The sequence below is a fragment of the Ambystoma mexicanum genome, chromosome 4p (assembly GCF_040938575.1).
Source record: "Ambystoma mexicanum isolate Mex_15411 chromosome 4p, UKY_AmexF1_1, whole genome shotgun sequence".
Lineage (NCBI taxonomy): Eukaryota > Metazoa > Chordata > Amphibia > Caudata > Ambystomatidae > Ambystoma > Ambystoma mexicanum.
In genome coordinates, this window is record NC_090927.1 from 622,066,440 (window position 1) to 622,210,618 (window position 144,179).

Sequence of the window (144,179 nt, forward strand, 5' to 3'; positions counted from 1 at the left end):
AAAGCATGATTTTGCTAACCTGTCCTGTGTTTTGTTTTTTTGAAACGTGTCAAAATGTATGTACAAAAATAGTGATATAACTTTGGTGCTTGGGAAGTGGGCCTGGTCCTCGGCAAGAACAAATGTATACTCTGATTTGTTTATTGGGGCATTTATATTGCCAAATCCCATGGCCCGTGGATTGTGGAGAATGGCCATGGCTGCAACCCATGAGACTGGTCATTGGTCACTTTATGGGGGTATAGTGGCTACTGGACCAGGAGGCAGGCTAAGTGCAATGGATAACACAGGTGGTTTGATGGGGCTGCAGTCACGGTCGAGACTCATGCACTAGGAAATTCAACCATGCCTTGCATGCCCAGCATGCACTGCTCAAAATGACATCACACATTTTGGGATGGATCAATTGACGAAATAAAAAGATTATTAAGGTGTGGACTGAATTTCTTGACTGGCCAGTAGTTTTTGAAATATTCAACAGGGAAGGGAGGGGCTGTTCCTTAAAATCTTTATATCAGTCATTAGGCACTTTGCAGGAGCTGAGTGAGGCTAAAAACGTTTGACCTGCTGGATGGGTTTGGAGGCAATGTTATAAACCAATCATTTGTCAAGCCCCCCCCGTCCCCCCAAACTGGAAATTGTGGGAAAAATTTGTCAAAAAATGAAAAGGTTATTAAGAAGATATAATAATACACTTTCCAGCCTACTCTCATTTGTTTTCCCGTAGAGATAAAGTGCAGTTTTTGAACAGCCATAGCGTGAAAACCTATTGGAAGATTTGGACCAAATAACAAACAAGTTGGGCACAAAGCATTGACTTAATTTCCTTGACTAGTTTGGGGTAGATCCATATAGTGATTTTTAAAATATTCAACCGAGAACAGGGTGCCCCTGCTCCGTATCGGTCTTGGTGCTTTGCATCAAAGAAGCTGAGAGACGCTAATAGCATTTCCGGGAGGGCTCTGGGGTTATTCCATTCAGTTGTTAAAATATTTGATGGAGAAGGGGGTGCCCCCTTATCCCAAAAATATAGCTATATATGTGTCCCAGAAATAAAAAGCTGCAATTTATTTTTGCGTGATGCGAGAGATAACCAGTTATAACGGGTAAAACCTGGGTTAGCCAAAAGCAAAAAGTGGAAAAATGGCATTTGGAGGAGGGAAAGGATAAAATGGCTTCAGGCTACAGGTGGGGAGGGGAAAAGAGGACACCATGTGAAAATGGGGAGTTGGGGTGGGGGGTGTGGGGCCCAGGGTCAGAGCTCAAACGTTTTTGCATGACTTGGGTTATCCAGTGGGATAACCATGGTTATGATTGAAAACTAGATCAGCAATGAAAGTGCATCAGATGAAAGGATGAGTGTTGGGGCCATGGGAGAGGGCTAGGGAGGGAAAATAACTTAGGGGGAGTAGTGGGATCATTTCTCAATGAGGGGGGCACTTGGGGAGATCCTGGGAGGGCAGGGACGTGTTTGGATTTTGCACACAGTTTGACGGATAATCGTGGTTATTTGTGTGCGTTTACAGATAACTTTGGTTATCTGTAGTACATTGATAATCATGCTTATGGGGAACACGTTTTTTTTAAATAGAGCCTTAAAAACAGGTATTTTACATCTACAGTGATGTCAGTGGTAATGGGTGTGGCTGAAGGCTATGGCTACTGGGTTACTTTAAGGAACCGAATGGTGCAATATGGAAAGTGGCCATGGCTAAAGGACATGGCAAGTGGGCCCAAACGAAACCTACTGGATAACATATCAAGGGGCCACAGCAAAATGCCATGGCTAGTGTGCCCAAAGGAAACTTAGTGGTGTGGCCATGGCCGAAGGTCAGGGCCACTAGTCATGGTTGAAGGCCATGGCGAGTGGGCCCATTTAGGAAACATATTGGAGCAATATGTAGAGTGGCCACAGACGAAGACAGTGGACACTGTACATGGTCAAAGGCCATGGCTAGTGGGACCGGAAGAAAGTTATTGGGGTAACATGTAATGGGGCCATGCCCAAAGGTCTGGGCCAATGGTTATGGGCAAAGTCCACAGCTATTGAGCGGGAAAGAAATGTTGTTTTTTAAAAAATACCATGGGCACGGCCGAGCAAGGTTCGGTGGGGAGAGGGCAGGGTGACAATATTTTTTGCAAATTTCAGCCAATTTTTAGTAGTTAATATTAAAGACTACACGTGTATCTTGAAACTCAACTTAATTATAGTGTGTCGACTGCTGCACTATAGTATATATAAATATATATGGAGACTCTCACTCTAGAATGCATTAGGTGTCTTTGCCTTAAATGGTGGCTGAGTATTGCTAGTCCAACTCCATGGAAAATGAGTACACCCCCGTTTTCACATCACTATCCCAACTGCAGCATCACCCATACCTATTGCCCAAATGCTGGACTGTCATAGAGAATATGTGCTACGTGAGCTGGTCATTTTTAGTTAGTCTTGTCTTTGAAAGACGTTCACAGTGTTAGAGAAACCTTACAAAATGCATAGAAGTGTGGCCAACTATGATGTTGACTCACTGCACACATGCCCTGGGAGGGAAGGGCATTAGGCATAGCCCATTTCAGGCTTCTGAAATAGGCATTAAGGGGCGTGTAGTTCCTGTAAGCATTTTGTTTGAATGTTCCTGCTATATGAAGTTCTTGTAAGCAAAGGGAAAATGCTTAGGGTAGATTGTACGTATGCATGCATGACACATGTACTGAACTGTCTTGTAACAAGCCTCCATCTCCAATCTTTCTCCTTAGTTGATATCCAAATGCATTGTGTTGTCAGTTTGCCAATTTACCCTTGTGGGTTTCCTTGTATCCATGGACCTTGGTGTCATGGGTGGAGCATAGAAACATAGATGGGCACTGCAGTGGCTCACCATCACAATGGTGTTGTGCTGCATTACCTGAATGTTCAAAGAATAATGCTGGTTCCTGTTTCTGTAGACCTCCTCCACTGCCTGGACAGGGCACCAATGCCACATAGTACAGTCCAAGGTAGTGATCATATTGGGGGAATGGGATGTCACATAGAAATGTGTCTTTGTGGCATATGGCTGGGTCATTGAGGTGGGCAGGAAAATGTGATTTTGTCCATATCTAGCACATGCAAGCACTTTAGAGAAGGTTGGCTGTGACATGCCATGCAGACTTCCAACAGTGTGCTTTAATGTGCCGATGGCAAAGAAGTGCAGCAGTATCAGCAGCTTCAGCAGGGGTGGGATTGCAGTCAGGATGTTAAATGTGCTCAAGGGGGACAGCTGAATCAGGATCAGCATTCCTGCTATGGCGTCCCCATTCAAGTACTACAGTGTGATTCTTAGGTCATTGGTTAGTGCCAATGTAAATATCTTAAAAGAGGTATGGGCAGCCTCCACACTCATCCCTTCAGCTTTTGGTATGATGATATCCATGCCTTCTGCTGCACAGCATGTCTCTGTAGCTTGATGAACAGTAGCAAATTGTTGATTCCATGCCCGACATCTGTTAGGTGCTGTGTGTTGCTTATTAGTTTTATTGGGGCATTAAATACCCTCCAGGAATCAATTGGATGCTGTTGCATAATTTTCCTCACCTGCATGCATTCACCTCCACCTTAAAGTGGTGGTATTTGCACTGATTTCTTTACTAATTACTACATGTCTTTGGAGATACATCAATATATAGTTGACCTTGTAATACTGTGGATTTAATATTTTCAAATTCCTCCAGATGAATTAGCACTGGAGGAATTACCAACATTTGTTTGGCAGCAAATCTTCTTCAGCAAATTCCTCTGGAGGAGGTAGCACTGGTGGAATAACTACCAGAATTGTCTAGCCTGGAATTGGGAGGAATAGTCATTCTGCTACCGCCACTTCTCTTCATTACTGATTTATTCATAATTACCCGTTACCCGTTAACCTTCCTCCTTGTACCCAATAAAGAAAGAAAAAATAAAATAGGAATCCCTTTGTAAAGCCTTTTTGTGAAAAATGTTTTGTGCCATCCTAAAACTATTTCCATTTAACTTTCCTCATTTAACTGAAAACTGGATCTCTCTAAGAGGATATTGGGGGTCATTATGAGATTGGAGGTAGCTATTAGCACCATGGCTGCCTCCAAAATCGTGTCCGGGTGTCGTGATTTAGTAGAGGAATCACTACTGAGCTACTTCTTTATCCGAAGACAGGAGTATCGACAGTAGACCGTTGACAAAATAAACCTTCCCCCCAAGATCACAGCTTGCAGGCTAGAAACACCTAACAGGCCGAGCTTTTGGGTGAAAAGTCAGGAGCAGCAACAGAGCTAAGGAAAAAACACAAAAGTACAAATACCGTAAATAAAGGTTTCAACCAGTGTCTCCCAGCCGCACCACCCTCAGTAACCCCACTCTTACCTGCAGTGATGGAGAAAAGAACGGGAAACCTACTGAATTCCAGAAGTGAAGGAAGCAGCAAACGGGTGAGTGTTCCACAGTTCCCAGAAAAGCCAAAAGTCTCAAACTAGCCAACCCAGGCAGCACGAGGGTGCGACTAACTAGCCAGTGTTCAAAATCCCAGGTAAACAGGAGAGCATCCCAAAAAGCAATCCCAAAGGCGTGTCCTTATGTGAAGGTCAAGAATCCTCAGCAGAGCGTCCAAAGAGTGTTTCAAAAGCAAGGTAATGTGAAATCCAGGGAGTGACCAAGTAACGAGTCAGCAGAGCGTCCCAATGTCACTTGGAAGAAATGTTGCTTAGTGGGGATGAAGGAATTGAAAGTGGTGTAGCATTTCCCAAAACAGATACCAGCAGTAAAAGGAAAAGAAACCTTAGGACAAAAAGTTTGCAAGTGGTTAGCAAAACCGGAGTCTCCGAACACCGCAGGCTGTACTTCCAGAAAGTGTGGGGCGAGTTGCAACATACAGCAGAGCTCAGCAGTGTTCGGCTGATAACAAGTTTGAGGAAGCAATGACAATCCAATCTAGGAGTAGGCGAAAACACAGTCCGTTTGAAGCCCCGAGTACCGGTAACCTGGTAAGCAGTAGAAGGGGAGGGAACCGAGCGTCAGGAAACAGTGAAGGGTGATCCACAAAAACATAGTCAAAAACGGTAAACAGGATTCGGATAACAGGAAAACAGAGTAACAAGAAAACGACTTCACAACCTGAAAAGCACTTGTTCAGGAGCACTCGAGCAGTGTCCCAGAGCTGCATATAATGATGCAGAGGGACGGAGACGTTGCCGGTGAGTCACGTGACCTCTATTTTTCCCAGAATGCTGGGAGATGTAGTTTATTCTATAATGGCGTTGCACAAGGCGCCAGGGCAACTTCCAAGTCTTCCTATGGATCATAGGCAAGACGGCACAGGGCATGACACCGGGTCTGAGTTCTCTAAATGGGGATTTACCGGGTCATTCCAACCTTGGGCGACCCAGTAAATCCCCATTCAAAATACCCTTCCCGATTCCAATTCGAGCCTGATAGGGCACAATGGGAATGGGGATGGAGCTAATAACGGGCCCACAAATAGCAGGAGCGTTATTATCTCCCTGGTCCCTTAGTGGCACCTGCTAAAGACGGCTGGTTTTACCAGCCGGCCTTGGTGGGACCTGCTAAGGGATCTCAGAATGCGGGGGTAAGGGGTTAACAGCACCAGCATCTTTACCGGCGCCGTTAACCCCTTATCGCTGCACTCGTAATGAGGCCCATTGTCTTCAAATGAGGATTAAAAAGTGGTATGGGATGTTGGGATAGATGTGGTAGGAGATGCACATCCCATTGATAATCAAGCTAACACCTTGTCTGAGGACATATGTGTCAAACTTAGAGGATGGTGAGTGTTGAGAGCTACCAAGTCATAGTGTTACACATATCCAAGATGTCGCCCACAACCTGCCATAAAGAAAAAGTGCTCAAACAGCATAGGTACTGTGTAACAACAATCACCTGACAACTCAAATGCAACTCAAATGCTTTAAACAATCTGTAAATCAAAGCCAGGCGGTTTCTTCAACACTGAAGTGGAGATAAAGCTTCTGGGATGCCTTAGAATATTTTGACCATAATAAGGCTGTGAAATAAACTATAGATAAGTAGTCATGTCACTGTAGAGGGATAGGTATATGGTTACAATTCCATTATTATTATTAAGACACTTTGATCGTATTGGTTAAAATATCTCATCAATGGTCCTCAAATCCATTTAAAATTTACAAGATTCAAGTTCATAGAAGGTTACTTCTAAATTAGTATAAATCAACACACAGTTTAAAGTATATATAACATATGTCTACACAATATCTAAATATATGTTACAGGGAAGCAGAAAGGATTGTACCTTGACAAAAGATTAACAAATCCAAAATGCATTTGGAAATATTCCAACTTCTTAAGCGAAAAATAGATTAATCTGCACAAGAGAAACTTTACTGATTATTGAATACGAATATGATTTGCTTGTATAAATAACGTATTTTGATATTTTTGCTTTAAAACACAATATCGTTTTGAATTGTTTATTTTTTAAAGTAATTTGCTGATGTAATGTGTTATAGTTAAATACATGGTTATAGTGTTCCACACATAAAAAATCCTTTTGTTTGAAATTAATGTATATAATAACAGTGTATTGTCAAAGCAATTGAAGTTTGAAATTACAAAGGTTATAATGGTTCATTTCAATTAAAATATTATTGATTTTGAAAATAATAGAAGAGTCTATTCTCGAATAGAGTGCAGGGGCCTAACAGTGATTTCTATCACTTTTAATTCTTGTTAGACTTGGTTTATATTGTTGGACTGGGCTACAAGACCTGGCATATCCCCTTGCACCAGAAATGTATTGAATACATTGAATGTATTGACAAGTGCACAGGACACTGATTGTACCTCTCCGTTTAAGGATCAAAATGATGGACTACAGTACTCAATTGGTCCCAATTGAGCAGACCAACACTATCTAGGGACTGATATTCCTACAAGGACATTTAGCATAGGTTGGAAGGACAAATATGGCAGTCACAAGCGTCTACAAGATATGAAGAAATATTGGGACCAATAATTTTGTGTGATATAATGCGGGGCCTTTGTATATGGTCCAGTAACCCTTACAGCCAATCAGCTAACACAACGAGTAGAGCCCTCGCTTTCAAATCCATGCAGAAACAGGTTTGAATCCCATCAGGGCTAAACTCACCCTTTCATCCTGCTTACGTTGATAAATGAGCACCACACACCGTGGGTAATAATAAGCAGCAGTCAGATGCCTGAGGGTTCGTATTGGTATATACATGCACATTATTATTATTATTATTATTATTATTATTATTATTATTATTATTATTATTATTATTATTATTATTATTATTATTATAGGTTCCCCTGTGTTTAATATACAGTACTCATATACAACAATTGAATTGACTCCCCTGCCTTCAAATAATGTTATGATGTTCCCGTCTCTACTAATTTAATATTCTCTAGCTTCATCACAAACAATGGCACCCTCAGTTATAGCCACCGATGTCAAGCCCCTGCTTGTACACAATTGTACTACTAGCATTCTATCTGACAATACAAATATTGCACACTACGTTACAGCCATTGGGTGTAGTGCCCTGCTAGCAAACACTTCTATGATTAGCATTGCTTTTTATTCTGTCTCATCATAATGAACTAGTGGGACAACCAGGCATCTACCGAATATAATCTTGCATCTTCAATCGAGTCAATGGTCTTCTACTTGCAACTGGCATTGTGCACAATTATACCCTAATGTCATCACACTCAGTAACATTAACTGATTGCAATTCTTGCTTCCAAACAATGTTTTCTGTATGTACTCTATGCTGGTAGTATTGAATCTTGGCATTGCAATAAGGTACACATTCATTAACAGCCACAGAATGCAATTTTCCTAGCTCAAAACACGTGTTGCCTTTAACCTTAACTGCTAACATTATTTTCATCAGAGAAGGCCCATACTCTAACAACACACTGTAAGTCCATGACCAAAAACCACTGTATGATGTTCCCTCCACTACTAGTATTGTGCCTCATCATCACAAAAGGAGTGCACACTCAGTTGCAGTCACTAAATGTAATCTCTTGACTCCAAAAATGATACGACATGCTCTTCACTGCTGCTGTAGTATTCTGTCCCTTTATTTCCCAAAATGATTCCACACTCAGTTGCAGCAATAGTATATAGTTGCTTCCATGTTCACAATTGTACGATTTTCTCTTCAATACTAGTATTCTGTCTCATCATTACAAACTAGTCGCCAAATCAGTTATACCTGCTGAATGTAGCCTCATACAGCTCTGCAGTTCTGTGAAGTTCTCCTTGATATGGGTATTCTTTCTCATCATGCCCAAAAGATAGCACGCCCTTTTACAGTGAAGGTAATCATTTGCTATCAAACACGCGTATCATGTTCTCTTTTCTATTAGTATTATACACCTTCTTCTCAAAATAAGTGGCACATTTGGTTACATGAACTGAATCCAAGAGGTGTTATATTTGCTCTTAACTACTAGAATTCTTCGTTTCATTAGAACAAGATGGCCTATACTATGTGAAATCTACTGAATGTAATCTCATGCCTTCACACCATTATATAATTGTATCGTTGCTACTATCTTTCTGTTTGGTCATCATAGAATGTTGGCGCTGTCAGTTACAGCTGAGTAATATAATCCCCTGCCGGCCGCCAAACTATTCTGGGATTCCTATTCCCCTTTACTAATCACATGCAAAAAGGTGGTCACTGGGATTCTTCTTTCCCCATTTGTCCAAAAGATTGACTTATTCGATTTCACTTTTCTAACCTCATCTGTGTCTAAATCCAATTTTAGCGTTCTATCTCTCCCTCAACTAAACCCCACTTTAGTTCGTTATATTGCCTTGTTCTGAAATCATATGTTACTATTCTACCTCTACCTCACTTAACTCCTATTTCAATGTTCTGCCTCTCACTTGATCAAATCCTATTTCAGTGGTCTTCCTCTCCTTTGACTGCTCTAGCACTCTCTTGCCCCTTTCTCTGCTTGCAAGATGTATCACAAGTTACAACCGTGCCTGCCTTATTTATAACATTTGAGTCTGAACTCACCCAAATAACTTTGCCCGGACTCCAAAGGAACTTTGGGAACGTTTCGTTCAGCAACGTCGAATGAAATGTTGGTCAATAAATGCAACTAGACTGAAAGAAGAATCAGCCATGACCTGCAGAAGAATAACATGCTCTGAAAGCACATTTATTTATTTATCTGCAAATGTTCTTCTTTTAACTCTCTAGACTGCAACACGAGTCACAGAGGTAATGCACTATCATAACTATTACATTTGATCCAGTAAGGCATATCTAGAAGCACATTTTAAAGTAGGCTTTAAAAGAATGTTCAGGTATCAAGAAGAACAGCATTTCTTGAAGGGTACCTTTTTTCATATGGTATCAATATACTTGCCATTGTCATTGGTAAATGCAGCATAGTGGCTGCAGAGGTTTTTAAACAAAGCTATTTTTGTTTTGTTTATGATACGGGCAGGAACTTCAACTGGACATTTGTGTTCCTGTTGGTTTGTCATAATTGGCCCGAATGCTATGGTGTGACGCATGTGACTATCAAGTCCTCCAAAGCACTGCAAGATTTCTCACACATGGAGACTCATTATGAATTAAGCGTAGTACTAAACCACATCATTAATAGTTGTGTCATCCAAAACCTAAACATCCACCTACTTTGCTGGAGGTTTTACCTCCCAAAAAATGTTTGTAATGCAGCGTGACAATATACTGCATGCAAAGTTATTACTACTCCCAATGAAGTCATATAGGACACAATTGGGAGTACAAATAACTCTACATCAAACATTAATAGACCATTAACTTGATTTTCGCAGTACTACGTGAGGTAATTCTGGCAAACTAGAAATGTGGTCCATTTCGTTGAAGATATATTTTGCAATACCTTGATTTAGGAGTTGACCTTTCTATCATGACTTCATTAAGGAATGTGTTCATGGTTCAGGCCTGGAAGTCCACTTATTTTCTCAGAGCAGTGAACGATTTTATGTTAACAATGTTTTGCTGTATTTTTGTTATAAGGGATTTGTATTTGTGTTTGTATTTATTTATTTGTAAAGTGCAGCCTAGCCCTGAGGCACCTGGGCGCTAATCTTACAAGTTACATAAGTATACGGTGGACATAAGAATTTACAAGTTTCATATGCAAAAATAGACACAGAACATCTTGTGTGGACATGGAATTGCAAATCCCAGGGGTCCTTGAGGGCCATTGAATCAGAGTTTTACAAGGTATACATGGATTAATATACATGAATGGGCAATCCGTAAAGTGTGATAATCATAGCAAGCAATCAGATATATTGACAGTGATCATGAGGTGTAAATCTAAGAAATGGAGTTTTACAAGGTAGGTATACGTGATTAAATGTACATAATATGATTTAATGTTCATTGCAAGAAAACGGGTATACTGACAGTGTTCATGAGTAATAAGTCTAAGAAATTGAGGCAAATATATACAATGCTGGTAGGATGAGAAGAAGGCAAGGTAGGTTAATTTAGCTGATCAGTCTGGTTGTTGTCTTGTACATGGAACTAGTTATTTACTTTTTAACAAAATTGTGCGAATGAGGGTTCTTCTCTAATGTGGATTGGGAGGTTATTGCATTTCTTAGCCACAAGGACAGGGAAGCTGACTCTGCCTGCCCGTTGTTGTTTAAAATGTGGGTTGGTGATAGTATGTGCTTGGGTAGATTTGGTAGGTTGCATGGGGTTGGGGCGCGAGAAAGTGTCCACAAGGTAGGTTGGTGCCCGATTGTGAAGGCACTTATGTGTGAGTGAAAGTAACTTAAGATTTATCCTTTGCTTGATATTAAGCCACTTTATAGCTTGTCTAGTAGATGTGATGTGATGCTTTCTCAGGATGTTACAAGCCATTCTGACGGCATTGTTTTGCATGATTTGCATTTTGTTAATATTCTGCTGAGATGTGCCCAAATATAATGCATTGCAGTAGTCGAGTCTAGATAAGACTAATGCTCTTGCTACTGATGTGCAGTTTGTCAGTGTCAAGTAGGGTCGGCAGGTTGTGATGAGCTTGCAAGTCAGTGCCGTCAAGGAGGCTAGGGCATTCGTTTGTCTGGTGAATGTGAGGGCCGTCAATATACATTCCTAATATTCTTACATCCTTTGCTACTTTTATAAGGTTTCCATCAATATTGAAAGAGAAGAACAAAGGCCCTAGTTTGTTTAGTTTAGTGGGAGAGCCAAGAAGGAGTAGCTCAGTCTTTTCGTCATTTAAACAGAGACCGTGCTTCGCCATCCATATTTGGATGGTACTGTAGATGTCATTAAGTGTCTTACTGTCTGCAATGTGGTCACCAGTGATAGGTATGAGTATCTGGGTATCATCCGCATAATTAGTGTAGATAATACCCAGATGGTCCAGAATATCAAAAAGAGGCTTGGTGAACACATTGTAGAGGGTTGGGGAGACACATGATCCCTGTGGTACCCCACATGTCACAGGGGAGGCTGGGGAAGAAGCAGTGGGGGAGAAGACTCTCATGGACCTGTTACTAAGAAAGGATTCTATCTACCCATTAGCTTGGTCCGAGAAGTGTGCAGCAGATGACAGGTGTTTACATAGGATTTTATGGTTCACCAAATCAAAAGCTGCAGAGAGGTCAAGTAGCAGAAGTAAGGCTGATTTGCCTTTGTCTTTTAAAATCTGGAATTGGGATTTCAGATCAATGAGTGCAGTCTCAGTTCCATGCCTGGGTCTGAAGCCTGACTGTCTTAATCCTAGCAGATTGTTAGATTTTAAGTGCTGTTGTATCTGGAGGTATGCTGCGCGATACAGAATTTTCTGCAGGAAAGGGGCTGTGGTTATGGGTCTGTAATTAGATGGATTATTAGGGTCGATGGAGAGTTTGTTTTAGTAATGGGAGCACCCAGGCATCTTTACGATTATTGGGGACAGTGATTGTGTTAAAGGAGGCGTTGATGAACGAGGTGATAAATGGAGCAAGTTCCATGGCTGACTCTTTGATGAGCGGGACGGGCCATGTGTCACCCTTGCAGTTTGATGGTTTGAGTTTGAGTATAATTGATTCAGCTTCTTTGATCGAGAGAGGTTTGAAAGTATTTTGCGGTATGTTCAATACCGGGTGAGGCGGTGTATCTTGATCGGAAGCAGTGTTTATATGGCTTTTTTTAAAATTTTGTCTAGGAGTAGGCTAATTTTGTCTTGGAGCGCCTTTTGAATATATGTGCACCAAGAGGTATATTTGGTGCAGTTGTCTGGTTCCGGGGCTAGAGTTTCTAGTTCTTTAAATATATAGAATAAATCTTTGGTACTGGATGTGGCTTGAGCTATACGATCATTAAAGTTGACTTTTTTGGCCTGGATGATAGCTGTCGTGTAGGGAATTGCTGCAGCTGTGAAATTGGCCTTGTTAGATAGAGATGGGGAATTCTTCCAAGTGGATTCTGCCACTTTTTTTCGTTCCTTAAAGTCTTAAATTGAGGGGTGTACCATTTATTAATATGCGCTCTGAGTTTGGATTTTCCGAGTTTAAGCGGAGCTAAGGCATTGATGGCATTGAGTATAGTGTCATTATAAATGTTCACAAGACTAGCAGGGTCTGTGTACTGGCTGTCAAGGTGGGTAATAGGTTTAAGTAGAGGCAGTAGGTTCTCAAGTGTGTGGTTCCGTTTGCTTCTTACCAACATGGCCGGCGCTTGTGTTTGTGAGGTAGAAGGTGCTGGTTTATCAATGGTAAAGATGATCAAGTGATGATCGGTCCATGCACAAGGTGTATTAGTGAGTATGCGGATGTTACAGTTATGGTCAGCTACCCAGTCTAATATTCTTCCTTTGTCATACGTGGGGTCATTTATATAGTGTAAAAATCCTAGCTCAGATATAGTGCCCTTAAGGGAGGTAGCTTTGGTATCTTTCAGGTAATGAAGGCATACATTGAAGTCTCTGAGGATGATGATTTGGGAGATGTTTTTGATGTTAATAGATAATAGATGTGATATGTCATTTTCAAATGTAGAGGTGGGTCCTGGGGTCGGTAGAACAGGTGTATGGTGATAGTTGATGATGTAGATGTGGCTAGTTTCACAGATAGTAATTCCGCAGATGGTAGGTGACTTTTATTAATCATTCTTAAATCAAGTGCAGTTTTATAAAGGATAGTAACTCCTCCTCCTTTTGAGGTGGTGCCCTCTCTATCTAAACATAGAATGGAATAATTTTTTGGGATGGCTAGTGATAAAGTAGGGTAAGGTAATACAATGCTTATTGAAGTTCCACTGGCTATGTCATAGCATAAGCTTTACTTCATGGTTAAATCATTAGGACATTGAAAAGCTGACACATACTTCACACTAACACAATTTATCAAGGCTTAAATATGTTCCTTGTATCTTATTACAGAAAACAAGAACACAATATAAGGTAAACAAGAAAAAGAGACGTAAACAACATAAGAAGAGGGAAGGGATACCTTTCATCAAAGTCAAAGTGACTGGCGGCTGCTCCCCATTGTGCCATGAAGTCCTGCCCTAGCTTTTTACCCCTGACCCGTGTAGTCCCACACAGAAACCTTGATCCCCTGACCCAGCAGTTTTGACCTCTAAAGTTACATCATCTGGGGTCTTGTTCTCACATGTTTGAGGGGTGACCACACCCCTCTGATCACTGGGCCCTCAGATGCTCTTCCACACTTTTTGACCTCTTGAAGCCAGAAGACCTTGCCATGTGTAACTATTGCACTCTGACCCCGGAAGCCCCTGCCCGAAGCCCTTTTGACCCTGACTCCAGAAGTACTTGCCCCGAAACCTTGTTATCCCCAGACCCAGAAGTCCTTGCTCTGAACTCTGTTGGCCTCGAACCCAGAAGTCCGTGTCCCAAACCCTTTTCCTCCCAAACCCAGAAGTAATTTTCAGGAGCCCTGATGGAACCAGGAAGTCCTGCCCCACCCTCTTTAAACACTCCCCACACTCTATAATGCCTGACCCTGTAAATCCCCGGCCCTGAGCCCACTGTGACGTTAGAATTTCCACCCAAACCCTCTATGGTCCCTGACCCTGGAAGTCCCACCCCATCCGCTATGATCTCTGGCCACATGGATTATGAAAACAAACCCTATGGAGGGTGGTTTGTGTATATAACGATCCATGGTTATAGTCTTTCCACTGACAATGGCTTAAGCCCAACCTCTTGCCTACTGTAGAAAATCAAGCTTTAGCCATGAAGAGATATAGCTACTATGCTAGTAGGTTATCTTCGGACGATGGCCTGAATATTATTGACAATTATTTGCTAAACTGTCACCACCACCCCAACCCCCATCGATGGAGGATTCGCAGCATCTGATATATAAACATGAAAGCCACATAACTCTGGGGTATGAACAAGAGCTCAGTCAGAGGCTGTCAAAGATAAGTCTTCATGTTTTGCCACTGTTAATATCACCTATCTAGGGTGATGAAGAGATAAAGCTACTTCACTAGTAGGCCATTGTCGGATAACAGCCTGAATATTATTGAACACTATTTTAGTAAGCTGTCACCACCACCCCACCACCATCAATGGAGGATTCACAGCAACTTATATATACTCATGAGAACCACACAACTCTGGGGTATGAACAGGAGCTCAGCAAGAGGCTGTCTTAAATAAGTCTTCACAGTTCACCACTGTTAATATCACCTATCAAGTGTGATGTGAATGGGGACAACATCTTTCAGGATGTGGCTCAAGCATTGTACACTGAAATGGAGGCTGATGTTGGGTCCATAAATGTGTTGAATGAAGATATGGGTTTTCTGGATGACCTAATACCAGATGTTGCAATGATCACGGAACTGGAAATGAACCCTGCCAGGGAAAGCGAAGGGGGGAAATGCAATCAGGGCAGCATTGCTCTGAGCAAGTGCAAACAGTTTGCGTTTCTTTGGGTAAGTGCAAGGAGGCAGGGAACTGTTGGTAACACCCCCTACGTGCATGGTAGGCACGGAGGCAGTGTAGGGGAGATTGATCATGGAGAAGCCTGGTACCCAGTAGACTCTGAGGGTAGCCAAGCAACCATTCGGTGGAGGAGAACAGGTAGGTCAGCAGGGGAGAGAGAGAGAAAGCAGAAGAGAAATGTAAGGTCTTGAGCTGCTTACAGAACATCAGGTGGTCTCGCAGTTTGAGAGGGGCAGGGAGGCCATTCCACAGGAAGGCACCCGCAGTGGAGAGAGATCTAACCCCCAGTCTCTGCCTAGAGAAGCGTCTGACCCTCAGAGAGCTTGAGCTAGCTGATCAAAGGGCTTGAGAAGGAAGGTATTTTGGAAGAGACAGTTGTATGTAGTGCCAGCCTGGCCCCAGAAAGCCTTGTGGGCAATGCAGAGGGTCTTGAACTGATCCGTGCAGCCACCAGGAGCCAGTGGAAAGATTTCAGAGCTGGAGAGATATGGTCCCTGGGCTTGAGGCTAAGGACACGTCTTGCAGTGCTGTTCTGGATGAGTTGCAGAGGGATGAAAGTAGAGGAAGGCAGATTGAGAAAGAGGCTGTTGGAGTCATCCACCCTAGAGAGAAGCAGGGTTCTGGAGACAGTGAGCTTCTGGGGGAAAGTAATAATACCTCTGAGGAGGGGCAGCTCGTAGTTGGCCTTCTTAGCAAGGTCTGTGGTGTGAGGAGAGAAGGAGAGAGTGGAGTCAATGATGGCACCAAGGTTTTTAGCCTCACAGGAAGGCAAACGAAGTGGGCCCAAGGAGGGCAGTCAGAGTGAGAGATGGAAAGTAGGAGCAGGGGTTCCAATGAGAAGGATCTCAGTTTTACTGGCATTAAGGCAGAGATCACTGGAGGCGCAACAATCCTGATGATAGACAGTCAGGAATGAGCGAGAGAGAAGAGGAAGCTGAGGGGAGCCTGAAAGAGAGCTGAGTGTCAGCATAACACTGAAAGTAGATCTCAGGTGGGCCAAAGGGGCCAAGTAGACATTGAAGAGCCAGGGTGAGAGGATAGAGCCCTGGGTCACACCACATGTGGAGAGAGAGGTGGTGGAGATAAAGAGCCCAAGTTGGACCGTGGAGGGTCAGTCTAGGAGGAAGGAGGTCAAACACTCCAGGGCCTAATTGGTAATGCCCAGGTTCTCACAGAGTCATTTGATCAGGATGGCCTGATTGACCGTGTCAAAGGATGAGGGCAGAAGTAAGGCCAGAGTCAATTATTAGTGAGCAGATTTTCACAGATGTTCAGGAGAGCAGTTTCTGTGCCTCTGGCTGCTTTGAAAACAGACTGATAGTCATGGATGTAACCAACAGATTCAGTGTGGAGAGTAAGCTGGGAGATGGTCAGCTTTGCCAAGAGTTTTATCAGGAATGGAGTGATAGAGATCGAGCGATAGTTTGTTGGACAGGTAGGATCTGCAGAAAGCTTTTTAAGGAGGGGGTGCACAAAGGAGTGCTTTAGGAGAGAGGGGAAGGATCCAGTGGTGAAAGAGTGATTGCAGAAATTGGCCAAGGCTGGAGCGAGGGGTTTGGACGACACTTTCATAGATCAGACATATCTAGAAAACCATAAGAGAGAAAGAGGAGTAAGTGGTGTGAGAGAGGTAGAGGGAGAGGCAGAGGAGAGATAGGACAGTATGTCCCGAGTTTTAGTCGGGAAGTGAAATGAGAAGCCTGAGCCATACAGAGGGACTGGGAGGGAACAGGAGAGGTGGAGACTGCAGAAGGATTGGCCAGCTCCTTGCAGATGTTAAAGAGTTTGGCTGCAGAGATTCTGGCTTGGATGTGGACTCTCTTCTTGGACAGGACAGAGAGTCTGTATTTGTCAGTTTGTCAGAGGATGCGCTCAAAACCCTCCACTTCATCTCAGCCGGCCTTCACTTGAGTTTCAGGGAGGCGAGATCAGAGTCATACCAAAGTTGCACTTAGAGGTAGGCTTCAGATGGATTCTCATGACAGGCACAAGGATGTCCAGAGTGTTAGAGATGAAAAGATGAAGTTAGAGAAAGCTGTGTCAGAGTGTGAGTCCGCCGCAGGAATAGGAGGAGCATAGAAAGTAGCGGCAAAGACATCCATTGACACACTCTTCATGGGCCTAATGACCAAGAACGTAGGTGGCAGTTAGGGGGTAGGCTTAGCCTGAGGGACAGAGAATTTCAGGTGAGAGGAAAGCAGAAAGTGGTCAGTCCAAGGGAGAGGAGTGGTGAAAGGGGGACAAGCCCAGGCGAGGGATTAGATGCATACAGGTGGATGTTGAGGTCTCTGAGGAGAAGTTGAGTGGCAGAGGCAAGGAGAGAAGAGGAGAGGTCAGCCTACTCTGAGAGGAAGAGGGCAAACTGGCCAGATGGCCTGTAGGTGTTGTAATAGTCAGAGAGAGGTGAAGGGAGATAAAGAGCCGGCAGACCAGTCATTTAAAGGAGGAATAGACCTGCGTAGGAATGACAGAAGCAGGCACCCACTCCGGAAAGATCAGGGCAACTCCACCTCTGGGTCGGTTGGTTCTGGGTCCAGAGAGGATCTTGTTGCCATCAGGGAGGAGCGTGTCAAAACCCGTGACAGAGCTGGCCATGAACCATGTCTCAGTGAGAGCGAGGACATCCAAGTCGAGTTCTTCAAGGAGGTGGCAGATGTCAGAGGAGTGTTTGACAGAACCGGGAGAGTTAGGAGTTGCGACGTGGAGCAGTTTGCCACATTTGAAAGACTTCTGGGGTGGGGTACAGGCTTGAGGTACACCCAGCGAGGAGGTGGAGTGGCCCAAGAGTGGGCAGAGCTGGTAGCAGGAGGTGGCATCGTAGCCATAGAGGAGGAGGAAGGTGCCAGAGAGTTGGCCGAAATAGGAGGTGGCAGAGGAACCTGAAAGGTACTAGGAGGACTAGCAGGGGAAGGAAGGAAGTTGATAAGACACGGGAGATGCCCATCAAAAAGGAGGACATTGGGCTCAGGGCCCTGGACCAAGACGTTGCCATTCAAACTGACATTAATGATGATCGTGGAGGAGTGGAAGGAGGCAAAAAGGGCCTCCCACCAAGTGCCACCATTAATGGGCGAGGAAGAGATAGGAGAGAGAGCCAAGGGCATACGAGGGATTCATAGTTCTGGTGAGGGTACGACAAAGAGAATGTCGTGAGAGTCTGTCTGGAGGAAGCATTTATGTAGGTATCAGTGATAGAGAGGCCTGGATTGGAGACCAGTGTGTCCCTCTTGAACTTCCAGACTTAGTGAGAGGGATAGGATAGGAGATAGAGTAGCAGTTAGGGAAGATGGGAGAAATGAAGAGCACCATAGGGGGTGAATGGAGGTATGTAGGAGGAGGGAGTGAGAGAGAGAATGGAGAGATGCAGAGGACAGCGCCAAACAGCAAAGGATATTCACACAGAAGGGAGCGAACAGGAGGAGCAGACAGGTGACACTGTAGAGGAGCAGTTGCATGCCTCTACAGGAAATCCTACCCCTTATCTCCTATATGTTGGAAGTCAAAGACTGTGCCATGTTTGACACCAGCAGTTGTGCCAATACCGCAGTGAGTATTTGAGAAAAGGTATTCACTGAGAAAACCCTATCAAATGTATCCCCGAAGAGATGACAATCTGAGGGAGGAACTCCCTGAAGGAATATGAAAAGGAGAAAAAGAGAAGTTAGTGACGTCACAAGAGCCAAGCGCGACGCACTGAGAATACTGGCTGAAGAGAATGCATGGATCTGATGATGAATATAAGAATCGAGTAAACTTTCATATCCAGAAAAGAAGACTGAACGTATGCAAAGTGCTACAGAAATGCAACCATTCAATAATTTTACAGACGCAGAAACGCAAGTAGATTAAGTGATCATAGACGCTGGCTATACGTAGTGAATAGACTGCAGGCAAAGCCACCATTGTATAGGAACTGGATATCGTGTCATGAATTTAGTAAGCCAAGACCCATGGAGAGGAAAGGCAGAGAATTGTGTTGCAGCAAGAATAAGCTGAGATCGTGGAAGAGCTTGGCGACGCTGTCTGGCCTGTCATCAAAACAGAAGTAGCCAAGGTCGGTTATCTATTCTTGAAAGCAGTGAATGTGCAAAGGATGAATCATCCCTTATTAAGGAGCAAAGAAAGAACACCAAAAGTGCCAAGTTGTATTCATTTAAGATATTTAAGTGCTGTAGAATGTACTACAATCATGGGCTGTTTTCACGTGAGCTGAGGATACTAAATAAAGTTGGGATTGGAGTCCTAGAATGATGATCGTGAGAGCCTGTACTCCCATATATTCCCACAGACAAGGATATTTTGCTAGGCCAAGTTCAAAGACAATCTGCATGGCAGAAGGCATGGGAGATGAGAGATGTTGGGCTAATCGGGTGGGGAGGCAAAGTCAAGTCCACCTCCTGGCACCTGGGTATGAGCTTATGTGCTGCTAATTGAACCGAATGTTCCAGACCTTCCACGAGCATGCCAACCAATTGTAGTGGGCTCTATAACGAAGGGCTTTATAGTTTGAGAGCCAATGATAAACCATGTACTTAACAGTGTTGGAGATTACATTTTTTAGAGGTAGGCATAATCACAATCCCAGTCCTTATAGAAAGTATACTTAGATGGTCCCCTTGAACCAATTATAATCGGTTGTAGGTTTTTTCTTATTTTGCCACGTAGTATGACGTCACTTCTGATGTATTTTTAGTATAACGTATATGGTTTATGAGAACTGTGTTGAGAGTTGAGATAACGTCCATTGATGTCCGTTGTAACCTCCCTGTTTTAGATAATTGTTAATAAAACAGCAACCTTTGCCATCTTCCTGAGTTGGTTCGATTATTTGGACTCTGAGTTATTCTGTGAACCCCATCCATTGTATGCACATTGCTAAAGAACCATAAGTTCAACACACAACAGTACAAACAGAACCCCCAGCTAGGTGAGGACCTCTAGAGTGCAAGAGAGCCAAGGGACACAGTTCACTGTACAACAGTAACCATAGTTGAGAGGGGACGTAGAGAGTGGGAGAGAGCCTAATGGGACAGAGTTCACAGCACAGCAGTAACCACAGATCAAGGGGACCTAGAGAGTGGGTGAGAGCCTAAGAGGGCACAGTTCACAGTGCAACAGTAACCACAGAAAACGGGACCTAGAGAGTTGGAGAGAGCCTAATGGGACACAATTCAGAGCCCAACATAACAACAGATGAAGGGGACCTAGAGAGTGGGAGAGAGACTAATGGGACACAGTACACAGACCAATAGTAATCACAATTGAAGTGGACCTAGAGAAAGGACACAAAACACAAGTATGACTTACCGCTAAGGGGAGAGTCTAGGGTTGCGCAGAGACAGAGTACGTTATGTCAGATGGTTTGCTGGAAGTACACGCAAAGGCCAGGAGGTTTAATACATAGCAGTAGTGGGTGCTCCCACTTCCCGCACCTTTATTTCTATTTTTGGTTGCTGCTGGTCGACAGCTGCACTGCATGCTCGCACTCTCAACTGCTACCCCTTCGCCTCCAACCACCTTGAGTGTTTACAAAAAAATGCTTATGTCTAAAACTATCTGCAGGATCGGTTAGATCCTGGAAACTTTTTTTAAATTCTGAGGCGGCTGTATACATTGTTAGGAAACGTGTACATCCATCTCTGGTTAAGGTCTTGCAAAAAACCTTATGAATAATCCGGCATACTTCTAATCCATGCCTAAAACTAAAATTCATTTGGGGTGAATGTGCCACATTTATGAATCGATTGATTGAAAGAACCGTGGAGAAGCCTATTTGACTAAGCAACAGCACTGGGCTTGCTTAACGCCCCGTATTTTATTTTATTGTGAATGATTTTAAATGTATTATAACAATGAGAGTGCTGTAAACCTATAGGTATGTATATTTAATTTTAGGACAATCTTCCTGAACATGCGTACATCCGTGGAAAAAATGCTGTATGGTTTCATTAAAGAAAGAATAGCGGGGATAGTAGGGATACATCCTACATCAATTAAATATCTGAAAGTGCTTACCTTGCCAAATGACCCCCCACCCTGTGCAAATGTTGCATGTGTATTGGATATATATATTTCAACATCTGGCTATCTGTGATGGATGAATACTGGCACACATGTAAATATGAAATTGAGCCCCAGATTCTGAGGTGCATGCAAACATAGGAAAGTGTTCTTCTATGTAGAACACTTTCGTTAAAAGCACCATTTTCTGTCAAAGTAATCATGTGATGGCCTGACATCAAAGTCACAACTTTTCATGTGTCTGATTCACTGCTTGACACCAGCCTGAGCAACAATGAGGAATGCAGGAAGGCACTGCGAGGGGATTCTCCTTTCAAAAGCTTTCATTTGCATGTGAAAAAAATGAGATAAATTACGACATCTCTGAGGTCTCCTTATCATCTACTGCACCTTTTCTGCTTGTCTAATAATAGCATTCCAAGACTGCAGCAACACTTTTCTAAATGGCTGAAGGCTTAAGGACACTTTCACAAATTAGAAAATTGACAGTATTTAAATAAATGCGTGTATTTCCACAAATGCACATGTTTCTCGCAGGAGAGATTTTATCAGCTTTTGCTACAGGAAAGCACAACATCTCCTCTCCAATCCGCCCACCCACCTCAGAATGGTGGTATTGGAAACTGGAGGGAAAAATGTCTGCTTTCCACATGACTTTTATCACGAGCTCCAAAGTAGCCCTTGAATCTTTCAGTTTGTATCCATGTACATGAATGCATGATGCATTGGACCACATACTTAATGGAAATTTTAGTATCAAAGACTTTTTCTTATTTGATAGTTAATTGTAGGAATTGTTAAATGCTTTGAATATACTAATGGCCTCAATACGACTTTGGAGGTAGCCATGCCCTTAATAAGGGCATGGCTGCCTCCAAAACCGTGTCCGGGTCCCCTGAATGGGGAATTACCTGGCCATTCCGAGTTTGGATGGCCCGGTAATTCCTCCTTCAGGGACCTGGGCCCGGACCTTCCCCATTCCCATTTGAGCCCCAATAGGGCTCAATGGGAATGGGTGCAGGGAGCTAACAACGGGCTGATTACGACCGGCCCATTGTTAGCTCCTTGGCCCCCTCACGGGACCCGCTCTGGACGTCTGGTAAAAAACAGACGTCCAGAGCGGGTCCCGCGAGGGAACCTCGTAATATTGCGGAATGCGTTTAACGACGACGGCACCATTACCGGCGCCGTTAAACGCATTCCACAATAGTTGTAATGAGGCCAATGTCTGCAAAGTTATATGTGGGGGGAAGGGATCAACTTTATTACGCTATTAACAAAATAGCCCATAAAACAACACGCTGTGGGACGTTACGACAGCAGATGAAGATAGCCCATGACTTGTAATATTTATTTTTCAAAATAAAATGTTATATGCAAAAATGCTTATCTGTGTCATTTTTATTGCGGTATGCATGATTAACGTGGTGCATTTAATGTTGCAAACATTCTATTTTAATTTAGAAGAGGCTGGGAGCTATGGGGGGGACAGAAGCTCTTTACAGAAGGGCCCAGGTGGAGGAAGAGCCTCCGAAAAGGGGATTTGTGAAAGAGTGGTTAACTGGCCAAGAGACATACTTTCTGCATAGAAGTGCTAGAAAAAGTCAAAAGAAGAGCCACAATAGTAAACAACATTGATCAGCAATTCCAGGCCGACTTTATAGACATGAACATTTTTTCAAAACATAACGGCGCTCAATACCTTCCAACAGTTATCGATGTGTTGTCAAGATAAACTGTACCACGGGTCACTGCAGCTTTTACGGCAATTTTAAGTAAGGGTCCAGTTCCTGTAAAACTGCAAACTGATGGTGGTAAAGAGTTTTTAAACAAAGCATTTCAGGACTTTTTAAAACAGAATCGAGTAGATCACTTTCTAACTCATACTGAGGTAAAAGCGGCTGTTGTTGAACAGTTTAAGGGAACCTTAAAAAGTAAAATATGGAGATATTTCACAGCCCACAATACTGAGGCGATATGCCCCGAGGTGGCGGGCTCTGTGACGATTATAAAGGGCTGACCTGTGAGGAAGCCGGAATGTATGGAAGACAAGTGGAGAGTGGCAGGTCAGAGCCCAGGAAGCATCCTCCGAACCCTGACAGGAAACAGGGCTCAGAAGGCGCTCTGTGGGCCAAGCCTAAGCGAAAATAAAACATTGGCGAAAACCCTTCTGTGTAAATCCGAAGCCCGATAGAGTGAATATCTCTTGACACACAGTTGGGGGTTTGAGTGCGAGGATGAAGAGGAAGAATGTCAGCAAACGGAATCTTCAGCACATTTTCCCAGACAGAAGGCAAGCAGTCCGAACAAGAGAGGCAGGAGGGATTGACAAGGCAAGCAGAGAGAGCCAGCAGAAGGAATAATCAGGAGGCAGAAGCAGGAGCCCGAAAGGTCGAGTGGGAGACAGGAGAGAGGATCGGGTAACAATAGAAGTTAGGTAACAGTTTCAGGAGCTTAGTAGAAAACAAAGCGACACAGAGATCTAACCTTGTAGCTGAGTTATATGCAGCTCTTTGTGATGATGCTGCGTTCTCCGCAACGGAGTGCCCCCGAGCTCCATCTTGTGGGAAAGACTGCAACGGTGCTGTTGTTCCTGATCTGCGCAAACACATCCACCGCCATCTTGAGGAGAAACAAACCCTGTGAGGGTGTCTTCTGCGCCATTGTTGCCAAAGAGACCACAAAGTGGCTGGATTTCTGACAGGTCCACCCTGTAGGTAACGGCCTGTCGAGCAAGTTAAGGGTTTGAGCACAGCGAGTATCCTTTAATGAGGGTGGCAGGCTGTACATGGTAGGCCCGCCACCTCTGGGCCTATAGTCGTTAGCACCCGTGTAGTACACTACACAGGTTCTAATTGTTTTTTTTTCCAATTTAAAGTATTTTCTATTCGTGAATGGGATGCCTCCCGGCTTCCTGTTCACAGAGAGAAAGTACTATACCAACATGGCTGTCATGGAATTGGAAGTATGTTGAGAAGTATGCATTACAAACAGACACACAAACATATCCAAGCGTTGCAGACCGCAAAAATTGAAAACATTTATATTTTATACTTTTTACATTGTCTACACCAAGGAACCTACCCACATACCAAATTTCAGGTTTGTAGCATGCTGGGAAGTATGCTGAGCATTTCAAACAGAAACACACACATATCCAAGTATTGCAGACCGCTTAAAAAAGCTTAAAAAACTAAAAAATAGAAACTTTTATATTTATAATTCTTACATTTATTTTTACACCATGGAACCTACCCACATACCACATTTCAAGTTTGCAGCATGTTAGCAAGTATGCTGAACATTTGCAACAGACACACACACATAGCCACACATTCCCCTTTGATATATAAAGAGAAGAGATAAGGCTGCAGCAAAAATAATGTGTGTAAGCCTCAAGCTTACATTAATCAAACTCTTTGGCCCTCCTCAGTCACACATTGGTAACCTTCTGTGCTGCTTTCAACTCGCTCACCCTAGCCCTCCAATATCCAAGCCTGACCATATAAAAACAAGCAGGCTTCGGGAATCCTGTAAACCAAACAACTAGTAAGAAAGATGAAAATAAAGAAACATATAAAGCTATATAAGGGGGCTCCATTTCTTGATTTTCAAGCACCAAAAGAAATTGAAACAGGAGTTAATAAACAATGGTTTTTATTGACCACAGGTGATGCAACCTTTTACTTTTCTAAGCTTTTTATGGATTTTGCAGATGGTGGCCTGCAGAGAGTGGAATTGTCTGATCATGCTAAAGTGTTATTTTCATTATGTTAAAGGGTTAGCTGCTATGCTTAAGGCATCAGGGTGTGACTACCTGTTACATGTGTGTACACAAGTGTAGGGCACGTTTAATATAGGGTAGCCTCTTGTTGTGCAAGGCAAATTAGACTGGAAACTCTTCTATTATTGTTTTATTTATTTTCCTATGTGGTTACATATCTAGAGAGTCATTACCCAGAGCACACTCCTGCAAGTCCGCCCAGAGCCAAAGACCTTAAAAGAGCAACAGCTGGTGAAAATTCTAAAACCAAACCATGCAAGCTTTTATGCCGACCCCAAGACACCATTGCAGATGTCAGTCTTAACTAAAGACAAGGTATATGTTTTTATTTTTTAACCATTTGAAAGGCACAGATTTCTATTACGTTTTACTTAAAACAAATAAGACACATTTTAGCAGCTAGGGCTGCATATAGTATATTTAGCGGTTTATTCAAATATCTAACACAAGGGTCAGCAACCTGTTTAGGACAACAATTCCCACCAGACTTATGCAGTATAGTGAATGGTGAGGGTTCATGTGAGTTGTAGTCCTAAACATCCGGAGGGCCGAGGGTTGCAGACCCATGATCTAGCAGCTGGTTGTTAAGTATAAAGGTTTATATATTATTTCCATCTTTCACAGTGGTAAATGATGAGCATACCCTGGGCCTACTGAGAAGCCTTATGGGTAAAATAACCAGTGGTGCAGCTGAAGTGCTTAACTACGAATCACGATAGGCTACCCAGCGGCTGATATTTTCTATCCGGGAGAGGAAGGACTTAACAAACACTGTAATGTTCAGTCATACCCACATCTTAAGTTCACCTACACGTGAAGAGGTGGAGTTCTGTACAGAAAACCATAACAACGTTGAGGAAAACACACATACCCCAGGTAGCCATAAGGATTCTTGCATGCTACGGTTCACACTCCTATGTAGTATTGGTTCTTTAGGATTAGAAGCAGTTAAACCCCTGCATGCTTATTCTCCAACATCACAGACAGGTTGTGTCTTGAATTGATCACCAAAGTATAGCCAACTAAGCAATATAGAAATAAAAGAGGGTGCTCAAGTTATACATATCTAGGGCTTGGGTCGGTATTACTACTAATGTTATTGGGCCTCTAATGTGCTGAGGCAAATAGCCAAACATATTAGCGCTACCAGTGCCAGCTCTCAAAAGTCCCCCATTATTATTTCAGACACGCCGGAGAGCCTGGTAGGAAATTCATATGAGGATACTCCGCTGGAACATCCCCATTGCAACCCACAAGCTTCCACCATTACTATTTCAGACATGCCAAAGAGCCCTGTAGAAATTTCACCTGAAAATACTCACCTGCAACATGACGTTTACAGCTCCCAAGATTCCCCCATTGTTATTTCAGACATGTTGGAGAGCTTGGTAGGAAATTTGGGTGAAAATACACTGTTGCACTATGACATTTACAGATCTCAAATTTCCACCCTTGTTATATTAGACACACAGAAGAGCCAGGTAGGAGATTCACCTGAAAATACACACTTGCACCATGACCTTTACAGACCCCAAGCAGGTCAACAATTTGATGAAGGACTCAGCTGTGAGTAAATGCTTCATCGGCTCAATTTAGCAAGGCCTTGTTGGTTTGGATCGATTGGTAGTGTTCTGAGCATAGGTGAGATGGAAGTTATCTTATGTTATGTTATTTGGCATTCGCATAGCACCTTTTACCATTGTTATGATTCCAAAGTGCTGTGAGTTGAATGCCCTCGGGGACCGCAGTCCAGTTCAGTGGAGAGAGTAATGTAGTACAACGTGCATGGGTGCACTCGGTATGTGTGCAGCCAGTTTGCAGTGAGTAATGTGTAACTGCGTACTAGCATTAGCTGTGGTGCGGTGGCTGTGTTAGGGCAGTAGAATGTGTGCAGTAAGACCAGTGGAAATGGTATCTGCATGCTGGCAGCAGCACTGATGCTTGAGGGTGTCGTTATATGTGCATCTAGGTCAAATTCGAGGTTTAAAGCTGTGTTCTAAAGGCTGTTGAGGTGGACGTGGCGGTGTGTATGTGTGCAGCTAGGCCGAATTTTCAAGGGGTGTAGCTGCGTTCTAAATGTTTGTTGGTACAGAGGTAAGAGTTAGCATAGTGGTGTGTTTGAGTGTCTGTGTGTTTTCCAGGGGGACCTTTTTTCTGTTCAGCTTCTAGTCCCTGTCAAGAGCATGGAATCTTCCTGTATCTTGGTGGGTCACATTGTTTGGTGAGGATTGGTGGGTGGAGACAGGGAGGTCAGTCCCAAAACTCATGTTCTTATTGCATATCTGCTAGCGCTATCCTCGGTCGGTAATTTGTTAAATTGGATCCCTAGTAAGTATTTCTACTTGGATATACCAGGATAATTTCAGGAAAAATAGTTCAGTGGGTTGAGCGCTTGTTGCTGCGATCTGCAGGTCGCAGGTTCGAATCCCGGCGAGGCCAACTCAGCCTTTCATCCTTCCGAGGTCGATAAATGAGTACCAATATTGGTTGGGTGATATTGTATGTAAATATGTTCTCTGTAAAGCACTTTGGATTAAGGCGCTATATAAATAACACCTCATTATCATTATTAATTGGGATTAGCTCCAAATACGTGTTAGGGCGTTTCTTGCTATAGTTATTCATAGAGCATTGTTGCAGGTCAGTGATTAAGTCCATAACTGCTGATTAGCTCATGGGTTTCTAGTTGTGGTTGCATGTTTGTTTTGGTGGCAGAGTATGGGTGGTGACGAATGGGATGCGGATGAGAGTCTGTGGGTTGCAGCTGCAAAGGAGCAGGGTGAATGTGTAGGCATGTGTAGTTAATGGGCGAATATGGGAAGGGGTGTGTGGGTGTGATGCACATACTGCGGGCATACCTGGGATGAATGGAGCAGGGCTTTGGCCCTTTCCAGGCTCTATCCCGTTGACTTAGATGCACAGGTGTCATTTTATTTCTCATATGCCGAGTCACCGCCTTCTAAATCCATTTACTATAATGCATGCCGTTTGTACTCAACCTGATATGCACAGGTGCAGCTGTGATATGCCAAGGCACAACTTTATATTCTTCTAATATCTTACAAGTATAAACAGCCAGAAGGGATTTATTATGGAAAGTGCCAGCTATAAACCTGCATTTACCACATACACATGCACGAGATAATGGTTATCATGGCCTCATGTGAACAGAGAATATATGCATTCTTTGGTGTGTGTGTGTAAAATATAGGTTGCTCTGTGTTCAGGCTTGTACAGATATTGGCATAGCAAAGAAACATGCGCATTCCTTTTTTTAATTTTTATGGCAACTCTTTACTTGACATTTTTGCAGCCGTGCCTTAGTGCATCAGAAGCAAGTGTGCAATTACTCACTCACTCAGTCATTCATTTGTATTTGTATTTTATTTTAATTTATAGCAGACTGTATTTTATTATTTGAATTTGGTATATTCAAACCTTTACAAAACAACAAGAGACATATAATAAAATCCAAAACCATTACAGGGGAAAAAAAAAAAAATCCCAATGCATCATCAACATTAATAATAGAATTAATGACAGAAAAAAATATACACAATAATCAGTACAACCACACTTTTCCAATAATCCTCCAAAAGAAAAAAAATAAGTCCTGCTTAAAAAGTAATAGTGTAAAAATCAGGTAAAAACCTATATCAAATTCTTATAACATTAGCCATACACATTAAACAATGAAACTTTAAAAGTAAAATAAAAGAAATTTGGCTCTGTATTTCAAATTTAAACTTTTGATAAATCTTGATAATGCTAAACCCTCATGAATAGTTTGGATATGAAGGCACTGTTTCCATGCCAACTCTTCCCGATACAAAAAAGAATTCACATTGAGAGGCTCCAAAAATGTTGCCCTAAGCGGCTGTAATAACACACACTCCATGACCAGATGTTTTAGAGCCTCCAAGTTGGCCGAACAAAACCTACATCTGGCTTCGCCCAACGGAATGAACTATCTCTTTGCTAAGATGTCCGTAGTAGGTAAAATATTCCATCTGGCCCTAAGAATAGTTCCTCGATAAGATCTATCTGGAAATTGCAAAATAACCTTTGTAGGCAAACCTCGGGTTCTGTGTTCGTGGTTCAAATGAAGTAAGAAAGGGTTGGAGTGAAAGTTGTCGACAGTTTGACACCAATCTAGATCATATAATGGGATTCGAGATCAAGATCTCCATGGACATTCCAATCTCATCGAGGATGGCTTGCCAGCTATCCCTCAAAAAGATCAGGGTCCGAGAGAAATCCAAATTTCTACCCATCAGATGGTACATCGTATTTGGCATTGCAGTTTTGATTTTTGAGTACAGAGATATGCAGGCCCACTGTACCTGTGCCCACATCGAAACTATCCCCAATTCAAACATAATTGCAGAAATAGGAATCACATTTGGCACACCTAAAATACTTTTACAAATGCGGACCTCTATTCGGTTCAATATTCCACTCACTTTCTCCGATAGTAATTCCAGGCCATAGATTAATTTGGGAATGATTTTATTTTCAAAGAAAATCAAAGCGGGTTTAAGGGAAAACTGACCAAACTTTCGATAGATCTTAACTAGCTGAGCCTCCAATAATTTCATCTTATGTATAATGCACTCAGTAATTACCTTTGAACCCTGGTAGACTGAAAAATTAAATCCCAAGTATCGCACTGACCTAGCAAGTTTCCGGGAAGTCTCGCCCAATTTACCAACAAACCCTGAGGTCTTTGCCCTCGCTTTCCTAAAGGATAAGATTTTAGTTTTATTGGGATTAATTATTAGACCATTGGCTTCAGCATATACTTCAAAGTTGGTAAGAGATTGTTGCAACCCCACACTAGTGTTGTCAAAAATGAATAGGTCGTCAGCATATGCAAGCCAAATATTTTTTTTCTCGACAATCTTAGGAGCAAGGATTCCCTCCTGATTAGCAATAGGATGCCATCGCAGAAGTTTTAGTTGAAGAGCCACAGAGCCAATGTACACCCCTGTCTGCCCCCTGATACAATCGAATTCTGCTTGAAAGATCATCCCTTTGATTCAAGCAGACCCGAAGCCCACAATTTTCATAAGCACTGCTGATTAGCCTCAAGAGCCCCAAGGGCAGGCCCCATTTGGCCAACTTTTTCCACAATCTACCTCAATCTACCTGATCAAACGTGGCAGTCAGGTCAATTGAGGCCATGTATGTGCAGCCCCCTGATGTCAACCATGCCGTTTCTTGCACGCACTTGAGGGCAAGCCCATTAATGTTGGTCGAGTGGCCCTTCCCGAAGCCAGTCTGAAATTGGTCCAGTGGATGGTATATGTGTGCCCACTCCTCAAGATGTGATAGCAGGAAAGACAAAAAGATCTTACAATCCGCATCAATTAGTGAAATCGGTTGATAATTCGATGGGTCGGTCCTGCTACCACACTTGCAGAGCGGGACGACATGAGCTGTATTCCAAGACATTGGGGTCACAACTGAGGAAACGATGTCGCTAAACTCCAGGTGGAGGAGATGGGCCCAAATATATTGATTGTCCTTATAGGTATTATTTGGGAGGGTGTTCGGTCCGGGGGCCCTTGATTGCTTGCACCTAGAGATCAGTTTTTTAATGGTTTCAAGGTCAAGAGGGGGATTCCACCTTTCTGCTCTCGTTAGATCTAATACCAATGGGGGGACCATCATAGACATCCCAAATATTTTCCCATAGAACTCAATCCAGTCTAGTTCGGATATTGAGTTCTATTGACAGGTAGCATAATTGGGGTCCTGCCCATTCACCAAGTACCAAAATGCACTCACGTCGGCAGCAATTAGGGTCACAAGCATCTTTTCTGCATCTCTCTTAAGCATTTCAAATTGTATTTCTTTGCAGTAGTTTTAATATGATTGATTGAGCTTCCCAATTAACTCCCTACGGGTGGCCTCATCATGTTCAGCATGCTGGATCTGTTTCACTGATCTCATCAAGTTCTTTTTTGTGAGTGCCAGATTGGCATTATAATAATGGACATGCCTAACCTGACGATGACTTTTGACTGCACACCTCGGGCCCAGCTCATCAATACACTTTCATACAAATGATTGGAGCGCAACTGCATTAAAGTTGGAAAGTTTCCACTCATAGGTTCAACAATTCAGAGCATGCTATATATTGGAATTCAAGCGGTGAATATTGAAATCAGTCCATCTGACAGAACTGCCCGCTACATTAGCGGTCATTTGGAGCTTTCGCTGACATTTCCTAATGTTAGGAACCCAATTAAACTGTGCAGTAAGGATAGAATGATCACTTTAGTCGTTCCTAAAAATATGGAATTCCTGGCAACAATTCATTAAGGAGGTGTCAACAAAAATATAATCATTCAGGAATGAACTGTTCCCTCCATGCCACGCATGCCATTCACTAATATTACGTGAGTCAGTGGTTCCTGCCACCTGAGGGAATAGCCCCCTACGACCCAAACCTACACACCACTTCTGTCCCACAAGTTTCTTCGCTGAGTTACCCATGGGGTTCTCTACCGGTACCCACAATTGATGTGACTAATCACAATCTGCATTCAGATCATCCATGACTGTAGCCTTTCCCTCTGGATGTGTTCCCATCCACTCACCCACCACCGACAGATCTCATCTACAAACGGATCTGCTAGTTCCATTCCCTTATGCCAATAAATATTGAGCAGTAGGGGGTTGATCGATCCATCTACAAACCTACAGTCAACAACCAAGGCACCACAAGGCAGGCCCGCAATTACAACCCAACTAAGGCCCAAAGAAGTATCTACTGCAGTCAAGAGACAGCCTGAGGGTCTCCCCCCCGTACAATCCCTTGCAGGCTGAATGAACACACTATATCCATCTAGACTGGGGGCTGATGTCAACCATGTCTCCTGCAGACAAATACAATTGGTCATTCTCAACACATTCATGCAGGCAATATTAAAGAAAAGATGGGCATTGCCTCGGGTGTTCCAGGATTTTAAAGATAACGATACACTCTTCCAGACATCACTCAATGTGATATCCTTCTCATGGAACCAGTTTTTGCCATAGAGAAGAGATGATTGATGCCCAGTCCATATCCGTCATCACCCCAATCTGGGCTATCTTGTCAGGGTTAGCTGTAGCCTTAGGTTGATTATCAGTAGGGGGAATCTCCCTGTTTAGATTCATCCCTGCACCCTGCTCATTGATTTGAGAGATTTCAAAGGCTAATCCAAATAATGCTTCACTTTGGGTAAGGATAAGTTCTCTTACAAGGGGAGAGGACAGATATATAGTGCTAGTGCTCAAATCGTCTCTCACTGGGAAGGAAACCCTCCCAATATATGCCGATGACACCAGAGCCAAACTTGGAATGGTGGCAAAAATGGCTAGGATATTAGGCCAATTCATACAAATCCGATAGTCGGATCCCAGAGTACATTGGATTTTGATTTGGTGCAATTTGTTACTAGAACCCATCGCAGTTAGCTGTGGATCAGCTGTCCCCTTAAGGGCATCAGAATAGGAGTATCTACTCTGTGGCACACTTACAGATCCTTAGGCTCCAGCATTGTTAGAAACTCAGTCCTTAGTGAGATCTGCTGCAACAGAACTGGTGGGGTAATGAAGACGCTCCAGCAGATCCTTCATCTCAGCTGATAATAGGAATAGGAAAGGATGGACAGTTTACACCTCGTAAACCCTCCATGCTTAGCCTGGCCGGGTTCACAGAAGGTCTTTCCGTAACACCTGTAGACCCAATTTTTCCTGCCATATTATTAGTAGGCAGCGACGTAGAGGTTGACACTCTTTCGGGTGGTCCCCAAATGGACTGGAGTTGATTGGAGAATGGTCCAGATCGATAAATACCCCCTCCCTGCTCACCCCATGACACGGGGGAACAGTGATAGAAAAAAGGATAACAGGAAAACCATTTGCCTCCAACCATAACTCATATCGGGGACATCCCTGCCCCCTGAGTAATCCACACTCTTTACCAATGAATCAATAGTAGGGGTTGGGGGAATATATACACAATCCTGCTTAAAAGAGTCAATTGGTACAGTGTCAATTCGTATCTGAACATTTGGTACAGGTTCAGAATTAAGAATCACATGCTCCGGTACAGGTGACAGTCTAGTGCGAAATAGGGTATGGTGAGCTGTTCTTAAAATTCTATTTTTCCTAGCCCCCATTCTACGCTTCATCAATTTAACTTTCAATACATTGGTGGATTTTTTTAAGAGCGGAGAACTAGCTTGAACTTTAAGTGGACCCCCCTCTCCTCCCATGTCCCCTTTTACAACTTCACCCACAGTAGGTTGTTCATTAGTGAGGTCAATGATAGTGGCAGCAATGCCAGTAAGAACCTGATGAATAATTGGTGGGTTAATCCCACCCAAGTCAATAGCCAATTCCTGGATGGTCGGCTAGTCATTCACACATAGATCATCTGAAATTTCAATAACAAACCCTGGGTCATTATCCAAATTTACCATTAACTGCTGCACTTTATGCACTGCCACCTCCTCCCTCAACCCAAATTGGCCAAAGCAAACCTCAGACTCAATCTTTTCAAGTTTATGGGTAACATCGGCCAAATCAGTGTTGGTGGATTTCAGTTCAGCCCAGATGTTGTCATATAGAGCAACAAAAGAACTTAACACCATATCTAAGGCCGAAACAGTGGGGTGAGACAGGCGAATATGCTTGGCAACCTCCCTCAAAGTAGGGTGTAGCACTGACAAATCATCTTGGCCTCCTGTGCCACCCCCTACTTAGGAAACATTCCAAAGCAAGTTAGTCACAGCCAAACAGCAGAGTTCAGAAAATCGCCCTTCACGCGCTCGGGCCAAAGCGTATAACAATCAGAAAATATAAGGTACAATTTAGATGGTAAAATTACAGAAGAGCCACGATTTACAAAGCAAGCAAATTGACCTTAAGGCTGGAACGAAATAGAGGATAAGAAGAAAGTGAACGGAGAGAGAGAGAGAGAGAGAGAGAGAGAAGAGAGAGAGAGGAAGACCATTCCACTGAAAAGGAGCCAGCTAGAAAAGAAAAAGAACAAAAGTGAGATTGTGCGCAGGGAGAACGAGGAACAGACAGAATAATTTCAGACTGCGAACAAAGAGATTGAGAAGGGGAATAGAATGAAAGCAGAGAGGACAGGCCATGAGGGGCAAGATTATTGAGAGACTTAAATACAAGACGTAGAAAACTGAACATAAGATGGGAGTGATAAGGTAACCATTGAAGTGCAGACAGGGCTTGAGAGATGGAATCCAGTGGGGAATGCGAAAAAAGGAGAATTATAACAGAAGAATAATGAATGAGCTTTAAAAGGCTAAAGTGAGAGATTCTATTCATGCTACTAACCTCACCAAGTTACTTCACACAAAAAAATATGCTTCCTTCTTTATACTCAATCCACTCGGCATATGCTTTTCAGCCTATTCACCCTTTTACCCACTCACCTTGTTCAATCATCTATTCATCGAATTCACTCATCGCTGAGTGGGTGCCTGGGTGGCGACGTGTGAGAGAATGTGCAAGAGAATGTGTTTGTGAGATTGCAGGTATGTGATTGTCTAGGCTTCCAAACATGAGTCTATGTTTTGTTATGTTGATTTATCCTATGCCCCACTGCTGTTTGCATGGTCTCCAGGTGCTCACATGGCTCTGTTACAAAGGGGCTGCAGTAGATTAGTGAGGGAAGAGGGATAGGATAGAGGTGTTGCTCTTCTGATGGTGTTTGCAGAACCAGGAGGAACTGGTTTCTGTGCATGTTGGCTTTCTGAGAGTGCTTTGATTGTGTGCACTAGGGTTATTGTGTCCGGAGGGGCAACAACCAGTGTCTGGGTTGTTTGTTGTTTGTGGCTGTTTGTTCTTGAGGCGGATGTGTGGCTTGTGTGCTTGTGTGTAGTAAGGTGTGTGTGGTATGTGGGAGCTATGCGGGAGCGGAGCAGGGGTGGTTAGTAGCGAACATGTATCTATGTGCGCATACTGGTCTACCCTTGGTGCCTTACTACAGCAGCCAATCGCTAACCATTCACCTACATGGTTAGGACTGTCCCAAGTCCTCGTACAGCATCATACAGCCTTGATGGCCACTAATTATGTATACCATGCTTTGAGACTAGGGGCATGTATGCACCCATTCTGTTTTATGTTTTTCTCTTTCATATAACAAGATCTGTATGTATATGTTCCTAGATGTGTTCTGCTGATTCCCTTTGCCCCTGCCTTCTCCCATGTATATTGTGTAAATACTTGCCACACCCTGAGTGATCTTCCTGGCAGCATGTGACATCCTATGAACACCAAAACTAACTGAACAAATGCACTTCGTTTTAAAGTGTAAACTAACCTGCTGATTTATAGAAAAATATGAAAGCCCGTCTAACGAGGAGGTACACAGCTCAAAAAGCCTGTTCTATAGTAATGTGCCCATTCAGGAGGGTCTGCAATCACTTTTTACCCATCTGTGCCCTACCTCAGTAGAAGTAACCATTTGCATGTCAGTCTGGTTCGCCCACAGGGTGGAGCCAGTGCTTAAATGCAATATTTCGCCTCCAGTAAGGCACAGTGTGCTTAAACGTAATTGAGGACACCTATATGGTAGCTATCTTGTCGTAGACACCTTCTCTATCTTGCTTTAGAGCAGGCCATTTAAAACATTCTCTACCTTGCTGTAGAGCAGGCCATTTAACCCATTCTCTATCTTGTCATAGATCAGGACATCGAACCCATCCTTGTGCTCAGAACAGCGGCGCTCACGTTTGCCTAACCTGCTGAGGTATAATAACATTAACCATACCTCGCGTTTAAAATCTATTTCTTATTCAATATAAGTGCAAACTCACTTAAATGCAAATTGCCTCTCCTATGACAACCATATGGCATTTGTGTGGATTACTAGCTGCATTTGTTTAAGGAAAAGTGTCAGTTTCACAATGTACCAGGATACTTTCATTTGATGCTGATATATGCATTGTAAAAGGGGAACGTTAGGCTATCACTATTAATCTTTTTTTTACAGAAGTTTGTATTTTAAAAGTCTCAGAACGAAGCATGGTGTGCGTTTTTCATTTGATAGAAAGCAAAGGAATATTTGAGTCCTTCTTTAAAGCATCCCGGTTTGTCTTCTGTTTAAGGTCCAAAAAAAGATATTGGCCCTCATTACGACCCTGGCGGAAAGTGACTGACCGGACCGCCACAGCGTAAATAGCGTTTCCGCCATTGCAAGAAGGAGCAAAGTGCGGCCCATTCCGACCCATCGGGCACGAGCACCACGGCATGGCGGAAGTGCAAAGTCCGCGATGGCGGAAATGACCCCAAAACGGCCCACACCGCCGCCGTACGGCGCCCTTGGTGCAATACCGCCACCCATCACAGCGGACACCGCAGTGTGCGCCTACCGTAAAGTACGGTGACCGGAAATATACGGAAACGGAAGTTAAAACACAGGCCCGGAACGGGAAACAACCCGCCGTACACCTATAAAACCACTAAAACCACACAACCACTAAAATCACCACCCTGAGACACAACCCAACCCGTCATCCACCCTAGCGAAACCAAGAAAAATGGGAAAAGTAGCGAAGAAAGCGTGCGACCGCAAGCGGCAGGTCCACTTCTCCCGTGAGGAACTCACCGTGCTAACAGAGACCCTCCAGGAGAATGCTGCCGTCGTCTTCTCCACGCAAATGACCAGGACGGCACTCGCAAACAAGAAGGCCATATGGGCTCTGGTGGCACAGCGGGTAAGTGCGGTGGGGACCGCACCCCGCACCCCACAGCAATGCCGCAAGCGATGGGACGACCTGCGGATACGCGTCCGCAGCATACTCTCTGCCAACCGCAACATTGCCACAGCCACCGGGGGAGGGTCGGAATCACCAATCAAGCTGACCCCCTGGGAAGAAATCTGTGCCTCCACCATCGGAATGGAGAGCATAGAGGGAGTCGGAGGGATGGAGAAAGGAGTGCAGACATCCGAAGATTCAGGTAGGTGGGCCTAATGAAACAATGCTAAATCCACAAAGTCCATCCATTCGAAGCACCATGTGTCCCCATGGTGCAACAGAAACACATGTCCAGGAGAACGTCCACACACATTGGCCTGATAGCGCACGTTAAAACCCACAATAAATACATAAATAATTAAAAACCCCTAAAACACGCACTACACGTGCAGCAGGCACACCCTAACTGCAGGCTGCCAAACAACTGCACCCTCACTCCACACACAAATGGAAGCACCTCCAAGGCCCCGACCCAAATCACCCTCAGGTACCACCCCAATGCATGTGATACAATGCCATTCCAATTCCCACAGACCCACCAATAACCCTCGCCCTCCTTTACTCCACCACAGGGTCCGATCCAAACGACGAGCTGCAGGACAACCCTACCAGCACACCTGCAAAGAGGGCCAAGACCGACGGCCAAAGACCCTCCACCTCAGCTGCACGCATCAAGACACGGCAGCAGCACAAATCAGGTGGTAGCACACAGGAGGGAACATCAACAGGCACCCCAGCAGCCAGCATGGCCACAACACCACCACCACAGGTCCCCTCAACGGATGCCACAGAAGGCACTGCCTCCGGTGGCAGCAGCACCATAGGTGACACCCCATTGATGGCAGCATGCTCCGACACAGAACACGGGGATGTCGAAGTCAGATCCATCCATGACCTGTCCCAATCCCCCTGTCTGTTCCATCCCGTACTACATGAGGATACCACGCAGGGGCACCCACAAGACGACGACTGGCCATCCCCCACAAGCCCTGTGGCAGGGCAACATGAGGACAACAGCCCCTCTGTGACACCCCCGCAATTGGCCATGGCCCAGCAGAGGCAACAGTCCCTCGACCAGTTAATCGTGCAACAGCAGCAACTGGCCACGCTCCTCAAGGACCATGCCGATGAATGTGGGGGCACTAAGGCAGACATAGAAACATCAACTGAGACACTTAGGGCACAAATGGAGAGAGGCACAGAGACACTAAGGGCACAAATGGAGAGTAGCACCGAGAGCCTGAGAGTCCAAATGGAGAGAAGCACCGAGAGCCTGAGGGGGGAACTGCATGCGACGTCCAAAGACGTATGTGGTGAACTTGCCGCAGTGCGCCGTGTGCTCACTGAGCTCTCGCAAACCCTTAGGGACATGCATGGACGTGAGCAGGCAGAGACATCATCGGTTGCAAGTTCCGTCCAGGGCAGCCCCCAACGTAGATCTGGGAGGAACCTGCGCTCCACAGGCAGGGGTGCCCCTGATACCCGCAGAGGGGGCTTGCAATAGGGACTGCCCACGGACGATGAGCATCTTTGGACACTGGTGTTCGGGGGGGAGGTGGGAGGGTGGACGGGGTGTGTTGGGCTCACTTGGGTGGCGGGTCGATAGGGTGTACAACATGATATCACATATGCCATAAAAAGTGCACGATCAACCAATGAGATGTGTGGACATTGATCTTTGTGTACTAGGCCATTATAGGCGTACAGTCCATATTGTGCATGTACCAGACACACACAGTGCCACGCATCCCGTGTCCATGTATCAGCCACCAGGCGTGAGTGCTAGAAGCATGCATCAATGAGATGCTGACGAATGTCACGGGCCTCCGGTGCCTCGCAGACTCCTTGAGGTGCTGCCACATCCCCACCCTCATCATGACCATCATCAGGTGCTTGCAGTTCTGGGCCTCCATGGCATGTGGGACGACCAATTCCACATGGGTGCAGTCGATGGCACCAATGCAACCCGGTATGCCGCCAAGTGCATGGAATCCCACTTTTGTGTTGGTAATTTCCTGCTCCGAGCGTGGTAGAGAGATGTAGTCGTCTGCGTGCTGCAGGAGGGCATCGAGCACTTGCAATAGTGTCCGTGAGAACAGTGGCTGAGAAATGCCATGCAACTGTCCGACTGTGTGCTGGTAGGTGCCTGTGGCCAGGAAGTGGAGTACAGACACCACCTTCAGTAGGGGTGGGATGGCGGTTGGGCTATCCATCATGCTGACAAGGTCAGCCTGTGTCATGTCCACAATGGCGGTTATGGTGTCCCGGTCCAGACGGTAGAGGGTGTGGATCTGCTCATCAGTGAGGTTGAACGGATGTGCTCGGAGGCGTGGGATTGCGGGCTGCCTGCGTGGTGGTAGTGGCTGTGCTGGCGGCCCTTGCTGGCCCTGCCTTGGCCTCCTCCTCCTCCTGCGTCTCCTCCGTGCGGCCGGTTGTAGTTGGTGTTCGTCTTCTTCTTGGAGTTGGAGTACTTGCAGTGCTATCAGGTCCCCCAGGGCCAACATCGCGAGTCCTGCCGGTAGCATTTCGGAGTGGGTGTGGGAGGAGACTGGCTGTGCAATTTATGTGTTTCCAGGCTGAATGGCCTCCACCTGTGGTGATTCATTCCACCTGTGCAAACTGCTCTCCCCTTTGGCCGAGCACGTCCCGCGCACAACGCTGCAATTCGTGGAATGGCATCTTGCTATTGCAATCTTGTATTTGTACCCGATGGCCGTGTAACATTGGTTGATATGTTCATTCTGTTGTGGTCCCATTGTTTCACATACTATCTGTGCAGTCGCGAACAGAGTTGTGAAGGGTCAGTGGAACGTAGTACTCGAGTAACGGTGGGCCCTCATTCATCACTGTACCGAGTTGCAACGACGGGCGGGGCGTCCCATTCGTGGGTGAAGGCAGTTGCCATTTTCACACACAGCCGCACTCGATGGATTAATTAGTGTTTTCAAACGGCCACAGATGCCTCTTCGACGTGATGTTGCAAATGAGGAATTCGAAGGGCGGCGCTTTCGGTTTTCAGCTAGCGGCGAGGAGATGCCCACAGGTCTGACTGCAAATATAACGTTCTATTGTTCAATGTCCTTGGGACAGGGGCCATGGCGAGAATGCTATGATTGATATGAATAGTATGGGATGCGCAATTGCGTAGTGGACGATAAGGCAGGACGTTCCCAAATACATGTTACTTCACTAGACTGGAATTACGTGCTGGGGCACTGTGGATTTCGCAGACTGCATAACGCACAGACTCAATGGATATTTCTAATGTTATGTGAGTAAATATTCAGGCGTTTTCATTACGGGATGAGGGAATGATGAATGGATGCATGGGCAGGTGATTTGATACAGTGTTTGCCATGTACAGGGCTTCTTGGGATCTGTCCGCCCCCCCTGCGCTATGTGATGCAGGGCTGCCATAGTGGGACCATCGTCTATCTGGCCTTGTTGAGCCCTCCCTGTCTCGACGCGCCTTCAGACACTTGTGTCCATGCACGTTACCAATCCCATCTGAAGGATTCTGTTTTCACAGGCGCATGCACAGGTACACTCGTTTGTGATGGTGTTTTCACCTCGATATAGGTAGTTATGATTCGCAAGTGGTTTTGGGGTGGTGATGATCCTTTGGAGTGGGCTTGCATGCATATGGCTGTGGATCTAGTGTGATCATTGAAGTGAGTTGTTCGAATGTAGTTCTGATGGCCATTCTATTCTGTTTCTTTTCTTTTGGTTGACATGTATCTCCTCCCCTTTTGCCACTGCCATCTGTATGCCACTCCTGCAGATGGATTTTACTCCCGACACCTGCTGCTTCGTGTTAATCAGTGGAGCAGCATTACGTTCTTATGGGACGATCGCCAATGGGCCACATGCCCTTACGCAGTACTGGTGGCTCGGAGCAACATTTCGGCCTTTCAGCTGGACTAGTGCCTCCCCATTGGGACGGCCCTGCGGTTCTGTGCGCTTCCATGTTGCCTTTTCGTACGTGTATGTGGCTCTGTGTACCATGAGGGAACAGGGCGTCACACGAGTAGTGGCTGGTCATTTCTTGCGGATGCAGCCCACAATGGTGAAATGTGTTTTGGAGTTCATGGCCTGATGGCTGTATGGGCTTGGTGATATTGATGTGCATTAAAATTCTATTCTGATATGGGCCGTGTAGCGTTCTTCTTTGCAAGTGATGTGGCATATTCCTATTTGGGGAGCGATGTATTGTGAGGGGATCTGCATTGGGTTCCAGCTTCGGAGTTTTGTTGCGTGGTCCAGGTACTGGGCGCGTTTGCCTACGAAGCCCGTGAGGTCAGGGATGGGGGCTGCCAATATGACAGTTTGAATGTTGTCATGCTCAGGGGCGGGGGATTGGGTTTTGTGTGACAGATGCCGGTCAGCCAGGTGGACTGGTGGAATGTTGTGATTTTCTGAATATTGCTGGTCACAGGTGCCTGTGTTTGCGTGCGTTTCTTGGTGGGGGACTGTGGTCATGTCCATTGGGATGGCTTCTGTATTCGTGCCATCTGTGCCCTGCAGCTCCCATTGGCCCCTCTTGAGGTCCATTTGTTCGTTGGCATGCATGGGTGACTTGTGCATTTCACTGGTTGCATTGTGGCTTCGTTGCACCTACGGGGAGTTGTACTTCGTGGGCAGGGAGCGGTGTACGGGCAGTCAGTGGGGCCGTTTACGGTTGATTCGCGATGCCGTACTTCTCACCATGGCGGAATGGTGCATTCCGCCATGCTTGATGGCGTTAGGTACATGTCCGCTGGGGTCGGAATTGGCGTACCGTTGCGCCATGGTGGTGTTTACGGTTTGGCATGGCGCGCGCGCGCGTGCTTGGTGCAGTTAGCGTTGGCGTTCACTACGGTGTCGCTAATGGCATCGTACTTTGCGGTGACGGGTCATAGTCGCACCGAGCGCTATTCGATGGCGGTATTGCATTTCCGCCATCGTTTTCCGAATTCCGCCAGGGTCGTAATGAGGGCCATAGTCAGTGTTTACAAATTGATGTATCATGTCGATGAGTCCTAGTCAAAATAATATACAGGAAAACATTTAGCATTTGACAATTGGAATATATGCCTGAGTTTCGAGAAGCTGGTGTGTTCTGAAAAGGCTCATATTTTGAAACTGACTGCAACAAATAATGTATTCATGCCATCATCCTTCCAAAGAGCAGGGTTTTAGTACAGTTCACATATCAAGCTGTGCACAACTAGTGGGCACCCCAGAAAGATGTTTCATTCGCCATATTTCTACCCATATGTAAATAGCACCTGGAGACAGGTTGTCTAACATTTGCACCGGTGCAAAACCTTTAGTAGATGCTTTGATAATGAGGTATGGGGGTAAGTGGGGTTTGGCTTGGCGTCGAGGAAGATGGACGTCTACACGTGCAGCTCCAGACCATCAACTGTATTTCCTTCCTGTAATGCGCTATTCTTAAAAATATTTCCTGCATTTTTCGCACTCTATTGAGGACTTGTCGAGGCTTGCCTGTTTCTCTGTTCGGAACGATGTTTTAGCCGTTGGTGCTGGAACCCACTGCAGCCGCCCTCTCCGTGGCAATCCGCTTTTCATGTGGAAACCTTCGGCAACGTCTGTGACGCAACCCGCAGGATTGGGCCTGCTCGGGCCTCTTCGCTCACATTCAGCACCACCTCATAGCTATTTAATATAACAGCCGAAAGCAAAGCAAAGAAAAGAATTGCCTATAAAGAAAAAGACGCAAACATTCAGCTAACATTTTATTTCCATTTTTATCCACCAAGTCTAACCTGATGCCTCCTCCTGGTAATTGCTGTAATCCGCTGTCTGGCTTTCATAATAATTCCTAAGCATGGCCTCAGGTAAAAATAGCCAAAAATCTTTAAAAGCTTCTAAAGATTTACAATCTCCTTCGGCCACACTTAAAAGACCTAAAAGCGACTCGCCTCTGCCGCTACCCTCCACGGACCCTGTCATTGAAGCTATTTAACAAGAGATTACGTCACTCAAACCTTTAATTGAAACTACCAACCAAAAATTACAGCAGCTTGATGAAAGATGGAATGTCTTTGAAAATAGAATGAGTGAAATGGACAGTAGAATAAGCTTGGCTGAAGATGTCTCACCAAGTGTTACTCAGTTTGAAAAATCGATGAAATACCTCCAGAAACACAGCGAGGTGTTAGAGAACAGAGGTAGGTGCAATAACCTACGCATCTCTGGCTTACTGTAGGGCTGTGAGGGGAATGATTATATACTGTTCTTGCTAAATATGCTTGCAGCCTTGCTCCATATTCCAATGGAAATCTCTCTGAACATTCAACACGCTCATCCCATCACCCCCACGAGAAGCTCCCAGATGTCACAATCTCCACCGTGCACTTTGATTTTCTACTAATTGGAGTAAACCCAACTGTTGCCCATCATCTCCAAGGCTAAAGAGAAGAATACCCTTGTTTGGCAGGGCTGTAGGATTCATATTTTCCAAAGATGTAGCAAAGAAGACCACCCAATGCATAAAATAATTTCTTTCTTATCATCCTGCCCTGAAACAACTTAATGTCTGATATTGTTTACATCATCCATGTTATTTTAAAGTGACATATGAAGGACGAACATCGATCTTTGATGATCCTGCAGATCTTAAAACTTTCATTTGCTCTCTCAAAACTGAGAATATATGCTCCCCTCTAACTCTGTTGCTTCAGGCTCCTGACTCTTTGCCCTACCAGCACTTTACACCTGGTGTCTGCACTTACCCTTGCACTTGCCACCAGCTAGCTGCACTTTTATTATTGTCTTATTTATTGTCCTTATTTATTTTACTTGTATCTTGTGTACTGCACTTCCCTGTCCCCTTTCCCCCACTCTCCTTCCGTTCTCCCCTCCCCTGCACTTGCGCAATCTCAATTTCACCTGGCCTAGTGGGACCACTGTCTCCGTCTTCCCTCTGTTTCCCCTCCCATGCCTCTTCACGCCTTGAAACACTTGTGTATAGGCGTTATAAATGCCATATCATATCATATATGAGCTTACTTCACTTACTCAGCACGTTACAGTCTTAGTTTTTTTTCTCTCAATAATGGTGGTCTGGGGGCCATTTTGGTACCCCTCTTGATTTAATCTTCCTTTGTTGGCCCAGCTGGTGTCATCTGCTCCTAGTTCTTTCTTACTTTCTTTCCTAGCTTTAGCTTGACAATCTTCGCTTTTCAATTCTTCAATGTTTTCCCATACCTTGTGCTATTAAATTTCATGTCTCTACTTTTTAGTCCATAGAATCGAGTCAAGTTCCCCCTTCCCTCCCTTCTCTCCCACTGTTCCATCCCCTTCGTATTCCCCCGTGGTCTCATGGGTACGTTTTCCACATCAATATGTTATCAAGCATTGTGATCTACTTTCCGAATATGTTTTCAGTATTATATGACATAACCCTTCTCTGGTAATTTTTTTATTGTGACTATTTGCTTTGCCTTACAGGTACAATGGTTTTTAAATGTGTAACCTGGAACATTAAGGGTTGCAGTAGCCTTATCAAAAGGTATAACATTATTTCTCATCTCAAAATGCTTTATCCACCAGTTGCCTGTATTCAAGAACCGATATCACTCGCTCGCAGAAGCCATGAAACTAAAATCCCTCTGGGTCAAGGATGTTATAGCCAGTTCTGCAGCAGGTAAAACAAAAAGTGGTAGCCATATTAATCAGTAAACAAGTTATCATGCAAGATCCTTAGCCAAGATGTGGATACCAATGGGAGATTGGCGTGGGTCAAACTGCTTATGGGTTCTAACACTCTCACTATAATGAACATCTATGGTCCTACATTGCCTGACCCAGAATGATGGAATTTCAATAAACAAATTATTTGTAAATAAAACTTCTCAAATCTAATTATTTGTGGCGATGTTAACCATGTCTTATATCCTTTTCTGGACAGGAAATCCAGGTGTATTTTCAAAAGCTCCAAGTCTGACAAAGTTTTAACCCATTACCCCAGAAGTGGGGCGTCTCAACACGTGGAGACTCACCCATTCGTTGGACTTAGAATCCATGTTCCATTCTCATGCCCATAACACTCTCTCCCGCCTTGATTATATCTTCACAACTAAATCTCTCACTAGCACTATCATCGACTCTACCATTTCAAATATCATCATTTCAGATCACGCCCCCGTCATTACGACCTTTGATCTCTCTGATATTAAGAAGCTGCCTTCAAGATGGAATTTAATAATAGTGTACTTCATAATTAAAAATATATCCAGTCCTTCCACTCCTTCCAACAATGTTTCTTTTCTGAAAATGTAGATGAAGATACCTCAGGGGTCACTAATTGGGACACATTTAAAGCCACCGTAAGAGGAAATATAGTCTCATAGTCGAGTATAAAAAACAAAGCAATACAAAAAAGGCATTGATGCCCTGTACCATCAGCTCTCTTTCCATTAGAAGCAATACTATCAATCGCCTTCAGATCGGAATCTTCATAATACTTTGTCCCTGCATTTCCAAATCAATAAAAAACATACTAAGCAAGCCTCAGCCATTTAAAAATATAAATCCAAGATTTATCAAACTTCTAACAAAGCCGGAAAATCCCTGGCCTCCTATCTTAAAGACAAAAAAGAAAGAACATGTATCTCTCATATTAAAGATTCCTCTGTCTCTGTTATAATGGACCCTTCTGGAATCTTGAATGTCTTCAAGAACTTTCAAAACAATCTATATACCCCAGAGACTACTGTTCTGGAAGCTACTCTTAAATCCTGTTTTGATAACATTAGCAGACGCTCTTACCCTTCTTGAGATATCAGTTGCTTGGAAGGAGACATCACCACCCAGGAAATTAAAGGGCCATACAAGGGCAAGGCAAGGCAAGGCTCTGGGTCCAGATGGATTATCTACTGAGTTTATCAATCAGTTCTCTGGCTCCTTAACTTCAAGACTTAAGACTACTTCATACTCCTTCTTGGCTTCTGGGGATTCCCGATTGCTTCCTTCTCCAAAGGGCTACTCACATTATTCCTTAAAGCTGAAAAAAACCCAGAGTTTACCAAAAATATAGACTAATCCCCCTCTCTTAAATGTTAACAGCAAGATCTTTGCAAAATGACTAGTCAACAGAATTAAATCTTGCCTTCCCAAGTTAATTAAGTCAGACCAAGTTGGTTATGTCAAGGGCAGGAACATCTTGTCTAATGCTAGGCTCCTGTTGGATACTCTCCATGTTATCTCAAAGGACAAAAATGATAAACTTGGGTATGCTGCTATTGCATTGGATGCTGAGAAAGCCTTTCATCGGGTGAACTGGGATTATATGTTTTAAGCCCTGCGCTGGCATGTGTGTGGTGAGGGCTTTATATCCTTGGTCAAACTCCAATGCTCTGATCCTAAATCTTCGATCTGTATTAATGACCTATCTTCATCATTTTTTTGCTTCATATGGGTACTAGAGAGCGATGCCCCTTGTCACCAATCCTGTATGTCTTGTCCCCAGTACTTCCATTGGAATACATAAGATCCGATGTTAACATCCCAGGGATTTCATGTGGCAATTTTGAAACCAAAGTAGCTGCATAAGCCGACGATATCCTCCTTTTGTTAAAAAATCCCAAACAAAAGATTCCATTGGCTAAACTACAAACATTTATGTCCGTATCTGGGTATACACTTAATAAGAATAAATTGGAGCTATTACCACTCAAGTCATTCTGTTTTAAACGTGAATTAGATATTTTTGATTCTAAGTGGTGTGATAAACCATTTAAATATTTGGGCTTACGGTTTGCCTCTACGGTATGCAGCACCATCAAACTTAACATGGACACCTTACTTAACAGACCAGACTAATTACCATGTTGTCTCCTCTCTTTCATTCTTGTTGGTGTCGCCTTGAAAGTGTTAAAATGATGTTATCTCCCATTATCCTCTATTAACTTTAAATTCTCCCTGTTCCTCTCTCTGCCACTTTTTTCAATCCATTCACTCAATCTTACTCAACTTTCTGTTGGGGAATGGTATGTAAGGGATTTCAATCAGGCAGTCACACACCCAAGTCTCGTCCAGCATGTAGTGCACAAAGGAAACCCTTATTTATTTTTGTCTATAAATTCAATATTCTGAATGATATACCACTCATATCACACTCTTCTCAAAATCCCTCCCCCCCCGGTCACACTGAACCAGGAATCAGGCTAGTTTGAAAAGGTAAATATTTATTTATGGATTGCGAATTTAAAACACAATATATTTTTAATAGGTAAAAACAATCACCAAATGGTGACAAGGACAATGAATAATATCTTTAATGCACTGGGAATTAGGTAATGAACACGAAAAGAATGCAGCAAAGGAAAGAATACTTTTGGATTGGTTTGGAACAGATAGCACTGTGGTTAGAGGATCCCCCTGCGACAACCCTCGACCCACCAATAGGCAATTTAAATAGATGTGAGGAGAGAGCAGGTACTCAGGAATAGTACAGACCAAACAGAATATCATCCCTGCCTTCTCCCCTTTAACACAAGAGAAAAACGGAATTGACTTTTCAACTGTCAGGATAGCTTTGAAACTGGCTGAGCAAAAACACTAAGGGCCTGATTCATGGAACATTTTCCTATGGGATTGCACCATTATAAAACACTTCCATGAATCAGGCCCTAAATGTGGTAAAAAATGCTTAAATTATTGTACATTTCTATGGGAGCCACTTTGAACAGATGCAAGCAATCAAAAGCAATGATTTAATCAAAAGAAAACAATTGGAATCTCAAAGGCAAAGTGGGAAATAATTTAAAGACAATTCACACGTGTAAAACATTTGTGAAATGTAAATTTGCGGGACGCTTTTAGTATGCGATTTATGATAAAAACGGGTCAACTACACTGTTTCGCAAATAGACAGAATAAGATAGCACTAAAGATTTGGACACTGTCACTGGTTATGAAAGTAAGGATAGTTCAGATATTAGGGTGAACAAGATAAGGCAAGGGATACAATAGTTCTCTAGCGTCCTGTTAATACTGACAATCCACTGGGATTTAAGATTTTTGGCCCATCAAGATTCTGGTCAATGGATCGGGTCTATCAGGGAAGGACAGCACATCAGCTAGGATCAGCTAGGCCGGTCACTGGAATTGCACGGGATCTGCCCTTCTTGTTTCTGGATATTTCAGATCAGCGGGATGGCAAGTTCATTTCATCAGGCAAGCGTTATGGAAGCAAGCCAGATAGTTTCAGGATGCTTCCCCACACCACAGCGGTTCACTGGATTGTAAGGATTAGTTGAGGATTATTTGAGGATTGAGGCCTAGCTGAAAATGGTTCAGCTACTGCTTGGCCTGGTGATTGGCATCTAGATCTGGAAGGTTTTTGAAGGCTGGATGTTGAATTCTGGATCAGAGTGCTTCTCTGGAATCAGAAGAGAGAGTGTGTATGTGTTGTCAGATGTCTCTATCCTTTCAAATGACATCACAAAAATGGGTGTATGGGCCGGCTTAAGTAAACTCACCCCTATGAACTGGGATTGGATCAGAGCCCCATCTCCTCCTTACATCCGAGTGATTGGATCAAAGACAGATGATTCCAAGTTTATGGTTTAGTTTTTAGAATCCTTCGAAACCTCCTCTAGTCACTAGTATCAAAATCAAATTTTGTCCTAAATACATATTTATACATATGTAACCTCTACGAAAAGCACATACAAGATTACATATTTTATGGAGTATCTGTTCATCAAAATCCCACAGCTGTAAGACCTTGTTTCGCCTTTTTGCAGCATTTTGTCCATTTCGCCATAAACACATTTTCCAAACTTTCTCCAAATTTCCACAGATATGCGTATTTACCATAGGAATGTGTGTGCAAAGTTTAACAATGCTAGCATCTAGCAATTCTAGCATAAATACAGTTCCCATAAAACCACATATATTGCCATTCCTGTTCAGAATATGCTACACAGTTCCGCCACATTTTGAAATATAGGATCAAAAACTAGATTGACAAATTTGCCCTTTTTATATTTTTTACCACTTCTGATAGCGAGTTTATAAGTCTCTAAAAAATGTTCATTACATATTCTTAGCAGCAAATGGTCAGCCTTTTGTCTGTCTCTGGAGGCAGGGAGAACCTGCCACCTTTGGGATTTCCTTCTGCACGCCTAGTTTACGACCTCTTCACACGTCCATTTCCTGGCCTGGAGAATCTGCCATTGTTTAGTCCTTGGTAGCAGATAAAAGTCTGGCCTACCCCACAATTATCATGTGTCAGTGAGCATCTGCTGAGATCAATGCCCTCCCCTTGGGTGGAAACCTGTTTTTCAACCTCTTGCAGGCCCAGCCAGCCTAAGTTAATTTTTAATGTCTTGACTTGAAATCCAGCATGAAACAAACTTGTTGCATCAGATGACATAGATAAATTACAATCTTAGGTTTAAACCTGTGGGATCAAAACAACTGAGATCTGTGTTCCTTTCAGCAACAGTCCTTTTATATTTGCTAATCCGGCAGATCTTTAGTTTTAGACAACTTTAAAGGTTAATCAGGAGAGCCCTTTTGACAGGGTCTGTCACTCACAGGTAGTACAGTGTGGCTGCACACAGATTTTTGACAGGAATTGTCATTCACAGGCAATCCAATTTTGATGAGAAAATGTTTTGCTCTTAACATTTCAGGACTTTTTAAATTCACAGTGCTTCATTAGATTAACTGAATTTTAGCGCCAAGCAAGATTTTGAGTGTTGGAAAGTGTTATGTACAGGCATTTTGAAGTTTCAGCAGCAAAGTAAATGTCATTTACAGGCACATTTTGGAATTTCACTTGCAAAGTGCTGCTTCTCCCTCTGTACTCCATGTTTACTAGTCATGGAGCCCACTGGCACTTTTTCCGCAGCGTGTGCTCTGTTCCACCACACATGCACCATGGGTGGCAGGTTGTGCAGCCATCTTTTTGTGTGTTGAAAAAACGCGGTCTTGGAGGTTTTGGCGCACACAAGGGTTTTTCCGCCATTTTGCAGTTTCTCGCACCATAGATAGTAGAGTAAGGGTGCATAGTATAGCAGAGTGGGTCAATACATCCCACAAATTCCCCCTCCCGACTTCGTTTTGACTTCTAGTCGAGGGGGAGTTGGGCGAGTGGGATGTTCTTTTCTTTCCATGTTGAGAAATTCAGTTGCTTCTCCCATCAGCGATTGAGGCGGCAAGCTCTCCTCGCCGGTTTGGGTAGGGATGGGACGATAATCCGGATTCCTTGGGTTTTTCCTCCCGGTCCCCGAGTGGTCCTCCTTGGTGATTCTTGGGATTTAGTGCCAATTCTTGAAAACAGAACATAACACGGTTATGAAAATGTTCCCACTACTGTGCCCACACATCTACGGGGGATATCAGCAGTGGGAAAGACACTTGCATTCCCTAACAATTGGCAATATTCCCCATCTATTATTCAGTGATAATTTGCCCATTTTCTCAGGTGTAATAAATGAATATTTAATAGTTTTTCTAGCTGTCCGGATTTTCCCCCTCTGGGTTTCCGGTGAGCTCTTCTATCTGCCGCAAAGTATGCCTGGGGTGGAAACTCTTTAGCTGGTTTATGTGGACCCACTTGTCTTCCCCCTCTGTCAAACTGCCCTTGGGGATGCGGATTCTATAGGCGACTGGTGAGATTCTGTCCACAATTTCAAAAGTGCCCCGCCAACTTGGGAGGAATTTGCGCTCTTCGGCTTGGTTCCTTTGGAAATTGTACAAGTAGACCCGGTCTCCTACTTGATATTCCTTTTTGGTTGTCTTAAGATCATAGTGGGTCTTCATACTGTCTGCAGATATTTCTAGATTCCACTGAGCATATGCAAAAGCATGTTGAAGGTGTTTTCTCAGATTCTCAACATACTCATGAGTTGTGGAGGCATTTATCCAGGTCTGCTCTTGGGTTCTGTAGAGCAGATGCTGGGGAGCACTATCCCTCGACCAGTCATGTGCTCAAATGGAGACATTTTTGTTGCAGATGAAGGGGTAGATCTGATGGCCATCAGGACAAGGGGTAATCAAATGTCCCAGCTTGGCCCAGAATCTGCCACAAACTGTTTTAATATGCTCACTTATTGTAACCCTTAACTCCACCACTAGAGGACTTCCGGTAGCCAATGTGTAGTTTCCTTTTTACCCCAAGTATCTCCCACATCTCTGTCATCACTTCGCTAGTGAAGTGGCTACCTCGGTCTGACTCAATCCATTGAGGTAGTCCAAAACACGAGAAGATGTGATTGATCATCAGGGCAGCTGCTGTTTCTGCCTTGCAATTTGGGGCCAGGAAACATTCCACCCATTAAGTAAGCAAGCATGTTACGGTCAACATGTACTTGTTCCCCCTAGAGGAGCGAATCAGGGGCCCGATAAAATTGACTTGCAAATCTGACCAAGGCAGCGTCAACCGCCTCTTTTGTAGAAGAACACAGTGTGTGACTGATGTTGGCTGAAATTGTGCACACACAAGACACCCCTTCAAGTATTGGTCGAGGTCTTGCCCCATGTGTGGCCAGTATGCCACCTCTCACAAGATTTCTAATGTCGTATGAAGCCCCCGATGACCAGCTGTGTCCTTATCATGGGCGTGACTTAGCATCAGGCTTCGGAATGAGGTAGGGACCACCCACTGGTCATGGCCAGATATTGATCTCCTCACCACCAAACCGTCTTGGATACGGACATTTTTGGACATTTCATCAACACTCTGAGGTCCTCTTTCCCAATGCAATCGGTATCCATCAGGGGAAAGTTCTCAGGGTCCCCAATGTGTTGATAAAACTTACCAATTATTGGATTCCCTTTTTGAGCAATAATCAAATCAGTATCTGGGGTCACCTTACTCCATTGGGCAGTTGAGAGTTCATTGTGAGCATTTGTCTAGGACGTAGTGATAGCAGTGACCTGGATTTCTCCCAACAGAGACTCGATCTCAAGTAGATCCCCTTGGATGGCTCTGGTTATGGCCAGCTGATCAGCTAGGTCCTTTCCAGTTTTGTCTGGTCCTCTACTTTAGAATGACCCTTGATCATTTTCCAGTAGATGGTCATCCAATTCGAAGTGACAAAATCATCAATATTCTGTATTAATTTTCCATGTTTTGGTGGTTTATTGTTAGCACATAGCATGCCTCTGGTTTTCCAGTTAACCAGGTGCTCCACGAACCCGTTCCATACATAATCTGAATCATTGATTATGACCAGTTCGTGGAGTTGGTGTTGGACAGCAGTGAGGATGGCTTGATGCGCAGCCATCAGCTCTGCCACTTGACTTCTAGGGGGACCGATTTTGTACCCAGCGGAGTGCTCTGGGGAATCATTCACCCATGCATTCCTCACGCCAGCCACAAGTTCTTTTTCACCGTTGTTGTCAACATGGTAGGAGCACCCATCCACATAGACACTGGCATTCCCTCACACTTGTCTTCTTCATAGGCTTTGTGTGGGGAATTAAGGTATGCCTCCATGTTGTCCTTGATTTTGAGACTTTCGTCATCGAGACAGTTTTCTCTGGCACAATCATGCAAGTCAGCCAGACCTTGCGTGAGGGTATTCTTTTTGTTTTGGCCATATCTGACCTCCACAGGAAAGCCTTGCATTGACAGAATCCTGGAAGTAATTCAGGAATTACTCACGTTTCCGGCCCGGATTCTGTCACTTTGGAGATATTGCAGAGACTGGTGTGGCGTCTCAACTATGATGTGTTCCCCCTGGATAAACAGGCAGTTTCAATGCCCACACCGTTGCCAGGAGTGCCTTCTCACAGTCGTTGAATTTTTCCTCCACAGAGGATAAAGTCTTACTCACATAGGAGATTGCTTTATTGACCTTGTCATGCTTTTGGTATAATACTGCAGTCAAGCAAGTATTTGAGAACCCTGTCTCCAAGAAGAACTCCTTGTTTTTGACAGGGTAAGCTAGGCAAGGCACTGTGAGAGGCTTTTGAGTTGTCTTACTGCCTCGGCTTGTTCTGGACCCCACTCCCACTTGACCCCCCCCTTCAACAGATGTATCAGGGGTCTTGTGATTTCTGCGTAATCCTCAATGAACTTTCTACTGTAATTAGTCAGTCCAAAGAGGCTCTTTAGCTCACGTAGAGTTGTGGGTTCTTTTAGTTTCTGGAGTGCTTCTGCTTTTTTTTCCTGGGGACAGAGACCCTCAGGAGTTATCTCATGCCCCAATAAATTGACACAGGTCCTGCACCACTGTGCCTTTTGGAAAGAGAGTTTTGCTCCGGCAGCCCTCAACGGGGTCAGAACATAACGGATCTCCACTATGTGTTCCTCTACAGTTGAGCTTTTGATTAGAACATTGTCTACATAGGCCAGGTTACCCCTTTCACCCAAGTCGGGCATGGCCTTATGCAGAAAGATATTAAATTCATTGCCGTAGTTGTTGTATCCAAAGGGAGTCCCGGTCCAAATGTACTGCTGTCCCCCGAAGGTAAAGGCCAGCTTGTATTGGTCCTCCCTACTGACAGGTACAGTCCAGTACCCATTGGTCAGATCTCTGGCAGTGTATACCTTTGACCCCTGGATCTGGGACAGCCCTTGGGCAATGTAGGGAAGAGGCCATTGGGAAGTGTGGACCTGTTTGTTGAGCTCCCTTAGTTCAGCACAGAGTCTCCACTGGCCATTTGGTTTCAAAATCCCCAGCACCGGATTATTGAAAGTGCTGTGACTGGACGAATTATCTCACGGGACACAAGGTTGTTAATTGTTTCTGTAGGGGACTCCATTGATGCGAGAGGCAAGCGATATTGCTTCACAAACACTGCAGTCATTCCAGGGTCCGTGGGAATTGTTGTTGTATGGATTTCGGTGCGACCGCAGTCATATGACTCCACCGCAAAGAGATCTTGAAAATCTAAGAAAACTTGTTTCAACGTTTTCTTTTGCTCCAGAGTCTCACAGGCATCAGTTAGGTTGACTCTCTCTTCAGCCATTTGCCTGAAGCCGGAAAGACTTTTGGTTTGGCTATCTCAGTGGCCTCCTCCAGCTGGTCGGAGAAGTCCCTGGTTAAAATACTGATGGCTTCAGATGGGGAAGGCAGTCCTGGTGGACTTGAAAGATCACCTCATCCCTCCTGAAGTCACAGGTCACCTCTTCCTTACCATAATGGCAAGAAGAGTACACCAGGAAATTATTGGAATGGTGTTGTGTTCTGTATAGACTAGTGGTGTTCAGTTTAACCCCAACCCTTGCTGTTGGAATTGGGCATTGAGGTGAACATATGCATCAGGATTTTGCAGTTTCATGTCCTTTTTTAATTTTTACTTTAAGTGTGAATTGTTGGGTCCATTCTGGGATGGTGACTTCCTCTCCAATCTGAATTTCAACTGCATATGGCAGCAATTGAGCTGACTGAAATGCTTTCTCTGGGTCATCAAATTCCATGGGATTACTAACTAATCTGGACCAGGCTTTGAACTTTATTAGGTCCAAACTAATGGCAAAGTGATTGAGAATGTCACTGCATAAATAAAATTCAGCAGGGACATCTTGCACGACCCAACAATTATGAACTATGCTCTTGTTGCCTATGGACATTTTGAGCATACACCTGCTAGGCAGGAGATGTTTGGATTTGGGTGTTTCCAGGTTCATTTCCCATTTGTCTATCAATTTAAATGTGGGAATGGCTGGATCTTTTGGGAGTTTTTGGAACATGGCCTCGCTGACGAAGCTCTTACTGTTGTTCACGCACACTCTGGCGAGAACAGAGCATTTCCGCCATTTAATTGAATGGGGATGAACAACTGTTCTCCAATTTTCTGAAGATCAGCCAAGCTTTAAGCTGATTTCTTATCATTTTGGACTATAGGAGTGGGATTTTCTAATTGTGAATTGGTATAGAATTTCAGAGTATTCCCTTCCAGTTTGGAATGCCACTTGAGATTGGAAGGAAGGTTGATTTTCAGAAATAGAGAAGACTTCCCATCACCAGTTTGTTGTCCTACTGCAATTACTGTCACGTCAGGAGTTTGATGGTTTCGAAAATGGAATTCAATTTGGTTAGTTTTTTGTTCAACCATGTGGCATGTGCCATTTAAACTAACATGGTTGACATTATGTTTTAATTTTATAGGACGGTTAGTCTAGGTCCAGAGGATCTTGTTTACACAATCTATGAGGGGAGATAATCTACGCAGGATGTCATTCCCTAGTAAACATGGTGCGCCCTCTGGAGTCACAACTATGACCGGGTGTTTCACCTTGTGTCACACAATTTTAATTTCTAAATCCACAGTCCCCTCGACAGGAATTTCATCCCCATCGAACTTCTGAAGTTGTCCAGGAAGAGGGGTGAGACGCATCTGGTATGTCTCCCCCTTCCTGAATTCAGCTGATCAAAGGCTCTTTTTGACAGAAGGGTGGCTTGGGATCCAGTGTCCACTAGTGCCAAAAATGTACATTGCCCCTGTATTTGGACCGGGGCATAAAATCTTTCCTCCTTCTCCTCATGAGGCAAAGATAATGCACATTTTGGGCCCCTTGGTGGGTTCATTTCTTCACTCTTGATTCTGACAGAGGGGTAATTTGGGCAGGATTTTGTGTGGGAGCTTAGGGCCCTGTAAGTAAAAGGAGGCAGTTGGATATGGGGGGAGTCTTGGGCTCCCCTGGGTCTGATTCTGGGCTGCCCCCCCTTTTTTGGAGGAAGTCACCAGAATTGGTTTGGACAAGGTGATTTTCTGGTTTGTCATTCTGGGGATCAATATTGGGCGGTTTTAACTCCCTGTTGGAGAAGATCCTTTTCCCAGAATCCTCTGAGGACCCCTCTCCTTCAAATTGGAAGACTCTAACCTCCTCCGCAAAATGGGTCTTTTTAGGCCCTTTATTTCTCCTACCCGTCCTCTGTTCCTTAGGTTGCAGACTTTCGGGGGCAGGAGATTTTTGTTCTAGTTCCTGTGTTTCCAGGGGCTTTTCACAAGTGGGGAAGGAAGCTTCCTCTAAGGTTTTACACCCCTCTTCCCTCTGCCTCCTCCCTGGGAACCAGTGGGTTGTCGGGGTTCTCTCCCAGTCATTGCTCTGGAGTACCAGGCCCTTAATTTGAGGGGTTCTGGGCCGCTGTGTTCATCTGAGGGTTCTGCTTAGCCCTCAACATGCAACCCAGATTCTCGGACATGTTCTGGACCTGGCGCTCCAGTTGGGACACCCGCTCTGGCTGGTACCGGGGTCTCTGGTCCATCCTAGGTTGATCAAGGGAAGGGTAACGGTCCCTTCTCCCATAATATCCTTGGTTGGGATAGTTATGGTACCCCTCCACCCTTGGCCTCCCCTCTCCTGGATTGGGCTGTCTGGGCTCAGGAAAGTGGGGATAGAAAGAAGGGTTGTTTTGGGGGTTGGTGTTAGGCGGGTACTGGGGAAAGAAACTCAACCCGGCATTTGGGGGATTACTGCCCTCCTGGGGAAAGTTAGGAGGGAAGTTTCCTGGGTTGGCAGCTGCCTGGTTGGATCCCCCCTTGGGCTGGGGGAGTCCACACATAGCCCAGGATGGGTCTGCTGCCCTTGTAAAAGGGTCTGATATAGTCAGCGGAGTTAGGGGTCCCATTTGTGGGGTTACCTCCCTGACTACCTGTTTAGGATTGGCCCGAGGGCCTTCTGGATCTTTGGTTAGGAGGATTTTGCACAGGAATATTTTTAGGCCCCCCCATCTCCATATCTAAAATGGGGGTAACCTTCACCTCCGCCACCTTAGCAGCAGCACGTGTGTTGGTTGGTTTGGGGTTTTTAGTTGTACTTTCATTTTTACCGGTTTCTGCACTTCATAAATGCGAGTTGCCTGTTCAATAACGCAGTCCAGTGATCTCTTCTCATGAAAGTCCCCCCCCCCAGCTGGGTCATGATGTATTTAGGGAGTGCATGAAAGAAAGTATTAATGAACTCCCCACTGTCTATGCGCACCCTCCTGGTAGTCTGCGCAAAGCCATGTTTTAACTTTTGTACAAATTCTTGTGGGGCCTGGTCTTCCCCACATTGCAGATTGTAGGCCGCGTTAAGGGCCTCTTGAGGGTTCCTATGTATGGAGAAATGCTTTAAGATGGCTGTCCTATAGGTGGACCATCTCAAGTGGTTCTGATCCTCCAGCCCCGCAACGAAGCTGGAGTATTCAGGGCAAAATATCCACTTGACATATTGAATGCAACTTTGGCTATCCTTCAGGTGGAAAGTATCCATCATTTGCTCATAAAACTCGAGGTGCTCCCAAACTGAATATTTGGCATTTTTATGATAAGGAGTTATGATGCTCCTAATGGCCTTGATTTGTTTCAAGGGATCTTTCAGTAGGGTCCTCTTAATTTTGTTGCCCTTTTTCGTCTTAGTCCACTCATCCTCTGACTCAGAGACACTGCCACTGCCACAGGAGGTGGCTTTCTGATCCTCTAGGCTCTCCCTAATTCTGCTGGCTTAGGAATGGCTTGCAGAATGTGGGGGCCTAGTCTCTTGAGACCTGTGGCGCTCAGAAGAGTCTTCTGACTCACCCTTATTCCCAGGATTGGCTGAGTACCCACCACTTCCCTAGTTGGGACAAGGTTTTTAAGATACTCTTGGTGGGTCTAGTTTCATGGAGTTCACCACCAAATTTTAAAGACTGATCCTTTGGTAGGCGATATTTTTGAGGATCCAATTCTCTGATTCTCCCCTCACTGGAGTCTTCCTGATCAGAGAGGCTAGCCCTCACATTTGGGAATCTGTACAGCGATGCTCGCCTATCCATTTCTGGGAGGTGCTGATCTGTCAGTCACATATTTCCCATTGTGCTGAAGTCTACCATCCCCGTGGCCCTTGGTTCATATGAGCCAGTGGACATGAGGGTAGCAGAGTCCATGGAACTGAAGGGATTAAAGTCCCTGATGACAGGGGTCCAGAGGTTATGCTCAGGGGGTTTCTCTGTCCCTTCTTACCTCACCTCCTTCAGCCCCTATTCCCTGTTGACATGCCAAAATCTGACCCTTTTGTTCCTCTATTAAGGTCTTACTGGTCTCAATGATTTGATCCTTATACGGCTATCTGTTTGTGGAGCCTGTCATTCTTTTCACAGAGAGCCTCATTGTCTATCTGTGCTTCCTGACTGGATTGGAAATATTGGGCCAATTTTTGCTGCAGGAGACTCACCTCCTGAGTTTGGTCCTTATTGGTCTGAGTGTTCTTTGCCAGAGCATCCTCCACCCATTTGGTGTGCTTTTCATGATCAGTTTTAATTTCACTAAACTCCTGAAGGGCCAGCTTTCTTTCCTCTAACTTAGTTTTTAATTGGCTGACTTCCTGGCCTAAGGCGTCCCTCTCCTGAGTTAGAGTGCCCCTCTGTGCAGCCAGGTCATCCCTCTGTTTTTTAATTGCACTAGATTTCTGGTGCTCCTCATCAAATTCCTCTTGAGAGTGGATGTCTTCAATAATTCATTTATTATTTTCCTCTTTCAAGGATTCTAGGCGGTTTTATAAGGTGACTTATCTGTTCTGCACAGACTCTATTATAATTCAATTGATGCTCTAGTTTCTGCTGTCTCTGTTGTAGAGAGCCAACTCTTTCCTGATACTCATCTTGCAGTATCTCTAATTTGAGATCTTGTTCTACATTATTTTGCTGCAAGAGAGCCAGATCTTCTTGGAGTTTGGTAATATACTGCCTAGCCTCTGTTTCAGATTATTGGCTATCCTGGAGCCTTTGCTCTGCAGAGTCCAGATCGGTCTGGATTTTCTGCAGTGTTTCCCCTTGCCTCTTGGCCAAATCTATATTGTCTGCATGCTTTTCCTGTATGAATCCTATGTGGAGGTACAGGTAGGCCACTATTTTGGTAATATTACACTGCTCCTCTTTTATTTTTGGAGCTATGTACAGTTCGCTAAGGTCTCGATGTAATGGACCCTTGTCGTGCCAGGTATCAAGGTCTATTGCAGTGCTTGTACAGTGTAGCACAGTACGCCAACCCAACAAGGTATATGGACCCTGCAGGCTAGTATGCTGTCTTAGACTGTCATGGTTGGTAGGTCAAATACAGGATCCAGACAGGAGCCCCCAAGCTGTAAGGGATTTCAATCAGGCACACACCCAAGTCTCGCCCAGAATGTAGTGTGCAAAGGAAACCCTTTTTTATTTTTGTCTATAATTTCAATATTCTGAATGATATACCACTGATATCACACCCTTCTCAAAATACCCCGACCCCCCGGTCACACTCAACCAGGAATCAGGCTAGTTTGTAACGGTAAATATTTATTTATGGATTGAGAATTTAAAACACAATATATTTTTAATAGGTAATAACAATCACCAAGGGGTGACAAGGACAATGAATAATATCTTTAATGCACAGGGAATTAGGTAATGAACACAAAAAGAATGGAGCAAAGAAAAGAATACTTTTGGATTGGTTTGGAACAGATAGCATTGTGGTTCGAGGTTCACCCTGCGTCACCCCTCGACCCACCAATAGGCAATTTAAATAGATGTGAGGAGAGAGCAGGTACTCAGGAATAATACAGACCAAACAGAATATCACCCCCACCTTCCCTCCTTAAACACAAGAGAAAAACAGATTAGATTTTTCAACTGTCAGCATGGCTTTGAAACTGGCTGAGCAAAAACAGTAAATGTGGTAAAAAATGCTTAAATTATTATACATTTCTACGGGAGGTGCAAGCAATCAAAAGCAATGATTTAATCAAAAGAAAACAATTGGAATCTCAAAGGCAAAGTGGGAAATAATTTAAAGACAATTCACACGTGTAAAACTTTTGCAAAATGTAAATTTGCGGGAAACTTCTACTATGCGATTGTTGAAAAAAACGGGTCAACTACACTGTGCTAGGTATCAGTGGGAGTTGAAATTTTGTTTCTATCTTTAAAACTGAGGGAGTTATGACCCAGATATTATGGATTATGCTTTTACTCAAGACTAGAGCATGCAGGCTAGACAACCAGGTTGGGACGAAGTAAGCTCAGAGACTCATTCATGACTTCAGTAACAGATCCCCAGTGCCTTTCCCGGCGGAACCAGTCCAAACACTCGAAGTGGGATTTTTGGATCAGAGTTACACAAATAAAAATGACTATGAAAATGACGCTTTAGCAAATAGACAGAATAAGATAGCACTAAAGATTTTGACACTGTCACAGGTTATGAAAGTTAGGATAGTTCAGATATTAGGGTGAACAAGATAAGGCAAGGTATACAATAGTTCTCTAGCATCCTGTTCATACTCATAATCCATTGGGATTTAAGATTTTGGCCCATCAAGATTTTGGTCAATGGATATGGTCTATCAGGGAAGAACAGCACATCAGCTAGGATCAGCTAGACCAGTCACCGGAACTGCACGGGATCTGACCTTCTTGTTTATGGATATTTCAATCAGCAGGATGGTGAGTTTATCAGGCAAGCATTATGGTAACAAGCCAGATAGTTTCAGTATGCTTCCCCACACCACAGCGCTTCACTGGGTTGTAAGGATTAGTTGAGGATTAATTGAGGATTGAGGCCTAGCTGAAAATGGTTCAGCTACTGCTTGGCCTGGTGATTGGCATCTGGATCTGGAAGGATGTTAAAGGCTGGATGTTGAATGCTGGATCAGAGTGTTTCGCTGGAATCAGAAGAGAGAGTGAGTATGTGTTGTCAGATGTCTCTATTTATCCTTTCAAATGACATCGTAAAAATGGCTGTTTGGGCCGGTTTAACTAAACTCGCCCCTGTGAACTGGGATTGGATCAGAGCCTCACCTCCACCTTGTATCCGAGAGATTGGATCAAAGACAGATGATGTCAAGTTTATGGTTTAGTTTTTACAATCCTTAGAAACCACCCCTAGACAATAGTATCAAAATTGAATTTTGTCCTAAATACATATTTATACATTTGTAACCTCTACGAACATCACATACAAGGATTACATATTTTATGAAGTATCTGTTCATCAAAATCTCATAGCTGTGAGACCTTGTTTTGCCTTTTTGTAGCATTTTGGCCATTTCACCATGAACACATTTTCCAAACTTTTTCAAAATTTCCACAAATATGCGTGTTTACCATAGTAATGTGTGTGCAAAGTTTAACAATTCTAGCATAAATACAGTTCCCATTAAACCACATATATCGCCATTCCTGTTCAGAATATGCTACAGTTCCACCATGTTTTGAAATATAGGGCCAAAAATTAGATTAACAAATCTGCCCTTTTCATATTTTTCACCACTTCTGATAACGAGTTTATAAGTCTCTAAAAAATGTTCATTACATATTCTTAGCAGAAAATGGTCAGCCTTTTTTTCTGTCTCTGGAGGCAAGGAGCAGCCCCCACCTTTGGGATTTCCTTCTGCAAGACTAGTTTACGACCTCTTCACACGGCCATTTCCTGGCCTGGAGCATCTGCCATAGTTCAGTCCTTGGTAGCAGACAAAAGTCTGGACTACCCCACAATTATCATGTGTCAGTGAAAATCTGCTGAGATCAATGCCCTCCCCTTGGGTGGAAACCTGTTTTTCAACCTCTTGCAGGCCGAGCCAGCCTAAGTTCATTTTTAATTTCTTGACTTGAAATCCAGCATAAAACAAACTTGTTGCATCAGATGGCATAGATAAATTACATTCTTAGGTTTAAACCTGTGGGATCAAAACAACTGAGATCCTTGTTCCTTTCAGTAACAGTCCTTTTATATTTGCTAATCCGGCAGATCTTTAGTTTTAGACAACTTTAAAGTTTAATCAGGAGAGCCCTTTTGACAGGGTCTGTCACTCACAGGTAGCCCAGTGTGGCTGCAAACAGATTTTTGACAGGAATTGTTATTTACAAACCATATCGAAGGCGGCAGAGAGGTACTACAAAATAAGAGCTCCCACACTGCCCTTATTGTGTATTGACATGAGGTTGTCAAGCAAGTAGACTGGCACGCTCTCAGTCCCTCGCCCGGGTTTCAAGCCGGACTGGGAGGGGTCAAAAAGGAGGATTATTCATGAAAAGAGCTAAGTAGAGGACACACCAAGGATTGTAAAAGTGTCATTAAGAAAGGGAAAAGAGAAATAGGCCGAAGAAAAGCCTGGAGAGAGGGAAGACCTTTTCAGGAGTGACACCACCAATGCAGAGAAGATGGAATAAAGCCTGTAGTGAAACAGAGATTACCGGCATCATTGAGCACAGAAATAATAGGAGAGATGTCTTTGATCAAAGCCAGAGGTAATGGATAGGAAGGGGAAGCAGATATAAGTCTAGCAAATGCCATGGCAACTTCAGCCTCCAAGACAAGGGGAAAGGATGACCATAAGTGAGAGGAACAAGGATTGAGAGTTACTTGAGGAGAAGACACTGGCTCCCCTCTAACTGAAGCAATGTGATCATAGATCTTATGGATTTTCTCAATGAAGAAAGTGGAAAAGGAACAATCACACAAAGAATGTGAAGGGATAACATATTTTATGGAGACAGAGGACAGAGAGTCAACCACTTTGAAGAGTTCCCTGGGTTTATTCAGGGATGCTGCCACTAAATTAGAAAAGTAAACATGTTTAGCTTCAGACATCGCTGTGTGATAGATTATGGACTAATGCTGAAAAACGTTTTTGGCCTTGGGGCAGTAGCACAAGGGATTCACTAAACCAGGTTTCTGAAACACGAGCACTGGGTGTTCGGAGCTTAAGAGACACAAGATGATCAGCCAAAACTTGAGAAACAGTCACAAGGTCAGCTAAGGTGGCATTAGCGCAAAGATCAAGGACATGAGCATAGATTTCATTATGAGGGACAAACCACCAGTTCCTGCTGCAGAAAGGGAGAAATGTTACCTTCAAAGGAGAGACTGTACAGTCCCAGCTAAAGGGAACAATGTAATGCTCCGGCCAGGTGATACGCAACAAAAAGTTCAATTAACTAACCCACCCAATTACCTGTGCACTCTTAGTGAGAAAAACTTCACAACAAAATACAAAAATAATACCAGATAGTTTGTAAACATAAATAGTCTCTTTATGATGATTTTGGTTTGATTTAGTCCAGACATATTCATAAAAAATACAAAATAAATCATACAAGACATTTTTGTTAACAAAATTCCAAGGGTGACCCAAGTGAAGGGTTAGATCACAAATATAGTAATTTTGTTGTATTTTTGTATTTTATTTGTAATTTATAAAGCGTTGTAAACCAAAGCACTGTACATAGATTCTTCAAAATGGTACAATAAAATGAGAGTACAAGCAAGAATAGAACAACAATCAGCCTTGTGTAACAGTTTGCAGTAAATAGATCTTCAGTGAGGAACGTAATAAATAGTATGAAGAGAGTGAAAAGAGAGTGAAGAGTGAAGAGAGAACACAGTGAAAAGGAGCTAACAAAGTGAAAGAGCAAAAACGAACACAGCCCAATGACCTGTTCTTGGGTGACTGTGGAACGAGATTGTCGGAAGCGGCCAGAGAGAGAGAGCAGAGAGGCTCACTGGTGCGGCTTGACAGTCCTCTAAGGTCCTTTCCTCTAATCAGGAAGTCAGCATCGCACCGAGCAGCACCGTGCTGAGCGGAGGTGAGGCGGAGGCAGGGCGGCGAGCTGCAGGAGCTAAAGCTGCTGGGCGGCAGGGCGGCTGGGCTTTGTGGCGTGTGCCGGAGTTGTTGCTCCTGTGCCCCCTTACCAGCAGCAGCTCTAAACAACGCCTGCCGGAGCCTGCCGGAGCTGGAGCCTCACACTGCTACGCTACGCCTGTGAGAGGTGAGAGGTGAGAGGTGAGAGGCGAGAGGCAAGGTGTGAGGTGCGGGCGAGGGGTCCCGTGGTAATTCACATATGCAGAGTCAAGCGTAGAGTCAGTGGACTATCCTTTTTTTTTTTTTTTTTTGAGAGGAGCTGCAGCAATATTGTTGGACATTGGGCATTGGACATTGTTGGAGTCCTCCCGCGCTGTGCTTTTAAACCTGCTGGTGCTGGTGCCGGTGGGCCGGTGGGCTTATTCTATTTAAACTTACCCCAAGCGTGGAGTCAGTCTACGGCTGGTCAAGGCTGTGAGGCTCCTAGCGATCGCAATGACGGCGCAATCAGGCCTGGCAGTTCCAGGCACTGGCCCCCTCACCCGACGAAAGACAATCCAACAACGTCGGATGCAAAATCCATGGACCACCCTGAAAGCCGACTCGTCGCTCGAGTCCTCGAAGGTAAGCACAATGCCACGGAAACGAGTGCCTGAGAACTGCTTGGACTTACGTTCAGCACAAACGGTATCCTGTCACCGCGATAGTCCTTCACCTGTATCTAAGAATAAGCTTTTTGAATGCTTATCAACTGACCTATTTCCTGCCAGTACAGACACCTCTATTGTTGAGAACGGGGCAGAAATTGCAGGCCCATTGAGCGTGACCATCTCTCTCGACAACTCCGATAGTACAACTTGCCTACTATCATCTGGACACGTTGACCTAAATGAAACTGTAACTGTTGTCGATGAGTGCCTCACTGAAATGAGACCATCGAGCTCGGTAACAGATTTTGTGGCCACAGGCATGACCGAGCCTGACCAAGTAAACAAGGTCGAAAACCCAATTGCAATCATGGATGTAAACAAAGAAGACGCTTTCCTCCCACAAAGACCTTTACTATCCTTACTTGATCTGCCCTTCCTTCAACGAAATGCTGTGTCACCAGCCGTTGTCACTCAAATTCACTCCGATAAAGGAGATGAGTTTTTTACGGCTTTCGATTTGACTGACGCCGAGCTCATGGAAGCTTCGCAAGACGAGGAGGGCACCTTATCACAAACCGATTTGGACGCACCATCTTCAAAACTTTTGAAAGAACCTGCTACTCGCGTCAACGATCATGACGACACCATTCTGGCCAGCGGCACCACAGCAATCAATTCGAATAATAAGGATCACATTGACCCTAAAAATACAGGACAAAGAGCCTCCCCTTGTCGAGAAACTGAAGTAAAATCTCTCAAAAAAACACTCCCTTGTGCTTCATTCATTCACTCGCGGGCTCAACTTCTTGAGACAGACGATGCCACGTTGCCAACGTGTAGTTTCCCGTCCGCTGGCCAGATCCAACGAGTCCAGGAGACTTTGCACGACCAGGCCCACAAGTTAAGTAACGTGCTGTTAAAACCTTCTTGTGATGCGCAAATTGACTTTTCGTCGGGGTTCGCCCCACACTGTGGAAACTTAGTACACAGCCGCAGTAGCTTTGATGATAGAGAAATCCATGCTCTAAGTCGTCGGTCACACAATTCTTGCATCCAGCAGCACAGGATGTCGCCAGTGCTTTCTTCGAGACACAGGAGAACGCTTTTAAATCCACCACATGACCCAAAGGGTGCCGTTATGAATGTAAATGGAGATTCATCTCTAACATCTGATCCCCAGTCTGATTCAGTAAATAGTTCCCATTCAAATACGGCCGATAAAACTAGTGCTGAGTCTAAGCCTAGCCTCTCGTCGGCAGCTGCCATGCAGATTTACAATAACGTCTTGGCCGCCTCGTCAGCCGCACTTCTGCCCTTCTTGAAGATGTACGAATCACTCCACGAGGCCCATAAAGACCAGTCTTCACTCATCATTTCTCTAAAAGAAAAGATGGATAGCTTCAACTCAGTTACAAACTTTCTACAAAGCCAGCTCACCCAGGAAGCTGAGCGAACCTTGCGTTGGCAAGAGCGCTTAAGCGACCTCGCCGCACGCCATCATTGCCTAAACGACTCTCTTGTAGAAGGTCTACTTGAGGCAGTGAAGTGGATGCGGCACTCTACTGCTGAGTTAATATCCAGAGTGGACATCCAAACAACTGGACTATCATCAGTAAGCACAGCTAATGCAAGTTCAATTTCTTCATCAGAGTCCTCGAGCCAAGGCTCTAACAAATGAAAAGATCGGCCATCTCCCAGCTCTACAGCCAACTTAATACCCAAGGCTATCCCCGCAATAGTGTCTCAAATGAATCAAGAATCAGTTCCAAGCAAGCACAAGTCTGATTTAACTGGCAATGCTGCAGCGACCGTTCAACTTATGTGCCAATCAAAGCTTGATTCACCAGTGATACACATTGACACGATGCCAACAGTGTCATTTGGTATCTTTCAAGGACCGTCAAAACAACAAGAAGCCCAACCAATAACTACTGAAAGCTTTTTAAAGGGGCCATCGATACAAACACGACCAAGAAAATTGAGGCAGGCAATCCGGAAAGGTGTACCGTCTCTAAATACACGAAATCTGATTCGCAATCTACCTATAGATACAAACCCAGGCTTTTTTAAGCGTGCTGATACAACTAAACAGGCTGTGGCTAACACCGCAAAAGATCAAGTTAGATCAACACACGCTGTAGGGCCATCGGAAGTCCACTCCAGTAAACGTCAAAGAATGGACTCCGATCCTGAAAGCTCTGCAGGGAATATCTCTAAATCCATGATCGATATTTGCGATCTATCCACATATTCTGACGACACGTCGGATGTTCAACACACCGCCAATCTTGGCGTGGCTTTGGAAAATCCACAAGTGGTGCGTTACTTGAATAGAGTGTCAGCATCAAGCAGCAACGCGAAATTTGATAACAAGTCAAAGACGTCTGAGCAAAACAAGGTACAAAAGTCATCTCGCCTGAATCCAAAATATACCAGCTCTCAAGGAAATAAGTCTGCGCACTACATCTCAAAGGCTTCCACATCATTGAGTTCTCGAACCAATTTTCCAATTTGCAAATTACGATTGCAATATTTTCATCAAGATGAGGATGACTTGAACTTAAATCGGCGTAATGTGATGAGATTATTCACCTGTATTTCATCACTACGAACAATTACATCTGACGACATAAAAATCGTGGAGTATGCAACTGAACGTAGCTGCGATCAAGTTCTTTTGCATATCTCGTCTGCCTTAATCCGCAACACCATCATGAACACTGCGGACGCCTTACTGAGCTATGGATTCGATATTTCTCTCGAACCAACAAGCACCAGTCATGCCAATCTAAAGTCTAGTCCAGAACAGGCCAATCTCAATCAAAAGGACCAAAGACGATCGGACCCACGGCAGACTGACCACATTACCGACTGCCAAAGATCAAATACTGATCAGACTAGTAAAAGCAATACGAGAAATGGCAAATCAGACAGGTATTAGCCATTAATTCCCGGAAACGAATGTCCGCGTGATTTCATCTCTTGGAACACCAGAGGGTTCTCCCATTTATTTAATCATTTTGATGTGGATGTGGGAAAAGCTTTTGTCATATGTTTGCAAGAGACATGGCTAAGTGTGCCTCCAACCAGAGACGGGTTTATAATCTTATTAAATCCTGCAATCAAAAACAAAACAGGGCGTCCTTCATCTGGCCTTCTAATGATGATTAGGATTAATACATGGTGGCAGCTCAAGGATGTATACATTCCCAATCCGTTTGTACAAAGCGTCTTACTATATTCAAATCATCCAAACATAGGCGCGAGGAAGCATTTGCTCATTTTAAATGGGTACTGGAACCCGGGGAAAATCACTACGAAATCCTTTATTGAGTCTATAATTGACATCCTTGATGACGTTATATTGAAGTATAAGAATCTCTCAATAATTTGTGCAGGAGACTTGAACTACAATTGGTTCAAGTACGACGAAGGAACCCAGAGTTACAAGCCAGCTCCTGCTAAAGAAATAGCGTCTCGGGGTCGTCAATGGAGTCAAGCACTCCACATGAGGAATTGCCAAATGGTCAACGGGCATGTGACAGGCGACCGCCCTCCACAGCAAACGTGGTCAAACAATAAGGCTCATTCAATCATTGATTATTTCTGGGTATCGCAAAACCTGTTTGAAAAAGAACTGTCATTAACAATCATACCCATGACCAATAGTGACCACAATCTTATGCGGCTCACCTGTCCGGTGGAATGGCCAACAAAAAATCGACGCTACGACATTCCTATCTTAGTGAATGCAGGTGGCAACCGTCTAAGGATCGACAAAGCAAAAATTCAAAAGATCAGCCAAAACTTCAGCAATGAAGAAGCAACAGCGGTCGATTATCTCCCCTTGCTCTCCAATTTTGTAACTGTTCGAGTGGCAAATTCTACCATGGGGCATAAACACAAACATATATCATCATCAATTCTGACGCAAGCCAAAAAAACGATGCGACATGACGTGAGGAAGCTGAAGAAGTTGCTCAAGATTACCAACGATACGAGCTCCATTATCTCTGCAATCCATAGACGACGTAAAGTATATCGTAACTGGTTAAAATCTCAGAAAATAATAATAGAGCAGGACAAAGCTGAGTTACTAATGAAACAACTAGTCCAGAAAAACTCACGGGAAATATGGGCAATCCTCAATTCTGGGAATACCAAACATCAGCCCACGGCGTCAAATGAAATTGATTCAGCGCAATGGATGCGTCACTACGCAAACATCTTCAGTAATCCGCAACATGAAGTTGCAAGTAGCTCTAAGCAAAATTCTTCGTCATGGGACTTGCGTATTTCAGCCGAAGACATAAAACTCGCAATTCGTTCTTTGAAGAACTCTAACGCTGCTGGTCCGGACCTCATAACGAATGTAATGTTAAAAAACAATGAGGCGGAATGGGCTATCTTCATAGAATCCCTATTTGCTAGAATATCTTCAACGAAAAAAATACCTGTTTCTTGGTGGGATGTTATAATAGTTCCCATCCATAAGAAGGGCAATCGGGCAGATCCTTCCAACTATCGCCCGATTGCCCTCTCGGACACCATTGGAAAAATGTTTGCCTCTTTTCTACGTCAGCAGCTTTCTCAATGGTCAGTCGTGGAACAAATCCCAGACATGCGACAAACAGGATTCACAAAAGGAGTCGGCGTTGAAGTGAACTTGCTGCTAATGACCATCTTAAAACTTGAAAGTATAAGGGCTAAAACACATCTGTATGTCGCCTTTATCGATCTACGTGGCGCCTTTGATAGTATTAATCGCTCTAAGCTATGGCAAAAATTGGAAAACTGGAACTGTCCAAGTAACTTGATTGAACCAATAAAAGTGCTTCATTCTGACACAGCCATCAGTATACGCTTAAACAATCAAGGCGCCTTATCTGATCAAATACCTACGAACATGGGCGTGAAACAAGGCTGCCCACTACCTTCTGAGCTGTTCAAACTCTTCATTGCCGACATTCCAGCTCATCGTACAAATGTGAGATGTTTTCCACCAATTCTAAATAACACCGAAATTGGATGTCTCATTTACGCGGATGACGTGGTCCTCTTAGACAAGACCCAGATAGGCCTACAACGGCAATTGACAAACTTACACGAATACTTCTTCAAAAACGATCTGGAGATAAACACTGACAAGACCAAGATCGTTGTCATTGGTCGACCAAACCTTAAAAGACAAAAGACCTTCACTTGGTACATTGACAAGAACCCGCTTGATGTAGTGGACTCAATAAGATACCTAGGAATCTCTTTTAATAATTCCCTTTGTGAACATCACTGGAAAACCGACCTAATAGCTCGAATGACTCGATTCAGCACACAAGCACAGCTCTTGAACAAATTATATGGGAAATTCACTCTTACACCCATACTGACATTTTATTCTCAAAAAGTAGTTCCGGCCATTACTTTTGGCTCGGAAGCAGGATGGTGCTTAGACGTAGCTTTTTGGCAGAAACTTGAGGGCACTTTTTGGCGGCGAGTCCTGAGGCTGCCAACATACATTTCAATGACTCAGCTAAGACATGAGCTTTCTTTAAACTCGCTACACACCACGGTCTTGTGGAAATCTTTAATGGCATTCCGGAAAATGATTGCATCGCCCATCTCTCCTGCTTATCAGATTTTTTCCAAGAGTGCTGGACCTGGTCACTCCAACTTACTTGAAGAATGGAAACATCGTTCGACACAGTTATTAACTGGTGCCGATTTAAATATTGACGAACTAATAATGAGACCACAATCTGCGAAAAAAAAGTTTGAGACTGTGAAGTGGATTCAGAATAACGAACAAAGGAGAAAGATGGCCTCAACACTAGATGCTGGAATAGGTGAACTTAAGCATGGAGCTCCATGTAACTATCTGACGAACTGCCCGCCGAGACACCATCGTGAGCAGTTCCTGCGAATACGGTTGAACGCCATTGACACAAGAGCCATGTTGTGGCTCCGGCATTCCAAAGAAGTAACTGATGACACATGCCGATTTTGCTTGAAGGAGCCCGAAACCCTTGAGCACTTAATAACTAAATGCACGTCAATTAAGGCAAAACGTATTCTACATCTTGGGAACTTTTGTCCTGCGAGCCCAGATTCTCGAGATTGGTGGTCTCATGCAATGGCAGGCAACTCGGTGAAACTGTGCTGTGCGATAGTTGATTTCATCGCCTCTCTCAACTTGAAGGCTGTGGGTCAATTAACTCAGTCTGTGCCGCCTTAATCACGAAGCTAGATGGCACTTGCACGGTGGCTTCGGTTGCTCCTGTGTGTTCTTCTTGCACTTATTTTTATTTTTTTTAATGTATTTTCTCCCTCGGTTTGATCTAATGGTAGCGTTTTTGGAGGAACATGCAAAAAAAAACGTTTGTAATAAAAGTCTGATGTCACAGTGTTACGCTGAGACATATTAGACTGATGTTGCAAAAAAAAATAAAAACGAGAATGAGCATAGGGAAGACCGGAGACTGCAAGAAGAAATTGTGACTGAGTGCAGAGAGAATGAGTAGGGATATAAAAAGAAAAAAAGAGAAGAAAGATAAGTAGGAGCAAGAATATAAGAGATTTCAAGACTAGACACAGAAAATTTAATTTAAGACAAGAATGGAACGAGAGCCAACCGAGAGTAGAGAGAGAAGTGACAATTGAATCACAAAGGGAGTGAAGATAAAGAAGACGTGTGGAAGCATTTAAAAGGGATTTCAGTGAAGCAAAACGAACCAAGCGAAGACCAAATAAAGGAACTGAACAACAGAAAAGACGAGAACAAATTAGTGAAGAAATAAGAAGTTTTGTTGCATCAAACGTTAAGAAGGGACGAGCTTTACATGTGTTGTACAAATGATAACGATAGGTCGGAGACGATAAAGAGGTATGTTGAACAAAAGATAGATCAGAACCAAAGTAAAGTCCCAGTTTATGAGCTGTAGAAGAAATAGGAAGGTGAGATGGTGAAAAAGAAATAGAGGAGGGAGGAAGAGGAGATGGAATAGTATTCTCAAACTATTGCTGCTTTGTAGTACTTGTATCCTTACCTGGAACATGTGAAAAAGGTGTCAAGAGCTTGATGCAGGAAGGAAAGCTGTTGCAATAGGGACCTGCAACCACGTTCCCGGCTCAACACTAAATTCAGATGCATGCTGTCACTCGCCGGGCGTCGGAGTGATGATGTGGTGCGCTCTCAATCATGGAAATAAGCACGGGACATCTTTTGTGCCTCGCCTAATTCCCTAATGAGTATACAATGATAAGGGCGCTGGACACATCAGCGTGCATAAAATCTTTTCACATTCATGGTGAATGTCCTGGCATTGAGATAAAAAAAATCCTGAATATTTGGAGTGTTTTGTTGCAAACCCTAACTATTCCAATAATGCAACCAAGTGATCTTATCACAATATTATTGTCAATCTGAGAACTGAGTGTTCATTAATGAATAGACCTAAACTCCATTCCTAATTAAATGGAAAACAACTAAACGGTTGTAAATACTTACGATGCAGTTAATGTCATATGAACACATGCACACTACGGGAAAGAATGATTTGGTTGTAATGAGTCTTAGCTAAAAGCATGCATGTCTTAGTTTCTCACCAGCCATAAGCACATATACCTGTAGAACCAGAAGTATATACAAGGACTTTTGAAATTGTATGTGTTAGAGAGCACTTTAATTAACCTAATTGAAACAGTAGTGTTCCCCCTCTATACAATTTTTGCCGACCAAGTGATAGGCAGACCTGGATAAACCGAGGTACCTGAGATGGGGACAATATAAGATCAAGGATGTGCCAAGACAGTGAGTAGAGCAGGTAACCAACTATGGCAAGGAGAGATCGTCCATGGCAGCAACAAATCTCAGAGCTTCGGGGTCGGCAGGTTTTCAAAACTTAATATTGAAATCACCAACAATATACAAGTTTGGTTGTACTTCGGTTATGAACCTACCCATTACACACCCATAGTAATGCCTATATGAATTTTCACCCATTCCCACCCAAACCATGCGCCCCAGGCGTTCTTTGGCTTCTTTGTCTTCTTTGTATGCATGTTCTGCTCAGACAATGTTTGACTTCTCAAAGCTTTCAAAATGTTGCTGACACTATTGAAGTGGGCGCAGATGTGTATGACTCATGAACATTCTTGGGCGGGTCAATAGATAATGGGCCTCATTCGGACCTTGCGGTTCCCCCATTTCCAGCACCTAGTTTGGCGGCATTGCTGCCGGATTATGGGTGCCGCAGTGACGGTGTAAATCCCCATTCGGGGAGTCCCGTAGAACTCCAATGCCGGTAATGAGGCCTTTTTTTGCCAGTAGGGCGCCTTGCTTACATCCAGCTTTTAGCTGAAGGTAACTTAGGTGCCCCACCGGCAAACCCGTAGTCGGCCGGTCCCGTAAAGTGCCAGAATCCATGAATACCTGCACTTTTTGTGTGTGTGTGTGTGTGTGTGTGTGTGTTGTTCAGTTGTTATCTGGAAAGAGGGTTGTAATTTTCATGTCCAAGGAAAACAAACATAATTAAGTCTGCATTTGTGAGCACAGTCTCAACCTTTGACAAATCCCACTCACGATAGCGCTGGTGGACAAGAGGAGGTGTTGCTCACCCAACACTGGGGTGAACACGGGAGGGTGGAACTCCCCATAGCTCCCCTGAAGTTGTGGCTCTGATTCCCCTCATGAGCTACTGGGCAATAGGTGAACTGCGGATGTCTGTTGCGCATTCAAGAAACAGGCATTCGCCCAGTCTGTGAGGCCTTCTTAATGGACTAGTCTGCAACATGCATGCACTACAGTGTCATTGCCATTCACACCTTTACTTATGGTCTTAGTGGTTAAATATTTACATTTGAGCAATCATCACTGGTCCCCAGAAATGATGCACACGTTCTGTTTTGCAAGAGCTCGCCATGCATATCGTTAACTGATTGCTTTAATTGGTTTACAAGCCCTCTGCGGCACAGCACGCTCAATCAAGCACAAAGTATTGAAGCATTGGTGTTTCGAGCAGTGGGGCACTGGCAGCAGAGAGACCGCGGATTTGTATTGGAAAGTGTGAAACCTTTTGTATTTAATACATATTTAATTTATTTTATGTTCCATTTAAAATATATATTTCAGAACTGAATAATAACTACTCGCAGGGGGATTTCTCTTGCTACTTTACTGTTCAGGCTGCTTCTTAAATAATGTTATGTCACAGCACGTGGCCATCTATTATGCATTCTCGATTCTTGTTTATGAAAATAAAAAAGTCCTGTAGTGCACGTTCTATGCTGTAACAAACAAAGCATTGCCAAACAAAGCATCCCTAAAAAAGCACAACTATATCCCTCTCACAAAATGTCATTTACTTGCTGCTCAAGATGACCCAGATAAGTGTAGTATTCCATTGCTTTCTATCTCTATGGGTAACTAAGATAGTAAGGTTTAATATGTTGGTGAATTCTGCCTGAAGCAATTTCTGTGATTCATGCAGTAAGAACTGTGAAGATTTGGATTCACGCGCGCAGTCAGTAAGCTGCTTACACTTGAGGGGCGTGAAGAGAAAGAGAACACGGGCCTCCTGCACTTAGAGAACAGGGCGGCATGTGCTCGTTTCCCTCTCTTCTCCCCTTTTAATTTAGCACAAGCCACTTATTTACTTACTTGGAAGTTGGCTGAAGGTGATTGGTCTAGTCCGGTAATCTAATTCGGAAGCTCACCCCTGCACTTTGGGGCTCATTCATGGAATTATTTGTGCCGAGAAAACGGGGATTTGTGCACCATTCTGCCCGCAAATTCCTGTTTAACAAATGGGGATTTGCGGGCAGAATGGCGCACAAATCCCCGCTTTTCGGCGCAAAAAATTCCACGAATCAGAAGAGGAAGTACACTCGCGGAACATGCGTGGCAGAATGGTATCCACTAATACATTCAGGTGATTAGCGTCCAGTTAGCCACACACTGGTGTGGACAGTGGTAGTTTCTTCATGAGAAGTATAAACAGAATTTAATCCTTGATTTAAATACCCTATGCAAATACCCTATGTGACCCTAAATCACAATTAGTTGATATTTTACTAGTAGGAGACATTTAGAATACCCCATGAGATTACCGTTACCACAATGCTCCATCTGAGGTCCTAAGACTCTAATGTACTATGCTGACGAAACTAGGCTTATTTAATCAAGTGTTTTTATATTTTCAAAAACACATTGACTGATAGAAGGAGTTAATTGTTCCTGGTTTGATTTTAAATGTCCTGAATATTTTTCCAAGGCTCTTTGAACAAAGCCATACAATATACATGTACAACATAAATGCTTCCGAATCTACCTACAAACACATTCCAAGCACTGTATATGTTCTTATGTCATTATGTACATCCTAGCAACTCATACATATCATGTATTAAAATACTTAAACAATACATTCACATTAAGAAAATATATACTTCTAAATGTAACTACAAAAATATTTACAACAAGCATGATTACATAGTGGAAAACCAGAGAAAACCTGAAAATCGGTTCAAGAAAAATGTGTTTTTTTGTAACTAAATCACAGTAACATTCTGTCATTATGATTACAGTCCTCAAAGCTCAAAAAGGCACAAACATATGATCACATATGCTTAATGTGGGATATGTATTTTCCCAACTCTCAACAATGTGAAGATCTGACAGCTATTCTGGATCCCACGCTTTAACCCTCCTTCTTGTCTGGTAAGATTACTTAAATTAAATAAAATAAGAACAGAACACAGACCATTCTATTTTCATATGCTTAGTCTTCTTTACTCATTATAATTACATTAACACACAGTCCTTTGAGTCCATCATGAAAAGAGACTGTGATAAAGGTGAAAGACTATGATGACAGACTGCAATACAGTAGAAGGACTTTGATGCAGAAAATTACTGTGAAATAGATGGATATTGACAAAGTAGAAGAACTATGGTGAATCAGGACTATGAAAAAGTAGAACATATGTGTCAAATTATGATTGTGAAGACTTACTGTGATGAAGAAGAACTGCCAGAAAGGAGAAGGTCTATGGCAAAGGAGAATTACTTTGATGTTGGAGAAGGAGTGTGTAAATAAAGAAGGAATGCTTAGAAAGGACTGTTATAAAGGAAAATACTTAGATGAAGGAGTGTGGCAAGGCAGAAGGACTGTAATGAAACAGAATGACTAGAACGAAGAAAGACAATGGTGGCAATGGACTTTGACAATGAAGAAGTACTGCATTGAAGGAGATGGACTAATGAAGGACTACAATGAAGGAGAAGGAAAATGGTGCATGATGGTGACGAAGAAGAGCTGTGGCAAAGAAAGACTATGGCAAAGAAGGACTAGGATGAAGACGGACTGTTACAAAGAAGAAGGACTAAGATGAAGAAGGACTCTGTCAAAAGAGAGGGACTATGACACAGAAGGACTATAATGGAGCAGTCATACCAAGACATATTTTGACAAAGAGAAGGACTACAATGACAAAGGAGACTATGAAGGAGGTGAAAGACTGTGATGAAGAACTTTGAAGAAGGAGGACTATGATAAAGAACTATGCCAAAAGAGAAGGAGTAGATCCAAAGACTTTGATAAATGGGGAACACCTACGATAAAGGACTGTACAGAATGAGGACTGTGATAAAGGAGAAGGTAGTGAAAACATAATGAGATGAAATTGAAGGACTGTGATGAAGGAGTTATGAAGGAGAAGGAATTTGACAAAGTATGTGATAAAGGAGAATGTCTGTGATGGAGTACTGTGCAGAAGGAGAATGTGTGAAAGGGGAAGGACTATGCTAAAGGAGAAGGACTGTGATGCAGGACTGTGGTATAGGTGAATTACTGTGATAAACATGAAAGATTATGAGAAGATGGACTGTGATGAAGGAATGAGATGGAGAAGAATGCATGTAACAAAGGAGCAGGACTGGCATGAATGACTATTACTAAAGAGAAGGTCTATGATTGAGGGACGTGACAAATTAAAAGGGGTGTCATGAAGCAGAAGGGTGTGAGAAAGGAGAAGTAATGTGATGAAGGAGAAGTGCTGTGATGAAGGCAACTGGCTTTTCTCAGAAATAAAGGCTCTGAAAATGAAGCCAGGCTGTGATGAATGAATGCAATGAAGACATATTATGATGAAGGATTGTGATACATGACTGTAATGAAGAGGGACTGTGGTGAAGAATGAGAAAGACATTATTGAAGGATGACAGTGACAAAGAAGGACTGTGATGAAGGAAAAGGACTGGCAAAGAATGACTATGACTAAGGAGAAGGACTATGATGAAGAACAGTGATGAAGTAAAAGAACTTTCATGATTCCGAAGGACTAGGATGGAGACAGGTGATGGTGAAGGACAGTGATGAAGGAGAACACCTTTGATGAAGGAGAAGGTCTGCGATGAACTAAAAGGGTTATGTTTAAGGTCTGTGATGAAGAACAAAGACTTGATCAAGAAGAACTGTGACAAAGAATAATACTCTAATGAAGGAACTGTAGCAAAGAAAGGACATTTGTAATGAAGGAGAAACCTGTGATAAAGGAGATCGACTGAAGAAGGAGTGTTATGAAGTAGAAGTACAGTGATAAAGGTGAAATATCGTGTCAAGAATGAAGGACTGTGATGAAAATGTACTGTGGCCAATAATTTATTTTTATTTGGTAGTTTAGTTTATTACAAACTTTTTACACGTAAAATTAAATCATCAAGTCACATTTGGACTTTATTTTTATATTCAATCTTTGTATTTGCATTCAATTACGAATCTACAGAGTACCTAACTACATTTTCCTCAGTGTGTAGTTGTGACCATATATCCATCAGATGTTTAATTGATTCTAGTTTCCAGCTGTTTGCAGAAGCGACATAGGTTATAAGAACAAACACTTTGTTTTTGAGCGTACGTTATCTTTTTTGTTGGATATAGATTGAATCTTAAACGCAAGAATTGATTGCAATGATATCAGATATTTCATTGTGGTATTTAGTGCACGAGTTCAAATGACAAATCTAACAACAATTGGTACTGTGCTCTCTGCTGTTGAGCTTCAATCCAGTCTTGTGTTCTGAGTTTCCATTTTACTGCACATGGGTTTATGGTCAAGGCCTCTAAAGACATGTCCAAGTGTTGGCAGTGAGCCACACATTTGTCGTGGCACTTCTTTAAAAGCCAAGGCTAGATTCCATATTGCACAGGTTTTAATATCATATAAGGGATTGCAGAGCCTGCCATGTTTATTTTCCTTAGGAGAGATATCGCTTTCCATAAGAGGACTGATTGTAATGATTGAAGCTCCAATTCGAATCGAATAGCGACTACTCGTAAACCTCTAGGCAATCATAATGTTGTTTTCCAAAAATTCCCCTCTAATACATTCCAGGGATAATTCATAGAATTCAGCGCGCAAGTGGCGCACGCGGCTGGTGCACAGTGTGCATGTGCGGGAGTCTGCACCAGCCGCCTGCGCCAAAACCCATTTCAGCGCACAGCATATTCATGGATTTTAACATCCATAACCAGCCGTAGCGCAGAGTGGCGCAACGATCCTGCAGCAGTGCCAGTTACGCCCCCAAACCGCCCCGTGCGCACAAATCCAGTACATGGCGCAAAGGCCAGTGGATCAGCATACAGCCCTCAACCACGAAAACGTGTGTTAAAACTCCCTGCATACCCCTCAGAATACATGCATGCAGCCCATCCACCCTCCCCATGCCCCACAGGCAGCCCATCCCCCCAGTGCATGCCCCACAGGCAGCCCATCACCCCAGTTCATGCCCCACAGGCAGCCCACACCACAGGGGGGACAATTCCCACGCGATTTCGGTAGCGCGGGAGGGGTATGTGTATTCTGAGGGGTGCATGGGGAGTTTTACATGTGATAGGCCCTGTGCGAGCGGGATACGTGTATTTGTGGGGTACGTTGGGAGTTTCACACGCTATAGGCCCTGTGCGAGTGGGATACGTGTATTTGTGGGGTACGCTGGGAGTTTCGCACGCTATAGGCCCTGTGCGAGCGGGGTACGTGTATTTGTGAGGTACGCGGGGAGTTTCACACGCGATAGGCCCTGTGCGAGTGGGGTACGTGTATTTGTGGGGTACGTGTGGAGTTTTACACGCGATTTCGCTAGCGCGAGAGGAATACGTGTATTCGGAAGGGTGCGTGTGGAGTTTTACACGCAATAGGCCCTGTTCGAGCGGGATACATGTATTTGTGGGGTACGCGGGGAGTTTCACACGCGATAGGCCCTGTGCGAGAGGGGTACGTGTATTTGTGGGGTACGCGGGGAGTTTCACACGCGATAGGCCCTGTGCGAAAGGGGTACGTGTATTTGTGGGGTACGTGGGGAGTTTTATACGCGATACGCCTTGTGCGAACGGGGTACGTGTATTTGTGGGGTACGCGGGGAGTTTCACATGCGATAGGCCCTGTGAGAGCGGGATACGTGTATTTGTGGGATACGCGGGGAGTTTTACATGCAATTTTGCTAGCATGAGAGGGATACGTGTATTCAGAGGGATGTGCAGGGAGTTTTACACACAATTTGGCATTGTGTGCCCTCCCAGGTGAGTGGTTTACCCCCTCCCCGGGCCCTGCAGGCAGCCCACACCACAGGGGACTACCCTACAACCCTCACCATGCCCTGCAGTCAGCCCACATGGCACCATGCACTTGTGAGCACACTTGTGAGCCTAGACTCATGTCCCCCTGCACCCCCACCCACCCAGCATTGACGGGCACCTGCCAGCAGGCCCCGACTCATGTCCCCCTACTCCCCCGCCCACCCAGCATTGACGGGCACCTGCCAGCAGGCCCCGACTCATGCCCCCCTGCATCCCCACCCCCCCCAGCATTGACGGGCACCTGCCAGCGGGCCCCAACTCATGCCCCCCTGCACCCCTGCCCACCCAGCATTGATGGGCACCTGCCAGTGGGCCCCGACTCATGTGCCCCTGCACCCCTGCCCACCCTGCATTGACGGGCACCTGCCAGCAGGCCCCGACGCATGCCCCCCTGCACCTCCGCCCACCCAGCATTGACGGGCACCTGCCAGCAGGCCCCGACTCATGACCCACCCCAACACGTCATCGCAATCCACACACATTGCCCTCCTGGCCACCCTAGTCCCACCCCACGCCACCCCAGTCCAAACACCCAACCAAGTATACCATCCACCCCACATTGAAATCCACCATTACATGATACATCCCAAACGGCAAGTATGCACATCAATACATGTCCGTCACACACACAATGGGTGCAAGTGAATGAGAAAACCCACACCATGACATGCATGAAACCAATGAGAGAATACCACACAAATGAAGTATTACACCAAAATGTATTAAAAATAAAAGCAAGGAAATGAAAGAAACTCACACAATAATACAAATAATAAACAGAAGGCTGCATGTCCAAAATAAATGAAATAAAATACATGAATGCTGCATCAAAATAAATCCAAATGAAAATGTCTCCAAAGGGTTCGTCCATCAAACAAGATCCAAATGAAAAAATAAATCCATTGCTCCATGGTAAAAAAGGAAAAAAAAGAAGTCCAATCCAGTCTTCAACTATATACAATTTCCAAATCCAGGCTCCATGAGCCCAACAACCCAAATGAAACCTACAAAAAACCCTACCTAATAAACAACTATATCCAAAAATGTGGGGCATAGTCAATGCGCCCCAAATGAAAGGAAAATATAAAGGAAACCTAACACTAATAAACTATATACAATGGTGGCGGGAAAGTCCTACGGCTCACTTGTTGATTTCCCAGGCCATGGCATCATCAAACTCCTGTTCTACGTCCTGGAGTTAGGCCTGTTCCATGGCCCGAGGTTTCGCAGGGATAACGCCATGTCCACCTCCAACTCCCTGCAAATTTCCTCGATGCACTCAGCCTGCCTCAGCGCCCTGCGCATGGAGTTCTCCGCCCTGACCATAGTGAGCCGTGCCTCTTCCGCCCGCCGCTGCTCCGCATCTATTTGCTGGCCCAACCACTGCCACACGGAAGACACTCCCAATCCAGGGTCCTCCTGCCCTCCGGCCGATGCCTGCCCCTCTGATGTTGATGGCCCTGAACCATCATCGCTCCCACCTTGAGCCTGCTGCTGCCGTGCATGTGCCCTGGCTCTTGGTGCCTGCATGTCCTCCTCCTGCTGGGGTCCAGTTGTTGGGGTGGTCACCCCTGCTGGACCTCCGACTACCGACTGTGGCAGGGATGTGTCCTTCACCAGCCTGGCCGCTGGGTCAGAGGCAGCTCCACAGGGTACCAAGGTGATACTTGGGCCGGAAGATGGCACAGAGGATGACTGGCGCATAGGGGGTTCAGTTGAGGAGGGGGTCAGTGCAAGGTCCAGCAGATGGAGGAATCCAGCACTGGTGACCCATCCTAGTAGGTCGACGCGGTCAAAGAGGCATCCCAGATAACGTGCAGAGTCTTCACGAAAACCCTGCAGGTCATCTCGGATGCCCCGTTGAAGCAACGCCATCCCAGCCAGGACAGGCTCTACACGGTCCCGGATTGCCACGTCCGCAGGGAGAGAGAGGCCAGTTGTTGTTTGCGCATCCCCTCCCTGCGAACGGGTCTGGACGAAGGCATCCCTGCTAGTGCGGGATGATGCAGTCACAGGATCAGGGACAGGATTACACACAGGCACCTCTGCGGTGGCCTGTGCTGCCTCCTGTCCCTGCCCCTGGACTGCACCACTAGCACCAGTGGAATCCCCTCTCCAGACCCCGTGTGTGTCCCTTCCACAACCTCCTCCTCAACAAAACCCACCATCAACCTGGATGACTCTGTGCCATCTTCCTCCATCGGACCCTGTGCGGTCTCAGATGCCCCTTCTGCTGCCGAGGAGTCCACCTCTGACCTCCGCCTCTTGGACCTACCCTTGGCAGCTGCGGCCACGGACACGGCACCAGACTCCTCACTCCCCGACGAGATGACAACCTGGGAGGGGAGCCAGGCCTTGCGTCTCCGGCTGGCAGGCGATCCCTGCTTTGCTCCACAGCACCGTCTCTGCCCTCTTCATCAGTTGACGCTGCAGACAGGGAGAGATAGAACACAAGCATCAGGGCACTGTACAATGGTCTGATAAACACATGACAGTTGCACATCAGTGGCAGTGTCAAACTTCACACATGACATCACACTCCCCAACACACATATCATTTCAAATCACACACATGCGCAAATCAACAGGAATGTTGACCTTTGTACGCCTCCATGCATAATATCTGTTACACCTAAATGTCAATGCCAAATGATGTAACCTATGCATAATGTAACTAAGCTTTCTGCAAGTAACAGCGCCAAAATGCCCCTGGGCTGCCTGCACGCTATACAAATGTAAAAATAAAATAAAATAAAATAATGTTGCAGCAGGCAGGACCATCCATACACATACAACAGCATGAGCAGCCGAAGGTTAGCCTGACGTCACATTCAACACGGGGAGTGCAGCACACATGCACGAACGCCACCAGACATACATGCATCTGTACATCTCCACCACCTGTCGCAGTGATATCATCGCCATCCATGTCACATCTGCCAATCAGCGTCCTACATGTCAGTGTCACATGCATCCATGGTGCATCACAGTTGCACACTTGTCAAATACACACACATGAACATAGTGCAGATACATGCAGGTGGTACCAGCATCCATGTGTGACACAGCAACCATGCCACAGTACATACACAGAAATGTAAACATGTGTGCACACACACATGCATTCGGCCAGCATGCATTTGAACACATACACCATTGATGTGTCTCACACATGACAGGACTCAAATGTGGCAGGCTCATGTCCCTGTACATACACATCCATACATGGGCCTATAAAGACATATGTCCAACCTGCACACTCCTGGCACACCTCAACATGCACAGCGTTCAATCAGTATGCATGTACACTTACTGCTCGACTCTGGATGGGTCTGCCTCTCAAGGACCTGGAGGTGGAGCGCTGGGCGTATACATTCCAGGACCCTCATCCGGATGTTGGTAAGGCGGACCCGGCACCCCTCAGCATCCGCTGCCTTCAAGAGGCGCCGGGCCTTGTTGAGGGTCCTGGACCTGAAGTCCTCCCAGCGCTTCCGGACGTGTGGAATGTCGCGGGCTACCACCCCCTCCATGTTGATGGCAGCCACAATGTCCATCCAGATCCTCTTCCGTCCTTCTTTGTTGGCGTGTGAACTTCCAAAGAGGGCATCATACTGCCCCAGGACCTGCTCCACCAGGATACCAACTTCATTGGCACTGGTGCCAGATGGTGTTGTGTCCGACATGGCAACCCCCGAGGCAGGTGTGGGTGGGCAACTGGGTCCTGGGGCTGGGCTGTGGAGCAATGGAATCCCAGTCGGGAGTCTTCTGTTCCAGCACGGGTGGTCACAGCAACTGGACCCCTGTAGATGGCTGATGTGCAGGCACCAAACAGCAGGGCATGTGGCACTGATCAGGGCCACATTTCCCCCTCAGGGTCTCTACCACCATCCAAAAGGAGAAAGCGTGCCCCTGCACAAGAAGCTGGGACCCCAGACACGGCTCCTGCCTTCAGCACATCAAGGAAGAAGCCTTTCTGTAATCAGGAACTGGACTTCCTTGTGGGCTACGTGTAGGAACACCAATGCGATATGCTTGTGGGCCCACAGTGCCATACAACACATCACCAGCGTTGGGTCCACTGGCAGCATGTTGCGGATGGTGTGACATGCATGGGGTTCCAGATGCACACAGCTCAGGACTGCTAAAAGCGCTGGAATGACCTCAAACGCAGTGCTAAGCAAAAGCATGCCTCCAATTACTCAATTTCTCTGGTGACTGGTGGTGGACCACCATCAGAGAAGGATGAACTCACTCAGCATGAGGAGATTGCGTCAGAGTTCATCCCGGGGGAACAAATCCGTGGAGTGGGAGAGAGAATGGACTATGATGCATCATCTGGTGAGTATTGATGCATGCAACTCAATGACATATGTGTTTAGCATGTGTGACCCGCCCAGCTACAAGTTGGCTCTTACCTATCTTCAATCTCCCTCTCCACCTGTGTTGTTCACCAGGGGTCTGAACTTTTGGCCTCAATTCACAAAGAGCACCTGGCAGCTCTTAACTACTGCTTTATCATTTTTTTGTACGAGTTCTGGTGCTATGCTGATGACAACCAACTAATTTCCTGGCTGCCCCTGGCCACCTCTTGTCCCTCCCTTATTTCAGATAGCCTCATTGCCATTTGCTTTTGGTGTACTACCAACGGTCTCTGTCTGAATGCCAGCAAGACTGACATGCTCCTCATTGATGCACCTTTTCCATCCTTTGCAATCAATCTCTGGCCAGCCCCACTTGGCCCTCCTCCTGCCTCCACCTGCAAGGCCATGAACCTCTGGGTCACATTTGACTCAACACATCCCTTTTACACACACATTTGTGATGTACCTTGGAATGGATTAACTTATTGCTCCACCACCTCAAGGGTACTGTGCCCTCCCTAACATTCTCCTACATGCTCACAGTCTGTCAAGCTCTGGTTCATTCAAGGTTGGGGTACTGTGACAGTCTCATTCAATAATCGACCGGCCTCCACCCTCCACCACTAATCCAGTATTGGACTGCAAGACTTGTCCTTGGCCACAAGCCCTGGGATCCCATCATTCCAGCTATGTGACCCCTTCACTGGCTACTAGTGGATGCAAGGATGTTACTTCAGACCCTCTGCATTGTGCACAAGGTTTCTTTGGGACTGGGTAGAAAATACCTTTGACAATCCCTCTACCAATTCCTCCCCCCTTGAGTCCTTTGCTCCTCTACCCCACACTCCCTCAAGCTCAGTCGTTAATTTAATGAATGAGGTAGGAGCAGATCTGCATGTACAGCTGGGAGCTCACTTTTGAACTGCCAACTGGCCACCTTGAATCTTCAGGGGATATATATCTGCTTCTGGTAGCACCTCAACACGTTCCTTCTTGCTGAACAGTTTCCTCTGTTGGCACTGTGCCCCTGCATACACTCTGTCCATCGGATCAGGTTCCTGCTCACCCTGCCTCCCTGCTGCACTGCCTACAGGCCTCCCATATCAATGGGTCCAGTGCTTGTCCCCATACAGTCCAGCACTCTTTGTCTGCACTGATCAGATTTGCCCTATCCAAATCATCTTGCACTTGCCACTTGCTGGCTGCACTACCACTATTTGAATGGACATTCTATCATTGCACTTCATTTTCCTTCTTTGGTCTGTTCTGTTTGGCACGTTCCCCTTCTCCCCCTTCCTGGGTTTTCAACCCTTTATCCCTTCTCCATGCACTAGCGTGTTCTGTATGTCGCTGTGCCAGTATGATAGTTGTTTTGAATTCCTTTTCTCCCTTGTTCCCCTCCCTTTGCTTGTTTGCGCTCTGAGCCACTTGTGTACGTGTGAAATCATGATGGTGCTGTGTGATGTTGACCTGACATGTATGTAACCATGTACCTCCCATTACAGTTTGGAAATGCACTAACGTAGATGCCTCTTATGACACATGTACTGTGCATAGTTGATTGCAGTTGAGTGCTGCACATGAACATGCATGTTACATGTATCATGGTGTGTTCGGTTACATTTCTAGCTGTGTCTATCTGTGTGGTAACATATGCTTATACTAGGTGCCGACTATTTGTTACCATCGCTCATTTTTTAATTGCATGTATGCCCTCTAAAGGTTGTGGGTGATGCAGGTGATGTGCAACATGCAATACATGTGTTGCATTCCCATTTTGCACACATCCTTTACTGCTTTTGGAATGGCCCTGCATTGCAATGCTACTGGATGCATGTTGGGGTTTGATTTGCCTGTGGCATTGATGTTTTATTATTTGTCTGTCAATGTTGTGAACTGTATGTGTGTGGTATGTGCTACTGACGTGCGTGTTCTTGTTTTTCTTTTTTATGTTGCAGGTGATGACGCAATGGCAGCAGAGGATGAAGATGTCATACCAGACACGGTGGTCAGTTCACATGACCAATCAGGCACCACTGGTGGTCGTGGGGTGGCAGCCCACGAGAACCCACAGGTGCTCCAGGCCATCGTGTCCAGAGCTGACTCTGAGTCAGGCTCTGATGTATCCTCTGACCACTATGTTGAGCCGGATCTGCATATGACGTGTCATCGCCGGTAGGTGATCCTGTGTCGGATGGTCTTCTGTCTGCAACACCTGCAGTAGGGGTCTAGGCAGGGTTGGAATGTCCACCTGTGGTGGTTACGGGTGCAGGGTCACACTCGACACCAGTAGGCCATGTTCCTGTGGCATCAGGTCGACGGAGGGAGGCAGTCCTGCAGCCGCAGGCGGCTCCAACCAAGCAAGGACCACATCTCCTTGGGCCCAGCAGGTGTGGTGTCCGGCGATGCGGTGGCCGTATGGCACCGGGGTCAACTGGGTGGGAGCGTTCCATGATTGCCATAGCACAGCAACAGGGGGGAGCAGTTGAGATGATTGCTCAAGGTATGGAAAGTGTGGCCCATTCCATCATCCCTTCTGTTAGGCAAATGGTGCTCCATCAGTGGGCTACAAAGTCCACGTGCCGCTCACTCAGGCTGGGCATGACGGCATATGACAGGGCACGCCGGGCTGAAATGGTGGCGCTGTGTGAAACACTTAATGCTCAAGCAGAGGCACACTGTGAGGCCCTGAGGGTGGAACAACAAGCCCTCCGATCTACTCTAGCTGACCTCATGATGGATCAAAGTAGGCGGACATAAGACAGGTTTGAACAGCTTGAAAGAACCATCTCGGCTAAACTCCATGCAAGCCGGGAGTCACTCCTTTTGTCAGGTGAGGCCATGCAAGCAGAACTCTGTCTCACATGTCAGTCCCTGCAGGAGGAAGCACGTGTGACACGTAAGGTAATGCATGCTGGCCTCAGTCTCATTGCCCACCAGGACCTGGCTTACCAGACCCGAATACTTGCTGCTGTTGAGGGGCAAGGCGTGGCTAGGCGTTGTGAGTCAACTGCACCACCTCCACCTTCTGATTCAGATCCAGAGGGTGACGATGACAACCTATCTCCCACATAGGTCGGGCCGTGCAGGCGCTGAGCCCATTGAGTTTTTTTTTTTTTTTTACCTCGACATCTACACATGTGGGTCATATAAGGGCATTTATAAAAACAAATTCCTTGCAAATTTTTTTTCAGCTTTTTTCCAGCAGTTTTTAATCTGAAAATATTTCTGATTTTTCATCAAATTTGTATGGTTTTTGGTAAGTATGTTATCTTTTCATTTTCATTTTTCATTTGATTTAAATTTTCCTTTATTTTGCTGTTATTTTTCAATTATTTCACTTGGGTTTTTTTTGTTATTTTTTTTCAGGTTTTCTTCTATTTTATTGATTTTGCTTTTGTTTCATTCGTTACTCTTTTCATTTTATTTCTTTCAATGCATTAGTTGAATTTATTTTATTTTGTACATTGTGCATACATGTGACAGTGTGGTGCTTTGTGGCATTGGAAGGCATCCACTGTATGTTCCTGCTGGGCCCATTCAGGCTTGTCTTGTGTATGTGTTTTGCTTGGGGTCCTGACACATATGCTACTCCTGCTTCCCTTTTCCATGGGCTCGCAAGGATGGCTCGGTGTAACAGCATATCACACATGGGCATTGGGCTTCCGTCATATCTGTGGCCAGCCTGCAGTTCTACTTGTGTGTACACCCCTAGTGGGTATTCCAGATGGGTTCTACAATGCATGCCTGCACTTCACTTTGGTGAGTATTAAGCTGACTGTGCATTTCATCATGATGCTTGAGATGTTTGCTATGTATTGAATGTGTATGTTGATGCACTTCCTGCTGTAGCTGGTCCCATGCACCCTTTGTCTGCATACAACACACTGATGGTGGGAGGGGTCCATGTGCTGAGAATGTGGAATTGGGACAGTTTTCCCACAGTGATTTTGATATGCCACATGAAGGCTGCACGCTGAGTTACCCCTGTCACCACGCATTTCAACATTTCAACATTTCAACCCATTCCTTGCTAGCACCACTTTGGACATTTCCCAGCCCTGGCTGGTGTTTGGATGTGGCATCTGAGTTATGACTACATTGTTTGTCATTTTAATTATCAGTTTGTGTCCTGGACCTGATCCCCCCCTCCCACTGTTTACACTTGGCCCTTGTGACAATCCGGCCAATCAGGATGCTTGAGCCTGCCACCACTATCAAAAGCCCACTAAGGTGCCCCTGTCTAGACCTGTCCACATGCCTTCTCAGTCACTTGATGTCCCCTCTGTCTCCCCTGCCCCTGTCAGTGTCCCTCTGTCACCCCCCCTTCATCATCACATCCCCTACTCTCCTTACCGGCAGGTTTCCCTCTGCCTCCTTTGTTTGCTTTCTTTCACCATCTTCCCCATTGGTCATGTTGAGCTTGGCCCCCTCCTCCCTTCTCTCCTTCCTCTCCCTCTCCACCCCCCCCTTAGCCTCCTCCTTGTACTCTGGCTGTCCCAATTGCCATTGACCATGGTGATACATAGGCGCTTGTTCTTTGCAGACATTTGCCCTTCTGCCTCCGTCCTTCCACGCCCCACCTTCACCATTTTAAGTATTATTTTGACAGTTTATTTGATCATTAGTCTCTCCACCACTGATTAAAGGTCATCTCTTCCCCCTTTCCCTTCTGTCTTTCTTCTCCACCTCCCCAGCACTATGTTGAATCTTTGTAGACCTACCATAGTTTGTCACTTGTTTTGTTACTCTCCTCACCTCTTCCATCCTCTTCCGTCAATCCCCTCATTATGTGACTCCTGCACTGTGACTATTCCCATCAGGCATGTGAATGTTGATGGTAGTTATGTCATCTTACAATCCGTCCCTAGGCACTCCCTTATTGGTCCTGGCATTTATTATATGTACTTTACTTTTCCAGTTCATTCTCACACTGTGGACTGTTTGAAGGACATGTAGGAATGTACTGTTCTTCTCCCTTATTCACTCCCTCATTGATGCACTTTGATGAAGTTTGTGTGTTGTTCATTTCATCGATTTCTATGATTCAGTGATGGGTCACTGTCTGCCATTACCAATGTGGTGTACTCTGTACATGATATGTTCTGCTGGTCAATGGCTGATGCAATGTAGTGATTTATTTTGACATGTTAGGGGATGGGTGTGGTTTGAGACACAGGGGGGTCCTTGGTGCTATGTTCAGATGTGCTGTGTAGGGGACACTGGCATTCACTTCATTTCACATGCATGTATTCTAGACATGTCCATATGGACGAATACACTTAGGCAACACAGCTCCCAGATACATTGCACCCAGATTGCCTTCTCATGCATGCTGTGTCACGACAATTCATGTTCACTTCTGAGTCATTATTTGTGGACATGCAAGAAAGGGTGATATTTGGTTGTATGCCATTTTCTGAAATGATGCAGAGGGGTTTTCACGAATGCAATGCATACTCACTGTGCTGTGCAGTGTGCAGTGTTTGATATGGCCATTTGCTATTGTCCAGTGTGCATGGCGAAAGGTATTCAGACTTTTGTTGCTTGAATGACTGGTTGCATGCATTTGTGGCACCATTTTCAGGGTGTGAGGTTTTGGTCACTCCTTTCTTCCGATTCCATGTGAGGTATAATTATCTGGTGACTACTTACATTTCTCAAATGGCACTTCATGACTATTGTGTCATGTTTTGTGCATATGGTTGGATGTTTTCACGTTGCATGCCATGGTATGGTGTGGCAGTCAGGGTTGAGGAGTGTTGGGAGGGTTTGGGTGGCATGCCAGTCCTTTCATGCCCTGTTTAGCTAGGGGGAGGGGGGGAATGCCTTGAATGTGTTCCCTTTGGTCACATGGGATTGGTTGTGTTTAAGTATCTAGGGATGCACACAATGTGCCACTTCCATGGACACATTCTCAGGGTGGTAGGGTAGTGACAGTTAACTGTCCCTTTCTCATCATCGATTGTGACCTGGTATGTGCCAGGACTGTGTGCACTCTGCAGGGGTTGGAGTTTAGGTGAAAAATGTGGCCACAAGCTGGGTACGGCTGCCTCACCACATGCCCTTTCCCCTCCCATGCTCAGCGGCCGTGCATGCGGTTGGGGATGTGGGGGTATCACCATGTCCACTGGTATGCCATGTCGTGTTGCAACGTTGTGCAGGACACATGCTGCCACAATGATTCTGTCCACTACTGGGGGTACATATAGTAGCTGGCCACCAGAGTGGTCAAGGGAGCAAAAGCGTGACTTGAGCACTCCGAATGTGCGCTCCACTATGGTCCTAGTTGCAATATGGGCTGCGTTGTATATTACCTGGGGTGGTGTGGTGGGGTTCCGTATGGGCGTCATCATGTAGGTGCTCAGAGGGTAGGCACTGTCCCCTGGTAAGGTGATAATAGTTGTCATTAGTGGGGCTTTTGTATTTGTCTATGTGTGACATGTATGCATGTGCACAGGCATTTGTACTCACCTAGGAGCCATGCGTCGCCATGCATTCCAGCTTCCAGGGCCCGGCTCAGGGCAGACATTCTGAATATGAAACTATCATGGGCGGACCCAGGGAAGTTTGAATATACAGAAGTGATGATCCCTTGGCATCACATACCACCTGCACATTGATGGAATGCCAGTGCTTGCGGTTTCGATAGATGTGCTCTGTGGCCCTAGGTGGACGTAGGGCCATATGGGTGCAATCTATGGCACCGAGCACTTTTTGGGAAGTGTGCCACCCTGTAGAAGTCCAGGACCACAGCCTGCCTTTCTGCAGGTGTTCTGGGCATGTATATGTGCCTGCGGACTGAGGGGCGCGCAGTGATGATTGCCAACACCTGGTGTAGGCAGCGTGACTGCGTGGCCTGTGAGACCCCCCCACTATGGCAGTAGTCCTCTGAAATGACCCAGTGGCCAAAAAATGCAGAACATTGAGCACCTTCTCCAAGGGGTTCAATGCTTGGGAGCACAGGGTGGACGATGTGAGGTCATCCTCCCACTCACTGACCAGCTCTAGGATAATATGAGGTGGAAACCTATACCTACCGTAGACCTGGTAATCAGGCATCCCAAAAAGTCTGGTCCTGGGCAAAAAAATGCAGGGCCTGGCTATTCTTCTCCTCCTGCGGTGTCCCATGATCACTGCTGCGAGGAACGGGACATTCATCGTAGCTGTATATGCTTGTTTGTTGTTTGTGCGCACTTTTATGCTGCGCGAGGGCGCTTCCTCCTGCTTTCGTTTGGCGACGTAATTGTGCGTGTGCGTGTGTTTTGACGTGCGCAGGTTTTCCCTATTCGATTCCATGAATACGTGTAGTTCGCGTGCGTGTGGGTGTTCCGTGTACTTCCCCTGTTACGCCCTTATTTTCACGCGTTGTTCCCCATTCCGCGTGTTCCGCCCCTTTTGATGTGTGTGCTGACATTGTGCGCTTTCGCTGTGCGCGTTGCGCACAGCATTCGGGATGTGGAAATGACGCGTGTGCCGGTGTGTGCCAATGTGCAGATTTGACGCATATCCCGGAAATCACACACGCAGGTCCTTCAATGAATTGCACGCGTGCGATTCGCACACGTGTGCTGGCTTTTTCATGCTTGCGCCTGCTTGCGCCACTGATTTCGGTGCACATTTATTCCATGAAGTAACCCCTCCATATTTTCCAGGAAAGATTTAAGCCAGCTCTTCCTCCAGATGTTAAAGTGGGAACCACTTTCTGTTTGTAGAATGAGATTATTTGAACCATGGTGAATTTTCCGTACTTGGTGTGTATGATTGCCCCCTTGTTGCTAACATTTTCATTCTCAATTGTAATTCTAGCAGCCAGGGCCTTTCTCCAATCAGTTTGTTATATCTAATGCCTTAACAACAGATCGACTCTAGGTGTTCACAGACTCCTTTCCCCTTAAATATCATTCCTTTTTTACACTATTGTAACTAGTTATCTTGATATTTATCACTGGTTCATTTTTACACATGTATTGTTGCAGTGTGCTTAGTTCCTGTTGCAACCCAATTTGCGTTTGGTCAAGATGGACCAGATCGTCAACACAGATGATCGAAGAAATATGCAGGCCGTCGCTCTTCGGTGGAAATGTTTTTACAGCCTTTAAAGCTCCTGGTAGATCTGCCAAATAGAGGTTAAAGAGTATTGACGCTAGCGGGCATCCTTGTTTGACACCTCTTTCAGTCTTGATCTCTCTTGAAAGTTGACAAAACAATGGGGGGTGGGAGGCACTAGCTTGTAAATATATGGCTTGCTAATATCACTTTTTAAGGGGTATTCACAAACAATTTAGAATTCTGAAAAAACTTCAGGTGCAAAGGGGTAAAAGCCACGAGGCCACTCGGGGAAAATTAGACACTAAACAAACAAAACCGTGAGTTTCCACACGGTAACCCCATATGCACTCCTCACGGGATAATATCCCTTAGGTAATTAGAGCAATTCACCATGTCATTGCTCTCAAGTAGAGAGTGGGACTTACAGTACTGGCAATGAAGCCGATATAGTAACTAAAAAGATGTTCCAACAAAACTATAAACATAGATTTTTTTAATACAACAAGAATAGCAATTTTCCAAAACACAACAAAATTCACCAAATGTTTTCAAATAGATACATAAGTAACTAGTGTTTACAACATTCACACTAGCATTTTTATAAACTCATTAAAGTCTCTTGAAACACATTCCAAATAGCACCATTAGATTCAATCATTTGTTTATAGTTTTGTTGGAACATCTTTTTAGTTACTATATCGGCTTCATTGCCAGTACTGTAAGTCCCACTCTCTACTTGAGAGCAATGACATGGTGAATTGCTCTAATTACCTAAGGGATATTATCCCGTGAGGAGTGCATATGGGGTTACCGTGTGGAAACTCACGGTTTTGTTTGTTTACTCTCTTGAAAGTTCTCCTTGATCGTTAAGTCTAATCCTCATGGCAGTGTTGGTGTGAAAAGCCTCGTCAGCTTGTAGCAGGTCAGTTGGACATGCCAAGGCACGACGTTTAGCCCATGCTTTGATCTGCTCACACTATCAAAGGCCTGTTGTAAGTCAATGAATGCCAAATAAAAATTTGATTTAGTTTTGATGGCTTCTATTTGAAGTACATTTAAGAGAAAAAGATTGAGTTCAGTGCCATACCCTTTGTGAACCCTGTTTGTCTTGAGTCCATGATGTTTTCCTGGTTGGCCCACCTTGTGAGCAGTTTTTGGAGGTTTGATGCAAAATGTTTACCAATCATGTCTACCAATTCTATTGATCTGTAATTTACCAGGTTCGTTCTATCTCCTTTTTTGAATATTGGCACAATGATAGCTGTGGTCCAAGAAGGAGGTAAATCACCAGCGGCAATAATATAATCGAATAAAGCCGAAATGAACACGGACCAATTCTATGGTAATAGCTCTAGGAAATGAGGACTTTCATTAAACATCAAAAGACAATTGTGCTATCGAATTTCAAAGCACACACTACAAATTCATGTATGCTTTACTATATAATTGGCTAGGTTTTTGTGATTTCAACATTTAAATATATACAGGAGAGATCAAATGGCCAGAAATAATTAAAGGTGTATTCTGTCACAATGCAGAAAGCTGTCGCATAGTAATGATTTCCATACAGTTTTTTCACACGTCGGAATGTCGCATACATTTTACTCTCTTTCGAAGGAGAAAAGTCATATTTACTCTCAAAGTTTAAAAATAGAGAGTACAATACTCCCACCTCAAAATCTTACCTGGAGCATTGAGCTATAATGATTCTTGGGTTTCAAATAAAGGTGTTTAAACCCCATTTTCACTACTTCATAGATTGAAGAAAGAGGGAATAGCAAAGGCTCGGGTTTCGCATCTCCAGAAGTTCTAAATAATGTACATTAATCGACAAAATGTCACTTAGGGTGATTTTTAAGCAATTTCTCCCTTTGTTTGTTGTGATTGTCCCCAGCAGATGGATTGCTGGCTGTTTGCCTTGTGTCCTCCATGTGAGCGTCAGAGAGTCATGATCACTGCTTTCCCTTGGAGAAGCATCAAGACGTTTGATGTTGTACAGAAAATTTTGCGAACTGCAGACATAGTATAATGTTGAAGCAATGGTTTTCCTTCTCCAGGTTTTTTTTTACGGTCTGTCCATTCAGCATGTAGAAATTTCTTTGAATCAGATCTTGCATCCACCTTTGACTCCTTGTAACCATGGGGGAAGTGTATGTAAAGGCTAAGTTTAGCGGATTGCCATCTCGTTCAAGAAATTTCATATTCAGGTCTCCACAAATGAGGAGATGAGTCTTGCTTAAAGCTATATAGCACTCATCTATGATCTTGGTCACACATTGTAAGAACTTGTGTGTGGTGATCATCTCAGGATTCCAGTACAAGTTCATCACCACTGTGTGCAGGGGGTGAGTTTCATCAAATTGCTCATGTTGTAGAACAGTCCACTGAATAAACAGATTTGGATTGAAACTTTTTACAACCACCACACCTTGTCTGTGTATTATCATCATTATTAGCCCTGCTCACGGTCTTCCTTGTCATCCATTTAGCGCAGGGTTTAAAAATAGTGCATAGCCATCTCGTAAGGGTGACGTATGCAGCCAAGTCTCCTGTAAGCAAATGATGTTATGACATTCCAAGTTCAGTGTAGTTTTATTGAACACATGTTTGAACACACCTGCTTTTAGCAGGTGTTAAAATCCATGGTGCTAAGGGACCTTGATGTTAATTACGCCACCGTAATTTACGGTGGCGTAATTAACGCCTTCCCCACTCCCATTATGCCCTATGGGGCAAAAATGGGAATGGGGAAGGGTAAATGGGGATTGGGGGCTTACCGCCCCGCCAACCTCAGAATGGGGCGGTAAGTCCGCCAACCACCATGGCGTGAACGTAGTTTACGCCATGGTGGTAAAGGTACGACCCAGGCGGTAACTTACCGCCTGGGTCGTAATGAGGCCCATGATCTCTATAGTTAAATCAGCTTACAACACCTCCACTAATAGCCCCTTAACTGCTGAGGGATTTCCCTCCCTGTGCTGAGCCCTGTTTGGAGATTTTGGTATGTTGCATTGAATACCATGTAATTATTTTGTTACAAGAGATATCTTGGCCATATCTGGCCCCTTTTCTTCCAACATGTAGGTGGTAATGAAGCCACCAAGGAATCCTAGTTTGTTGTATGGGGTGAGGGAAAATAACAGAAAAGTGAGCAGATTCAGTGTTTTTTCCAGAAAATACCAGTAACATTATGTACAAAGAACCCTGTGTTTATTTTCTTGTTAGCGCTAGGAACAAATGGTTTGCAGTTCTGAATTTGCCATTTTCCAAGCTTTCAAGAACAGGTTGACTGGAAACAAAAAAACATTTTTTGTTATAAGGTTATGTAAGGAAGGCACGGTATCAAACAGTGGAGACAGACACAAGTGATCACAATTGAAGGGTGTTTATTGAACTTTCAAATGGGTTGTTAAATGCCTATCTAATCCTAAGTCTAAAGATGGGAGCAAGCTACGACCATCAAATAATAATAAAGCAGTTCCTTGTAGAATCTGACAAAATAAAAGGGCCTATACTAATAAACCTATTGCCAATCCTTACTTCTAAAGACAAATGGTGTGGGAAACAATGTTATGTAAAGAAAATAGTGTTCAGAAATGATATGTCAGGATAATTGAGCCGTTGGCTTCCCTTCCCTACATTTTCAGCACGGGACAAGGCATCACACTCAAGCTTAGCACACACTCTGGCTTCTCTACTACAAGGATGCAGTTCAAAACTTCAGTATCAGGACCTTCTGTGCCAAAGTCTTTTTTCCATTCAAAGTCTCGTCTTTCAGATGGCATGATTCGACAAACAAAGTTCCTTTCTTCTCAAGATTCTCATATGCACAATTTCTCAGGTGATTCACTGTTCACCTCGGGTTGCCCTCTGCTGGGCTCAGTCCCACTTTAACACAATGTTCTCAATTGGCCTGCCTCGATCGGGGTCAGACCACATTATCTCATTTCCCAATCTTTCGTTTATGCATCAAAAATTCAAGATTTTTGACTGTGCGTGGGATTTTGCGTAACCCGTTGCAGGACCACTTCGATTCATAATTCTTTCTCTTTATAACTCTTTAACTTTCACCTCTGCCACTTCTCGGTTGGATACCTTACAGAGACCTTTGATTGAGCATTCACGTGGTGCCGGACCACTCTATCAACGTTATTGTAACTTTCTTTCAAAGTTCAAGCATTCATCAGCAGTTTAACTTTACTTGCATCTTTCATCACACACGTTTTAACAATGTTCGCTCCAGTGCTCGTTATACAATATTGCTGCTTGCAACCTTGGCTTCAACACAGACCGACCCTGGATCAGTCTACCCAGCTAACTGGCTGTGTGGATTTCTCTGTAGTTACTTTGTTCTTGGAGCCAAGGACGGTACCACAGTAGCTGCTGCTTCTCCCTGATTCGAATATTCATGTAGGAGGAGCGTGGTATGTCCGCACACAATGCAGGATTCTTCAGCCTGGTTTCCTAGCCTTAAACTGTCCAATCTTGAAGTCTCATGGAAGTAACGGTTTCTTGCCGGATCCCTCATGGTTCAAAGTCTTTCATCCCTCGTTCAGATGCCATCTCGATACTGCTGTTTCCTCGTGTGATTTGCCACTCCACCTTTTATCCATGTGGTAAAGCTTAATGGAAGCCAAGTGTGCGTGATGGTCAGTAATTGCCTGACTTTGCCTGACCATGGTATTGTAAGACGTCAGGTATACTGCTCGGGTGTAAGTCTGTTTTCTCCCAGAGGGACTGTCTGTGTGAAATGGTTTCTGTAGGAAAGGGGGGCGGGGAGCCCCTACATATGCGATCTGGTAGGCTGGGGTAAAGGTGCTACAGGGAAGGGGATACTGCGTCTTTCAATCAGGTGTCCCACTCCAACTACCCGAAAACCCCTCACCCACGTGATCCCCCCACATTGATCCACCCCAGGAATTGGATCCAAAAGGGATTGCTGTGTCCTGGCCACCTGAATGACATATCCCCAGGCACTAGTGGTTGAGACACCTTTTGGTTTCTCATAGTTACCATCAGTTTTGTGAGAAGTAGGCAATTTTTCCCTTTTTTTCAATATGACTTGCTTGGAAAGAATGGAAGAGGAAGATAGGAAATCTCGATGGGAACCCAGAAAGGCATACATTTCTGAAAGGTAAACCAAATTCTAAGCTCAGGAAGGGGTGATTTGCAGGCAACAACTATTTACCTAACATTTCTATAATTTGGGGAAAAATTTGAAAAGTGAGTGAAAAAAGTATGTGCTGGAAAAGTTTGGACTGGTAAGGTAATGGCTTCTGTCAATATTGAGAAAAGAAATGCACAGCTACATTCTCCTGACTATTCTAGTTAGGAAATCACACATTTTTGGTAATGTTTCACAAAACAAACAATACCACAAGCCAAAAACAGAGCCATGGTACACAAGAATTTTATGCTGGTTGACTAAACAGACATACCTAACATTTGAAAATAAGGAAAACAAATGTGGCGCAAAATGGTGAGCATCCATTTTCTGACAGAGCATAGGCAGACCTTTTGAATGATAGGTGACTTGTGCAGGTTACAAAAGCGCAGTATGCCTAAAGCAGCGACTGAATGTAGATCACATTTGTGAAATGAAAGAGCTGCATAAGGAAGTGCAGCAGGAAATGTGTGCAAACGTTCTGAAAACCAAGAGAAAACAACAAATATCCTACCATCCCACATGTGCCCCGAGGAAAACGGTACCTCACATGTGTTGGTGCACTGACCGGGGGGAAAAGAGAATAGGCTAAACCACTGGTACATCAGATGCCCTGGGGAAGACTGGTTTGGCCTTCTAGACAACTGACAGATTTGGGCCGGGGCTGTTCCAACCACCAACGAATATGGGGCACCCCATACATTTCTGAAAAGAAGACGCGAGGGGGAACTCAAAGAGGCCTGACTTTTACCAATCGCCCTAGAATTTATTGCCGACAAGACCCAGCAAACTCCAAATAGTGAATGAAAAACAAAAAATGCTCAGACATTTGCCACCAGAAAACCACCGAAACACACGGGCAACAACACATGTTCTGCCTTTCCACATTCCCAGAGTTGCCCCGACAGAAACAGTGCCTCAGATGTGTGGGTGCACTTACCTAGGCACAAAGGAAAAAGGCTAAACCACTGGTACGTCAAACGCCTTGGGGAAGACTGGATTTAGCTGTCTGGACAACACACTGATTTGAGCCTGTGGTGTCGCAGCCACCAAGGAAAATTGGGAAATCCATACATTTCTGAAAAGAAGAAACCTGAGGGAATACAAAGGTATGTCAATGTTGCCAATCGGCCTAGAATTTATTACCCATAGGGCTGAGCAAACTCCAAAAAGTGTAGAAAAAAACACACATTTCAGACATTTGCCACCAGAAAACCACCAAAACACGCCAGCAACAACACATGTCCTACCTTCCCGAGTTCTCACATGTGTCCTGACAAAAATAGTACTTTGCATGTGTGGGTGCACTTACCTGGGTGCAAAGGGAAAAGGCTGAACCTCTAGTACACCAAAGGGCTTAGCAAGAGGACATCCTTATGGTATTTGGTGTTGTAGACAACCCACAGATCTGGGACGGGGTGTCGCAACCACCAAGGAAAACAGGGAGCCCCATACATTTCTGAAAAGAAGACACCCAAAGGTATCCAAAGAGATATGACTTTTGCCAATCGCCCTAGTATTTATTACCCAGAAGGCCCGGCAAACTCCTAAAAGTTGAGAAAAAACTCAATTTTCGGACATTTGCTACCAGGAAACCACTGAAACATGCCGACAACAACACATGTCCGACATTACCATGTCCCCACATGTGTCCCAATATAAACGGTACCTCATATGTGTGGGTGCACTTACCTGGGCACACAAGGAAAAGGCTAAACCACTGGTAAGACAAACATCTTGGGGAAGACTGGATTTTGCCATCTACACAACCCACAGATTTGAGCCTGGGGTGTCTGTCTCGGCCACCAAGAAGACATCTGGGAGAATCCAAAGGGGTCTGACTTTTTGCAAACGGCCTGAAATGTATCACCCACTAGGCACAGCAAACTCCCAAAAGTGGATCAAAAAATCAAAATGTTCAGACATTTCCCACAGGAAACCACTTAAACACGCCAGCTACAACACATGTCCTGCCTTCCCACATTCCCAGAGGTGTCCCAACAAAAACTGTACCTCAGATGTGTGGGTGCATTTACCTGGGCACAAAGGGAAAAGGCCAAACCACTGGTACGTCAAACGCCTTGGGAAAGACGGGGTTTTGCCGTATGGACAACCCATAGATTTGAGCCTGGGGTGTCGCAGCTACCAAGGAAAACGGGGAACCCTACACAATTCTGAAAAGAAGACACCTAGGATAATATAAAGGGGTCTGGCGTTTGCCAATCGCCCTAGAATCTATTACCCACACTGCCCAGCAAACTCCAAAAACTGCTGAAAAATACACACGTTTCAGAAATTTGCCACCAGGAAACCACCCAAACACAATGGCAACAACACATGTCCTACCTTCCCACATTTCTACAGGTGTGCCAAAATAAACGGCACCTCACATGTGTCAGTGAACTTACCTGGGCACAAAGGGAAAAGACTAAACATCAAAGGGCATTGGAAGCAGAAATTCTTATGGTATTTTGTGTTGTGAACAACCCACAGATTTGGCCCTGGAGTATCGCAGCCTCCAGGGAAAATGGGGAACCCCATACATTTCTGTATAGATGGCACCCGGGGAAATCCAAAGAGGTAAGATTTTCGCCAATGGTCCCAGAATTCTTTACCCACAAGGCCCAGCAAACTACAAAAAGTGGAGATAAAAACTCAATTTTCAGACATTTGCCATCAGGAAAACACTGAAACACGCCAGCAACAACACATGTTCTACCTTCCCATGATCCCACTGGTGTCCCGACAAAAATGGTACCTCAGATGTGTGGGTGCACTGACCTAAGCGCAAAGGTAAAATGCTAAACCACTGGTACCCGAAAGGGCCCAGGAAGAAGACATTCTTATGGTATTTGATGTTGTGGTCAACCCACAGATTTAGGCCGGGGGTGTCGCAGCCACCAAGGAAAATGGGGAACTCCATACATTTCAGAAAAGAAGACACCCAGATGAATCCAAAGAAGTCTGACTTTCGCCAATCACCTTAGAATGTATTACCCGCAAGACCCGGAAAACTCCAAAAAGTGGATAGAAAATCCAAATGTTCAGACATTTCCCACCAGGAAACCACTTAAACCAGCCAGAAACAACAAATGCCCTGCCTTCCCACATTCCCACAGGTGTCCCAACAGAAACGGTACCTCAGATGTGTGGATGCATTTACCTGGGCACAAAGGGAAAAGGCTAAACCACTGGTACGTCAAACGCCTTGGGGAAGACTTACTTTTGCTGTCTGGACAACCCACAGATTTGAGCCAGGGGTGTTGCAGACACCAAGGAAAACAGGGAACCCCATACATTTCTGAAAAGAAGACACTCGGGCAATCCAAAGGGGTCTGATTTTTGCCAATCAGCCTAGAATGTATTACCCACTAGACCTGGCAAACTCCAAAAAGTGGAGAAAAAAACACAGTATTCCGACATTTGCCACCAGTCAACCACCGAAACACTCTCGCAACAACACATGTCCTACCTTCCCATGTTCCCACAGTTGTCCGAATGTGTCAGTGCACTTAACTGAGGGCAAAGGGAAAAGTCTAAACCACTGATACACCAAAGGGCCTAGGAAGTGGACATTCTTATGGTATTTCATGTTTTGGACGAACCACAGATTTAGGCCTGGGGTGTCGCAGCCATGAAGGAAAACGGGGAACCCCATACATTTCTGAAAAGAAGACACGCTGGGGAATCTAAGGAGGTATGACTTTAACCAATCGCCCAGGATGAATTACCCAGAAGGCCTGGCAAACTCCAAAAAGTGGAGAAAAAAACACCATTTTCAGACATTTGCCACCAGAAAACCACTGAAACATGCCAGCAACAACACACTTACCTTCCCACGTTCCCACATGTGCCCCAATGAAAACGGTACCTAACATATATGGGTGCACTTAGCTGGGCACAAAGAAAAAAAGGCTTAACCACTGGTAAACCAAAGGGCCTAGAAAGAGGACATTCTTATGGTACTTGGTGTTGTGGACGAACCACAGATGTGGGCATGGGGTGTTGCAGTCACCAAGGAAAATGGGGAACCCCATACATTTTTTAAAAGAAGACACCCGGGGAAATTCAAAGGGGGCGCTCCCTGTGACTTCCTTTGTGCTTCGGGACGGTCGACCCATATGGGAGAGGGATGCCCAAGGCTGGGGTCATCACCTCCAACCATCCTGGAGTTCTGGCTGGGCTGCGTTACAGCTTTTCCCTCCGTGGAGCTATTGGTACATTGACGGGGCTCCCTGGCAGGGAAAAGCTGTAACACAGGCCAGCCAGAGCTCTAGGATGGTCAGGGGTTATGACCCTGCCCTTGGGTGGCTCTGTCCCACGTTGGCTAACCGTCCCCAAGCCCAGCAGCGGTTCCAGGGAGTCCTGGCAGGGTCCCTGTCCTTTCCCAGAGGAAGAAGCTCTAATGCAGACCAGCCAGAGTTCCAGGATTGTTGGGGGTCATGTCCCTGGCCTTGAGCAGCTGTCTCCCATGTGGGCCGACCATCCCCAAGTGCAGCGGCAGTCCCAGGGATCCCCAACAGGGTCCTCATCCCTCCCCAGATTTAAAACCTGTAATGCAGTACAGCTATATGCAGACATTTCCGCACCATTGATCTGCCACCAAGGAAGGGAAACTGCAAACTCATGGGAAATGCGGATGAGGGCAATGGCCATATGGAAACCCCCACCACCCAGAACATACTTTTACAGATATCCTAGTGGCCATGTATGCCTCCCAGGGTTATTGAAATAGTGGCCCAAATGTCCAAATTGCCCGCACAGGGAAACAGCAATGTTCTGCTGGCATGGGGCAATTTGTGGCCTGACCCTGAAATTGTGTCCCAGCCCACCAAAATACCGCAACACTCCTGCCCACACCACCAACAATCAAGCCCCAGTCCCACCCACCCCACTGACAACGGGCCCTAACAGTAGAATAAAAAAAAATGATGTACATAACAAAGCAGATGCGTCTAACGGAAAATAAAAACTGTAAATGAAACAAAAAACATTCATTATCTGTGGTCAGTCCAGCAAAAACAAATCCTAACTATCACGCTCCTATCACTGCACCCTCTTTCAAGCCGTCCCTGGTTGTCTAGTGACCCTTATCCCACAGTACAAACACATTTGTCCCTTACTAGAGGCATATTGGCAGATTGCATGGCCAGTCTACCCACAGGGAGGGCTAAATTACACGCTATTTGGGGCAGAAGGGGGAGAGTGCCACCCCCACACCTTTCATACAAGCCATCCCTGGTGGTCTAGTGACCTACATGCCCCAGTAAAAACACATTTACCCCTTCTAGGGCTTATTGCCTGATTACATTAGCAATCTGTCCCAAGAGAGGACTACATTACATGCCCCATTCACTTGGGACAGGAGGGGGAGATGGCCATCCCCCTTTCATTCAAGCTAACGTGGTGGTCTAGTGACCCACGTCCCCATTAAAAACAAATCAACCTTCATAGGGGCAGATTGCACTGCCAATCTGCCCCTAGGGAGACCCACACAACATACCCGTCACCATTTAGGGTAGCAGGGGGAGAGGACCATTCCTCTTTCAAATAAACAAAATCCCTGGTGGCCTAGTTTTTTTGGGTTTGCTTCTCCCTAGGGGCATATTGACAGATTAGTGTGCCCATCTGCCCCAAGGGTGGGCAAACCGTAATGCCCCATGCATTGGAGGCCAGAGGGCCGCTAATATACTAAGCAGTCCCCTTAATCCCCACTTCAAAACTAGATACCTGGTGATCTACTGGTGTTGCTGCACATGGATCGAGTGATCTGCACCCAGCAATACTTCAAGGAAGGTGTCACTCGAAAGGGGAGAGTCTCCCCTTTCGAACAACACCTACCTCAAAACAACATTGAAATGCCAGAGATCGAGGGAGGTACATACCTTATATTTCACCACCGCAGCTGGAAAAGACTGCAGCAGTGAAATTTACATTCAGTCTCACGTCAGCGCATATTACGCACGCTGATGGGAAACTGAAGGAAATCCCACCCCCGGGCTGTGAGGAAGAACCTCTTCCTCACATAGCCCAGGAGTTGGATTTCAAGTTTGTGTGATCGCTGTGCTACAGCAATCACACAAACCCAAGTGCTTAAAAGGACGAGGCATCTTGTCCTCAGCACTTAAGTGGTTAAAGCAGCCTCAAACAGGAGAGAATCTTTATTCAAAGTAAACAAACGCTGACTGAACTGAGTCCATACCGGTCCCTGTGTTTCCAGCTTCACAAGAGAATTGCAATTGAATCAACACCTGCTTCATTAGCAAAATCGATAACATCAGAGGTCTCATCGATGCCTCAAAACCAGAGAGATCCCCACTATCCATCTTGACCTTGGGCACTCCTGCACCAACATCCCCCTCTCCTAACAAATTCTTAGACGGACCCACTTTCCTTAACCCTATTGCTTGCACAGAATACATCCTCCCGGCCTCCTCCACTAAACACCTCACTAACCCATTGCTCAACATGCTACTTAATATTGTGAATGCCTCCCTCAGCAAAGGTGCATTGCCGGAGACGTTGGAAACAGGTCTTGTATGACCCCTTCTCAAAAAATCCTCACTTGAGCAAGAGGACTTAGTCAACTACAGACCCAACACACGTCTCCCTTTCAATATGAAGCTTATTGAGAAAGAACTTGTGACCCAAATACTTGCCAAAATCAGCCAGCTTGGACAATTACCAGTCCAGCTTCCACTCCAAATGCAGCATTGAGACTGCAACCATCTGAGTGAAGCATGATGTGCTGCGAATCAATGTCATTGGTGACACAGACCTGCCAGCCCTCTTAGTCCACTCAGATGCCTTCTACACTGTTGACCATCTAACACTCCTCACCCTCCTCACTGACAGATTGGGCTTCCCTGGAACTGTTCTAAATGGTTTGGGTCCTACTTATACAGAAGACACCAGACCTTACAGTTGGGCTCATTCAGATCCAACCAGCTCCCAGTCATGTATACCACCCCCAAGGTTCCTTCCTCTCTCCAATAATCCTCAAGCTATAAATAGAACCCTTGCTAACTATCCAAAATTACCCCAACATAGCTGTCCATCAGTATATCGATGACACTCAGCTGTACCTGAAGGTATGTGAATGCTTGGCAACCATCAAAACATGGATGTACAACTTCTTCCTCAAAGTAATCCCCACCAGATTCGTCCTAATTAGTCCCTGCAACCATGGGCGTAATTATAGGGGGGGACAGGGGGTTTTGTCCCCCCCAACTTCTGTGGCATGCCTTTTTGTCCCCCCCCAACTTTTGGAGGGAGAGCATGGGGGCCGCAATGATCAATTATGTAATTGGACAGCGCAAGCCTGGCTGGGGTGCTCAGCAAGGCTTGCGCTGTCTCAGTACATAATGCAGAGATGACTGGCAGCTGCACCGCAACACATTCAGCGCTGGGATGCCCTGCGTGGCTCAGTCCCTCACCCTGGCTGGCCTGACTCAAAGTCAGCAGCCAGGGTGCTGAACTGGGTGTTGCAGGGCCTGGCGCCCGTGCTGTCACGCAAGCAGCAGCACTTCTGGGGGCCTGCGGCACAGAGCATCGCTTTCCGGCTTCGTGTTCGTGCGACATACCAACAGGAACTAGGAAGCTCATTCAGCTTCCTTGTTTCTGTCTGGAGGCGCGTGCGTGCGAAGAGGTTAGGTCAGTGTAACATGAGACATGGGGGTACTTTAAAAAAAAAGAAAATTTATTGTGTTTGTGTATGTTTGTTGGGGAGCTCTATCCAAGTCCTCTGAGGCAAAATATATGCAAACTTCCGAATTAACATAAGAATAGCACCAACAGAAGTGACTTCACAGGAAAGGACATTGCAAGACGCATCATCAGTCTTTGATACTTGGAGACACCTTGGAAGTGACTTTAGTTAAGTTGCCATAAATAAGCCAAGTGACAAATAACTTTGTGGTGCAAAAACCTAAATTACACTATTGATATATATGGAGCAACTCTATAGTCATTAGGCTCTTCTATTAACATAAGCTTTGAAGTGAATTAATCACTTATAGAGCTGCATATAAGGCACAATGATTAAATGATTTGCTCAGGATCACACACTTGGTTAAATGGTGAAACTGGGTTGTGGACAATTTACGCGACCATGCACATCTTTCCAGGCTTAGTTGATATAGATATTTATTAAGGTTTTGCTTTACATTTCATGTGCTTATTAATTATATAATACATATAAAATATAATTATTTATAGCAATGCATTTGAAGCAAACCACATTACATAATAAACTAGCCTTTCATAGTAAACTAACCATGCACCATATACATCGACATAGACATATCTTGAGCAATGGGAGTATGGTTTTAGTTTTATTCTACCCATTCTGCATGTAATGTCACAATAGCATCATGTAGATTAATGTGAGCCTAACAAATCCCCCATGGGTTTTAAAGCCATAGTCATTATTTCATAAAGCATGCAACATTATGCACCCTTCTCACTTCTGATCACTCCCTCCCATTCACATTTCATAAGGGACAAAAGTCCTTGCTAATAGTACCCCCCTCTCTCCCATCAGTGCCTAATGGCTCACATTGTAATACTCTGATACAGAGCAACGCGAGGACCCTCTGCTGCCCAGAGCTCCTTGGAACATTGTCCAGGCAACGGGACACCTCTACACTTCGGAACAGGTAAGGTGTCCTGCTGCCAGGACAATGTCATGCTGAGCAGGAATTGCTCAGCACACATTGTCCTGTCAGCAGGATACTTTTGGATTTGGGCACCCTCTTTGAGGTGCCGAATGGGAGAGGTGTCCCAATGACAAATGTCCCAGTCAGGCTCTTAAAAGAGCTATGGGGGGGGCAGCTTGACAGCCCCCTTGTGACTCTCCTGCTCGGTACTCCACTGCTTAAAGCCATTTGAACACAGGAAAACATACCTTAATTTTAATCAGTCAGAATCTTGTAGAAAAAATCTATCAGCATGTAGACATATAAGGTGCTGCGCAGAACCCAAGTTTGGAGATAAATGGCATTTATTTATTTATTTATTTATTCGTATTTTTAAAGTGCACGCTCAGCCCGTGGGCATCGTGGCGCTGTTACATATAAGCATTTGACTGGTTACAGAAGGAAGGTTATTAAGTTTACAGGCATTTTGATTTGCGGTATCATGTTTTAGATAAAATACGTTTACAAGGCATTTAGATTAACAGTATCATATTTTAGTTACATACATAAGACATCAGGGAATATGTGTTGTTCATGTCGGATGGGGGGTGTGGGAGGTGGTTATGTGAAGAGCATGGTTTTGAGGGATTTCCGAAAGGAATGCAGCGAGGGTTCCGCTCTGAGAGAGTTAGGGAGGTTGTTCCAGAGCTTAGGTGCTATGTGTGGGAAGCCAATGCCTCCAGCTTTCGCTCTTCTTATGGTGGGAACTCGAAGTTGGTTGTCATGGGGGGTTCTTATAGGACGAAGTGAGGATTTCTTGATGATGGTTTCTGCTGGGTAGGAGGGAGCGGTGTGGTTGATGCATTTGTGTGTAAGGGAGAGTACTTTGAAGTAAATTCTTTCTTTAACTGGGAGTCAGTGAGCATTTCTTCTGGCGTGCGACACATGGTCGAATTTGGGGATGTGCAGGGCAGCGCGAAGCACATTGTTTTGCACTGTTTGGAGCTTGTTTAGATTTTTAGTTGAAGTGCCGGCTAAGAGGACGTTGCAATAGTCTAGCCTGGCTCCGATGGTGGCTCTAGCGATGGAGAGGCAGTTGGGAGTGGTAAGATAGGGTTTTATGGCGAAGATGAGTTTGGTGGTCAGTGCGGAGGAGGAGGAGATGGCGTTGACTTGTCTCGTCATGGAGAGAGTAGCGTCTAAGTATACTCGTAGGGTCTTCACAGCAGTGGAGACAGTTATGTTGGTGTTGTCAATGTTTATGTGTGAGTAGTCTTGGCTGAGCTTGGAAAGGATTTCGCTGGGGGCCAGGATGATGATCTCTGTTTTGTCTCCGTTGAGGCAATGGCTATTGATCGCCATCCATGCTTGGATCGTGGAGTAAATTTAAACATCTATACCAAATATACTTGGTCATCCACTGCACTGCCTTAACCAATGGTTTCTGCCTTTGAATGAAAGGACAAATCAGGCAAATTACTGACATTGCAGTGAATTTGGCCCTTTCGGCCATGGCTTTATAGTTCAGCTAGGTCAAGTCAACGTAGCCCAAAATTTCAGGTATCAGGGGGTGATAAAGTCTGGTCTGCTCAATGGACGTTGCGCCACTGTTTCCATGTGTTATTGTAAATGTACATATAAATGTGTGCACACAGTGTATGTCAGTGGAGGTGCTGGGTGCATTTGTGTGTGAGTGAGAGTGTGTGCAAGCATGTGTGTTGACTTTTGTGTCTGAATGAATGATAAATAATGCATTTTTTGTATGTTCTAGTGGAATAAGTTTGTGAATGTTATGTTGTGTCACTGGGTGCATGGCAGGCCGGCTGAAGATGTGTGGGGACCTAATTGAATTTTAAAGATAAGCCACAAGTCTAATGAAAGTTATAACAGAGCATCAGCAATGGACTCTTGTGGTGTAGTAGTTTAGTGTTATCCCTCAGGTATTTAGGTTGTTTGACCGACATACACAATCACAACAGAATTAATTGTAGTCATTATTGCTGCAAATACGTTTTTACCTTGGTACAAAAAACAAAACCCATGTCCTCTCAAACCACCAGTACACCCATAGACCCCCCACTTAACTTTTCTCCATCCGCTGCCTCTCCTGTAACCTGCAGCATCAGATTCATCCCTTTAACATGGGTCGGATCTGTCGCTACAGCGACCCTTTTCTTCTTTTTTTATTGGGACCCCTGCCACCAATGCTGAGGAAGCGTGACAACCCTGCAACTGCCAAGGCCAAAAATACCAAAAATGAGCTCAGGGGGCCATCCCTGCAACCACTACTCTTCATGTTCGGTATCTTCGGATTCGAACTATTGGTGACCGAATTCGGTCACATCTACCATTCGACCACCTTTTTTTAACAATTTGGCCAAAACGATTCCCCAGAGCCACCACCCACCCTCCCTTCATCCCACCCCTTTCCTTCAGTTGTCATGTCCCCCCCAACATTTTAAGCAAAGCTACTCCACTGCCTGCAACAAACAACAACTTTTTTTAACAATGGCTGAGTAACACAAACCTGGAAGGGTTCACCCCTCAACTGTCAAACTCAGCCATATTCCTGGCCTTCATTGCTTTATTGTTTACAGTCACCTTCTCCTACAATGGCACATAGCCAGAAAGGTGCAAACATGTGCCTACAGATCTACACTCTGCAAAATTAAAGCCTTCACCCCCCCACATGACTTCCACATGAGACCTTGTGATCTCACACATCGGGGGAAATTAACTACCAGCTGGGCTTCGATTCTCACACCTGCCCCCTCACAGGGAAGCCCAGCACTCTGAAAACCACCTCCTTACAGGTGGATGCAAATTTAACAGTATCTTTCTAACACCGCGCAAGCTTTACCGGCTACCCTCCCCACCAGTATTATATTTCAAATTGCTTATATCACCTACAAACCAGACCCATATGGAACACTAATATACTTGGAAGTTAAATTCCACACCTCTGGAGTCTCTTGCACGTCACAAAATATCAAAAGTTAAAAGTCTAAAAACACCCGTAGAGAACTTGCAAACAGTCCTTCTCCTGCCACAACCATCAGGAACGGAATCCCAGCAGAGACTCAAATGCTCCCCCCAACCTCCAGTTTCTGCCAAACACTAAAAACATGGCTCTTGCAACAATACCTGCCAGATGAATAGCAATCCCTCTCTCCCTCCACCAACAGTACTGAACTACTGTACGATATGTCAAGCCCAGTGATGACAACTTCCTACTGTAAAGCGCTCTGCTCCTCTTCAGCTAGGTTTGATCGATAAGAAATAAAAACAACTTGGCTGAACTCATTGCTGCCTTCTAATCATCCTTTCAGTCCTATACTGACACCAAGATCGCTTTCACTGTGGGGCATCTTCCATGCAATGCTGTCTGTGCTGCCTCAATGACTGGATAATTGGCAACAGTCAACGAATGCTTTAACACATCTAAAACAGTTCCTGCCCTTCTTTTGGCTGAGCACCATGGGAGCAGCATCTGCGTTATGCTCATTATCAGAATATCGGGGCATTGAATTCAATGGGATACACTACTAAGAAATCACACCACCTTCTCCACATGATGAAACACATTCTGACATACCCTAACATGTCATACAACATGGAGGGCCCTGGTATTCCTAAACAAACACTGATGTAAATGTCATACTTGTGTCTTTGTAAAGGTTCAATATACTGCCAGAAAGTCTGCTTGGTTGATCCTGGGTATGAAACTGATGGATTGTACCACCCCTGCCTCCACCTCCCTTGAATGGCTCCCTGTAGAAAAGAAACTAGCAATCAAAACTACCACCAGGCCTACTGGGGAGTCACTCCTGCCAGGCTCCCTCAGCGCTTGGTGTAAAGCGCTCTATAAATAAATAAATCACTCACAAAAACACTGCCCGCCAGAGTCCTTAAGTCAGCATCTTCCCTCTCCGTTAGGCCCACATGGTGCTGGAAAAAGAAGCTCTTAAACAAAGGTGAAGCTTCTCTGCTGAACAATCTCTCTGTCTTCCAGGGGCACTGGACAATCAGGTACTGTTCTACAAAAAAACGAAGACCCATTTCAACCTCTCCTTTTCCCCTGAAACAGGGTATAAGGCCTCAATCAAGCTAGTGGCCAAACCTCCTGGTCCACTACCTACACCTTATGCCAAAGCTGGCAAGTTGATACCATGGTCTGCCTATTGAACAGCATGTTTTCATGTACTGGTCGCCTCACACCTTGCTCCCCGGGAATTTTGGAACCCTGCATTGCACTTATGGCATCCTGTTCTTATGAAACATGTGTCTATTTGTCTGTATGTAACACCCCTCCTTTTTCTTCTGGAATTGAAGTGTTCGTGAATAATCTACCTCCTCCCCCCCTTCCATGTGGAGCACAAAGTGACTGCAGTTAACACTTCACAAAACAATCAACTTTAAAGGCGTGCGGATAAATCGGTGTTTGAAAAGGTGTTTTCTTTATTTAGATTCAAATGGACGAGGAGCTTAAGCATGGACAGTGGCAAGCATTTCTTGCTAAGCTCGTGATGATGTTTTTTACTTCTGCCAAGGGTATATCGCCACCAAAAATATTGCCGTACATATGGTCGTCGGGAACGGCCATAGGCGATATTTTTGGTGGGGATAATTTATGGGGTAAATGGATGGGGAGGTTGCGGAGGTGTCCCTCGCTCCCTTTTAAAATATATGGGGGTTGCAGGGGTATCGCCCGCAGGTTCCATGGGGTAATATTGCCGCAAAAATATGGCGAAATTTTTGTATGGCAATATTTTTGCGGCGATATTATCACATGGAACCCTGCCAAGTTTGTTGGTTTAGAAGGGCAGCCATTCTTGCAGGATTCTCGTCAGTGATTGATGTAATTAAAACCTTCACGACCAGCTGTTTACAGATCCACTTGGAGCGCATGCCACAGATGCTCCTGACATGTTCCAAAAAGTTTTAATTGACCTTCAGAATAGCGACTTGAACATTGATTTTATTGAACATGACCTACTGACATTTTATAGTCAATATGTCATATGGAACGCTTGCCCATATCTATTGAATCATGCACGTTGGTGCATTCACCTCTAGAAGCACATGCTCCTGCGAGCAGTCTTTCTTATGAATAAAGAACATAAAATCAAGATCAAATTTATTGATGGACTGGCCAGTCTGACTCACCACTTGGAGCAGATATTGAGAACAATGGCAACTACCAACTACAATAATCAGTGCTCTTTGTAGTGCTCAGAAAGTTCAAAAGTGTAGACGTGTACATGTTGTTTTGTACCCATGTACACCATATAGACATTGGTATACAGTGTTTGTTGTTTGGAGTATGCTAGTTTCCTTAAAACCTCTTACCATTTTCATTACCACCTGAACATGTTGGTCTGAACAGTTCCTCATGAAAAAGAATATCCCAAATTATGAGCTTCACAGAATAACTGTGTTTTGAGCCTCATTACAAGTTTGGTGGTATCTCAGCGGTAAATGGAATTACTGTTACTGCCACTAGGTCCGGCGATATTACTGTCAGATTACAAGTGGTGGTAGGCAGTGTTTGTCACCATTAATTTGGAGTCCACTGGACTCCATGGGGGATTTCCGATGAAGTACCGCTGGTGGTAATTCTTCCGAAATTGGTGGTGGCATCTCTTAGCTGGAGGTGATTCCTCCACCTCTTTGCCAAATTCATAGTTGGACGGTGCAGTAATGCAGCCGCAATGGTATAAATACTGCATTTTTACTGTACCACCCTACTTATAATGAGACCCTTTATGCTTGTAGGAAATCATTGCTATGCTTGTAGGAAATCATTGTTATGCTGGTGCAGGCTTACTCAAGTGCAAGTCTACTGAGTCTAGCGTTGGGATTGTGTTTGCTTCTGTTTCTCTTTGTGGGGAATATGAGGTTCGAAATGTTACTATCAAGTCATCTGTGTAAAATGTATCTTGTTACTTTAAGATTGGACATCTAAAAATGCAGTTATTTGATTTCTATGATTAGTTTCCACTTTTGGTGATAAATTTGTCACATTTAAACTGTTGACGTCAGTTATGCATCATTAGCACCTGGCAGGGGAGAGCCAGCCAATCAGGTGGCTAGGAACGTGGGCTTGAACCACCACTGTAAGCCTGCGTTCCAAGCTGCCTAATGGCCGGCTCCCCCGCTGCCATCCCTCCCAAAACCCCTGCCCCTTTTTTATTTTGATTCCCCCCCAGACTTACCATATTGTGAAACTGGCGGCACTTGCCATGGAAAGGGAATAGGTGCTCCCTTTTCTTGGGGGCCATGTTGGTAAAGGATTTTCCCTTGTACAATGGGATGCTGTCTGCGTCCCGTTGTATTAAGTAAAACACTTTTTAGCACCCAGGTTGCCGCTTTGGTAACCCGGGGTGCTAATGGCCTTAACACCTTATCCAGCCGGACGTATTGGGTGTTATCGGCCCAGGGCCTTCTTTGAATGCCGGACGCCTTTGCTTCTTTCAGGCTTTTAACTCTGGCGCTGGGCCGGTAACACTGATCCAGCCAGCTGGATCGGGTGTTAACGCCACATTAAGATGTGTGTAAGTGTTACGTTTTCATTTGAGTCAAGTGTTTGGTATTATTTTATTGTGTTTTTCTTTTCTTTAAAAAAAAAGTAAACCTAATTTCCAAACTCAATTCGCTTACTATGAAGTAATTGGTGTATAAGGTCCCATGACATCACTCCATGCAATGAAGTTGGTGTCAAATGTCACGTCTAATCTCTTCCTGTGATGTCATTGATAAGATGGGATCTCTTCCTTGCGTGATATTGCTTTCCATGGTGTCTTTGAATTTGGCACATCTGCCCACTTGGTGATACACAGTTTGATATCTGGCTAAACAATCTCAAGGTTGGGGCAGGACTGGTATACACCACCACTTTGGAGACTTGCTCTGCTTTAATTTTAAAGCTGGAATGCTCTGCTTTGATTTCAAAGCAAAACGTCAGCAGGTGTCCCATTCCTAAATGAACACAACAACGAGCTTCAACACTACAATTATTGATTAAGTGACATGTGGACATCCAGTTGACAAGTACCACTCAGTGCGTTGAAGTTCAATGGTGAATGCCTTGAGTTTCAATTGAGTACTGGTGGAGACAGTTTGAGGGAGTGGTGTGACTGATATAACCATAGATTAATCTATGGAAAGTGTAGCCAAATGTAATGCTATTAGAAGTGTCACAGACTTCAAAGTCATCGTTTAAATAAAGACATTCTTTAAAATGTGCTCATTAGTGTGCAAAGGGCAGATTAGGTTAATAGCGATAAAATCAAGCGGAAAACATTGCCACTGTTGTTGACAGGAATAACTCGAAATAAAGTGGCACTGAGCCAGTCTATGCCAGTGCATCCAGTGTTAAAACTGGATCCAGTAGATTAGCACATAGGTCAGTGGGCCTGTTAAAAATGCAGACTGGGTCCTACTCTTCTGTACACTAGGAAACAAATTGCTGACAATAATGTACCCAGTAGTCTATCATAGAAAACAATGTATGTTAGACGTGAGGGGACATTCTTTTCATGTTTTAAAAATACATTTGTATTTGTATTTATTGAAGAATAGAGTCACATGTCAAGTAGAAATTACTTTCAAAGGAAGCAATAACATAGAGTGGAGGCAGTCCTAAGGGAAGGGGCCTTTAGATAAGAGCAGTGTGGGATTGAGTGACATATGTCGAGTGGCGAAGAGGTACGAATGGGAACATATACTAGGGCCAGACACCAAAGGACATGTTGTTTCTTACATTGACAGACTGATGCCATTATTTACACATTTACAAAGGTGGAATTTGAGACGCATTTTGCAGAGTTCCACCAAAGAGATGGCTTTGAGGGTGGGGGTAGAACATTCCAATGGAGCTTGGTGCGCAATACACATTGATCATGTGTGCAGTACATAATTTGTCTGTAAAGTGTTTCAATGCTATAGTTACTGTAAGTCATCAATGATCGTTATTGTAAAATTTCATCTGGCCGCGCTCCCAAATAAATTGCGGTATCTCCCGCCAGAACATATTCATCTGAATGTAATGTTATGGGATTCTTTCTAAATGAGAAACTACAAAGAAAAATCTCCTGTTCAACTGAATAACCCTTGGAGGTGCACAGAAGCACAGATCAACATCACCAATGAACACTTGCACCAGAGACTTTCATCTCCCTCCAGTTACTGCCCTCCCCCCATTACCAACTATTGCATTGTGGAAGACCTCACACTGCATTTTCTGTATCCCATCTTTCTTTTCCCTATTTTGTGCCCATTCTTAACATCTCCCCAGTCTCATTGTACCCCTATATCTGAACGCCCAGCTTTATCATTAGTGTACGTCAGTGTGTTTAGTGTTGGTACATGCACTTTAACCATTATATTAGTACTCAGAACAAAAACACGAGTGCTTTATGCATATTCTGTCTGCTTCATTTGTAAAATTATCTCGTTCAGTTTCTTTTGTTCGCCTTTACATTCTTCCAAATAATTAACATGGCTAAGTTCAATGCTACGAACAATTTAAAATAACATACATATATTATAAATATAGATTATCCTTTCATAGCAGCACCAGAATGAGTACATGGCTATCAGAAACAGAATGAGAACATGCCAAACACAACAGTAATAGCAATGGGCAGTATAATCCAACTTGTTGGGGCAACCATCTTTGCCCATGCTGTAACCACACAGAAAACATCAGAGGCTGCATATACATTGACAGTTCGAAAGCCTTCTTTTCCTAATCGTATTTTGTTTACATGATCTATAGCTGTTTTATAGCTGACTCAGTTCACAAATATCTGGGAGCAGGGGTCCAACTTTTCAAAATTATATGGAATTAATTGCACCCATTATCGATCATGTTGTATCTCAATTGTATATTATACCTGACCACTGCAGGCCACTTCATAGTATGCAGGTCAGTCAGAGTGTTACGAGAAACCTTTAAGACAACAAAAATACATGCATGAGAAAGGACCCATTGACAGTAGTTTGGCATCCAAATTCTTAAATGAATGCAAATGAAAACCATTGGACTGAAGAATCTAGCCACACAATTGCATTGCTAACTCACACACCTATCTTCAAAAGCATACATTCACAGAAGCGCTCACCCACACATGTAGATCGTATCCACCACATCAACCATCACCTTCCCATGCCCAGTTGCTTGGAAGACAGCCAGGCACTTCAGGTTTATGACCTTAACCTCCTAGCCCAGAGAATGTTTTTTTCCATTGATGTAAGTTCAGTGTTTAGTTTAGAAAATGATGAACTATAATAACGGCAGGGTGATGGAGATATCCTTTCATGGCATTACTCACCTATGATTTCATATGCATACCACACACAAACACACACTACACACTATCCCCCAGGGGAGTAGCCAGCATGGCAGGAATGAAGGGAGGAGGGGATTAAGGAAAAAGCCCTGTTTCATTTGATGGTGGAGTTGGGTTCTCCCAATGTGCGGTCAAAGAAAGTAGCAAGGCCTAACTGGACATCTTCGTGGGCTTCCGTGCCGCTCACCAACAATACCTTGACAGCTTAGTTTGGTTGCAGCAGGTGATTTTTTAAAGTGGAGAGGTGTAAATGTTTTCCCTGAATTGAACTGAGAGAGGGAGCGTACTTGAACTAATCCAGTAACGTTTTGGCCAGGGTTTCCTTTTAGAACTCTTTTAAAGGATGGAATGGAATTGTGCATTGAACAGTGAAAAAATCGGAAAAAATGGGTAACTATACATTTTTTTTATTGGTTTGTTACAAACCTTTAAAAATTATGTAAAAATGTATGAAAAATCACAGAGTTCACAAAAGAAATCATTCTTGAGGAAAGATCCACGGATGGAGCTTCAAAAGCGAAAAAGGAAAGGAAAAATGGAAATCAAGCAACACTTAAGTAAAGCAACAGGAAAGACCACAACACGATGCATGGAAACTTTGCAGTTTAGATAGAGTTGACTGTCCAAAGTTCAAGCAGAACTTATGACGACTTCAATATCGTTTTCGTATTTTTCCAGCTTTAGATCAATTTTTTCTAAAAGGAAAGTCAATTCAATTGTTAAGCTGCGCTCGACGTCTTGATGCATCAAAGCCCACCAGTCCTCAGCGGACATTGTTGGTCTTGCCACGATGAACTTTCCCAAGTGAGTAGTGCGTTCCTGTCGCAGTTGCGTGCAGTGTAGTGTGAGGTGTTTTAATGTTTCATTTTCTTCTCCACATAGACGACAGATCACCGATGGAGCTCCATCCTTTTGCCGAATCGCTAACGTCTCTCTTGTTGGAAATTGATTCAAGCAATATTTCATATAAAGGAGTCTACGAGCAGGGTCTGGGAATTTGAGCAGGTAAGCTTGTGGATCGTTTATTTTTCTTGCTTCACTTGGACATGTTCTCATGATTCTGTGAGTTCCTCGTGTGTCACATGTGTCAATCCAATCTTGATGCCATAATAACGATTTTACTTTGGTGGGATTCACATGGAGTAACTCTCTATTGGTGCTTAAGTCACTTAAGATGTTTTCACAAAGTCTTATCCATTGACACAGAACACTATCTGTGCTGCCTGTGTGCGCGTTAGATAAGATGTGATATTGTGGAGCGTTTGGTTCAATGGTTATCTTTCTGTACTCATTTAGCGTAGTCCACGTTATTATTGCATTGATGGACAGGAGACTTAGCTCATACCTTATGCATGCACTATGTACACCCATTGGAAGACGCAAAACTTTGGACCAGAAATGATGTTCTAACGATGATCATAAGGTGTCCGGACATCCAGGGCACTGTTTGCTCCATGTGTTATGGCCAGAATGAATTTCATTTTATAAAAATCCATAACAGGTTTTATGGAGTGTTTACCAAATTTCCTGTTCAGTATGCAGGCTTGGGCTGTTAGTTGTTTACATTTATCTTTTGCTTTCGGGACCCAAGGAAAGTCGTTTATGCTCGAGCTAATACACATGCCAAGGTACAGTGTCCGGTCAACGCCTTTTATTGACTCTTTCCCAATTCTCCATTCAAACTTTTTCATTCCCATGCTCTTTTTATTTTATTGAAGATTTTGCAAGGTTAAAATTTCTGATTTTTTGGAATTCACAGTCAGATCGTTTTGAGCGACATATTGATTGAGTATGAACAGTTTCCGTTGTAGTCCTATGGGTGTTCGATCTAATAGGAGTAGATCATCCGCATACAAAAGCCAGTTTACTTCATTTGCGTGAATTTTTGGGGCAAAGGCATTTATATTCATGTATGCATCCTCCAGGTCTGAGATGAACAGATTAAATATTATAGATGTAAGTGGGCATCCCTGTTTGACTCATCTGCAGGTTTTTATTGGGTCAGAAAGAAGACCCTGTTGATTCAGCCTCACCCTTATTACTGTATCAGTGTGTAGGGCTTTGATAGCCAGGAGTAGACTGAGAGGACAATTCACCATTTTTTTCCATAGTAATTCCCTGTCGATGCTATCAAACGCTTGGGATAAATCCACGAATGCGAGATACATTTTCTTGTTTGTTCTTATAGCATCCGTTTTCAATATATTCAATATTAGCAGATTTAGGCCACAACCGATGCCTCGGACAAGACCAGTTTGTCGGAAGTCCAGGTGTTTTGTTAATTCAATCCATTCCATTAGTTGTTTTTGTAACTGGATAGCAAATATTTTGCCGAGGACATCTAATAATGCTATGGGCCTATAGTTCTTAGGATCTGCTCTATTTCCCTTCTTGAAGATGGGAATTACAATTGCCGATTTCCAGCTGGATGGTATGCTGGCTTCCTCCGCAATCCTTGTGAACAATAGCATGAGGAATTCAGACCAATCTTCTGGATTTTGTTTTATTAAGAAATTGGTTAGTCCATCGGGAGCGGGGCTCTTGAGGATGATGCTCGTTGGATACTCTGAGCTATGCTCTCCTTGTCGAATTTTAGATCCCATTCAGTGAGCTGCGGTAGATTGGGTTCAATAGTGGTTTTTTTGTAGACCGAATCAAAGTGTGTGAGCCATTCAGCTTGAGGCACAATATTTGTTTGGATTGCACTTTGTTGACAGTTCATGTTATTTATTAGTTTCCAAAAGTCATCTGAGTTCTTGTTGCTTAGCAAGCTAGCATGGCTTTGCTGTTCTGTTGATATTGAATGGATTTATGCGAAATTAGCCAATTTCTATATTGTTGCTTTGATGTCTTTTTTGCGTGCTGTCGCTGTTCGGATTCAAGTTGTGCATGTTGTCTTAGTTCTTTACGTAGTTGCCTCTTTCTCGTTGCAATTTCGTGATTATAACAGTGTTTAGGTATGAAGTCTGGTCTTTTTGAACGATTTTGGACAGTCATAAACTGTTTTAGAACGGCGGTATATTCAAGGCTGGAATCTGTTAAGTTAGTTATGAGGTTATGATATGTTTCAGTGACCAACTTTACCTCATACGGCCTTATTTTCAGGCGAGTTCTATTAGGCTCAACTTCAACTTGATTCCTCCACTTGTTTGCTTTCTCTATAGTCGGCGCGAGCAAAGTAAGTATTAATTTACTATGGTCACTGTTTAAGTCTTCTGATATTGTCAATGCCACCGCTTGTTGACTTAGGTTTTCTGAGATTAAAAAGTAGTCTATGGTAGATGTTGAGCTTTTGTTTTTCCAGGTCTTTTGTGCAGGAATATCTCTGCACATGTTACCATTAGCCATTGTTATGTTTCTTTCTTGCATAGCCAGGCACCATTTCGCTGCCAATTTTTGCGCTGTAGCCGATGTAGTAGACTCTTTCACATCCCTTATGCATGACAAATTCAAATCACCACAGCAAATTATGTTGGGGACCTGTTGCTCACTGTTGATGGCATCAATTAGGTCCAATACTGTGTTCATGAATTTATATGTGCCAGCTTCTTTATGGTGCCAGTAGAGATTGAGTATGTTAAGCTGAGTATGTTTTCCGTGGGCCATAGATGTTGCTTCAACAATTGTTTGTTGAATGTATGGTGTATGATTAATGGTGCTTTTTACTTTCCATCCCAAATTTTTTCCACCATCGTTTTTAGGCCAGCAGACGGACGACCCTTTTTTCTCGCTATGGCTGGATTCATGACTATATCATAGTCATCAGACATTGGGCATTGAGTCAACCATGTTTCCTGAAGGCATATTACTGTTTGATTCAGTGGGCTTTTTTTAGATTCATTAAACAAATGGGTAAATCCTCGAGTGTTCCATAAGAGGACATTCATATGTGGGCTAGAACGCCCTTGGTGGCATTAACTAGTTTGCCCTGCCAGGACGCCCGCAAGCCAATTCCAGTTGTTCGGAATGTTGTTGCCGTCCAAGTTTTGTAAATTGCGGTTTTCCTCACTTTCATCTGAAGAGGTGCCCAAAATCGTGATTTTAATCATATCCTCCATGTTGAAGTTTTCTTGGGGAGGGCTATGTTGTTCAGTGCTATTTTCCGATTTTTTGCTATCTGTCACGTTGGATTCTCTATTGGAGTGTTTTGAACTGACAGCGCTTTCAAAGATGGCCTCGTGTATTAGAGTTGAATTGGTGTCCCTTACTTCCTCCAACTTTGTAAGACACAGTACAGCGTCTTTATTTGCAGTTTCCTCATGGATATCAAAACCCAAGGACAACAAGAAAGGGACTGCATTTAAAAGTAAATCACAGATTAGTCTGGAGTTTATATGTAATCGGACTTTGTCATTCTCGTGGTCATTGAAGAAATCCACTGTTTGAATGTCATTGGACTCTATTGACCGTAGTCCTGGGACATGATGTAGAAGTCTAAGGACATTATTTCGATTCAGAGTTAAGCCATCTTTTGTGTCCAAAATTCTTTCCAAGATTAACTTATACTTCGCAGGCTTTCCCAATTTGTCTTTATTTGAGAAGAAGTTCTGAGACGGTCTTCCTCGATTTTTACTTTCTTGATTTGTTGTTGCAAGTATTTTGGCATCACTCGAGATAAGGTGGCTCAGACTGGCCGTATCAGCCTTATTGATTTTTGTTTTCGTCAATGATTCTGTCTGCATTTTATTGTGCTGCTTCCAGCCATCTATACTGTTTTCATTTGCAACTTTTAAGGCTTCGTTCCGGACACCCAAGCGTCTTCTTTTTTCTGCCATAGTTTCAAATTTGTTATATTTTTCAACGGGTGCCAGAGGAATGACTTCAGGAGGCAGGCGTATTAGTACGCAGACTCGGCCGCTAGATGCGGGGGCTGCTCCGATCAGGGCGATTTGCTGATCTGATTTTGTTGATGCATCGGTACATGCATTGTTAAGTGCAAGCTCTTCATCGTCCATTTCAGCGCTTGTCCTGTCTTCATAGACTGATAAGTTCAAGAGTTCTTGCTCATCAATTTCAGCGCTTTCATCAAGCTGAATTGTGGGTTCAGATACGGCAGTGTCATTTTGCTTGACTAATGTGTTGGTCTTTTTAGGTAATTTGTTTGCTTTCTCTGTATTGACAAATACATTGACTGATTTTAGGTTCCTTAGAAATTTCCTTGAGCCTGTGTTGTTACATTTTCGTTTGCATTTTTGGTTCTTTGTTTTTTTTCTTGCGCTTTATTTGTGTCAGCGGTTTCTAATTTCTGGAATATTTTGTATGTTTTGTCTCTTTTGCCGGGGCAAATGCTTTCTTTTTGTTCTGGGTTGCTAATGATTCCCTCTACATTAGCTGAAGTGGATGGTAATGAGTTATTTGCATCAGACAGACTATTTCCAATAGAAGCAGTTGAAGCAGTTAGAGGAATTTTCATTGAATTTTCTGGCTGGTCAATGGGAGGTGATGCGATATTTGCATCGGGCAGACGATTACCAATATCGGTATCTGGATCAGTCACAGGTGTTTCCAATGGCACTCCTGGCAGAACCACGGCCGGAAGGCTACTAGTTTCATTAGCAGATTTTTCATCGCTTTGAGGAGCCTGTTGGAGAGTAATCATATTAGTCTGCTTTGTCAGGTGCCTAGATGCAATTATCACCTCTTGACCGTTCATTGTCGAGAGCGGGAGAGTTGATCTTGATGACTTTCTAGGATCATCAATTTGAAAGACACTGCGGTTCTGAGCAATTGATGAATCAACCGCAATTTGTAAATTAGACTCAACGGTCCGTGGGGCTGAGTAGGACTCAAGGTCCGATCTCTTGAGTATTTGTGTTTGTTTCAATAAGCTTAACGCTTCTTTTGTTATTTCAGATAGTAAGCGTTTCTCGTCGATGTTAGTGCGTTTTTGATCCGCTAAATCCTTTGTTAAAGCTTCAAATCTTTGGATGTATTCAAGCACTTTGATGTTTCCTCCATTGTGGGATAATTCTGCGGCTGCAAGTTTAGAGTTTGAAAGTGCTGCAAGTGTGGTTAGATCTTTTAAATTGTCGTTGATTTGCTCATAAAGCTTGAGCATTGGGGCTATAGCTATAGTAAGTGACAACAAAACGAACGGTCTGAGATCATTTAAGGCCTCTTTCACAATGTTCTGCAGCTTAACCTCTCTCAATATTTGAGTGGCAGATTTTCTGTGATTGCGAGATTTTTCTTTGGGTTGCTGATGTCTAATAGGTGAGTCATACATCAACTCGTCCAACGATGAAAGATCAGTCCTCTCATCTTCGCTTGAAGACATGGATAGTCTTGTGTTAACTTTCTTGTGACACCTAGACGACACTGGTGAAGTTTGAATCATAGGAGTTCCACGCTGCTGCTTTCTGCTTTGAGAACATGGTATCGAAAGAGATTCGCTGGAGTCAACTCGTCTTCTTTTTCTAAGGCCCCTCGGCCATGAGATACTAGATAGTTTGTTACCAGCAGGCTCTTTGTGAGCTTGTATTTCTATGCAGGACTCAATGGTAGTAGGTTTGCTGTTAAATTCAGTGTCATTTGATGCTGATTTGGCATTTATGGAACTGTTCATTTCTGTTAGGTCCATTAGTAGCTTGTTAACTATGGCCAAGGAGTTGCGCTTTTCATCGTGATTCATGTTTCGGTCTTTAGGTTCAGCAAAGTTAGCAGGATCATGGGTGTCTTTAGCATCCCTTGAGCCTCGTTCATCTCCTTCTGTCAGATTTACTGACATAATGCTTTTCGAGACTTCGGTGGCACAGACTCCTTCATCCTCTTTCGCTAGTATTTCGCAAGGAGGCGAGAAGACAGGTGCAGTTGGAAGAAATGGGGAGTCTTTAGGCTGATGGAACAGAGGGGGACTTCTCACACGAGAAGATGGAAGAGCAGGTTCAAAGGTGCTTTCAAGCCAAGCACCGGTGACTTCAGAGGTTAGTCTTTGTGTTTTGCGGTTTACTGATTCCTGCGTGTCGGCAGCTAGCAAGCTACCAGTAGGCACAGGGGCTCAGCCAAGTCAGCAGACCGTATACATGAGGGCTGGTCCCCCTCAGGGATGACTAACTTGCTTGCTGCTGTCGGCTCGACCATCGCAAGAGCACCACTCCCTGGGGAATACTCTGTATTCGTGTACATGGAACCAGGCGAAACGCCATTCCCTTCCCTCCCTTCCTTATTATAAAAGAGCCCACCCTCATTCTCCCCGTAACCAGATCTTTTAGGTGCAGTTCCTATTTCTTTTGAGATCATTAGTCTATCGGGGGAGAGGTTGCAGTCTGATTCAGAATAATAGGCATTCAAGAGGGTAGCAGCGACAGGCACGGTTCGGGAATAGCTAGCGCATGATTTTTCCATGGGCACGCGCGGAAGCAAGATTATGCGCGTGGTCGGGGAGGAACTAAGTTTGTATTTCCTTACTTGGTTATTCCCGGCTGTTGTGGCAAAGCGATTCTGGCACACAGGTGAGTTCGCTTCGGGTCCTTCTTCCGCGCGTTTCAACTGCAAGCGGGTAAGTGGATGGTGTATGATTCTTGATGGCACTTTTGATGTTTTTCCTCGATCCATGAAAATTGCACTTTCAGAGCCTCGAGAGCCTCCAGAGACTCACGAGACTCTGCACTGACTCTGCGCCGCTCCGCGGAGTACAGGGGGATCATAAGCACCACACCCCTCAGTAAATGATGGATGATAGAAAGAGGACTGTAGCATACAGCAGCTTCAGCAGCAGTCCAACAGGATACAGCAGGTTAGCAGACTCACGAGACTCTGCACCGACTCCGCGCCGCTCTGCGGAGTACAGGGGGATTATAAGCACCACACCCCTCAGTAAATGATGGAGATAGAAAGAGGACTGCAGCACACAGCAGCTTCAGCAGCAGTCCAACAGGATACAGCAGATTAGCAGACTCACGAGACTCTGCACCGACTGTGCGCCGCTCCGCGGAGTACAGGGGGATTATAAGCACCACAGCCCTCAGTAAATGATGGAGATAGAAAGAGGGCTGTAGCACACAGCAGCTTCAGCAGCAGTCCAACAGGATACAGCAGGTTAGCAGACTCACGAGACTCTGCACCGACTCCGCGCCGCTCCGTGGAGTACAGGGGGATTATAAGCACCACACCCTTCAGTAAATGATGGAGATAGAAAGAGGACTGTAGCACACAGCAGCTTCAGCAGCAGTCCAACAGGATACAGCAGGTTAGCAGACTCACAAGACTCTGCACCGACTCTGCGCCGCTCCCTGGAGTACAGGGGGATTATAAGCACCACACCCTTCAGTAAATGATGGAGATAGAAAGAGGACTGTAGCACACAGCAGCTTCAGCAGCAGTCCAACAGGATACAGCAGGTTAGCAGACTCACGAGACTCTGCACCGACTCTGCGCCGCTCCGCGGAGTACAGGGGGATTATAAGCACCACACCCCTCAGTAAATGATGGAGATAGAAAGAGGACTGTAGCACACAGCAGCTTCAGCAGCAGTCCAACAGGATACAGCAGGTTAGCAGACTCACGAGACTCTGCTCCGACTCCGCGCCGCTCCGCGGAGTACAGGGGGATTATAAGCACCACACCCCTCAGTAAATGATGGAGATAGAAAGAGGACTGTAGCACACAGCAGCTTCAGCAGCAGTCCAACAGGATACAGCAGGTTAGCAGACTCACGAGACTCTGCACCGACTCTGCGCCGCTCCGCCAGGTACAGGGGGATTATAAGCACCACACTCCTCAGTAAATGATGGAGATAGAAAGAGGACTGTAGCACACAGCAGCTTCAGCAGCAGTCCAACAGGATACAGCAGTTTAGCAGACTCACGAGAATCTGCACCGACACCGACATTACACTATTCTGCAGGACAACTCATGAAACAATCCAATGGCCCTCATTACGATACTGGCACTAAACCATGGCGCTATTAGCACCATGGTTGGTGCCGGTATCGTAACGAGTCCGACAATGTTCAATGGGGAATTACCACCCCATTCCAAGGTTGGCGGGCGGTAATTCCCCATTGAACATTGGCCCTTCCCCATTCCCATTTTTTCCCCATAGGGCTCAATGGGACTGGGGAAGGCGCTAAGTATGGTACCGCAAATTGCGGTACCGTACTTAGCACCAATGTCCCTTTGCGGATCCCTACTTTAACGGCTGGTCCAGACCAGCCGTTCAGGTCGGGTCCCGCAAAGGGACCTCGTAGTAAGGCGCTAATGGGTTAACAGCGCCGCAGCCTTTTACAGCGCTGTTAACCCATTAGCGCCAGATTCGTAATGAGGCCCAATGAATGCCAGTTCACCATCAGTACACAGGAGCATGTTTTATAACAGGTGTTGATGTTGGTTGACCCCAAAGAAAAAACAGCAGTCCTCTCTCAACAATATATGCCAGCATTGCCCCTCTTTCAAGCAGATTCAGCCCTAGCCAGAGCCTGAAGTCTGTCCCCGTCATGAGTTCTTTGTCCAATGAAAGTAACAAGGCTGGAAGGCTTGTCTCATAAATGCATGAAATCATTGCGCCTGTCAAACACATTTTCATGCCACTAGTGCCTAAAAAGGTCTGTTTCAACAATATATAGAACTATAAAACCGCCATCTTTGAATGATATTTATGTTATCAGAAGTGGCATAAACTGGGAAGTACTTCTGTGGTACTTTGAGAATTGAAGTGATTTCCTTAGGGCGTCCACTCACCTGGGCATCCAGAGCAAAGCATTGATAACGCTGATGGTTTTTGCTGTTATCTTTTCCCTTTTTCATTCTGTGTTACTTTTCAGCCCATGATTGCCACAAAAGACGCCCCATACAAAGAATACAAAGAACATTCAAACTAAACACCAAAACAACAAGTTACATACAGATGCATTCTTCTCAACTGCCACTCTGCACTTGCTCACGCACATGAAAAATTCATCAGCCCACAGTTCCCAGATATACTCTTACAGAAACATGGCTCAAACTCCACTACACACCTATTATCTCTGACATGCTTCCCCCACGCAATCTCCTTTGCCACAGAGACCGGCCACACAAACAAGGTTTGGCATTGCCATCATATATAGTGAGTCACTCATACTTAGCAACCCCACCCCCCATACACTTCCACTGAAACACTCTCTCTCACTTGCTCCCCTCCATCACACCCCACCATTCTCCACCTCATTTACCACCCTCACCACACAATCCCATCTTCCGCACTGACTGGACCGACTTCACAACTAATAACCACAGCTACCCCCTGCATCAATATCTACTTTGGTGACTTCAACCCTGGTAGTTCCCATCCAGACATCCGCCCCATACTAAAGAGTATCCTCGCACTACTTGCCCCAATGATCTCACACACCTCATCACACACTACACACACACCGCTGGCAACACCATGGACCTTTTGATTTCAAGCAGAAATCATGTCTTTGGGGAAAATCAAATCTGGGTGTTGTGGTCAGATCACTTTGCTATCCCCTTCATGATGCTCATATACCGCACAGGATCCACACACCTGCAACACATCCTGCTAGACCGTCAGTCAGAGGAACCAAACACATTACAGAAACTGGCTTAGCACCACTCAAACCACACTCCTTCTCCCTACAGGCACATCCATCCACTTACCTCAACAATTACAACAACATCATCACACCCACACCCCAAAATTGCCCCCCTCAAATCACAAAAACCATGCATCCATCCCCATAAACCATGGATCAACAGTTCCCTCCTCTCTATCAAGCAGAAATCCGGATGCCTGGCAAACAAAAGAACCAATGCCCAGACACTAGACCACCACTCAAACTGTGCTGCAACTTATACAAAACAGCCACACACAATGCCAAAGCCAACCATTACCTCCAAGAACTCAAATCCACCACCAAACATATAAAAAAGCTATTCAACTCCCTCATAAACTACTTCAACTAAAAACTACATAACATCAGGCAAACTCTCTGCTCTGCTCTCCCACCCCCAAACAATACAAGACATGGGACGTTTTGGAAGGGAAAGGTAACCCAACAACTGAGCTGTAAAAATGATCCAAAAGTCCAAATATTCATTGCACCGCTTCAAACGGAAAACAAGGTTACACTCCAAGAAGTTAAAGGTGAAATAGCGGAAAACCGCAGATTACTAATACTATGCATAATGATGAGGATGGCATAATCCCACCACCATCTTTGCCTACCACCTATAGAGCATGCTAATGTCCCCATATAGTCCCTGGACTGATTGGCCACACCTTATCTAAACCCACTGCCCTAAACATGTGGTCTACGACATCATCACTATTGAAAGCAGGTACGGGATTGGTAGTTTAAACTTATTGACATATTAATAAATTGAGACTGCCATGTGATGTGCACCCCTCCAATCCAGAGGTGATCAAAGTAACCTGGTGCGGCCAACTGTGCTTTGATAAGACAAGAGGCCTTCTCATACCAGAGGCCCTGGGGCACACAAGGTGCCTCCCTGATCTTGTACTAAATATATTGCTATCACCTCTGCTCTTCCTACCCCAAATCACAAAATGTTCCAGACACGGCACCCCGCTAGTCTCCTTCAACCCCAAGTGCCCAATAATGACGTGACTGGGGCACTGCTCTTGAGTCTGAATTTCGGGGATTTATTTACTTTGGTTGTGTTTCTACTTGTAATTCATATGGGATGACCACTCTTGGATGAGGGCAGCAGTGCTCTAAATCTTCTCCTTTCCCACTGACATCACAATACCTTATACCCTATTCTCATTAATTTGTCCTTCAAAGGGTGCATGCCGTCCTGCTGCTCCCTTTCCTCACATTCTGCTCCCAACACGTTCATGCCTTGAAGCTGGATGCAATTGGTGTTTATCTGTGCACCGCGGGAGACTCTGACCTTGGCTTCTCTTTTTGGGGAATGGGAAAGTAGATTTGTTTTTGGGACTGAGCTAAACAGAGCCTCAGCTCTACATCAGGGCCTGGATTTCATTCTGTTCATGGTGTACTAGTCCTTAACATCCAGCATGACAACACTTCTGCCATTTTGACACACTGACCTTGCTTCTACCACGGTACCTGTCTCACTCCATCTTCTACCTGTTTCAACTCTTCCCACGCACCTCACTACAGACCATAACTTTGGATACAACAGCTAAGCGCAGGGCCTATATTATTGCCCTGTCTATAACCTATGCAACCACAACATTAATACATGTGTTGCCCGTTCTGTTTTGCTTTATGTGAGTATATAATATGTGTCAAACTTAACTAAAAGAAAAGATGCCCCTTCTGCCATGCAAACCAAAGTCTGTTCCCACAATGGCACGTGCAAATAGGTTTTTCTCAGTCTGACCCTTTTTTACTGACTGGGACGTTGTACATGCATCCCAACACACCTTCCACCCAATGGGCACAGCCACTCTCATCACCCTTACTACCGAAATGAAACCTGCACACTTCCTGGATGATACAAGTACACATCAAGCTGCATCTAAATGCATCACCACAATCGCTCCCCAATGTCTCAATATTATCAACTCATGTCACTCACATAGAACTACCAATTCTGCTCTCAAACCAGGACAAACCTCACGTGTTCTCAAAAAAACATCTTTCAACCGCACACTCCCCGAAAATGACCACAAAATCACTATGCTGCTGGACCTCACCAGAATCATGGAACGCTTTGTCAGTAGCCAACTGCAACAATCATGCCTTACTATGGAGAGCCATAAAAATTGTTTTCCCCCTCCCCCTATCAAGGATAAATGTGTGCTTTGGAGGGAGTTGTTGCCCAGTCACCTGCAATTGAAAAAGGTGTGAGAATACAAGTACCAGAATCCTTAGAGACATCAATGTGAATTAACCTGAAACACCTTCAAAGGAAATGCAACTAGACATGCCTGAAAATGAAAAGAAACACAGCCTCCCTGATGATTGATGGAGTCAAGAAAACTTTGGAGGAGAAGACAATTTGTTGCTACAGCAGGAAAACTTGACTGGGAACCAGAGTGCGCGCCTTGTCATCATTTTCTAGCCCAACTGCAACACCACATCACCACAAACAACCCACTCAACCCCTTCCAATCTCACTTTTGACCTAGACACAGCACTGAGGCCACAACACCTGACATCCTTGATGGCCTCCACATCACTGACAATGATACACTTCACTAATCATACCCCTTGACCTCTCTGCAGCCTTCAATACCATCGACTTTACCATTTTATTTAGCATCCTGTAGAACAGGATCAAGCTCTCAAGCACTGTCCTTGACTGGATCACCTTAATTCTTACTGACAAGACACACATTGTCTTCATGCTCCCTTTTCCATCTGACATCACCCCCGTCAAGTATAGTTTGCTGCAAGCCTCCTCCTTGTCTCCCCTCCACTTCAACCTATACTTTGAATCCCTTGAACATACCCTGCTAAAACGGAATACCTCCTCATCTGCCCCCACCAGCCAGACAATCTGAACTCAACCCCTGGTTCAAAGAAGTCACAGAGGACAACCCGCCAGACCTGACAAATCATTTGCTTTCACCATCAACCCCCACCTTTCTTTCTCACGCCACGTAGTTCCTGTTATCAAAACATACACTCTACAACTAGACCCCCTAGGAAAGATCAGGCACATCCTTCATGTTGGTGACTTGTGCACCGCAGTCCAAGCACTGGTTCTCTCCAAGCGGGAATATGGCAATGATCTCCTCACTGGACTCCCCAGCACCACTCATATTCGCCTGCATGCCATACAAAGCAAATCAGCCGGACTCATCCTCCACCTACCAAAACATTCACATATCACCCCAGCTCTCACCCAGCTCAACTGGCTTACCGCAGTCCAAAGGATTTCCTTCAAAGAACTGTGCATTATTGTCAAAGCCATCCACCACAAAACCCATCTTACCTTCATAGCAAGCTTAAAACCATCACCCAGACAAACACCAAACAAGCAAACCAGCATTTACTACACATTCCACTCTGCAAGGTAACATGCACATAAAAGAACACATTTACCCAATGGACATCCAAGGTGTGGAACACCCTCTTGGCATGCTCCCTGCATCCTTCATCACCACGTTCAGAAAGAGACTAAAAACATAACTGTTTCCCCACACCTAGGCCCACCCCTCCACCTCCCTTGCTACCAATTGTTTATACTAATCTTTCTAACTTATCTGTTAGTGCCCAAATCATATCCTACAGTCTGCCTCAGTATGTGCCTGGGCTGCCCCTGGTTTTGCATCCTATATCTCACCATGGCCACAAACTGCACCTTTGGCCCAGGCACGCACAAATGCACACACACACACACACACACACACACGCACACACAAACACACACACACGCACGCACGCACGTGCACACACACACACACACACAAACACACACACACACATTCTGTCAGAAACTTCAGGGTAACCCCATGTATACTCTTTTTAGGTGGCCTGGCAAAGGCCATCGTTCTTGGATCCTGAACCTGGGGGTGTAGAAGCAAGGGAGGATAACCTGGGTGGAGGGTCCTCAGAGATTGGGAGTGGGGTGCCCATGGATGAGGCATTGTATCCCACTTTCCCTATTGAAGACCAACCTAACCCTCCCTCTGCCTTTATGGGCTATTTTCAAACCTCCCCGCTTCATTGCCTACATTGTACCTTTGATAGTACTGAGATGAGGAAGAGGTCATTAACAGTAATGAACACTAACACCACTTTTCACCACTCCAGTACTGGAAAGGGGAAGATGTCTGCAGAGTACTTGCAAGGTCTGGCATGTCCCTTTAATGATAGTCAATTGGGACTTCACATCTGCAACCTGTCCAGTGGCAAAAGAACATGTGTGGGCTGAGGGGGTCCTGGTTGCACGACTTGTGATGGTTGGACCATGTGGTCTGACAACTGCACCTAGACTAGTGAGCCCTGCATTATTAAAGCCAAAAGGGCTCATTACGAGGCTTTCGCTCCTGTAATGAAGGGTGCCTGTACGGGAACTGCACCGTTCATTACGGGATGCCCGATTACGAGGTCCCTTAGCGGGACTCGGAACAGATGTTTGGTAAAACCAGACGTCCTTTCCGGGTCCCGTTTGGGGACCAAGGAGCTAATAACAGGCCTGTTATTAACAGACCGTTATTAGCTCCATCCCCATTCCCATTGAGCCCTATGGGGGTTCAAATGGGAATGGGGGATGATTTTTGGCATGAGGAATTACTGGGTACTCCAAGGTCGGAATTACCCGGTAATTCCTTATTCACAGAACCCGTTACTGGAACCCGATATGGAGGCCCAAAGACATTGTGAGACAAACCAAGAAGTACCATTGTAAGTGAGTTGGTGACGCAAACCAGAAGGAGGGTCAGGTTGACCTAGAGTTAAGTTAAACTTTGAAAAACTGAAACTAACATTGGTTGCTACCTTGAAGTCTTGGGGAAGGTAACCCTGAGAATTGACAAACTGTGAATACTGTCTTGAGGACACAGCCTCAAGACCCCTTTGTCTTTTGAACTGTGTTGTCTTGAAATTGGGGAAGGGAACCCTGAGTATTAGGTGGAATTGTTTGAACTTGAGCCAGATAATCTTGAGACTTTTCTTAAACTTTCCTGAACTTCAGAAGAGGAGTTGAAGAAGAATCTAGGAGCTTGCAGAAGCTCAGCACATTGTGATGATCACCATTCCTTTTATTATTGGCATCCCTACACATTGTTTAACCTTATTTGTGTGGGCAAGGATATGTTTTGGACACAGACAGACTTTTAAGTTGAACTCTTTGAATCAGACTTTCCTTAGTTTTGTTCAGGTAGGACAATCCCACCATACCATAGGACAGGTTAGTCCTTCTACCATCCTGACATTTGATTTAATAAACCATTTTTATTTTGAACTTTGAATCTGTTGTCTGTGTCTTGCTCATGAGGCCTTTACATTACGTACACACACACACAAATACATCCATGCAAACATGCATGCAAAAACATTTTTAACTAACTTTTAAAAACGTTTTTATGAGCCTAAAGGCCAAGAATGGTACATTATTTCACAACTGACATTGGAAAATATGTGATCTCATTAAACTGTCCTACAAGTCTTAATAAATTCAGGACTTGGACATTTCCAGAAGAGCCTTTGTGAAAACGTACCTGTTGGTAGTCATCATTTGCTAAAAATATGTATCATGTGTACAACATTTGCACACCAAACAATAATCTGTAACACTAAAGGAGAGCTGAGATTTTTAAGAGGAACTGGATACCCTTGCATTGTTTTCCCATTCTGCTGCAAGGTGCGCAACTACACAAAGATTTCAGGGATGAGAGGCCGGATAATGCTTAAATGTTGTGGGAGGAGCTACTCTCAGATATTATGCAGGCACTGCAAACCAACTTCTATGGTGCCCCCTTAACTTTCCAACAAAGAAATGTTTTTGGGAATGAGTGTCAAATGTGTAGCAAATGGTACAATTTAAAGCATATTGGACTAGAGACATTGCCCAAAAACATGATAGGATTTAAATACAAAATGCACTGTTTTAATGGGACCTATCAGCATGGTAATGATATGGTTGTGATATGGTGTGTGGTTAGATTTGTTAATTGCTGATTCATGTTGCATATCCATCTGCATGTTACCATAATGCCCATAATGTCACTGAGTGACACTACAGTTTGTGTCTGTGAGGTGTCAGCAGGCAGTTATAAGAGAGGTCCTGGGCAACCAAATGTAAACAGTGGGCCGTGAATTTGTGCCATGGAATATTGTCACATGTATCACTTAGCCCAACATCACATAATATGTAATAATAAAGCAGAAAATATGCAGGAATACGTTTTTGCACGGATATAATCAAATACATGAAATCAACTGTGATGTTTCCAAACTGGAAAATGTTTTCCCGAGTTACACAATGGAACACACATCACCTAAAGACATATGTCAACACTACATATCATACAAACCACACTAACTCACCACAGAAAGATCAATACAACTGTCCACACACCTTAAAAACTAATCCGACAGACACTAAAATCAGCTACAATTTACGTTAGAAACCTGGAGCATACCTTAACCACTGCTCCGGACAACTTCCAACATATCTAAAACGTACACACCGTAGAAAGCCCTATCTTTTGAGATTTTCAGATACCAACACTGCAGCAAAGCAACCTTGCCCTGCTACCCAAGCACCAGATGTTAGGCATCCACTCGACCACTTGCAAATCATTATGCTTCAAGAATCTGTGAAAATTGCAGATGGTGTACGAAACCAGACTCAATAATACAGTGTAAAAGGGCATATCAAAGTGTTTCACTCTTTCTTCTGTAAGGCATTACTCTTGATGGCCCAAGGGTTATGTGATGTTTTACCACATTGTTTACCAATGTATGTTACTGAAAAATGTGGGGGGGCACCCTATCCCCGTTACATATTTCCTTACCTAAACATCGCCCCTACATTTTGCAGGAAACATTTGGGAGACACCTGGGCAGTAAAACATCTAATGTAGCATTTCAGTGATAATAGGCAGGGATACCTAGCTCAAACAATGTTTTTAATACTATATTAGTGGCTCATCACTTGTACAGTGCCATTCACCATTAGTATGATTACAATGAACTCTCAGTTGAACACCCTCAGGTGACCGGAGTTCAGGTATGGGAACATATTTGTAGAGTTGTGTAAAGACTGGAGGGGGGTTATCTACACTCCGTCCCTCTATATAGCAGAGTAGAAGCATAGAGCAACCCAGACAAGGTTCTCTATCGGGTCGGTTGATGGTTATGGCAAGGGAGCCCTTCGTTTAAATGTTCTTAGGCAAAAGGTAGGGTGTTGCGGCTCCGGTCGTCGAGCAGCATGTCGTCAAGCTGTGCCCGCTTCTGTGCAACACGTCTCGACTGTCTTCCAGCGGTTACCGGTTACGTAAATCCTCTGAACCCCGGTCGATGGCAATGGACTTCGATGACCTCGATGTCCTGGTGCTTTACTTTAGATTTCTTAGCGGACCCCGTCTCCGGTCGACAGCCTTTGGGGACTGGCTTCCACAGTGCCTTGATGAAGATCAGCTTCTGCACGATGTTCGCTCGTAGCTCAGGGAGAGGTCTCCTACCCAGGTCCTCTCTTGGATAAAGTCCTCGACAGACTCAACAGCTTTCAGATCGGGTCGAAGGAAAGCAGCAGAAATTCTTCTTCCAACTGGGCTTCAAGGATAAGCAGCTTCAAGTTTCAACTTCAGCTTCTGAACAATTTGGTAAGTGAGTGGTCCCCAGATATACACATTCACACTGCTGAGCCAAGCTCAGCCAGCCAATCAGTCAGAAGGGCATTCATGCAGGCAGGCAGCCAATCAGGCTCACAGTGCATTCAGGCCATTCATTTCCACCCAGACACCTATACCAAGGAATGTGGATTGGGGTAAGCACCCAGCCTTTCAGCGCACCACACTGCATTCATGTCAGTTTCAGGCAGGGCTGTCTCATTTGTTGTGTCACACACACAGATACCAGACATCCATAACATGGAATGCATATTGGTCACACACTCCATTCACCCAGGTCCCAGCCCAAGGGTGTACCCACAACATACAGTCAATGGGAAGGCTCCAGCACAATACCATATGTGGTTCTTCCACCCAACAGCCAGTCAGAGGAAGGGACAGAGTCAGGGCTTCCCAGGACTTTGGGAAAACAAGGTAACATGTAACAGAAACCAAGAGGCCAAAGGGGCTATCTTGTCTCCTATCAGGAACTCACAGATTCCTATGGCAGGGCCTGGGTATCCCAAAATGGAGGATACTCAGAGCACCTGTCAAATTCGGCATTAAGCTGCCACCAGCCCACACCCTACTTTATGAGCCACACACAGGTGCCCAAAAACATACACTAGGGGTGCAGGTTGGTACCCCCACTCATGAGTGCCATAAGGATATCCCAAGGGTCTGTGTCCATCACAACCAAAAAGAGGAAGAGCTGCACTGCCGGGAATCCCACCTGGACTCCTGTGCAGAATGCAAAACAAAAGACACATGATAATTGAGTACAGGACAAGGACATGGAGGCCCTCTCTCTCCAAAGCATTTCCAGCATCAATGTGCTAGTATGCCTCTATGCATATTGGCCAATGCTTAAGATATGAGGGGTGCCCAAGACCCTGATATCCACCCATATCAAACTGGCATGTGGATGCGTGGTGATGAGGGGGTCCAGCGTGGGTACAGGAGAGCGGGTTCGAAGTTATGTGTCCAACTATGTTTCAAATTTTTGTTGTGAACTGTAACTGCATTCTGATGTCAGAGGTGTTGTGCGAAGTGTCTTCAAGTGGTGTATGATGGCGGGTGTGTGCGGGTTTGAGGCGGTGACTCAGAATTAGTATGATGGCTATACTCCACTCTACTAGCTGAAATGTAGTGCTAAATTCTACATGCTCTAGGATTGATGTTAATGGTGCCATCAGAACATTCATCTAGGTTCAATATCTGACAATTTTCTACATGCTTCAGGATTCCAAGCTTCGCTAACGTTTTTCATTTCGCCTGGGCTCGCTATCCACGCTCGACTGAACAATTAGCTAAAGATTCTAGAGGGATTAGGCTGCGTAACCCTAACACAGTGCAATGGCTACATTCTGAGTTTATTTTGAAGTGATATTGTGGATGTGTTCTACAAGCTTCAGGAATTAAGTGATGGCTACTGTACATGGGTATCTAGAAATAATACATAGTTTTTCATTCACCTAGATTCAATCTTGGCTTCATTCTGCAATTCGCTAGGACCTGGGAGTAACTTGCTGTATCCATACAGTGCAGATACACTGGCTGCACTATCACAATCAATTTTAAATACTGCTGTGTATGTACCTTAGTGGTTGCCTTGCTGCCTGTAACTACTGACAGTGAGAGTTAGGGCATTGTGTCTTACCTGACCGTTGGTGTCTTTTGTCTGGAAGGGGTCTCCAATGGGAGAAGGGGTAAGCTGTGGGTGGGAGTTGTCCCAGATAGGTCTCCCCTCCACCTTGCTGGTCGCCCCGGCCAAACACATCCTGCATGAGTCATCGACTGCGAGAGTTCTCTGTTCACAGGACTCGACATGTTGCTGGTGGGAAGAGCCAGTTTTTAAGGGCTTTTCTGGAGGCGAGGTGGTCCTCTTGAGGTGGAGGTCGAACAGGAATTAGTTCTGATTCTGGGTGCATGAACCAAAAAAGATTTTCTTCATAGTCTGGATGAGTTGAAAGGGGGGAATCACCAGGAGGTGGGCCGAGCCATATCTGAAAGTTCTGTTGGGTTGGTAGCGAGAGAGGTTTTTTTAGGAATTCAGGGCCTTTCTTGTGGAGGGCACAGTGGGTGATGCACATGGCTTTGAAAGTGGCCTTTCGGCTGATTGGGAGCCAGTGGAGCACCCTGAGTTCAGGGGAAATGAGTTCTCTTGGGGAGAGTGTATGGAGGGGCCATGCTGCTGAGTTTTGGATCCATTGGCGCTTTCTGAACTGGGAGACAGGGGAGCTTAGTTAGAGAGCTGGGAGGGCATGATGGCCAGGATTGCATAGATTCTTTGAGGGTAAAAGAGATAGGTGAAGATTCACCTGAGGATGCAGAGGGGAAGATTCATCATGAGGATGCAGAGGTGATAGTGGCAAGATCTGGAGACATCACGTTAATGTGGCAAGAGGTCTGAGCTGAGGGTACCACCTAGGTTCTTTACTGAGGTGGATACTGCCGGAGGGTGCCCTATGTAGGGCAGCCAGGGGGTAGGTTTGTGGAGTAGTGCTGTCTCTGCACAAATCAGGATTTCAGTTTTGCCTGGAATGAGGAGGAGGTGGTTGGTCTTCATCCAGTCATCTATATCCGATAGGCAGGTTAGGTTGCAGGGAGGGCAGGGATATGGGAATCTCAATAGTGGTCTGAGTGTCGGCAGCGTAGTTTTAGCAGGTGAAGAAGTTGTGGGAGTGGTGAGCCAGGGAGGGAGCTTAGGTAGAGATTAAAGAAGAGGGGGGAGAGGGACACTCCCTGTGGGAGCTCCTGAGGGACATGGCAGGAGGGGGGGAGATAGGAGGGAGAATGGTAATTTGCAAGTGGTTAGAGAGGAATAGGAGCTCCATCCTAAAGCAAAGTCCCTGAAGCCTAGACTGTGGAGTCTGTCTATGAGGGTGTTGTGGTTGATTGTGCGAAATGCTGCCGAAAGGTCAAGGAGGATGAGGGCTGCACTGCTGTTCTTTTCATGTCCTCCCAGATGGAGACATGTGAAGATTTGATTCCATGGAGTGGTCTTAAACCAGATTGGGCAGGGTCAAGGAGGCTGTGGGATTCTGTGTAAATGGAGAGTTGGGAGTATACAATGCATTCTAAGAGTTTTGCAATGAAGTGGTTGTTGGAGATTGATTGGTAGTCAGAAGCTATGAGGTTATTTGAGTAAAGGTTTGATATGAGAGGTTTTGAAGGCTGATGGGGAAACCCCCTGATATTAGAGAAAAGTTAAATATTGATCTAGTGATGTTGCCTTTGCAAGTGAAGGTGAGGATGCTTTTTTTTGGAGTGAAGGGGGTAGGGGTCTCCGCAGGATCCTAAGGGGCGGGCCATGGAGAGGAGTTATGGATGGGAGATGGAGGAGAAAGAGCAGAAGAGGAGGTTTAGGGGGTAGGACTGGAGGGGTGGGAGCAGTAGAGGGTGAGCGGGGGAGGAACGTTGCTAATCTAGAGCTGATGGTGAGGTTTATTCGATGGTGATGTGATTGGGAGTGAGGGTTGGAAGGGAAAGAGCAGAGAGGGGCCTTGAATTCTTGGGCATTCCTTAATTTGCCCCTGTAGGCCCTGATCTGCCTGGCTAGACTAGCTTTGTTAGATGGGGACTGGTCAGCCTGCCATTTGCATTCCAAGCTGTAAGATGATTCAATTCAACACTACAGCTAAGTCAATGCCTAGTCTGGGATACTGAATGGAAACCCTTATTGATATATCTTTATGTCCAGTTCATGAGTTCTGGATGACTACCCCTATATAACACCCCTCTCTTAGAATCCCCCTGACCCCACTGAGCCAAGAAGTAGTTCTGTTTTGCAAGTTTAAAAGGTTTATTTGAGAAATAAAACAAAATATAGATACCACGCTTTTATAATAATTAATAATCGATATCGCCCTTATAAATATAATGTTAATCAACAATGGGTAAACTGACACTAGCGCACTTCTTTATAATCAATGAGGAGTTGGTGTAGGATGGATAAGGCAGCGAAAATACTTTTATGATTTCAAGGGAAAAGCAATGAGGAATAAAATGCAGTACAGAAATACTTGATATGATTTTAGAAAAAGATAATAAAATCACTTTTTCTCTGGCAATTAACCCCCTCCCCTATGCAATGTAAGAAATGGAAGGAGATGGAAAGAGGAGCATGCAGTTCTCAGGAAGGCAATCAAATACAATACGAAATTCAGTTCCCACCTCAGCAAGCTTAGAGAGAACCGGTATGAGTTTTAAAACACAGGCCCAAGTGCTTTGAATGTGGTGGCAATGAAGTGAGAAATATGCTGAAAATGCTTTTAATTCCCTTTAGGAGGTTCGGGGTGAGTGGAAGATACTTGGGATGAGCTCAGGCTCACTTTAGCAATGATTCAGGGATGGTTATTAAGAGGCAAACAAATTTTTAGCAAAGGAAAGCAAAAAGCTGCTATCTTTTTACAGGTAAAGAAATCAGGCCAAATCGCAAATCGCGGTGAAATTCGCGAGTGCCTGAATTGCGATTACAGCAGAAGTATAAGGAGTAGATTCTAAGCTTTCAGAGGAAAGTTACATTTCGTTCCTAGCCCAAACGGTTCCAGAGATACGGACGATTAAATAAAGGTAGTTTTTCGGATTTAAAGTAAACTCAAAATGACAGGTGACAGCTTGCAGCTTCAGAATTGACAGGTGACAGTTGTGCAGCTTTACAAATGACAGATGACACGATTTCTAGGAGGCTGTTCTACTTAGGTTAAAATAGTTTGGATTAGATTATTTTAACTAAGAGATTGGTTCTGCACAGTTCTGCTAGGTACTCACAATATAAATTTGAAATAGGCCTCGCCACGGATCTGGTCAGGTTTTGGACTGGACTCCGGTTCTAGTCTTGGTACTTCACAGTGATCTGGGTCAGCTCTGCTCTGCTGGTCTAGCCTCTCTGGATTCTGGATGTAACACTGCTTTCTGGGTACTGCTACAGGTTCTGGAGATTGATGGATTTGAAGTCTGGATCTCTGGATGTGAAGTTGTCGGTCAGCATGCTCAGCAGCAAATGGAATTGAATGTCTCTATCTGTCCCAGCAGTCTCTTTTTATGTGTTTTGAAAATGGGTGTGTGCCTGGGCCTAGCTAAGCCTGCCCCTCTCTACTTGTCATTGGCCCAATTCTCCCCTCTCCCATGATTGGGGGAAGGAAATGTGAGTCAGAGTGATGCTGTAGGTTTTATGGTCAGAGGAACCTGCCCTGGTCAGTTTGCCCACAAATCTATATTTGATTCAAATACATCCTTCCCAGATATACAATTTGTTGAAATTACATGTGCACATTATATATTCCTTATGGTCCATGCTTGTCCGCCTCTGATCTTCCTGGGGGCTTGCATTCAAAAATGACAACATTTTGCGCTTTTTAACTGGTTTTGCAATATCGGACATTTACCCAAATTTACACACATGTGCGCATGAGTATGGACATTAATTGATGAAGTGTCAGATTTTTAACATGCAGACATTTGGAATGAGACCCTATTTTCCGCTAGCAACCCCCAGAATACACCACAGGGTCCTAACGTATCTCAAAATGTTCACAGAAAAATCACAAAAATAATTATATTACTTATATAATTCTGACAAGTCCGCACTTTGAGTTATCTATCTTTTTAAAATTATGCCCTGGTCAAAAAGGGGTGTGGCTTCCCACATCACAGGTTGAAATAACTGGTTTATCCACTTCCCCCAAGCTCAGCTGACCCTCCCAGTTTCCCCTAAGAGGAAGCCACTTTACGGCCCCCCAATATAACATTTGCCTGAGTCCAGGAGAGGCCTTTGTTCAACTCCCTGTAGTCCCCAGCTGCTCCACCCCTAATCTAATCAACAGGGCCATGTGACCTCAGGATGCAGCCAGGCCTGGCAACACAGCTGTTGATCCAGTATCAACTCACTCCTGTCGGGGGTAGTTGTCAGGCAGAATTCAGTTTCATTAAGCCAGGTTTCAGCTAAATGTCACTTTTTGTTCCCAGTTTTCTACATTCAAATCAAACTGACAATTTTTACCTATACATTAAATAATTACTTCCTTCAAGTCATTTCAGAATATAGTTTTACATTGTATCCACCTCTTAGCAAGTCTTTCCTTGGTCTGGTTTTGTTTCATTTGTTCAGTTTTACACAAAAGTCTGGTGGTTTTAAAATGCCGGCTTTCTGATAGTGGTGAGTACTGGTAATGCAACCATTTTTGGGATTAAGAAAATTAATTCTCCACAGTTCTGAGTTGCTTTTTTTTTTGCAATCAGCATTGCCATTGCCAATGTTTCAGGCTACTGTGTGTGTAGCCCACTGGTGGTTTTAGGCAGTGCCCTCCTGTGCTCACAACATAGGCAAACATGGGTGGCAGCCTATTCTTCATGTTTTCCCTGTGCACTCTCTGGGGAGTTCTGTCCATCATGATGTTTTCCATGTCAGGACTGCACAGTTTTATTGTACGGCTTGGATGCATGGGTAAAAACATCCCACAAGGCGGTGGTTGGGGGCCTTGAGGGATTTGAGGGAGGGTGTGAACCACATTGTAGAAAGGCCTGCTTTGTGGGAGGGGGATATGAATGGGTTAGGTGGGAGAGGGCATCAGAGAGCCATCAGCCAAAGCGTTCGCCAGATAGTATTCCTCCTAGGAGAGCGAGAGTGGAGGATGAGGAGAGCAGTGATTTAGCATGGTCTGGGGAGACAATCACCTTGTTCCAGGGGGGGATGGGTGGAAAAGGTTGGATGATGAGGGGTGGCGCAGGAGGGGGGAGACTAGAGAGAAAAAGATGCTGGATATCTGTCCAGGGCCGGGAGGGGAGATCAGATTGGTAGAGCTGAATAATGTGTTGAAGGTGTGCCCTTCTATGTGGCTGGGAACTGAGATAAGTTGGGTATGGTTGAGGACTTACAAGTTGTCTATGAGTGGGCGGGTCATGTTGTTTGAGTGGGTGTCAAACCAGATGTTGATGTCTCCTAGCAAAGTGAGCAAAGGGTGTGAGATCAGGATAGCTGCTAGGATGTCGCTAAGTTAGTCTGCAAAGATTCTATTTTAGCCAGGGGATCTATAAGTGAATAGGAAGCTGTGGGTCAACGCGAGTTGAGTTGGAATTTAGTTGGGAGTGGCAGTGTGGGGTGGGGGCATCGCCAGCTAGCTAGGTAGGTGGGGAGAGCATGCTGGGGAGGTGAAATTCTCAGGTCGGGTTCAGGGGGAGGACAGTTGGACTAGAGGGGTCCACAGGAACAGTAGAGGCATGATCAGAGGTTGGAAGAGGGGATAGAGAGGGAGGGGAGTTTCTGTGGATGCAGGTGGGAGTTGATTCTGGGGGTGGACTGAGTGTGTGGAGAAGAGTGCACCGGATGCTAGTAGAAGTACTTGTAGTTTGGAGGGGGAGGGGGCAGGGTTTGGGGAGATGGAAGGGGGGGAGAAGAGAGGATGGATAGGGTTAGGAAAAGGGAGAGGGTGTCAAGGTATGGGAGATAGGGGCATAATGGGTTCTAGGAGGGAGAATGAGGGATTAAAGTTGGGATGAGAGATTATGGTGAGATCTGCTTCTGGGCCTTGAGCGGTGTGAAGGTGCATGAGGTCTATGTGTGAGTGTAGGCAGGGTCGTAGAGAGAGAGGCATCTTTGCTAGTGCTATATGAGCTGTGCTTAGAGATGGGAAGACAGGGTGAGGGGCACGGGGAGGGAGGTGGGGAGTGAGGGGAGAATGAGGTGGGGAATGGGGGCATCAGAGAGGTGGACACATGGTGTGTTAGTGATGAGGGGGCTTGAAGGGAAAGCAGGGGATGGAATGGGGGGGCAGGTGTGGGGGGGGCAGGTTTCATGTACACCAAAAACCACCTCTGGCACTGGAGCTGTGGCTAGGCATGACCACAGTGATAAATGCACACATACTTATTACAATTACAATACTAAAATGACCTTAGATTCAAGAACAATGCAGTGTTAAAATGCACTGATCACAGATCAGGAAAACAAAACAACTCAATATGGATACAAATGGCCGAAACCAGTAATATGTTCATGTTAAATGGTAAAATAACAGTAGAAATTCCTGGGCAAGCTACCTGGCAAAGTGGTAAACAAGAATTGATAATAGACTATATTTGGATAACATAGAACCATCTGGACCAAATAAAACGTCTTGACATCCTACCTCAAAAAGAAAGTGACCACAACATGGTCCAGGAGCGTAGCTCAGTGGCAACGTGCTCGCCTTGGAAGCAAGATGATACGAAGCAACACAGGTTTGAACCCCGGGTCCACACTTAGAACCCTCTGGGTATTTAAGCGCGTTATAAATACGCAACTAAGACAACAACAAAAAAAAACAATTACGCAACTGAAAAAAAACTATTCCTGTAACAGCTCTTGATGCCCGCTGGCTGTGTGAGCGCTTTAAAAATGCAAACAAATTTAAAAAATAACATGTAAGGCTCTACGTGGTTTAGTAGCAAAGAACAACCGAGTCACAATAAAAATGAAGACCTAGAAATAAACCACAGAGGAAACCCAATTAGGTTAAACATACAAGCTCTGACAGCAATGCCAGAATGTATGAACAAAAGACGAAAGGACTCAGAGGTAACCCATCATATGAATGGCCGCTAACAATATACAAAAATAGAAAAACTGGGATGAAATTACCACTCTTAGAACCAAGACATTGATGCAGTGATAAGGTTGCAACTAAGAAAAAGAAGCTTAAACTAGAGATTTTAAAAATAAAGGAAAACTTTGAGGAACCTGACATGAAAAAGAAACAAATCAAAAACAAAAGACAGCATTACAAAAATTGGGTGATTGGATTTAGAAAACAAAGAGATCAAAAACATGGAGAAATCATGCTAAAAGCCATACAGCAACAATCATCAAGAGACTTGTGGACTCTAATAAGTAAGCAGACCGTGAATCAACAAAGTCGACTAAATATGAATGGGTTAGGTGGGAGAGGGCATCAGAGAGCCATCAGCCAAAGCGTTCGCCAGATAGTATTCCTCCTAGGAGAGCGAGAGTGGAGGATGAGGAGAGCAGTGAGTTAGCTTGGTCTGGGGAGACAATCACCTTGTTCCAGGGGGGATGGGTTGAAAAGGTTGGATGATGAGGGGTGGTGCAGGAGGGGGGAGATTAGAGAGAAAAAGATGCTGGATATCTGTCCAGGGCCGGGAGGGGAGATCAGATTGGTAGAGCTGAATAATGTGTTGAAGGTGTGCCCTTCTATGTGGCTGGGAACTGAGATAAATTGGGTAAGGTTGAGGATTTACAAGTTGTCTATGAGTGGGCGGGTCATGTTGTTTGAGTTCGTGTCAAACCAGATTTTGACGTCTCATAGCAAAGTGAGCAAAGGGTGTGAGATCAGGATAGCTGCTAGGATGTCGCTAAGGGAGTCTGCAAAGATTCTATTTTAGCCAGGGGATCTATAAGTGAATAGGAAGCTGTGGGTCCACGCGGGTTGAGTTGGAATTTAGCTTACAGAGGTTGGCAGTCAGCATTGCAGGGATACTTCTTGGTGTGTCGGACTGTGAGATGTAGTTTGTGGTGTATGGCTATCTCCCCCTCTGCTGAATCTGTTGTGCACTATAAGGTGTACCCAGGTGGGAAGGTCCCATGTATGGTGGGGAGGAAATCGTCTGAGAACCAGGTTTCATTAATGAAGAGGATGTTGGGTTTTATGAAGAGATAAAGCCGAATATAATGTTTTGGTTTTGGTGATGGACCTGGCATTGATGAGAGTGCATGAGAGGGGGTTGGGAGTGGCAGTGTGGGGTGGGGGCATCGCCAGCTAGCTAGGTAGGTGGGGAGAGCATGCTGGGGAGGTGAAATTCTCAGGTCGGGTTCAGGGGGAGGACAGTTGGACTAGAGGGGTCCACAGGAAAAGTAGAGGCATGATCAGAGGTTGGAAGAGGGGATAGAGAGGGAGGGGAGTTTCGGTGGATGCAGGTGGAAGTTGATTCTGGGGGTGGACTGGGTGTGTGGGGAAGAGTGCACCGGATGCTAGTAGAAGTACTTGTAGTTTGGAGGGGGAGGGGGCAGGGTTTGGGGAGATGGAAGGGGAGGAGAAGAGAGGATGGATAGGGTTAGGAAGAGGGAGAGGGTGTCAAGGTATGGGAGATAGGGGCATAATGGGTTCTAGGAGGGAGAATGAGGGATTCAAGTTGGGATGAGAGATTATGGTGAGATCTGCTTCTGGGCCTTGAGCGGTGTGAAGGTGCATGAGGTCTATGTGTGAGTGTAGGCAGGGTCGTAGAGAGAGAGGCATCTTTGCTAGTGCTATATGAGCTGTGCTTAGAGATGGGAAGACAGGGTGAGGGAGTGGGGAGGGAGGTGGGGAATGAGGGGTGACTGAGGTGGGGAATGGGGGCATCAGAGAGGTGGACACATGGTGTGTTAGTGATGAGGGGGCTTGAAGGGAAAGCAGGGGATGGAATGGGGGGGCAGGTGTGGGGGAGGGCAGGTTTCATGTACACCAAAAACCACCTCTGGCACTGGAGCTGTGGCTAGGCATGACCACAGTAATAAATGCACACAGACTTATTACAATTACAATACTAAAATGACCTTAGATTCAAGAACAATGCAGTGTTAAAATGCACTGATCACAGATCAGGAAAACAAAACAACTCAATATGGATACAAATGGCCGAAGCCAGTAATATGTTCATGTTAAATGGTCAAATAACAGTAGACATTCCTGGGCAAGCTACCTGGCAAAGTGGTAAACAAGAATCGATAATAGACTATATTTGGATAACATAGAACCATCTGGACCAAATAAAACGTCTTGACATCCTACCTCAAAAAGAAAGTGATCACAACATGGTCCAGGAGCGTAGCTCAGTGGCAACGTGCTTGCCTTGGAAGCAAGATGATACGAAGCAACACAGGTTCGAACCCCGGGTCCACACTTAGAAACCTCTGGGTATTTAAGCGCGTTATAAATACGCAACTAAGACAACAACAACAACAAAAAACAATTACGCAACTGAAAAAAAAACTATTCCTGTAACAGCTCTTGATGCCCGCTGGCTGTGTGAGCGCTTTAAAAATGCAAACAAATTTAAAAATTTTAAAAAATAACATGTAAGGCCTACGTGGTTTAGTAGGAAAGAACAACCGAGTCACAATAAAAATGAAGACCTAGAAACAAACCACAGAGGAAACCCAATTAGGTTAAACATACAAGCTCTGACAGCAATGCCAGAAAGGTATGAACAAAAGACGAAAGGACTTAGAGGTAACCCATCATATGAATGGCTGCTAACAATATACAAAAATAGAAAAACTGGGATGAAATTACCACTCTTAGAACCAAGACATTGATACAGTGATAAGGTTGCAACTAAGAAAAAGAAGCTTAAACTAGAGATTTTAAAAATAAAGGAAAACTTTGAGGAACCTGACACGAAAAAGAAACAAATCAAAAACAAAAGGCAGCATTACAAAAATTGGGTGATTCGATTTAGAAAACAAAGAGATCAAGAACATGGTGAAATCATGCTAAAAGCCATACAACAACAATCATCATGAGACTTGTGGACTCTAATAAGTAAGTAGAACCTGAATCAACAAAGTCGACTAAATAACAAAGTAGCAGAAGCTGACTGGATGGATCATTATTTTAAGGTGTTTGGGAGCAAAGAGCAAAAAATGTAAAACAACGATAACAAGCGAAATGTGGAATGGGCATTAAATCAAGATCTGGATGATATAGAGAAAGCAATAAAGGTTTAAAAAAACTCCTCTGCAGCAGGCCCGGATGGGCTAACTAATCTGGAACTAAAAAAGAATCCCAAAGAATGGGCCATATTTACTCTGGCATTTTTCAAACAAATAGAGAGGTGTAAAACAATTCCATCATCATGGACAACCAGTATGATCATGCCAATTTTCAAAAAGGGTAACCAAGAGGATCCTTCGAACTATCGACCAATAACATTATTAGATGTTATTGGCAAGATATATGCATTCTTCTTACAAGAACAATTTTCCAAATGGGCAAAAACATCAGGCATGTTGGATCCCTGACAATCAGGATTCACGAAAGGAACTGTCACAGAATTAAACGTATTTATATTATAAATACT